The 103,770-nt window shown below is 48.0% G+C and overlaps 1 protein-coding gene and 1 long non-coding RNA gene across 7 annotated transcripts; one reads left to right on the forward strand and one right to left on the reverse strand.

The window, feature by feature from the left end:
- Positions 1–7,736: 7,736 nt before the first annotated feature.
- On the reverse strand, positions 7,737–60,840 carry FUBP3 (far upstream element binding protein 3). 6 transcript variants are annotated; one of them, XM_038549027.1, is made up of 20 exons: positions 60,666–60,789; positions 59,015–59,200; positions 46,931–47,036; positions 36,724–36,754; positions 34,145–34,194; positions 33,727–33,798; positions 32,410–32,467; positions 30,144–30,306; positions 28,583–28,681; positions 24,674–24,778; positions 23,293–23,395; positions 22,563–22,663; positions 19,643–19,784; positions 15,443–15,603; positions 14,594–14,667; positions 14,217–14,297; positions 13,971–14,047; positions 11,332–11,403; positions 9,941–10,068; positions 7,737–8,979 (listed from the first exon to the last, which is right to left on the reverse strand). In XM_038549027.1, exons 2-20 carry the CDS (start codon positions 59,075–59,077, stop codon positions 8,971–8,973), a joined length of 1,695 nt encoding a protein of 564 aa, XP_038404955.1. In that variant the 5' UTR covers positions 59,078–59,200; positions 60,666–60,789; the 3' UTR covers positions 7,737–8,970. The 6 variants fall into 6 exon arrangements, with proteins under 6 accessions (XP_038404955.1, XP_038404954.1, XP_038404953.1 ...); XM_038549026.1 differs by having other exon boundaries at positions 36,724–36,757; positions 60,666–60,787; XM_038549025.1 differs by lacking the exon at positions 59,015–59,200 and having other exon boundaries at positions 60,666–60,840.
- A 111-nt stretch (positions 60,841–60,951) lies between these two features.
- LOC119876615 lies at positions 60,952–61,968 on the forward strand. Its single transcript, XR_005364079.1, has 2 exons — positions 60,952–61,003; positions 61,322–61,968. It is a non-coding gene; the product is annotated as an uncharacterized LOC119876615 (long non-coding RNA).
- The last annotated feature ends 41,802 nt before the right edge of the window (positions 61,969–103,770 follow it).

The following is a 103,770-nucleotide window of genomic DNA, read 5'->3' on the forward strand; positions in this document are numbered from 1 at the left end:
AATCCAAAGACCAGTCTAGAGTTAGAACATCATTCTTTTTTTTTTTTTTTAAGATTTTATTTATTTATTCATGAGAGACAGAGACACAGGCAGAGGGAGAAGCAGGCTCCATGCAGGGAGCCTGATGTGGGACTCAATCCCAGGATCAGGATCACGCCCTGAGCTGAAGGCAGATGCTCAATCGCTGAGCCACCCAGGCATCCCAGAACATTCTTAACATTCTTCGTCTGGAGTGTGACCAATGATGGCATACCCAGATGGAAATGCGTAGTAAGCTAATAGCACAAGTCAACATGTTTCAGGTATTCATTGGGTTAAATTATGATTTAAATTATAGACTGATTGTTCTCTTGAATATACATGCTAACATTCTAAGCAAAACTAATAGCGATTCAATCCAATGATATATAAGTAATGATAATATATTACAGCCAAGTAAGTTTTATTCTAGGAACTCAAAGCTGGTTTAAAATTTGACAATAATGTAATTCACTATATTAAAATTAAAAAGGAGATAGTGATTTTTTTAAAGATTTTATTTATTCTATACAGAGAGAGTGTGGGTGCAAGCAGGGAGAGGGGCAGAGGAAGAGGGAGAAGCAGGCTCTCAGTTGGGCAGGGAGCCTGACTCAGGTTCCATCCCAAGACCCAAGGATCATGACCTGAGCCGAAGGCAGATCCTTAACAGACTGAACTACCTAGGTGCCCCTCATGTGATAAATATTATAGATGCAGAAAAAGCATCTGAAAAATGGAGCACCCAGTCATGATAAAACTTTTGGCTAATGAGAAACAGAAGGGAACTTCCTTATCTGATAAAAAGTACGTATAATAAATGAACCACAGATATAATTAATGGTGAATTATTAAAAGTATTCCCTCTAAGACTATGGATGAGACCAGCCAGGATGCTCACTGTTGCTACTTTCAGAGAACAATCACTGGAGGCCTTGGACAGGGCAGTAAAACAATCTATTTTTTAAAATGGCACAAGGATTGGGAAGGAAAAAAAACAACACCATGTTATTCATAAGTGACATGATTTAGAACATAGAAAATCCAAATGAATCTACAAGCTGTTAGAAGTAATAAGGAATTCAGGTAAAATCATTGGAATCCAGGTTAATATACTTAAAAATTATATTTCTTAAACCAGTGACAAAGAAATGAAAAATGACATTTAGAAAGTACCATTTTCAATAGCAGCAAAACATAAAAAACCCAGCAATAAAAGGAAGGAAAGGTGTGCAAGACCTCTCCACTGAAAATTCCTAGAATTCTAGAGAAAAATCAAAGAACTAAACAAAAGAAGGGGTATACCATGTTCATGAAGTGAGGGATTGAATATTGTTGGTTTGGTGATTCTTCCCATGTTGATGCATAGATTCAGGGCAGTCCCAATCAAAATCCTGGCAGCTTTGAACACATTTTTTTGCGGGGTAGAGGGGATGGATAAAGGGATTCTAAAATTTACATGAAGACATAAAGGGCTGAGAATAGCTAAGGCCAGCTTGAAGAACAGCAGAGCCGAAAGATCCACCATGAAGGCACAGTATCTAAGATAGTGTTGTATTGGTACAAAGATAGACAAGCAGATTGAAAAAAATGGGAATGCAGTTGTAACCTACTTGAATGCATGGTGTGTTTAAAAAATTCTAGTTAGGGGCGCCTGACAGGCTCAGTTAGGCATCTGCTTTCGGCTCAGGTCATGATACTGGGGCCCTGGGATCAATCCCCACATCAGGCTCCCTGCTCAGTGGGGAGCATGCTTCTCCCTCCCCCCACCACTCCCCCTGATTGTGCTCTCTCTGTCTCTCTCTTTTTTTTAAAATACAGTTCTCTTATTTTTTCCCAAAGATTTCATTTATTTATTCATGAGAGACACACAGAGAGAGGCAGAGACACAGGCAGAGGGAGAAGCAGGCTCCCTGCAGGAAGCCCGATGCAGGACTCTATCCCCGAACTTGAATCACGCCCCGAACCGAAGCTGATGCTCAACCGCTGAGCCACCCAGGTGTCCCCATCTGTCTCTCTTTCTCTTGCTCTCTCTGTATCTCAAATAAAATCTTTGGAAAATTAGAGTTAAAACATTTTAAATACATTTGATATATTTTATTGGAATTTGAATCAAACAACAGTGGAACCCTTGACCCCAGCCTAATATAATTTGGAAACCACTGGTGTGGTCTAATTCCCATGGAAGAGACACTGAGTGATGTGACTAGTTCTAGTCACAGAGAAAGTCAGCCGTCCAAGTTGGGAACAAAAGCCGGGCCTCTGGGCTCTCCATGTGACTATTGACTCCCCTTGACTGAGGAAAAGGCAGGCTTGGTGAAGAGCTTGTTGGTATATACACTTGGACGGGTTGACTGGTGGGATGTTATCAATCCCAAGAATGAAACCATTACCACCCGATCCTTATTGTCATCCTTTTCCTAAACACAGCTGAGAGCACCCGACTACACCCCAGAGAATTGAAGGTTTGTGGTGGATTTCTGGAGTGTCGTGTGAGCTCAGCAGCGTGGCTGCAGTGAGTGCAGCTGGGACGGTTGGGGGCTCCAGTCCTTTTCAGGGGTCAAGGCTTCCTGGGAAGTCCAGATTAGAGAGTATGCTGCACGAAGGAGGAGACACAAAGGATCAGAATCCTTTTTGGTGTGCTTGAAATCGGATTGCCTTAAACATCATCTTGCAGGCAGGCCAGAATTGGGCAGCCTTGATCCCCCCAAACACTGGCCAAAGTCATCTCCTGCACATCTGTGGCACACACCGATATGCATGTGTGTGTGTGTGTGTGTGTGTGTAGAGGCTTTTCCCAAAGTTGCCCCACCTGCCCTTGGGGGCTGTTCTCTCCTAATGGCCTAGTTGCCATGGCTTCAGGGGATCAGTTAGCTATACCTGGGGTCACAGAATCCCGGGGAGACCAGGAGAGTCCAGAAGAAGCTGGAGGGTCAGTGGTGAGGCTGACACTTTTTTTCAGATCACACAGCCCCTGGCATTCATCGTGGAATAGAAAAAGCCACCAAAGAAGGTGGAAACCCTGAACTCAATATTACCACGAGCTGCCATATTTTTAAAATGCTCATTATGAGGCAGGTATCAAGTGCTATACATATTTGTCAAATTGAATCTTAACTCAGCCCATGACCAGGGAGGTAGTTCTTATGCCCATACTGCAGATGAAGATACTGAGGCATAGAATGTTAATTTGCCCAAGGTCATGGCTTTGAGTGGTGGGGACAGTGCCCAAAACCAAACTTGAGGGGAGCCTGGGTGGCTCGGTTAAGCATCCGAGTCTTGATTTCCACTCAAGTCTTAATCTCAAGGTCGTGAGATCAAGCCCCAGATCAAGCTCCACAGCTGAGCATGGAGCCTGCTTGAGATTCTCTCTCGCGCGTGCTCTCTCTCTCTGACCCTCCCCTGCTCACACACACTCTCTCTCAAATAAATAAGATCTTTAAAAACAAAAAACAAATGAGAACCCCAAGCTTGAGTGTCCCTACATGTGTCCCCTACACTCTGCTGCCCCAGGTGGGCTGAACCTGCTGGGTCCTTCTGGAACCAAGTTAGGTGGCCTTTGCACACGGGCCATTTCTTTTCCTTTTTTTAATTGTTTATTATTTATTGTTTATTAATTTTTCAAAAAAGATTGTATTTATTCATGAAAGACACAGAGGCAGAGACACAGGTAGAGGGAGAATCAGGCTCCTCATCGGGAGCCGATGTGGGACTCGATCCCAGGACCCCAGGATCACGTCCTGGGCTGAAGGCGGCGCCAAACTGCTGAGCCGCCCAGGCGTCGTCCTGCACACATGCCGTATCTGCTCACAAAAGGGGCAATGCGGGCAGGTTTTGCAGTCACACTGAGGTCTGAGCGCGGGCTCTGCCACCTACACGTCTTCGGTCTGACTCTGGCAGGAACCCCTTCCAACATGCTTCCTCCTCTCCAACATGAGCCCAAGAGCAGCGGAGCCCTCCCCCCCCCCCCCCCCCCCCCCCCCCCCGCTGGAGGTAAGAGACAGTTGATCCTCCTTATCTGCAGTAGTCCCGGCTATGCAGTCTGGAGAACCTGAATCAGCGAACGCGGCACCTTCCCTCCCAGGAAGGCGGGGGGGCGGGGGGGGGGGAGGCGGGGAATGGATGCAGGGTTAGGGGCCCTCCAGCCTTGGCACAACGTTTCATCCATCAGCGCCTAACCGTGTTTATATGCATTTCTGTTTAAAGACGCCTTACTTAGTATATCTTGTTGATTTGTTAAGATCGAGCTCATCTGGCCGACAGCACCGCAACTTGTGACTGAACACAGCTTAGTTGACACACGTGTCTTCTCCATGGGGCACGTCACTGCCTTTTTTTTTTCAGTATTTTATTTATTTATTCATGAGACACACACACACACACACACACACACACACAGAGGCAGAGACACAGGCAGAGGGAGAAGCAGGCTCCATGCAGGAGCCTGACGTGGGACTCGGTCCCGGGTCTCCAGCATCGCGCCCTGGGCCAAAGGCAGGCACCAAACCGCTGAGCCACCCAGGGATCCCCCACGTCACTGCCTTCTCGTACTACTGGAGCAGCAACATCACCAACAGCAAGCACAGATGTTGCAGAACCGCGGCACTAGACAGACCTCCAGGACCCTTGCCTCTGGCCTGAGAGCTGTGACCAGCAGGCTGGGTGTTGTCACTGTTTTCCTCCACTGGACACATGTGCATCGGGCACCTCGGATTTTTTTTTTTTTGCTGAGAGTGACTGCAGGAGAGCAGGGAGTATTTGTTTTAAGATTGTGAACACGTTTTAGTGAGGAGGTGTGTTTGTAAACACGGAATCAAAGATCATGGTTGACTGTAACTCACTTACAGGGCCCAGCCCAGGTGGGCGCCATCCCCCCACCCAACCCCTGCCTAGTGCCCCGTAGGGGCTACTTCACTTGGTGGCAAAGCATAGAACCTGGCACAGAACCGGCCCCCACGATTGTGCACACAAGGACGGGTCACTTAGCTTCCGACTCTGAGCCCTCGTCCGTGAAAGGGGAAGAACAGTCCTGTTTACCCTCCAGGGTGTGGGGACCCTCATCAAAGGAGGGGCCAGAAAGGACCAGAAGACCCTTGCTGGGTGCTGCTAGAAGGCCCTCAGGACCAAGGCCAGCAAGCTCCCCCACTGTTTCAGCGGTTCATTGATGGGGGCTGTCTTTACTTCCCCTTCCACCCCGCACAGGCACCGGCCGGCAGCCAGCACCTCCTTTGGAACTGAGTGTCAATCCACTTTCTGGCCATTAATCTCTAAGAGTGTGTCAGGACCATTTGCATTAACCTGCCTCAAAGAACCCCAGCTGGGCCCCGGTGGACCAGAAGTGGGGCTTGGGCAGCCAGCTAGAGGCCGAGGCTCCCAGGTCTCCCAATGCCCTCACCCTCGTGGACCCGGCTCCTGCCTCATGCCATTTGTGCCCCAGCCGAGCCTACTGTGGGACACCACGGGGGGCCACCCCTTAGAGGGGACACTGAAAAGACAGCACCTCCCACCTGACGGGAGGAGCATGCTGCCCGGAGTACTCCCCACCCCCAGCCTGAAGTCTTGGGTCGGATGGGAACTGCCCAGCTGGATCCTTGAATACGGAACTTGGGACCCGGGGGCAGGGTGAGGGGGGAGAGACCTAGTGTGCGTGCGTGGTGGTGGGTGGGAGCAGGGGCAGAGCTCTGAAGACAGACAGGGCCCCCGCCACAGACTGTCCTCTCAGTGATGACCGTGCAGCTTTCTTAATGGAACACAACCGCTGAACCTGGTACATTTCAAGCACTTTAGCCTTCCAGAACCCCAGACTGCTGATGAGAACCATCTTCGTGGGCGCCATGTTAATGAGGCCAAATTTCATATGCTTGCAAACTTTCCCCCCTGCCTCCTGCTGTACTGTACCCCGCCTTCCCCTGCCTCAATAAAAGGTTGCATCAGAGAGAGAGAGACAGAGGGAGACAGAGAGAGAGAGAGAGAGAGAGAGAGAGAGAGATTTCCATAATTTATAGTATGGGCATTTCACTGGGGACAAGTGCTAATCTGTACTTACCGATACATTTAAGAAAATGCATCCTCCCGCAAGCCTGCACCATTTATGACTCTTGGCACAAACCACAATGCTCAGTCTTCAATTAAGGGACACCTTAGGGTTCATTATCACACAATCGCTCCCTGTGAACCATGCCAAATGCTGTTTTGGCACAGAGCTTGGAAGATGAATTAGAAGGAAGTATTCTCTGTAATGCCCTCTCCCCAACTCCCATTACCATCATCAGCGTTTATGCCCTCCTCCTGCTCGCCCCTCCTTCTTTCCAAGTGGCTTTTACTATTCAATTTCTCAACGTCAAACTCGATTCTCTAGAGGTGTAGTTAAAGATGCCACATCTCCTTTTTGTCTTCCGGCTTTCAACAGGCCTCAGAATGGCTGCAGATGGGCTGCTCTCCACACCCCTTTTCGGCCTCAAGGAGCCACAGATGCTTTTTTTCCCCTCCTCTTAGAGCTTGGGGTAGAGAAAAGAAAAGGGACCTGAACTGGAAACATGAGCGCACGTATACACACACACACACACACACACACACGCACGCACGCGCGCATGCACATGAGCTGCAGGGAGGTTTGTGCACGGGATCCTCACAGCACCGGGCGTCTAAATGAGGAGATGACTCACACGTAAAGCCAGCAGCAAAGGGCAGGGCATTTTCAAATATTAAAGTCAGGAGCTGTGTCCAGAGCCAGTTGCTTCAACCGACTGGAAAGGAAGGAGAGAAAAAGAGGAGTCAAAGGCTCTTCTCTCTTCTTCGATAGCCTCTAGTGGAGGGCCTACACTGTCACGCTGTGTCCTGAAACCGCAGGACCCTCCGTGACTTAAACCTATGGGTAAGGACACTCCCTTTTGTTTCCTTAATGGAAACACCAAAAGAAAACGAGCACGTTTGCTGGCACCTCCCAGCCACCTGATGCCCCCCAGCGGGCACGGGGCTGGGAGGGTAAATGCCACCTGGCCCCACTGCACAGACACACAGCGGCGGGCTGAGTGCCGGGGACAAGAGGGGAGCGGCCCAGGCAGCCGCAGCCCGAGAAGCGTGTACCAGGAAAGCATGGAAGGACCGGCAGCCCAGGGCGCCAGGCCAGGACCAGCCCGACCTCCTCTGGCGACTGGCGACTGCATGCCAGGGCAGGGGTGTGGGGAAGCGGGCGGAGGCAGGGGGTGCGCTGACCCAGTTACGGGAAGAGTGCTGATCCGGCTGCGGGCGGTCTGCAGAGCTGGTCACAACCTCCCTTAAATGACTCCTCCAGCTCCACTTACCATGACAGCGCCTCTGCGCGAGGAAACTTGTTATTGGCTTCTTGATCTCACACCCACGTCAAGAGCTGCTTAGACCTGACAGGTAAGAGGGGCTGGTGGTAATCAAAGCTCTCGAGTCACACTGTCAAATTATACCAAGCCATTAAAATAAAATGAGCGTGACGAAGGAGCTAGGCACCTGGGCTGCGCGCCGAGTCGGGCTCGCGTAGTGCAGCACGACCGACAGGCTGCGAACTGCAAGAACGTCCGCTCGATTTCATTGTGGGGGGAGCGGGCAGGGGGCAGGTCGCACAAGGAAAGCAAACAGACTAAAAATACTTGGCCCACAAGACGTCTTGTGGAAATTTTATTATATAGAGTGTAAAATGAATTGTCAGTCAAATAAAAAGAACACTTTAAAAAAAAAAACAACATGCATAACATTTTCCAATTGCCTTTTTTTAATAGTTAGACATTTCAAGCATTATAAGGAAAATAAGGAGAAAAATCCAGAAACTGTAACTTCGGTACATTTCAAACGGAATGTCCCTCGGGTCAATTAAAAATGCGAGAAAAATAGCTTCGATTCCGTTTTTCTTTCCTTTAAAAATACATGTTATCTGTACAAGTTGCACTACAGTAAACACTGAAAATCATATTATCCCTTTTATTAAATCAAAATTATTTAATTCATATGGTGGTTAATACTAGATTTATTTATCCATCTAGTTAATTTGACAAATATTAAGAAAATATTTAAAAGAAAAAAAGGAAGAAACATCTCGGAATTAAACAACAGTTACTACATTTTCACGCGGTTTAACGTTCCACAGTGTTTGTTAAAAGTTATATCGAATTTCTTTTTAATATTAAAAATAACAGTATTTATATTTCTGAGAGAAGAAAGGTTTTTTGTTTTGTTTTTAAAACAAGCTTGGAGGTCTTAGATACACAACTGCCACTGGTAATAGAGACACGGAAAAAAACGTTTGCTAAACACACGGACACATTTTTATATTACCCTTTAGCACTCTAGAAATTATACAAACCCTATAAAATGCCCCCTCCCAATCCCTGTTGGACAGCAATACAATTATCTGTCTCAATTCAGAATTCACATAATTAATTACAATACATAATAGTTCAGTTTTTTAAAAAATGCAATAAAACCAGACAGCCAAGATAACAAGAAATTAGAAGTAAAACATTTAATGAATTTACACATTTAAGAATATTTAAATACTGTTTAAAAATTTTTTTAAAGAATTTGTTACATACCACCTAAGACTTCCAAGCCACTTTCTGTTGCAACAGAAAAAAACTGTAAATAAAAAGACACGCAACAAAACGGAACAAAACAAAACAAACACACCGTGTTGAAATGTCACTGCTCTGAGGCACATTCTGGTGCCTGAATCTGCAGGTCTTGCTCCAAAAAGAATCCCAGAGCTTACACATTTGAAATAACAAACAAAAATAATGAAACAGAAATTACCAGCAATTTTTAGTAACTAATTTTCCCGATTTTTAGAAAAATCCTGTTAATCTAAATATAGTGTTTCACAGAAAACAAAGGTTCTTCATCAAAAGGTTTGCAAATCTAAAAACCTCTGTTACAAATACGTTTTTGCTCACAATGATTTCGGGGAGAAAAGAGCCGCAGGTGGCTGTCCTACTGCTCCTGTGGGAAGGAAGGGGACAGAAGTTAGTCTGTGAGGCCAGCTCTTGTGTCCTGTCTCAGCCTGGGGCTCTGAAGGCAGGGAGGTGACAGGTCACCCTTTCCCCTGTGGCTCTGGATCTGGCCCAGACACATGGTCTCCTGTACAGGAGGGTCCTGGGGCAGCTACTCAAGCAGGGGAGCCAGCACGAGATACCTTTCCACCACTGCCCACCGGCCCTGACACCTGTCTCCACTGAGCCCAGGCACAGAGGGCCAATTTTGGCAGTGAGATGACCAGCGAGTTTGGGTCCATGGGGACCTGGTCAGCAGCAGGTCACCTGAAAGGTGCATGGGGGCGCCTTTGGTCATGTTCCTACATTAATAAGAAATCCATTTTTGGCTTCTAACTGGATGGAGCCCTCCAGCTTTCCGTGCGGGATGAAGATCTGGTGCTCTGCCCTGCCCAGCCTTCAGAGGGTGTGGACTTGCCCTCTCCCTGCCGCCCCTCACTGCTGAGGGCCGGGGGGCGGGGGGGCGGGGGGAACAGTCTGGCCACACAACCTTCTTTAAGAGCAGCAGCAGGTGTGTCTCCCACGCTCCCTACCATAGTGCCAAGCCCGCCCAGTACCACAGGCTTGTCACTCTCACTGACGGCTGGGGAAACTGAGGCCTAGCAAGAGAAACTGGAGTGTCACTCAGCCTTGCACAGTGAGGGCCGAGACATGAGAGAGAACCGGGCACTTCCTTACAAAGGCTGCACAGCCAATTCCTCTCCCACTCAGCCCAAACCTGCGAGGAGGGGGCCAGCGTGGTCCCAGCCGGCCTCTCAGCAGACAGCTGCCATGCTGGGCGGCACAGGGGCGAGGGCCATCCCTCCGCAGCCGCGTTCCTGCCCTGGGGTCAGGCACACACACAGGCTTGGCAGAAAGGGGGTCAGGACTGGTCTGGGTAGGCCCTGCGGTGCTGGTGATGGGCTACAGACCTGGCTGTGGGCCTGAGCTTGCCCTAACGTCTGCCCGTAGAAGGCCACCTGCTGTCTGTAATATTCCGCCCAGGCCATTGTGTAGTCCGGCGGGGAGCTGGCCTGAGGAGCAGCGCTGGCGGCGTGACCTGATGACAAAGGAGAGCACAGGGGTTATCGGGGGTGGGGATGTGTCTGGGGAGGTAAAGGACGCTGTCAGCTTAGAGGAATCCCTTCCCAAAGACGGGGGCAGCTGGAAAAAGTGCCAATGCGCTCTCCCTCTGGGCTCCGGTGAGTCTGGCGCTGGAGGGTCCTTGGGATGCTGTGCGGTTGGGCACTGCCCAGGGCCCTGCTGCAGAAAGGACCCTCAGCCACGTGCTACCTGTCCCTGCTCTGCCCCCACAAGATCGCACATCCGTCTTGTCAAAATCACCATCTCTGCCTCTGTCTGCCTACCCCATGGGCTGCCAGGGCCAGAGAAAGAGAGAGAGACACAGACACACAGAGAGCGAGGTGGAGAAGGAGAGGAGGAGGGAGGGAGGAAGAAGGAAAAGAGTGCAAGTGCCCCACTGGGGGCAGGGTGTACCTGTACAGAGCATCCAATCCCAGGAGGGCTGGGGAAGATAGGGCATCTGGCCTTCCAGCAGGTGCTCTGGGTGACGAGGACCTCCCTGACTGCCCCAACCCCCCAAGCTATCAATGGGGTGACAATCCAAACACCAGGGTAACCATTTCTTTGACACTCCTTGACCTGATTTTTGTCAACCAGCAGGTAACATACTCTGCAGTCAAGACACGTGAGCACCTCCTCCAACCACACTCTGGCTCGGTACTTTTGGAATACAAAGGAATTAGGGCTAATTTTAAAGGATTCACTTGGGGGCTTTTTTCGGTTGCTGTAACTAGATTTTTCTTCTCTTAACCGTTAAAGAGATGGGTTTAGTTTCTGGCACAACTAAAAAATGAGCTAACTTAAGAAAAGAAACAAGCACGTTGGCACCCACACCAACTTTGGGCTGCCTTCTTGGAGTTTTACCCTCTTTCTCCTCCCTGCCCTGAAAGGATCAGAAAGAGCTGGGTGGAGGCAAGATGGTCAGGGACCAGGGGCCTGCTGCTCTGAGTCCTGGCCAAGCGGTTCCAAAGGGGATGGCTGAGGCTGGACAGCTGGCCCCGAGCTTGTCCTTAGGTTCTCTGGTGTCTAGAAGGGGGGGGGGGGGCGGCAGCAGACGGCTCCACCACGTCTTCTCTGACAGACACCCAGGGGACACAGGGAGACAAAGGCAGACTGAGAACGAAGTCACACAGGGAGAGCGCAGGAAGAACGAAGGTGACAGGGCACCACGACCGCGAGGCCTCCAGGCGCGGGGGCTCTGGGCCTAGGGTCTGCTTGTTCAGAGGGCCGTCTCACTCACTCTGTTTTTTGTAATAGTCTTCCCAGGCCTTGCTGTAGTCAGGCTGGCTGCTCGGCGGCTGGCTCTGCTGGCCTGTGCGGAGAACACAAAAGCAGTCAGGCCCCTGGCGCCGGCTCTGGACCCCATGGCCTGGTAAGGCAGCAGCAGGCCGGCCATGGGGAGACATGGGGACGCCCCAGAGGGCCTCCACCCAGGCCCACGAGGTGTGACTAAGGACCCCTGGGAGGAGGGGGTTGGGCAGGACTGCTGCCCCCCCCCAAGAGCAGAGGGTCGGAAGAGCCTTGATCCTTCAGATGGAGATATGAGCTCAGGGTGCCCCGGAGCCAGAGTGACCTCATCTGAGGCTCCCTGAACTGAATCGGCCTTCGGATGGAACAAGGAATCCAAGTGGTGCTGACCACACTCTTCCCCTGACCCTTCTGTTCAGAGACTGACGGCTTTAACTCTGGACAAGCAGAAGCACAGGAAGCGTGAGGGGAAATGGCCCGGACATTGCTTGCGACAGAAGACGAGGTACACACAGCGGAGGGGCTGAGGGCCACAACATGCATCTGACCTCAATCTGGCCTCGTGCCTTTCTGGGGTAGGAGTGGAGGGGAAGAAGAGGTGTGTGGGGCTGTTCCTGGCACCCCACCAGGGGCGCGTGCTCTGTGTGGCACTGGCAGGAAAGATCTGGGGAGCGAGTGACTGCGGCCTGCCTCTGCAGGGGTTAGAAGCCCTGACCAGAGCGACAAGTTGGGACCTTTCCTTCTGCTGAGGTCAGGGCTGGCTCACGTGTCCACCTGCTCGGACCCCATTCAGCATTTGGTTTTCTGTTAGAATTGCAGGTGGTGGCTAGAGACCATAGTCATAGCAGAGTGTCTTTCCTGCTACTTTACTGCAGTCTGAGGAGGGGCGTGGGGTGAGGGGAGTCTGTGTGCGGGGCAGGGGGAAGAAGTGAGGTGGGGGGACCAAAGGGCAAAGATACCCCCCACCCCCTCCTCCCAGTGGGGCAGGAAGTGGCTCAGGATGATGCGAGGAACAGAACAAGGTGGTTCTGGAGAAGGCCAGGAGAAGGGCAGCAAGAGCTCTTCCCGCAGACGCCAAGGGTTGGGCAAGCAAGAGGTTTCTTCCAAATGAGAGTTCACTAGAACCAATTCTCACCGCCTCCTATAGACAGACAAAGCTCAACACAACAAGATGAAGGAATGGGAACAGAGGCAAGAAACCAGGCACTGACTGTTTTCTTTTACTCGACCCACGGGCCTCTGCCAACCCCTCTGGGGCCAGTGGGGGTTTGAGGTTGCCAGCAGGGCAGGGCCTCTGCAGAACCATGGCCCCAGGGTCTAGTCCCCTCAGGCAAGAGGATGTGTCCCCTACCAAATTCCCCCCAGCCTAGGGCTCTCTCTCAGTCTCTGTCTTGAGCAATGGGGCAAAATGTGAATTCAACCCAGGCCCCCTCTTGTTCTGAGGGCACTTTCCGATCAGAACAGAAGCAAAGAAAACAGGAACAGGCTCTAGGACAAAGTGAGTGCAGTGAAATGGGCCTGGCACACTCTAGGTGGTGTACAGGTGTTCGTGGTAAAATTCTTCATATTATTCTGTATGTCTGAGACATTTCATATTAAAAAAAATATATTGGGGAGGAAAAGGAATAAAAAAAAGCTATTATACAATTTTAGGGCTCATGGGTACTTTGGAAATCAAACCTAAACCCTTCATTTCACAGACAACAGAACTGGAGTGCACAGGAGGGGGACACGCCATGTATAGCTTCGGCCTCAGGACTCCGACCCCACTGGGCTGCTTGTCTAGCTGTGACCTTGAGCAGCTACCCCCAGGCAGGGCTTCTGTGCAGAGACACTCTGCTCAGGGGGAAACAAGAGAAGCCCAGAACGAGGCTCAGTGCCCGGGGAGCTAAAAGCTGCATGCAGGGTCCTGCATCTGGTGGGCCGCAAGGATCACATGCAGATGCACTGAAGAATCCCTTCAAACACAAGCAGGCCACCGCTCCGGAGGGACAGAAAACCCGAAGGTAAGGTGTGTGTTTTGTTTTTGAAGGCTGTGAAGGTGGCTCTACCAGCAATATAACTCCAGAATGGCTCCTGAAACTCATGTGGGGCCGGAGGGCAGGCTCAGGGTGTCACCGAGCAGAGCTAATTCTCTAGCTCTGTGCTTTCTGAAAGTTCAGGAGATAGAAAGAACATCCTTTCTAAGCCAGTGCTGGAGAGAAGCGGGCGGGGGGGGGGGGGGGGGGGGACGGACACGGTCACCAGGAGGCCAGAGCTGGGGAGTGGGGAGGGCTCCCAGCAAGTATGGGGGCCTGGGAGGGAAGTGAGGGGAGGAGCTGTGGGCAGGGTCAGGTCCAAGCCTGCAGGCCTTCCTGACCCATTTGTGGAAACAAGGTGGACACCAGCCCCTAGCTCTAAGAACAGAGGAATGGGAAAGAAAGGTCTGAGAGGAGGGTCAGGAGGGAGCCAGCTGCCATCCCTGCTCAGCTGGTGGCTTCCCCCTGCCCCGGGAGGCTCCCGGCATCTCTGGGGAGGGACATGCATGCCGGGCCTACTGGCCAAGATGTGCGACTAGAGCGTTTCAGACACACCAGCCCCTTGGCCCTCCTGAGGGGGGGCGCGCGGTCCCATCTCCTCCACGTCACTTACTTGGGACCTGCTGTGTGGGCTGCTGCCACGCCTGGTAGGTGCTGCCCCATCCCTGGGTCAGAAAGGCCGGAGGACCACTAGGAGGACAAGAGAGCCACTGGTTCCAGAGCAGGCCACATCCCCCTCTCCTCACCTGGGCCCACCTCCCACCAAGCCATCCGTGGTCTAGCTCTTCTCTGCTCCCTCCACCCCACCGGTCCCGCCCGTCCCAGGAGGGCCGCAGGGATGGAGCGAGAAGTCACCTACCTCACAGGGGTGCTGTGGGGGTTTCCATTCACTTTAGCAGCAATGCTCGGGAAGCAGCCTGAGCTCCTTGGGGGAAATGTGCTAAAAGAAAGTAAAGAACAAATGAACACAGCGGGCCGAGGACCAGGTGGGGAGAGCCGCTGAGGGATGCTGGTGCTGGCCCCAAGGCCCTCTGGCTTCTGGGAGGCTCTCACCCCCAGGACTGGTCAGTGGGCTGTGAACAGGCTTACAGGGGCCGGTGGAGAGAGGCAAAGGGAGGAATCTTGCTCAAACCCAGGACTCCAGGCTTTTGGCTGGCACTCCCTAGAAGCAGCTGGAAAGAGGACCTCCTGAGACGGGGTGAACTCTTCCCACTGAGACCAACCCAAGAGACTCACTTTTGATGAGGTGCAGCAGGTGGCTGGCTGAAGGGGCTCTGTCCAAAGGCTCCGGGTGCTCCGAGACTGGTCCCCTGTCAAGGGCACAGAGGGAGCTCTCACTTGCTGTCGGCTGCACTTCTGCCCTCTGCCCAGGCCCACCCCAAGGCAAAATACAGCTTTCGGGGAGACAGAGTCAAGTAAAGTACAGATACCCTATGACACTCGCTAGCCTTGCTTCCCCACAGTGGACTTTATCTGCAGAAATGGCTTCTGCCCCATCGAGTGACCGATACCACCACACAGCCAACACGGCACCACCACAGTTGCCCTAGCGTGTCACCCTGGGGGTAGGGACCAACCTGCTTGACTCTCCCGTCAATTTAGGCTGGCCCATGGCTCTTTCTGCCATTCTACGTCCCCTTTGAGGTGAGCAGTGGCCAATCTGTCCTCCATCAACACTCCCTTTCTTTATCTGCTTTGAGGTGCCTGAAACTAAAGCCAGAGTCAATGAAAGCTGCCTGCAGGGCTGGCTGCCAGAGCCACGCCCGCGGGAGTCCGGGGGCAGTGCTGGGGGGGGAAGGCTGCCGCCTGGCTGCTCATCTAAGCCTACAAGGGATACGGCTCTGGGCCTGAGCTGCTGAGCTGCTGAGCTGCGGTGGCCTTGGTGAGTTCTGCCAGAGGGCCTGGCCCTGGCATCTCTGGGCCCCGACCTTCCCCCTTGGCAAAGTGGGAGGGGCCGCCCTCACGTGACACGAGGACTGAAAGGCACAGGAAGTACATGGTTCTGGGGGAAGAGCAGGTACCTTGGACATCCAAAAGAAAACCCAGCTATCATTAAGCCAGGCAGGGGAAGGACCTTGTACGTACGCCAACTTTCTCATCTATGAGATGTCTGGCCACCTCGATCTGTTGAGGAATGCCCCTGATGGTGAATATTCGCAGGTTGGGGTCAGTGTTGGGAGGGGGGTTCCGCTGGAGCTCCACGTGCGCTCCTGACTGCTGATTTATGCTTTTGATGTTGTCACCCCCTGCGGGCAGGTGGACACAAGACAGAGGATAAGTGGCAGTTGTGGCAGACCCAGCAGTCCGGCAGTACTCTGCTGTGAAGAGGAGGAAAGGTGTTATCTGTACCCCAGCACTGGTCTGAAAGCGGAGAAGTTCCTTCTGGGATCAACTCTGAAATCCTCCGCCTCCGGACAAATGTTAGGGCTCTCGTTTGCAAAACTAGGCTTATGAGCTGAGCCAGGGTTTCTCTCCGAGCCAGGCCGAGGCCTGGAGCCCATGGGTGGGTGCATGATGGAGCTGGGAACCTCAGAGGCTGGCTCGTGCTGCTCCTGGTGCAGCCAGGCCTTGGCCCCGGGAAGACACTCCATCCTTAGCCTTGTGGGCCACGGCTCTGCCCTCTCCCTCCCTCCACTGGGCAAACAGACAGGGCCACTGGCTCCAACAATGCCCAGAGCCCACTCGGGCCTTCAATATCCCATCCTGTCACTTCTCCAGTCCCTGCCTCCTCCATGGGCAGTGGGGGGAGGGGGGGCAGGTCTAGACAGAGAGGCAGCTGAGGATATGTGTGTGTCTGTATGTGTGTGTGAGAGAGAGAGAGAGAGAGAGACAGACAGACAGACAGACAGAGGCCTGGGTGGAGTGGGGTAATGAAAATTTAGTTGGACCCTTTGAAAAACCTGTGAGAGTTCCAGTCTCTTGAGATTTGCGTAACAAAAGCTCCAGCAGTGTCACAATGGTTTGATTCTTCTTTTGAAATTTCACAGAATTTACAGATCGGTTCTGCTCAACTGGGGGGGTGGGGTGTAGAGGGCAGAGTACAAGGAAAACCTGGAAGCCCAGAGTTTTGCGAATTTAGAAAAAGACAATCTGTGGACAATCTGGTGCAGGTGAGCAGAGAGCCCCACCAAATGATCAAAAGGCAAAGACTAAAGGCCAGTCTCTGTGTCACTCCACCCCGCCCAGAGTCAAAACTAACCTCAAATGATATTTGTCATTTTACGGTAATGTGTCCATAGTCCTTCCAGCCTGCTGCTGGAGCACCTATCAAGCAGGTGGACAAGGAGGGGGTCCCAAGAGCAGGCCCCGCCTGTGTTGTGTCTTACCTCATCCTCGGTGGGATGCTACGGTGGGATGCTACGGGAACAGGAGGCAAGGATGGAGCGGGGGTCCTGCGGCCTCCTGAAGGCAGACACCACAGGAAGGAAGAAACTGGGAGGCTGCTGGCTTTCAGAGAAAGCTTTGTTCAAATTGGCTCGTGCCATGTGTCAGTTTAGTTGATGTTGGGTTTCAATTTAAGAGCAAATGAAAAACAACAATGCAACACACCAACGTGTTACACACATGATTTTCTTAAAGTTCTGCTACGGTGGAAGAAAAGGTGTTTTCCAACTCGAGCAAACTGTACTGGCCAATGCAGAAAAGTCATAGGAAGCCTCCAGCGGCTTGCCGGCCTTGGCAGGAGTAAGCCCTTCCCAGCCCGGAAATACTGTCCTCTGCTCAGAGGTGGTGAATTTATCCTCTTTGCACCATGAAAAGCAGGCAACTTTGCTACTAAACAAAGTGTTTCTGGGGCTGAAGGAAGAGCAAGAAGAGCAAGTGGAAGCCTTCCTACCGCACACCCAGAGCTGGAAGGAAGGAATCCTCCAGCCTTCCCCAGGTGCCGCTGGTTCCGAGGCAAGAGCACAAAAGGCCTGCGCGCGTGTCTGAGGCTGAGAGCCCCGCCGCCCAGACTAGCAGTCCTCCGGAGGGCACTTGGAGCAGCAGTTCCCCAGGCCCTCTCCTCTAAGCCCAGGGCAGCATGCTAATAAGGTGAAGAGGCACCACAAAACTTCGCGGGGCCGGAAGGAGTTAATTTAAGTTCATCTTCCTTCAAAATGAGGTCACCAGCTTGGCACATGGTGGCTGTCTACAGGCTCATTCAGCAGCCTGTCCATTCTTCCACCTGATGGGGGGCAGAAGCGACCCACAAGTGGCCCCCCGGCTGGATGTGAAATCGTAAAGCAATTAATCAAACCTGCTAAAAGCCTGGCTGACAAGAGCAGGGCTGGCCACACTATCTGTCACCACTGCTGTATTTATCATGGAAATCCAGCAGGGGCCCAGGGAGGCTCAGCGTCTGTCCAAGGACTGGAGCCGGGGGCCGTGGGGGGGGTGGGGGGGGGTGGTGCACCCAATGGCCTGACTGCTGGTGGCTCCCTCTCCCATCTCCCTTACTCACCCTCATCCACACACCTTCTCTCAGAAGATGCACCCCCACACCCAGGCCTCATGTATGTGTGTGTGCGTGCGTGTGTGTCCACGCCCATGCAGCAGAGAGCAGCAGTAAAGAGAGACCCCGGCTGACAAAACTTTGGGCCTTTTGAGGCTGCTGTCAGAGCCCCAGGACACAGAGCAGTCACTTCCCTGTGGGAGTCACTCAGGGTGACTTTGTTGAGGAACAAACTACAAGGGGCGGTTCTGGCCACATCCAGATTTAACGGACTACCAAGACTGGTCACAGTACAGACAGCAAGGCTGCCCGTCTAGAGCAGACACACAGTCAGCGAGTCAACCCTCCTTGACAGGATGGTCCTCCAAAGGCAAAGACACCAAGCTCTGCTTCTCAACCCACAGGCACTGACTGGTTTCAATCTCACAGCAGCCAAGCTGATGGTCTGGGTAGTGGCTCTGACTTACACTAGCATCTGGGCAGCTGACAGCACCCCCTAAACAATGATCAGCACATACACCCTGCCAGGAAATGAAAACAAACTCACGTGGCTCCTACCACCTCCAAAGATTAATATTCTCTTTCTCTCTCATGAATAAATAAAATCTTTAAAAAAAAAAGGTGGGGGGGATCCCTGGGTGGCTCAGCGGTTTAGCGCCTGCCTTTGGCCCAGGGCGTGATCCTGGACACCCAGGATCAGGCTCCCTGCATGGAGTCTGCTTCTCCCTCTGCCTGTGTCTCTGCCTCTCAATCTCTCTCTCTCTTTCTCTCTCATGAATAAATGAAATCTTTAAAAAAAAAAAAGATTAATACTCTTGAAGACAACACAGAGACCAGAGATAGACATTTCAAGAGAGCATACCTTAGACACTGGCCACGACAGGGCCAAATGCAGACTCTAGAAGGTGAATGAGGGGCAGGAGGGATCACCCCCATGTGCTAGCATGGGACAGTATGCTAAGGCAGCTTTAGCTCTCCAACCAAGACCATTCCCAAATTGTGCTCTGTGGAACGTTAGCTTTTTCCCACAGGTCAGAGAGGTGGTGGCAGAAATTGGAGAAACTCGCAGGGCGGGGGGGGTGTAGCCTGCATTGACTTCCTCCAACATGTACGAAGGCAAATACAAAGGCCAGAGGTGAACCTGTGTGTGCTGCCCAGGGTGAGGTTTCCTGAGAACCTCTAGGGAGCCAAGGCCAGCCTGCTGCAGCCCAGGAATTGCTTGCTCTTCCCCTTGCTCGCAGTGATGGATGGCTAGCGGCCACATTAGCCACTAACAAGGGTTTCTTACCTAATGTTCTCTACAAAGCCTTGAAACAACTAACCAGTCAATTTTTATTTCCCTCCACAGGGTGTCCGTTGTTCACAGTAAATGTGCTCAAAGGATAAAAACCACTCTTACACGTGTCAATAAAGCCCAAATACCCAAATCCAGTAAGCACAAAAAGTGACACATTTGTCACAGGGCAACCTTCACTTGAGGAATTATCTCAACTGTTCCTCTGAGCTCCCGGGAGGCAAATTAATCACTAATCAGTCGATTGACAAACATCCAGAGGCCCCATCATCCTGGGCAGGGGACCTTTTTGACAACCTACGTGGCTTCACCAGGCAGTGGGGTCTTACTTTTGGTCTGTTTGTACATGATAACCGACAGCCCACTCTGCGCATGTTCATGAGAAGACCCTACCCAACAGGGTCTCTATGGAAGGCTGCTGATGTCACAGACCTGGCACCTGCAGTCAAGTGCAGCCAACAGACCTGACTTTATGTTCTGGAGGTACCATCTGGGCCCTCTCTGCTGTCGGGTAGGACAGATGGAGGGGAACCATGAAACTCCACCAGTGGCCCCTTACCTTTGCCTATGACGAGGCCACACTTATCTGCTGGCACCGTGTAGGTTATCTCCTGGACGCCACCAGGGGCTCCCACACTCCAGTCACCACGGCCACGTCCTCGTCCTCTGGCCACCGTGAGGCCTCCGAACCCATCTCTTTCCTAGGAAGGACGCAAAGCTCAAGTAAAGATTTCTGCCTCTGCCACCAGGACCACTTTTCAGCCCCAGGGAGGAGGTGAAGTGACAGGATATAATCAGTGCCACACACTAGAACCTGAGCACCTTGCCACATTTCAGTTTCTGAAGTGCTCTTTCAAAGCCAGAATTAACACAAATCACAGGAGCACTGAGGACATGTGCAGAGGAACGTGTGTGGTTTCACAAACAGCCCCACTGTACTGAACTAAAACACGCAGTCAGGTATACACTCCTGGGCTGAAGCCTAGTGCCCTCTTGCCGAGTCTTAATTACTGGGCCCTAATGTCCAGGTATCAGGAGCCGTTTTCTCCTACGTGGAGTCTGCCCTTTCCCGTGGCTAACACACGCTGGGCCCACCAGCCAGGCATTAGATGTGGAAGAGCTGCAGGCATTTCAAAGTGACAAGTATGCCTCCAACCCTCCCCTCCGCAGACACTGCTGTGGGTGGTCAGAGCACCTCACAATCCAACTAGCAAATAGGATAAAAGCCTTTTACAGATAGCCGGGTTGTGCCATTCTCCCAAAAAAGGAGGGAACAAATCAGGTGTGTGGGCCTGTGGTGTGGGGTGGAGGAGCCTCTGACATTCTCATGCCGGGCCCCCAGAACAGGGCACATCCATGGTCAACACCTAACAGAAGAAGGTTCTTTTCATTCAGGGGCAGCCAATCTCATTGGAGGTCTCTGTTCTCTGAGTAACTATGGAGCTGCAGCATTTAAATTCTTTTTTGTGGGCAGCCCGGGTGGCTCAGCGGTTTAGCGCCGCCTTCAGCCCAGGGCCTGATCCTGGAGTCCTGGGATCAAGTCACACATCGGGCTCCCTGCATGGAGCCTGCTTCTCCCTCTGCCTGTGTCTCTGCCTCTCTCTCTCTCCTCTGTGTCTCTCATGAATAAACAAAAATCTTAAAAAAAAAAATTCTTTTTTATATGTTGAGGGCAAATCTGGCCAAAGCTGAGAGCCCCTTCGTGGAAGGGAGAAGCCAAACAGATGTTCAACATAGTGGACAAATGTTTGGCAGAACCTACCTGTGCTGATTAAGAGTAAACTGAGTGTTTACCCAGAATTAAAACCAGCAGAAAACAGAGATGACTAGAGTGCTTTTTTCCTTGCACTCGGCTTTTATGAGAGACAAATGATGAGTAAACAAAGCAATTTTAGGGATTTATGTTAAAATGTATGTACACATGGGTACGTGCACACATAGCCGACTTCGTGGCCTTCCCCAGAGTCTCAGAGATGAGGCTATCTCCCCATTGCCCTGAACCTCTGTAGCTCTGGGTCTGTAGACTCCTCCTGTTACCAAGGACGCTGGTCTCTTCTGAACTTGTCTAATCCTAAGAATTGCTGCAACTCTAGCAGAAGCTCAAGCCTCCTCTCTGGGGTATGCTGATTCTGGAAGTCTGTGGTGGGGGCTATAAGCCTGTAACTTCAACATGGCCACTCCAAGACCCTGGGGATTGTGTGGGCTGCACTACCTGGTGCATACGAATCATCTGTGGTCGAGAGCTCAGCCCAGGGAGGCTCAGAGGCTTATCCCACAGGCTTGTCTAGCTATCAGCAGAGCTCAGGCTATAGTTTCCAATCTGTGCTTCTCTTCAGCTCCAGGTGTTTTTTTTTTTTTTTTTTTTAAGATTTATTTACTTATGAGAGAGAGAGAGAGAGAGAGAGACGGAGAACAGGAGGAGGGAGAAGCAGGCTCCATGCCGGGAGCCCGACGTGGGACTTGATCCCGGGACTCCAGGATCGCGCCCTGGGCCAAAGGCAGGCGCTAAACCACCGAGCCACCCAGGGATCCCCCTCCAGTGTTTTTAAACTTGCCCTCAGTTTGGCACACCTGGGAGACATGCCAACCTAGCGTCAGTCACAGTGGTTCCCAGAGCACTTCACAATGGGAGGCGGGGGTGGGGGGGTGGGGGGCGGGCAGGTGAAGATGCTAACAGCATCACACAAGCTAGCTCGCATCCTGAGAGAGAAGTGCAGGGAATCCAGTGTGTGAAGACAGCTTTAAGACTCTGGAGGATCCAGAAGTGTTTTCTGAAGCTAAGATTAGAGTTTATTTTTTTCTTCTTTTACGATTTTATTTATTTATTCATGAGAGAGAGAGAGGGGCAGAGACACAGGCAGAGGGAGAAGCAGGCTCCATGCAGAGAGCCCAATGTGGGACCATGCAGAGAGCCCAATGTGGGACCTGAACCCAGGTCTCCAGGATCACACCCTGGGCTGAAGGCAGTGCTAAACCGCTGAGCCACCTGGGCTGCCCAAGCATTTATTATTTTTTTTAAAAGAGACTCCATGCTTAGCGTGGAGCCCAATGTGGAGCTTGAACTCATGACCCTGAGATCAAGACCTGAGCTGAGATTGAGTCAGATGCTTAACCAACTGAGCCACCCAGGCGCCCTGGAGTTTACTTAATATATTTCCATGCCAAGTATACCCAATGGCTTGAAATGTGACCTGCACTGTACTTCTCCAAATAGTTTACACAGTCAGGAACTTACTATGTCAAGAAAACCTAGATAACAAAGAGCAAGAAGCTAGTAACAAAATACATGAAGGGAGGAAAAGCGCAGACGTAGAAAAGCTGCCAGCCATGTACCTGGAGGCAGGCAACTGGCAAGAGCACTGAGCTCCAGAAATGTGATCCAAGAGGGCGTGACTTCTCTTTGGTGCTGCCCCAAGACCCTGTGTGGCACTTTCTGCTTTTGCAGGTGATGTGTCTGAACTCCAGAAAGCTGGACTCACCTGGGCTGTAAGAATAAGCTCGTTGATGACATGTGCTGCATGCTGACACCGATCTGGGGGTCCCATGACTTGTGCAGCTCTCTCTGGACTAATACCATCATCTGTAGAACAAAATGAGAGACAGGGTTAGGAAAAGCCTGACTTTAGTTGGAAACAAAGGTCAGTCTGATTTGCAATCAATATTCCTACCAGATGCATAATCATCTTTTTGGATGGTTTATATCAACACTCGCTTCTTATGTAATTACAGGCATTTTAAAAAGATATCATTACAGAAACACAAGACAGTAAGGCAAAAGAAAGCAGAGCTGGTAATATATGGTATAGGTTGCCAAAATTAGCCCATCACAATGTTTTCCCATCTTCAGAGAAATGAGGAAATTAAGACAATGTAAGTAATTTTGCTCATGAAGACAAATCTACAAAATTTAAAGAACTGTCCTTTATTCTAAGATGTTAGTCTTTTTCTTAAATGGTTTTATCTTTAAATAATGAAGTCAAAATAACAGATTGTTTTTTGTCTCTCCTTGATAAAATTAAAAGCTGGAAATGCTATGAGGGCCCAGAGGAGAAAGCTAGATTGATAATTTGGTAATAGTATGGGGGGGAGGAGTGGGGAGGAAAGAGGGAGGGAGGGAACACACATGAGCTAATTATAGAGTCCCTGGCTTGTTAAGTACTTTATAATTCTTCATAGCACTAAGGATTTTTGAGAATCATCAAAACCAACCTGGCTTGAACTGAATCCTCACCCCGGCATCATTCTGAATCTTTTTGATCATTTCCCCATTTCTTCCTATTACAATCCCAACAGCAAACCTTGGCACAGACACCTGAGCACAGGGAAACAAAATCTATCAGAGCTGTCTGCAAATCTGTTATTTCTTAAAGGATACATTAAAAAAAAAAAAAAAGACCCAAAGAACAAACAACTTGATTTTGATTGCAGTGCCTTCCTAGAAATGATATGATACAGCATATTTTTCCCCTCTTAGGAAAAATATCGTGATTGATGATTACATTCTTGCCTATTAAGTTAGCTAATGCATCTGAGATTTCATCACATTAGTTATAAAAATGAAGAATAAACCTTAGAGATAAAAGGTTAAAGATGGCAAACTTATCTTCCCAATTCTATGAAATAAGCATAAATATATCATGTACACTGGTCCTTGAAAATGTCCCCCCTTCATTCTTTTATTGTGATAAAATATAAGAACACATAACCTTTATCATTTTAACCATTACTTAGTATACAGTTCAGTGGCATTAAATATACACACAACGTTGTGTAACCATCAACAGTCTCTGTACTTCCAAAACCTTTTCATCACCCCCAAAACTATGTATCCATTAAACAGTCTCCTTCCATCAGTGCTGGTCACCTCTGCTCTACATTCTACCCCTGGGAACTTGCCCATTCTGGGCGCCTCACGTGAATGGACTCACACAGTATTTGTCTCTCTGTATCTGGCTTACTTTACTAAGCATAATGTTTGCAAGCTCTATCCACGGTGCAGCGTATCTCAAAACTTCATTGTAAAGGAATGCTTTTTGGGGAGCCTGGGTGGCTCAGTCAAATAAGCACCTGACTCTTGGTTTTGGCTCAGGTCATGGTCTCAGGGTTGTGAGTTCAAGCCCTGCATTGGGGTCTGCACTCAGCAGTGAGCCTGCTTGAGATGCTCTCTCTCTGCCCCTCCCTGCCCCTGCACTCTCCTTCAGTCCCTCTCTCTCATAAATCTTTAAAAACATTTAAAAAAATAAAGGAAAGCTTTTCATTCCATTCCACCTCATCAATAAGTTGGCCTTCCAGGTCTGACACCATCACAACACAGAGCACTGAGAAAATCTGGCCTCTAGTCTTCACCTGGGCAGCAGGAAAGTGCTGAGGCAAAACCTCACAACCAGGAAGATGGCCCCGTTCCTTGAAATGCATGCAGCTGGCTCCCCTCCCTATGGTTGACTCTCTCGGTCCTTCCTCACACCCACCCAGGCTCCGAAGAGATCAAAGCTCACTCACTCACTCAAGGTTAAAGAGCTAACCAAAGTGTGGTCTACAATCTAAAAGCGCAGCCCGTTTGCCTGGAAACTAACCTGTAGGACAAGCATACCTCTATGCTGCCTCCTCCCACGCGGGCACTGAAGTCACCTCGGACACCTCGGAAGTCAGCTTGATCTTTCTCTCGAATGATCTCTAATACCATTTCTCTCGCTTGCTGCGTAAACACAGAGGAAAGGCATTATGGAAAACAAAATCCTAAGAAAAGACATGACACCAGGTGAAATTTCAAGATCAGACCCCATTAAGTCAGGCTTAAAGACTCAGAAGGTGCTCAGCTGTGGGAGAGCTCACTTCTTGTATCACAACATGGGACAGGAGGAGGCTGCTAGGGTGGGTCACATAGACCAATCTTAGGTGACGTGTTCTTTACATTGCCCAAGACATCCACACAGACAAGGGCCTGCCTTCCTTTAAGCCACAGTTGGATCAGCACATTTGTGCTAGGTCAGAGATTGATTACTATGGCCCTGAGGCATTTTGGCACACTGTTTCTTTCTGAGAGCTCTGTGGGCAAGTTCCACGTAAAAGATATCACAAGGCAACCCATCGCAGAGGAGCTCCAGGGAGGTGAAGGGAAAAGGCCAGCCTAGGGGGCCTGAATCATCCTCCAACACCCAGAGATCAAATATCCCAATTACCACCTGGCAAGACTACCTCCCAGGCCTGATGCTCTTGGAGGCACACTCAGTGTCCTCTGCCCCCCCAATGCACTTTAAGTCAGTCCATCTTGCCCATACCAGTCCCAGCCTCAAGGAACCTGCACTGGACATCAGCCATACATAACAACTCAAGTCTGGGAACCCAGATTGCATCCTGGTTCTGGAAAAACCACCCAAATAAAAACAAACAAACAGGAATTAATGTCTTCAGACATTTGGAGAAACTGCGAGCATTGGACTATAAGATCATGTTATGAGACTTGCTATCATTTTCCTAGGCCTGATTATAGAAACCAGTTCTTGGGAGATACATGCTGCAGGATCTGCGGGCAGACGGTCATGATATCTGTCACTTACTCACAAATGGTAAAGCAGAAATAAGTAAATAAATAAAACACACAAACACACGAGTGTGGCAAAATGACAGGTAGGACGAGGCTACACAAGTACATGTTCACTGTTCATCTTTTCAACTTGTCTGTATGTCTAAAGATTTTTATAATAAAAAGTTGGGAGAGAAAGCAAACACACAACCATTTATCCTAAACACAGGAAACGGCTTTTCCCAAATAAAAAATGTAGAATACACGTACTTTTAAAATTAAAACAAAAAAACTAAAAATATTTTGTTGTGACTTCCCTGCAAATGCGTGGAATGTCAAGAAAATAAGCTCTTTCATAAAAGAACAGAAGGTTCCACCAGAGAAGGCAAGCAGGGAGCCAATGTGCACACATTTAGAAAGGTGAGATGCGGGATCCCTGGGTGGCTCAGCGGTTTGGCGCCTCCCTTCTGCCCAGGGCGTGATCCTGGAGACCTGGGATCGAGTCCCACATGGGGCTCCCTGCATGGAACCTGCTACTCTCTCTGCCTGTATCTCTGCCTCTCTCATAAATAAATTTAAAAAATCTTTTGGAAAAAAAAAAAAGGAAGGTGAGATGCTTTGGAGGGGCAAGGCACCTGGGGGACCCTGGCCTGCTGGAGGGGAGTGAGGTGCTGCACCACTGCCTGGAGTCCAAGGCCTGAGGCCGTCTGAATCACTGGCCCTCAATTCTGCTTTAAAATCATGATTCTTAATCATGATGTGAGGCTTGATACTGGGACCCCAGGATCATGCCTGGAGCCAAAAGCAGATGCTTAACTGCTGAGCCACCCAGGTGTCCCTAAAACCAGGATTTTTACCTATGTACCTGGACCGGAAGAACTCCTGATAACAGCAAATTGAGTTATGCTGAACAAGAACATTAAAAACTGGGGGAAATTATACTGTATGCTGGCAAGCTGAATTAAAAAAAAAATTAGGGGATCCCTGGGTGGCTCAGCGGTTTAGTGCCTGCCTTTGGCTCGGGGTGCGATCCTGAGTCCTGGGACCGAATCCCACATCGGGCTCCCGGCATGGAGCCTGCTTCTCCCTCTGCCTGTGTCTCTGCCTCTCTCTCCCTCTCTATCATGAATGAATAAATAAAATCTTTAAAAATAAATAAATAAATAATCAAAAAATAAAAAAAAAAATTAGGCAGCCAAGGTGGCTCAGTGGTTTAGCGCCGCCGTTGGCCCAGGGTGTGATTCTGGAGACCTGGGATCGAGTCCCATGTCAGGATCCCCGTGGGGAGCCTGCTTCTCCCTCTGCCTGTGTCTCTGCCTCTCTTTCTCTCTCTCTCTGTGTTTTTCATGAACAAATAAATAAAATCTTAAAAAAAATAAAAATTAAAATTAAAATTAAAAAAATACTTAAAAAAAAAAAGGAATTGGGGGAAACAGGGGTGCCTAGGTTCAGTTAGTGAAGTGTCTGCCTTTGGCTCAGGTCTTGATCTCAGGGTTCTGGGATTGACCCCCACATTAAGCTCCTTGCTCAGTGGGGAGTCTGCTTCTCCCTCTGCTCTGCTCATGCTCTCTTTTAATAAATAAATATTAAAAAAGAAAGAATTGGGGGAAATGAATAGGAGAAGGGGATTAAGAGGTATAAACTTGCATTTATAAAAGTAGTAAGTCCTGGAGTTGAGAAGTACAGCACAGGGGACATGATCACTAATACTTTAATAACTGCACAGTGATGGATGATAAGCACACTATGGTGAGCCAAGGCGTGATGGATATAATTTTGCAATGTGCTGAATCATTCTGTTGTACCCCGAGACTGCCATAATATCATGTTAATTACAATAAACATATATACCTACATAAACACACACACAAATACATATATGTGTAAATAAAGTATCATCGTGGAGGGGAAGAATGGGGGAAATATTTTGCAGGAGACTGGTAACCTCCACTGGCTCAAAGCCCCAGAACTCCTGTGGAGAAACAGCTGTTACTGACAGCCTAGCTCACCAAGGTATGCCACCCTGGAAGTCCTCTAAATGCAGCAAAGGCACAGTATGCTGCAGTGGGCAGGAAAAGAACATTCGTATTTCAAGAGAACAGACACATTCCCACACCCGCAGCCCACTCACATTCCTGCTGGCAGTGAGAGTCAGAGGGTGGAACTGCCCCAGATGGTCTAAACCTAAGCCCTTTACTGCTTTCAGAAATGGGCTATACTCTGTGGCTGGGAGCTCAGGGCACAGGGTGCTTGCTAGGAGGGCACACATATACGGGTGGGGTGCTCATCTCCCACCTAAGCGGGAAGTCTTGCAAAATAGGACCAAGAGAGAACAAGCAAGTAAGAGCCAGAGAGACCCAGCAGCCGAGGTACCCAAAGGCTAACAGATGGAAAACTGCATCTTATCAGTGCAACAAAATCATCTTCATTTATGGGAATGTTCCATATGTGCACTGTCCATGACCAGAGCTGCCATCCTCATGTGGCTCTTAGGCTCTCAAAATATGGCCAGTGTAAACAAGAAACTCCATTCTCATTTAATTTGAATTAATTTAAATGGCCACTTGTGGCTAGTGGCTCTGAAGGAGACAGGCCGACCTCATATCCTATCATCATGCTTAGTTTGGACAACAGTTCACCTTAAATAAAACAACACCCAGTTTGATAACTCCCTCCCTCCCATCCATCCATCCATCCATCCATCCATCCATCCATCTATCTATTAGAGGCACACAGTGAGAGAGAGAGAGGCAGAGACACAGGCAGAGGGAGAAGCAGGCTCCATGCACCGGGAGCCCAACGTTGGACTCGATCCCGGGTCTCCAGGATCGCGCCCTGGGCCAAAGGCAGGCACTAAACTGCTGCACCACCCAGAGATCCCCAGGTAACTTCTTGAATAACATACAAGCTCGACACATTCCTCCCAAGTGATAGCCCCATACCCAGGACCTGCCCCATTCGTGACTTCTTTCCTACCTGTACTTTGAACGGGTCTCCAGTGATGCGGAGAGGCTTGTCTGCTCCCGTAGGCAATGGGCCATCCTGGATCATGACCATTTTCACACCTGTCCGCTCCTATGGGGGAAGCACACCAGCAGTACAGCCCTCACCACCATGAACGAGAATGCAGCATGGTGCAAGAAGCATGGGGCTGGGCCCCATCCCCCATCAGGCACGTTCCACCTACCACAAGGTACCGCCCTTTGAGAACATCAGTGTACAGTTCATGCTAGACAGCTGCCAAGTGTGATATGGAAAACTATTTCCCCAAACCCTCCTCTTCTCCTGGTCCCCAGAATATCTCAATCCAATGAACTACTTTTTTGACATATTAGGGACTAACATCATCTAGTTAGGGCCCATGCACAGCTCTGAGAAGGAAAGGCTCCTGCTGCCCTATTTCACTGATGGGGCAGGCCCTGAGAGCAAGCTGCCCAAGGTCTCAGAGCTGGGGCATGGGGGAGCAAAAGGTGGCTTCCAGGACCCTAGAGCCCACATTAGAGTGCCCGCCAGGCCAAGTGCTGGTGCGTGAGAGCGCACGCTAGGCAGCCCACGACCCCTGACTTGCAACTTCAAAAGCCCAGAAGTTTGGAAATAAGTTTGCTCATAACTCATTTGGCAGCAAAACTAATCCAAACTCATGGAAGCATATCTGTACCCCTTCTCTCACTGACTACGACTGTCAAGATGTTTGGCTAGGCCAACAGGCATCGGATTACAGGATGTGCCCTGGAACTTCCTGGGGGTGTTCTTTTTTTTTATCTTTTTTTTTTTAGATTTATTTATTCATAGAGACAGAGACAGAGAGAGAGAGGCAGAGACATAGGCAGAGGGAGAAGCAGGCCCCATGAAGGGAGCCCAACGTGGGACTCGATCCCGGGACTCTGGGGTCACACCCTGGACTGAAGGCAGAGCTAAACTGCTGAGCCACATGGGCTGCCCTTCTAGGGGTGTTCAATTCTGACACATTTCTGGCTTCCCATGTCTCATATGAGGGGTTCTGGAATAGGAGCAGCTAATGTTCATGGAGCATTTACTCAGTAACAGGCTCTGTTCTAAGGATCTTAAGTAAATATAAAATCACGAGTATTATTTCAGCTTCATTACAAGAGTGAGGCGGGCATTTCCCCACCTTTACAGACAAGGACTCTGAGCCCTGGAGAAATATACAAACATATTTAAGGTCAGGCAGCTAGGGAGAGGGTGTGTGGCTGGCTAAAAGCTCCAGCTCTGGATGCAGTTCTTTCATCCAAGATGTTGTTGTCTGATGGTAAAAACAAGCCTAACAGAGTGTGACCACCCCAGTGGGCAGTACCACTTGGCATCATACCTGGACTCAGGCCTGGCCACAGTAACTGTTCATAAAGTATCTGTCGAATGGAGGATCTGTGCACTGACGTAAGCAGAGGGTGGCAGGGGAGCTCTGCACCGAGAGGTGTATAGCCAGTCTAGCAATGGGGAGTTTGGGTTATGACTAGCCCTAACCCCCAGTCCCAGAAGCCCTCCTGGAGCACCACTCTGTTAAGGGCTCACATACCTGCAGCTGCTTGATCGTCTCCCCTCCTTTGCCGATGACCAAACCCACTTTAGACGCAGGGATAAGAATTTCCTGGATTGTGCTATTGCCGTCTATGTCGTTGTGAAAGCCAGGTCCATTCCGACAGCGGTCCACAATCTGCCCCAGGAGCCGTTTGGCTTGTCTTTGGGAGGGAAAGAATCACAAGAGAAAGAGCATTACATGAATGTGCTAGTTGCCTGGAGAATGAAGGACAACAGCATTGGGGGAAGACCATGAAGGAGTCAAGGCAGCCCTCCATCCAGCTCCAGCTCCTCCCCTACAACCCGGGAGGTCTCTGCCATTCGCCACGCTACTGGGCTGGAATTTAAAAGTGACACGCACCACACACCAACATTCCAACACAGCCCTCTCCTGGCCTGCCCTTTGCTCATGACGGTGTCTCACATTTCCATCACAAACACGTTTCATCTCCTATCAGAACCTTCAGCTGCTAAGGTGGCGGAGACCGCCTTTGATCCCTCTTCTGCACCTCTCTCTGGTCCCCAGTCCAACGTAACGCTTCACACAGAGGAGATACTCAAGAGACACTGGTTAAATATGGGCAGGAGAGAGCAACGAGAGAGATAGGAAGAAAGAAAGCGAGAGTTAGTAGTCACCATCTGAATTCCCAGATTCCAAGTTTCTTCCCCCAGCCAACCTGCTCTACAACTTCTGAGATGACCTTCCAGCTCAGGCTATGGCTGATCGCCAGTGTGGTCTGAAGGGGTGAGAAGAAGAGGCAGCACAGCCCCAGTGCAGTCACAGGACCACAGATGTCTGCTTTGTGCCTGTCCATTTGGATTTTCAGGCTCCTGCTTTCCCCTGTGATGCTGTCTGGTGCCAGTGGACCCGAGGAAGGGGAGGGAAACGGCAGTGTTGACATAGCATGGCCTGACCAGCCGAGGCTGCCTGTTGGGGTGATCGCCTTTTCAGCACCAGAAGCTCCCGTGGCTGGTTTTTCTGTGGGTTTTTTTTTCTTTTTGCAGGATTTATTCTTTATTTTTTTATTATTATTTTTTTTTAGTATTTATTCTTTAAATCACCATGTGCAATCTGTTTTTTGGTTCCTCCGATAGGATAGCATTCAGCTACTATATAGGCTGGCTGTACAGTATACTCGAAGAAAATGAAACGGTTTCCTCCTAAAGTTACAATCCTGTTGCCCCGACTGCCTGGGTAGAAGAGGAAGCAGGAATGGTTAGAAGAGTAGAGGAAAGAAAAGAAAGGGAGGAAACAGATGTTGCCTTTTGTAGTCTTGAGCCTCTCTGTATACAGAATTGGCCTGGCCGGTCTTCTCAGCGACACCAGCAGCTTAATATTTTGCTTGTGTACTAAATTAACCTGTGTTGGAAGAAAAATGCCTTGACTCCAGCAAAATCCTCCCGCTTGCCCTATAATGCACACCTACCAGCAATATTTATTCTGGTTCACTGCTTGCAATGTTACGGCAGAACAAGAGAATTTAAACTCATCTGGACTCTCGGAGAAACGGAAACAGTAAAACATCCCTATCTATTGAGCCAGGAATAATCTTAGCTACCCTGTCCCCAAATGCAACGCTACTCAGTAGATTGAAAGAGGAGAGTGAGCAGACACTAAGTTAGTACATCCCTGTTCCCCAGGAGGCTCGTGGACTGATGAGGCCTGCATCTGACACAAGCCTCTAAGCACAGGGGCCCCAGAGCGGGAAAGCAAATGCTAGTAAAGTGCTTGCCAGGGCACCCAGAGTCAAAACATACTCTGACCAGTCCAGACAGCCCTCTAAGAGGAGTGATGGCCACCAAGAGTCAATTCATTTGGTTCTCAAATAGCAGTAAGGCAGTGGGATCAGTCTCAGGCAAAAGACCTGGTACCAGGATTCTCAATGGTTCACCAAGTGACAGGCTCACAAATACAGACCTGCTCAGGTAAAGGAGATATTACAAAGGAAGAAATAAGCTGCTTAGAGCATTTAGGCAGGGTGAACGCACACTCTTTAAGACCCTGGTGTATGGAGTGGATGTTATAACAGCTACCAGAAATTCTGTAGGGTTTGAGAAAAAGGAGATACCTTATGTGTTTTAAGTAACAGAAAACTCCCCTGGTGTGGCAACCTCCCAGATCCTTCTCCACAGAAGCATGTGCTTTCGTGGCCAAGTTGCAGCACAGATCCGCAGTGTTCGGTAACAGTTTTGCCCTTCCATGTCTCCCCATTTGGGGAGGGAGGAAGAAGAGTGAAAGGAAAAAGTAAATAAAATAAACTTACTCAATACTTTCTGGGGTTCCGGTAAGTACACAGGGCCTCTCTGGAATCCCAGAACTCTCTATAAGAAGAATCAAGAAGATGAGGTGTGTTGGTGGGCATCAGGCAACCGTGTACCTGTGCCTCTGTGTACAGATTGTCTCTCTGGGCTGGTTCCTACACCGGCCCCACAGAAGCCCAAGCCCCAGAAAAAGACAGTTTGCTTCCATTTGTGGAGAGAACAGTCAGCTGGTAGCTCCACCCTAGATTCTCAAAGTAGAAACAAATTCTGCAGGGGAGGTGGGCAGGATGCAGCGGAGCTTTCCCAGCGGGTCCTAATTAGCAATCTCAGCTTCATTTCTCTGACCCATTTGTGTGCTAAAAAGTGCCTGAGTCGCGTCACCCGCTCTTCCTCAGTTTCTCCACCTGCAGAGTAGGTTAAGATCACCTGTTTGCACACCAGTGAGCAATTTAACGGCAGATGCACGTCAGGGCTATTACCAGCTATGGCACGAATCTCCCAAGAGAGCAGTGACATCTATGTGGAACTACTTCCGGACCATTTGGCAAGAGAGGAGAAGCTTGCTTTCCAACACCACACGACGCTTACTTTGTTCCTAAAAAAAGTGCCCTTTGAAATTCTTAACTCAAAAAAGAAAAAAAAAAGAACTAAGAGCAGTTACTGCCTTCGAGACACTGTGACGTGTATCTTTTAAACAGACAAACGCTTCTCTAGTTAACAGTCTTCCACGCCCCCTTTTCCACTATGGAAAGAGACCAAACTCAAATCAGTTGTTAGAACTATTAATAATATGAGAACACTTCTTTTCCTTAAACTGTTTCTCTCCATAACCCATGGTCAAACGGACCCAGCTGGGAAAGGTCCTGAACTGTGTTTCACGTGCACTCGTTTAGCCAGACCCCAGCTGGCCTCTTTCCACAACGGGAGGGGACGGTCTAATCCAGGGGAGCCAGTGAGCCGTCCCCAGGAGTGACCCCAAAGCCACAGCACTCCTTAGGCCCCACTGTCTGACATAACATTCTGGTGCAAAAATCAGAGGTCCTAGAGCAGCAGGTGTCTAGCACGGGCTACACGGAGCTGTAGAACTGTGGAGGGCCTCAAGAGGCCAGACGGGCAGCCTCGTCTCTGGGCCTGCTTTTGCCCTGGTTTTTCTGGTTCTCATCTGGGAGTCCAGCTCTAAAAATGCAAGGAAAACAGCAATCGCATATACTTACCCAAGCTCTTAGACTTCTAAGCAACAAGCAAAGGTAATAAATCTGGAAAACTTGGCAAAATACTGATTTCTACCAAACTGAGATCTATGAAAAAGGAAGCCTTACCTGAAGCAATCTGAATTTTGCAACCAGATTCTGCTTGAATCCGTGAAATCTGCTCACCTCCCCTGCCGATAACTGAAACAAATTGAACAAGGTCAGAACGTGCCTCTGTTCCATATTTAACCATGCATGAATGACTTAATTAATTCAGCAAACATTTACACTTGGCTTGCGGCACTGCAAATCAGGATGGCCTCCGTGAGCCACGGAAATCATATGTGAAACATGGCAGACAGGTACAAGGTATTGCAGCTGAAGGGAGGAGAGAGGTTGGGGGCAGGGGGACACGGGTCTCTCTCAGCCTAGTGAGAGACCTGCAGTCCTTTGGGACTCTGGGGGATACAGGGTGCAAAGCATTCTACCATTGTGACAGTCACACTGACAGATTAATGGAGGTAAAGTAGATAATGTGTATACTTACTAAATCCAACCATTTTATCAGGCACTTTGAATTCTTCTGTTATTACTGCCCTAAAAACAAAGAACATTTTGGAAAAACATATAAAGAATTTCACAGCCACTTCAGGTTCCCCAAATTCCCCACATTGGCAATACTGAAACAGAGAGGGACTTTAAAATGAATCATGCTAGTTTGGCCAGCAAGTCCATAGCCCCCAAGAAAGAGCATCATCCGGGATCCCTGGAGCAGTTTAGTGCCTGCCTTTGGCCCAGGGTGTGGTCCTGGAGTCCCGGGATCGAGTCCCACACTGGGCTCCCTGCATGGAGCCTGCTTCTCCCTCTGCCTGTGTCTCTGCCTCTCTCTCTGTCTCTCATAAATAAATAAATAAAATCTTAAAAAAAAAAAAAGAGCATCATCTAATGGACCCTTTGGTTAATCACTTCTTGAGAAGATCCACACCTCCTCTCTCATGTCAGAGAAAGAAACTTCTGATTTTTCATTAAACCATCAATTCTACTAACAACTACCTTTTCTTCTCGACATCCCTTAATGCTTAAAAGACTCTTTGGGGCTTGAGAAGTTAGTTTAGACTTTTCCTCCGGTCTCCTTGCTAGATACAGATATCCAACTTCTCTTCAACATCCCTTGTTTCCCAATCTTTTTATTGCTTTCTGGACTCTAATTTATCTATTGTTTTGGGTGAGATGCTCCAAATGGAACCAGTATCCAGCAGAGGCCTAATCAGTGTTGACCAGGACAGAATAATTATCTCGCTGACTCTGCAAGGTACTTCTGTTAAGTGCTATCCCGTTCACTACGTGTTGGTTTTTTTTTTTTTTTTTTTTAAACAACTACTGTACTGGTTCTTTCAAACAAACCTTCAAATTTGCCATATAGTGTATCGTGGACAATATCCAATTTGCCCAACACCCCAGAAAGCAATTAAATTTAAACATGTACCTTAGGAAGAAGCTAAATGCAAGTAGTTTAAAAGGGAAAAAAAAAAAAAAGGTTAAGTGTTTTTAAACATCTCTCACTCGGCTGGATTTTTACCCATCATGGAAAGGATTGAATCAAGTGCATGTTTTTAGGGAAAGCGTGGCACTTAAAAGAAATGGCTGTAGCATAAATAGTGCTTGCCATTGTATCAATTTGATGAGAGCAGACTGTCTCTTCTCTAAGGAATTTACCTCCTCCAGTTTGTACATGGGCAGGAATCCTCTCTACCTCTTGGGATATTTGAGTTCAGCTGGAAATCAGGCAGTTCTTCTAACTTCCTAAATCAGTAATACTGCGAACAAAAACGCTAAGCCTCAACGGGCCCAGCACATCCGTACAGAGGCTTAGGGTCCCTGTGGGGAGTGTTTCCTGGCCATGGGGAAGGGGGAGGGCACTCCCATGCATGCAGCCACAAGACTGCGGCTCCTGTGTGTAGCACTATCTTCAGCAAGTATTACTGGGGAATTTATCAGAGGAGGTTCAATGCTATCACAATACAAATTGTCACAAAACTCAGGCAGTTCCTCAGCCCTCAGGGATGGCAGGTAGCAGACACTCATTGAGGAAGAAAAGTATAGAGATGAGCTGCTCTGGGCCCCCTGGAAGACAAAGCTCCATTCTAACTGTGAGGCTGAAACCTGAATGCACAAAGTATGAACATCTTGGAAAGTAAAATCCTAATTACGTTTTTATAGGAAAATTATGTTTGATACTAACAGCAATGTCATTTAAATTATCCTAATTTATTAAAAAAAGAAAGCAAATCAATAACACAACAAAAGCCAGGTTAAATCTTTTGGTTAACTAAGGTCTGATGATTTCTAGAAACTCCCAAACATTCAGGTAGAAAACAGGAAGATATAATTGTATCAATGCTGGTAAAGATTAAGGATAATATGTTACAGTAACAGATGCACAACATAAAATTTCATCCCTGAGCAAAGAGAAACTATGGCAGTTTGCTGCATATTTTACTCTTTTTAAAGGATAACATTGTGACCACAAACATCCTATCTTATAGATTGGTCTTTTTAAAGCCCAGAGGTCTCTGTATCTCTCTAAATCCTCAATATTTAAGGGAAAGCTACAACGGTAAACTGAGGCAGGGAAGCAACTGGGCACTTATCCAAGGTTCTCTGGCATGTCCCTCCTCAAGTGCATGGGGTGGCCTTCTCAAGCCCACAACTCCTTGAGGATCACAAGCTTTATCTTGTGAAAGCCCAACGACCTACACTTCTTGGGGATGCCTTTGCTCAAATGAAGATGTTAAGGGTTCATAAAACACTGGGAAAGCCATCAACTCAGAATGGAAAATTTCTCTCTTTAAATTAGATGTATGTGGGCAGAAAAATAGAAGTTCCACATTCTAGAGGTCTAACTTTATATACAATAATGGCTGATTTTTAATACCTCCTGTTCGTTTATCCTTCGAACTTATGCTGTCTTGAAAAGGACTATAAAAAAAACTTGAGTCTTAAAGAAATTTTGCCCCTGGTTTTTCACACTCTCAACCTCTGACTTTCTAACACTCTAGTACAGATGGTGGATCAATAAACAATTAGAAATGATCAATAAATAATAAAACATAACCCACTGCTTACCTTTGATGTACCAAGGCCCCTAACTGGTTACCTACTGTGGCAAAGAGAAAGAGAAAAGAAAAATCAAAGCATTAGCACGGATAAACTAACTCCATCCTTACATGAGTTCTTACCATTTCAGGCTGGGGCGGGGGTGGGGGGGGGGGAGACGGGGGAGAGAAAGGCAGAAAGAAAGCAAACAGTAATTTAGGCTCAGTGGCTGCAATGAATGCGTTACATGATATGAAACAGGAGGGGATGTCTTGATCAACACAGTCTCTAACCCAGTGTCCAGCTGAACGCAGGATAAGAAATTGATCTGCGTGTCCACATGCTGAGAGGCCTGGGAGAAAATCCCCGCCTGCCTAAATCCCTCTCCCTTCCCACCTCCCTCCTGCTCTGGATCCAGACTCAATGTAAAGATAGTGAGGGTTCCCTCTTTCTCTTTCTCAAACAAATGAGAAGGTTTAACCTCCTAGCCTGGGAGCATTGTTAAGGATTGCTCCATGGCAGCTGTGGTCACTAAGAACATACATGCACATATGGTTCCTGCCGACCTACGGGGCATCTACCTGCCCCCCCCCCCCCCCTCCCCGCCTCAATTCTCCCTGCCCTCCCAAGAACATAAACATCTCAAGGAGAGGATCTGGCATCTTCCTTCCTTGGGCCTCTTTGTTGACCCACCACAGCAGTCTGTACGCAGTGGATGCTAAGAATGAGCAAGTGCCTTTCAAGCCCATTTCACAGAGACAACAGTGCCAAACAGCCTCTTATTATGAAAACCAACTCTGTAATCACATTCCCACAAAACCACTTTAGCTACGCTTTTTGTTCCAGTTTCTCCTCTTTCAGCTATTGATGAGCGTCTCCCTCATCAGCCATCAGCAAAAAGAATTCTGTGGTGTTTCTCTTTTGGAAAATGCAGCCCAGGAAACACAGTCAGCGGACAATGAAAAAGTATAAATCCTAAACATATTCCAAAGAACCAAATGGATCTTGCAATGTGCTATCAAGAGCATTCACAAACGTGTCTCTGGGGCAAGTCGTAAGGAGGACAGACAGGAGATCAGTGAGGAAGGGTCAAGCACATCAGCTTCAGAACAAAGAGTGGAATGGCCTGACATCTGAAATCTATGACTCTCAACTGCTCTTCTTTCTGCCTGAACTTAACCCTGTCCTTCTGACTGGACAGGAACGGGTCCTAAGATGACAAAGGAAAAGAAACCAGATCATGATATTTTAAAAGAGTGTAAAGAAACAATGTGAGCAAAAAAGTAAACGAGGCTGTGGAGTCAGTACCATATTTCTTCTGGATCAATAGCAAGATAATGGTTTGCAGCCAAAATATTGACATTATATACCATTAATCTGCTTATCTCAGGGATAAGAGAATTGTCTTTTATTGAATCTTCAGCTTTTCTTCTTGCATTTCAAGTATGAATGTGACAGATGCTCTCACTTGGGGTAGGGGTGCTCATGATTCCCATCCCACGTAAAGACCGTTCAATTCCAGCCTTGGACAAGGAGTCCTCGGCACACACATAGCCCCTGGATGTTGCCCGAGAGGACTGTCTGCCCTCTAAGGCAGTGGGTATGAAAAAAGGCTGAAGAAAGATGTCCATAGAAGAGTACCCTTGAGTTTGGTCAGCTGTTCCTACTCAAGGGTCTAGCTCAGCCTTCCTGCTCACTGTCAGCATTCCTCTCAGGGATGGAGAATACACCGAACACAGACTAAAGACTGAAATGCCTCGAAAGGCCAAGAACACAGGTGTCTGGTTCCCAAACAGGGCAACACAGCTGGACCTTGGCTCCTGGCATGCTGTGCTGTTTGGTAAGAGATGTCAAAAGGGCTGATGATCTTCAGCAATCTGGCCAGAAAAGCCATAGAAATAGGGTAAAGAGCAACGCTACCATAAAGAACTTGATGGGATTCAGGAGAACATTCAAAAGGCTCTTGGTCAAAAGGCATTTGCAATTTTGTGCTGGTTACACAAAACAAAGCAATTCCTTTTTGCAGGGAAGGGGCAGGTCACAGGTGCAGCACACAGGGTTCAGCCCACTGCCTCGATAAGGGGACAAGCTCAGGAAGATGGCAAGCAGAAGCACACATACCATCATCCTGCAAAGAGCCACACGACACCAAAGAAGGAAATCAAATTCCCACCCAGACTCAACTTGGAGTTGGTGGACTCTGAGGAAGGGCACGCCTCCTCTTTCCTCCATGGTGATGCTGCAGCTGCAGGCTGAAATGCGTTATTTATTAAAGTTTCAGTCCCTGCAGAAACGGCCCCATTTGATGCCTACGAGTGAAAACCAGTAGTTAGATTGGGGGCACTGGGCATTCACACAGCAGACGGATAACATCCGCCCCATGAACATGGAGCCTCCTGTCTTCACAAGGAAGAGGGGGTCCAACAGGGGAGGCACGTGGGAACCTATCAAGTTCAATTCCATGGTAACTACAGTCATTTTACTGTAAAAAAGGCAAAATGCTGCATACAATCAGTCCTATTTCCCGTTAATGGTGCATGCTGGCCCACAATGCTTCGTCTCCCCTCAGAAGTTCACCCCAGCTCCATTCCAGCACATGTGCACACACACAGACACAAGCACATAGGTGTGGCTCTCGTTTACCTGGTGCACCACATAATGGAAAGCCGTCTGGGCTAGAGGAAAATGAGCTTCCCATAGAAAAGATTCATGCTGTAATATAAGACATTTTTTTCTAAAGAGGAATAGTCTGCCAATTTCAATAATGATCTTCGGGGAAAAAAGATAAGGCACTGGACACATTTTCCCCCACTAGTGAGGAGAAAAATGTTTTCCTTTTTTTCCTGTAAAGAAATGCTACAAAATGTCACTGGGGAACATACCCAACTTTATAATATGCATCAATTTTAATAGTTAACCCCCATTCCCCCCTCAAAAAAGCCTAAGGAACAAAAGCACCCGTCCTTACAGGTGTGCAGACAGCACACGCTGGCATGGTGCACAGGACAAGCAGACCAGGGGCAGGTGAGTGGGTCGGCCAGGAGACAAAACATTAGCACATTTTAGACAACTGACCAAACAAGTTAATAAACCAAACCTTCTCTGCAGATTTCGGAAACAATCCGGCACCCGTCCCTGGCTCCCCACTCCTCTGACTCTGACCAATGCCTTTTCAAGCCCTGGTTATGGTCAGTAATACCTAGAGCCAGCTGCAGGGATTTGTCTTTTTTCAAAGCATTTTTAAAAAAGCTTTCCTTCCAAGGACAGTACAAAGGCTTTCAGTGTTCTAAGGCAGCAGCTCTGCACCCAGGGCCACAAAACACTGACCTGCTGAGTTCAGCCAAAAAGTCCCTAGGCAAGTAATCCTTCACTAATTTTGCAAATAATCATTTTTCAAAAAGTGAGAGTAAATGCAAGCTCTTCTCAATGATGGCACCCTCCTTGCAGGCTCACAGGCTTTGGGGAGCAGTGCTCTTCCAGTTGACTTGCTTGCTTAGCCCACTCAGGCCCACAGAGCCCCAAGATAAAGCGGGTGCTTTATCACCAGGCCTGCTCTACAAACCAGGAAGGTGAAGGGCTCAGGAGAGTGCCTGGGTCCCCATGAAGGCACTCAGGCCATGCCTCTCTGGTCTGGGCACTGTGCCAGTCTTGGGGTAACATAGGGTGCAAGGCCATCTTGGTCCTTAAGAAGTACAGTGTCAGGGTGGGGGCAAGAGGAAGCTGTAGAGGGGCAGGAACTTAACATAGTTTCTAGGGCTGTGGGGACTCTGTGAGGACCCCAACCCGGGTCTGAGTGCCTATCCACAGCCTGTCACTGGAGTGCATTAAGAGAAAGAACAAGTCTACGGTACGTGTTTGTAGCACTGGGCGTTATTTTGATTTAAGCCAGAGGTCATAAAATCGATTTTGGGGATCATGACCAGCTTATTAAAAACTGAAATCGAAAACAGAGTGTGTCATATAGAGTAAGGGTATATATTCCATAAAGCTTTTGTTTCAGCTATACATGTGTTTGAATGTGTGTGTACTAACTAGTTCTGATGGAAATCTTGTGAGTAGTGTTTTACAAGTTTGAAAATCATAACTTGTTCTAATCCTTAGGATAACCTCACGAAGCTGGTATTAGCTCTATTTTACAGGGAAGGAAACAGAGACTCAAGGAGGTTAAGCAACTTGACCAAAGTCACACAGCTAACAAATGGCCAAGCTTGGATTTGAAACCTACTCTACCACTTTGCAGCCGTCTTTTTTTTTTTTTTTTTTTTTTTTAGATTTATTTACTTTTAGAGAGAGAGTGCGTGTGTGTTTACATGTGTACACTAGTGGGGAGGGGGTCAGAGGGAGAGAATCTCAAGCAGACTGCACTGAGCACAAAACCCAACATGGAGCTCAATCTTACAACCCTAAGATCACGACCTGAGCTGAAACCAAGAGTTGGACGCTTAACCGACGGAGCCACCCCAGCACCCCAGAGCCCACATTTTTAAGCATGCACTATCATGGCACATGAGACACCAACTCCAGTTCAGGTCTTCCTTCTGCCACTTCCCAGGCATCAGCCTTGGTCAAACCACTTCTCCAGACATTGGTTTCCTTATTCACATGAAAAGGAATTCAGGCTTCTGGGTTCCTTCCAGTAATCTTTTCTTATTCTATACAGGGGCCTCCCTCCCAGCTCCAGCTCTAAACCCTGGCAATCACTAATCTATTCTCCATTCCAAAAATGTGAAATGAATGGGATCACACAAAGATATATAACCTTTGGATATCGGCTTTTTTCACTCAGCTGAATTACCTGCAGATTCATCCAGATTGTTGCATGTAAGGATAGTTTATTCCTTTTGTTGCTGAGGAGTGTTCCACTGTATGGATATACCATTTTGCTAGCCATTCACCTGCTGAAGCACATCTGGGAGGTTTCCAGTTTGGATCTATTATGAATAAAGCTGCTACAAAGATCTGTGGACAGGTTTTTGTTTCTTGAAAATAAACAGGTATTAACTGTGGGCTGAAGGGCGAGTACCTACTTAGTTTTGTCAGTTTTCTAGAGCGGCTGTACCAGATATGTTTTTAAAAGCTCCTTGCGTGGGTCTCACAGCCAGCCTGGGTAGAGAGCCACTCTGGGTCACCCATTTCCTAAAAGGATTTTGAAAAACTAAAAATACCCTTTTAATGTGACATCTCAAAGTTTTCCCTAGATTAACAGGTACAAAGAACACAACAGGTATTGTACAGGAGCTTCAGTTGGATCTCTGTTTTAACACCGATGTTGCAAATTTAGCTCATTCATTTCTGTGGATAATGTCTTCCTATTGTATGTCCTATCTAGTTGGCTAAGCCAATTATTAAACCTGTCAGATCACACTTTGCCAGGGGCAAAAAAAAATCTCATTTCCTTTTTCTAACTCACACATACATGTTAACATGCACCCAACATGACTACACACACACTTCTAAATTCCAATCCTAAAATGAATGGATAGATGGATAGAGGGGGAGGAGCGGATCATGTGAGTCTCTGTGATGAGTTGCTTCTTGAATAAAAATCAACATCAGATCCTGTCCCCTTCAATATTTCTTACTGAAACTCCCATGCTTTGTTGTCTTGGGATTCCCCACCCAGAATTCTGGACTCCTGCCTCTTGTGGTATCAGAGAATGGTGATGTGCCACCATAACCAAGAGAAAATTTGGCAAGGGACATGTACAGAAGGGAAAAGTGTCTCCAGCGCAGATCCAATTCTCAGAAAGATCCATTTTAGGGACGAGGGGGCACACAAATAGAAGAGCTGAAACAGGGCTCTTGGAGCCCCCACCCCCGCCACCTTGGGTTCTTTACTCCTCCTGCTTGAAGGCTACTGCTGGACAATACTCCTGATCACCCTATGTCCCCACCCTGTCCTGTCCCCCAAGGCCTCAGGGACTAAGGTTCTGTCTTTACTTCCTCATCCCTGAAGCCTCCATCATCCTCCTGCTTCAGGGACAGTACCAGAATGTGTAGGATTCAGTCTCTCTTCTCAAAGCAGAGACTCTGGGCCCGGCAGCAGTGGTCCACACACCCCTGCCCACTTGTTCTTGCCCAGCAGCAAGAACCCTGGCCCTCCCCACTACCCAGCACCAGCACCTTTCAGGCCTCTTCTCCCTTGCAAAATGTGGATGTAAAAAAATCTTCCCTCCTCATTCTTGTTTTCTCCTTCTTTGTCCTGGGCCACACGTGCTGGAACAGAACTTGGCTAGGGCCACAGCGATACTCTGTCCCAATCTTCCTGTAAGTGGTTCATATGAGAAGCACACTCAAGAATCCTGCCTTCACCCGCCAAGAATGCCATCAAGATAACATTAGAAAGGGCACTACTATCTATGACAGTAGTACATATGCCCCAAAGACACGGAGGGCCTGAGAGCCAGCTGCACGGCCACGCTCTTGTGCTTCTGTTGTCTCTGACTGCTTTCAAACTCTGATGGCAGAGCTGAGTTAGTGGAACAGAGCCCATATGGGCTAAAGTCTAAAAGAATTTACCATATGGGCCTTTAACCCCCAATTCACGTTAAATCTGCATGGCTAAACCCCTTAGCAGATACTATTCTCTTTGATTTGGATCTTACCTTTCACAAAATTTTCTAAATGCTAATCATAGGCCATGAAGAGAAAGAACTTGAGCATTAAGCATTTATTAATCTACCAAATAAGGGAGGTAGAGAAAGAAAGCGCCTGTTTCCAGGACTGCAGCCTGTAGAATCTCACAAGAGATGCACATGATGTACCCTGGTATCTGCAGAATAAAGCAGGTATGTGCCCTGGGAAGGGGACAGATGAACTGCTCCAGAAGTTCAGAGAAGAACATGATCTGTTTACTCTCTGGTCAGGTGGGTATGTGAAAAGGTGGAGGGAGAAAGAACAGGGGGCAAGAGAAGACACTAGGTGGCAACTGGTAAGGCACTGAAGAAAGTCAAAAGAGGAATATGAGGACAGGTTCTCGGGAGATGTCCCATCAATTCTGAGACCTAAGGACCAAACAAGACTTAGCCAGTAAAGAGCTGGGAGGTGGGATGGGTTTCGGGAAAAGCAAAGAGAAGAAACAGATGACCAGGCTGCTTCAGAGTGCAGAACGAGGGCAGGGGTGGGGGATTGCAGAGTAGGGCAGGTTAGGAAGGGCTGGACACCACCCCCCCCCCCACCCCCATTGCTGGAAGCTGCCACAGGTCTTAGAACAGAGGAATGGAACTGGTCAGACTGGCTTCAGTGAAAGGCCTCAGCCATAGCAGGAAGAAAGTAGCAGATGGAAAAGCTGTCTTCCACACTGAGACCAGCAGGAAGATTCCTAAATCAGCAGGGTGCACCTCAGGGGCTGTTATGAAGTGTGCATGCCAAGCCTGAAGATCTAATAGTTCCAATGACCTGACCTGAAGCAGAGGACAGGGAGGGATGGCTCGTCCCAGGTCAGGGCACCAAGGCGGCAAGGGAAGCCGGGCTTGGACTCCTTCTTGCTGGGCTCCAAGCGGGCTCACGAACTGGCAGTGTGACAGTTCAAAACTGCCCTGGTCACAACTGACCCGGTCCCTTCCTACAAGAGCAACAAATCTTTTCCCTTATTTTACTTGTTTTTGTCCTCCTAGTCAGATACTGGTTTGCAAATCTCCATGTCCTGCAGACACCTGGAGGCTTCTGAGGGTTGTCTCTGGTTGAGTTATGAGTTGAGGCACTTTTAAACAGACTAATACCTCCAAAAGTTCTAGAGGACTGAGCTTTAACCCTCAAGAAGTTAAAGAACCTGGTTTCCCAGGGAAGTCAGAAAGTTGCTAACAAAGCGATCCGATGAACTTCTGTCAAAAAACCCAAGCCAAACCAAACAGAAACTGCAAAGCATTTAGAAATCTTTATTGCTCAGAAAAAAGTGCAGGAATTCCTGCCTGTTGTTTGTTTCTGCTTTTCCAAACCCTCATCTCACAGACAGCAGGACTGTGACCCCCAGGAAGCTGTCTGGTAACCATGAACATCACTGCCCTTGACAGGACCTATTTATTCACATGTTTATTTATCCAAGAGAAGAGGACTGGCCCAGTGACCTTATTACCCCTGGCAGAAGACAACCTCCGCCTGCCCCGGACCTGATCCATCACCTAGAGTTCTCTCTGAACTCAACAGCACATCTCTGATGGCACATCTCCCATGGCACAGGCAGAGACCAACTTGGAGAAAAACAACTTGCGTAATTCTGTTGTTGGGAAGGTGATCAACTGAAGAGGAATTAGCTACCACACTGTCACATCTAATGTAAAAAGCCTGAGGGAAGCTTCTCGTTCTTTATGCACAGTCTGTTGTGTAAGATGGAGAGCTGGCCCCAAACAGAAAGGTTCTTTCTAAGTTCTTCCCTACTGTAACTAGGCTTCATATTTAGAAGGAAGAAATAGAGAAACCATGTTCATTTTCAGATTCTCAGGACTCAGTCCCTCAAAGGCAGCCATGGAGAAAAATTATAGTTCTCAAGACAGAGGTGAAAATGCACAACAGAATAATGATCAGGAGTTCCAAGTGAGTTTCTGGACTTACTCTTGACTCACTAGCTACATCTGCCTGCTCCTGAGGTCTCTTTATTGATAAACTCAGAGACTTTTACGAATTTCTTTCAAATAGGTGTACAGAGGACTAATGGGAGAAAAATGTCTGTCTGGTGCCAGTGGTTCCATTTGCAAATATCTAGGCACTTTTTTTTTTTTCCTAGGCGCTCTTTATGCAAAGGCCACAGTGGTTGCCTGTTCTGTGCGTACACAGGTTTTACACTTCCCGCCACGTGGGGGGTGCAAGCAGGGCGGGGAGTTGTGAAAGGTATTGATCATGATTTCTGGAAACAGTGGGCCAGAGGGACTGTCCATTACCGGGGCATGTGCTCAGAGCCAGACAATTTAAGTTTTATTTTTATATCGATGTTCCATAAGAGAAACCAAAGCATGATTGCCCTGAAAAGGTAAAAAGGTCACTCTGCATTACAGTTTTTCATGTCGGCAAAAATGCAGATAATGCAATCAGTCATATTTCCTCTAAGAAATCACTAACGCCAAATATAAAAAGATCACAGGAAAAAAAAAAAGATCACAGGGTACCATTTTGGAGTAGCAGTTTAAAAGGTCACCTTAGCTCCAATAGCCCTACAGTAGATTTTGTGTGTGTGCGTTCATAAACGGTTCCTTTAAGTAGACAAGAACTTTTACATCCAAATGAGCGCAGTCCCCTTAAAGTCATCATGCTGTGACCCATAAATTATTCCAAAAAGGTTACCATATTTAAAAACAACGGCGATCTCCCCTTTTAGGATCCTCTTAGAAACTTGAGAAACCAGTCATGTCACTTTACATTTTTTTCTACATACATCAAAATATGCACTTTTTTTTTGGAAAAGGAAATTACATCGTATATACTGCGATACACTTTGATTTTTTTCCATTTAATACTATATCGCAGAAATATGTGCATACACCCATGGTTGGGTCCACATGCAGATGGCCAGAAGCACAGAAGATGCTGGCTCACCCACTGTTATGTATATTCAGGTACAAACTAGTACATTTCAGATTCCCCTTAACAGTCATACATTACAGACACAAAATGTGATCAGAGATCCAAGTTCTCTGTACAAACACAACTGACAGATATACTCTTTGCCAAGAGTGCTGGTGACAGGCACTTCTAAGTGGGCTAAAATATAGACATAAACCAACAAAGTAAGTAACATACAAATGAATGAAAGACGGCGCTTCTAGAGAGAGCGTGTCCTAAGTGGGAGTGGTGAAAATCTCAGCAGACTGTAGAAAGGTCACCACCCCCATCCCTATAAGGTCAGGATACGGCCACAGCTTCCTCAGGGCCATGAACCACATCTTAGCTTTTCTTTGGAGAAAAGTGGGAACTTCGATTTCCACATGGGTGTTTGAAGAACGGAGGGCTAAAATCAAACAAAATCCTCAAATAAGTCAAATTACTTTCAAGCTGACGCGCAAAAGGCCAAGCGAGTCTTTTACCTTAGAGCCCAGCTGAAAACATTCCTGTATTATCAAGGCAAATAAGAACTCAAATGCTGGAGAACTGCGGGAGGAAAATCTTCCCCCATATGTCCCCTCAACTGTTTCTCTTCAGAAAAACACTAGGGAGAGCTGTTAAGGAAATGGCTGACACCAACTCCAACAACTTAACTGGCAGGTTCACTACCATCTGAAAGGCAAAGATATTTATTGCAACTTACCTCCATCATCCAAGGGCCGTTTCTGTACACCGTATCCATACACAGAGGGGTCCACTAGAGGTGTGGAATTATTCAAGTGAGGAACTGAATCAATTTTAGCAGCAATCTACAGAGAGAATCAGATTTAAATACTCAGTAACAAATCCTGGCTCCATGTGAGGGAGAAAGATGAGAGAGTCCTTTTAAAAGGCCTTGATCCCATTTCTCCCCCTGACCTAGATTAATGTAAGGCACTGTCACCAAGGGAACATACAATTTTCACTGCTAACTGAATTTGCTTCCGGCCTGAACAAAAATGTCTTTAAAAATAAGATACTTCCAAATATTTGTTTTTTACAAATTAGTATTTTTAAGTCATCATTTAAAATACAGAAAAAAAAAAGCAGGCCAACAAATGACGAACTTTGTTCAAAAGATTTTATCACAGGATCCCCTAAGAAACAAGCTCCCCAACACTCTTTAAAAGGATGTGTTTGCTCAAACATGATGACTTGTTAGGAAGACATCCATCCCGTAACTTCAATGCCTATAAAGTGATGATGTCATCTATGGAGATCTAAAATAGTGAGCTGCTCCTCATTAGAAGCATCCAAACAGTAGGGAGATGACCGTCTGTCCAGACTACTACTTCAGGATTCCTGCACTGGGGAAAGTGAGATAACCTGAGAGCTATTTCAAATTTTAATGTTTATCAGTTAAAAATTATCACATAGCTATTGCAGCATTTTTCTCCAGAAACAAAGGCTATGTGGAAATTATTTATCTACTTTGTTCTCACTGGAGAATTAAATGTGATCTTCATGATAAATCAACTCTTTCATTTAATCAAAAGAATGTTTACAGCCACTGCTCTTGATGTTAGTCCCTAAGTTAAGCTTAATATGTAGGGGTGGGTTAATATATGCAGATAGAAGTGCTGTCCCACAGAGCTGAGTCTTCAGTGGTAGTTCTGCTGAGCTTGTCCAAATGTGCCTAGAAGTCTGAGACCTTCTGAGACCAACATAAATGGTCTTAAACAACAACTAACCAAAGACAATCATGACATTGAAACCCCAAAGCAGGACTTAAAACGTCAGGGATCCGTGGTGAGGTCTCTCCCTCCGGCTTATTAGTTCTGTGGTGTTGGGCAAGCCCTCTCTCCCCTCTGCATGAGATCTTCTGGGTTCTCCATCACCTGCTGCAGAGTTTGGGGAAAGTGAACAACATAACTCTCAACACAAAGGAGCTTTGTATACTAGAAAGCACCTCACAAAATAAAACAAGGCAACTCATCCAACCAGTGTTAAGTGCCTACTACATGCTGGGCTCTGTTGTAGGCACTGGGGTTCCTGTGGTGAACAAGCATAACCAGGACCCAGGGCACCTGAGTGGCTCGGTTGGTTAAGTGTCTGACTCTTGATTTCAGCTCAGGTCATGATCTCAGGGTTATGAGATCTGAGCCCTGTATCAGGCTCTGCGCTGGGTGTGGAGCTTAAGATTCTCTCTCTCCCCCTGCCAGTCCCCTACTCCTTCTCTCTCTCTAAAACAAAAAAACAAACAAAAACCCCCAAACCACAGTAATAACCAGGCCCTACTCTCTGAGTCAGCAATCAGTAGGGAGTAGCAGGTACACAGCTAGCCAATAACAGACAATTTCAGGTGGTGAAAAGCATTATGTTAATAAAAGAAGATAATGACATCAAGCCCTTCGGAGAGCTACTTGAAACAGAGTGATAAAAAAAAAAAAAAGAAGAAAAGAAAAAGAAAAAAAAAGAAACAGGGTGATCAGGGAAGGTCACTGGGATCACATTAGGTCATATGATCTAAGACCTAACAGATGAGGAGCTAGCTATACAAAAATCTGAGGAAGAGCATTCCAGGCAAAGGGAACAGCCTAACAAAGGCCCTGAGGCAGAAGCCAGCCTGGTAGGTATGAGCCCAGAGGAGGTAAGTCAATGGCACTCAGGGAACTAGATGTGTTCCAGGACATAGGTGCCCTAGGACTCTAGGTCACGGTAAGGACTTGGATTTTATAGGAAGCAACTTAAAGGCATACTAGGGGAAGTAACATGTTGGCTTATGTTTTCAAAATATCCCCTTGACGAGGAAAATAGATTCTAAAGAGACAAGAGTAGGAAGACCACTTAGGAGATATTCTAGGTCAGGGGTCAGCAAATTATGGCTGGTGAACCTCTTGCTTTTATAAATAGTTTCATTAGAGTACAGCTACACATATTTTTTGGTTGAGAAACTGTCAAACCATATGGTGTACAATGCCTATACATGTCATTTATTACAGAGGCCTTTAAAGTCTGCCCATCCCTGTCCAGGCTAGCGAAGATGGTACCCTGGATAGTTGCTTAAAAATATTAGTAGTAAAAAATTAAAATACTAAGATTGCTGGTAGAAACCCAACCTTTTATATCCAAGAGGCCACTTGCTCTAAAACAAAATACTGTATGAGTCTGCCTAACACCATTCTGCTGCTGATTTGTAATCTTACTTTCCATATTTGTTTTGGATGTTTGTGGCGGTTGGCCACTTACTTAAGACACAAAAGTTACCTTTAAGGACCTAGCTGGAAAAGTACGTAGATTAAAAGGTAAGAACACTGCCGTGGCTTGCGTCCCACGGGGACTCTTTCATCTGCCACAATAAACTGAGTGGTAAATAACTGATGTGGGGGTTTTCAGAATAACTGGCTCAGTTACTTCTAAACATGGCCCCAAATGTTCCCAGCAGATGGTGAAGATGACCCCAAAGTACAAAGAAAGGAGTATAAGGGCTTGTGACTATCAGTGGACTTCCCCAACAGCATGCACATCAAGTCACTCAGAAACACTGAACCCCAAAACATCAACTCAACAACATTAGGAGTTGCCTGCTTCTTTCCGATCTCTCTTCGCTTCCAGCTTTTTCCTTGCTTCCAAAGTAATCAGAATGTTATTCCTAAGTCTTTGGCCTTCTTTAGAGTTTACACAGTATGTTCTGCATGTTGCTAAAATGTCATTTTTTTCCCAAAGCTGATACACTAAAAATGTTACAATAGTTTCCTGTTCCTGAATTTGATTAAAGGCTGAGGCTTTCAAGATTTGTTCTTAAGTCATATTTACTTCAGTTATCTGTAATTTGGGAAATTTCCATGAAGAGAAAAGCAGTACACACTAGTTGATTAAGAGGTGTAGCTCTGAAGTTGTCAGACTACATTTGAACCCTGGCTAAACAAATGTTAAATAGTTTAACAATATACAATTATATTGTAATTAACATGGATAGTACATTGTACATATAACGATATTCTGTAAAGAAACAATGTATTCTTTCATTATACAAATGCAACCTTATCTATTTTTCAGATAGGCTCCACACTGTGGAGCCCAATGCGGGGGCTTGACAAACTCACAATCTTGAGATCCAGATCTGAGCTGAGATCAAGAGTCAGATCCTTAGCTGACTGAGTCACCTAGGTTCCCCCAGCCTTGTTTTAAGAAATGATTGTAGAAGTCTACAAAAATAATGAGTTAAAATTTAGTGATTGTTTACTGTGCGAAGAGCATTTTATTTATTTAACAGTTAAAAGACTTTTTAGGGCAGCCCGGGTGGCTCAGCGGTTTAGCACTGCCTTCAGCCCAGGGCCTGATCCTGGAGACCCAGGATTGAGTCCCACATCAGGCTCCCTGCATGGAGCCTGCTGCTCCCTCTGCCTGTGTCTCTGCCTCTGTGTGTGTGTGTCTCGTGAATAAATAAAATCTAAAAAAAAAAAAAGACTTTTTATTTATTTTTATTTTTTATTTATGAGAGACAGAGAGGCAAAGATAGGTAGAGGAACAAGCAGGCTCCCTGTAGGGAGCCTGATGTGGGACTTGACCCTAGGACTCTAGGATCATACCCTGAACTAAGGGCAGGTGCTTAACCACTGAGCCACCCAGGCACCCCCAGTTACTTTTTTTAAAAAAGATATTTGAGAGAGAGCACACATGGGCGTGCACACAAGTAGGGGGAGCAGCAGAGGGAGAGGGAGCAGACTCCCCACTGAGCAGGGAACAGGATGTTGGGCTCAGGGACCTATCCCAGGACCCTGGGATCATGACCTGAGCCAAAAGCAGCCGCTTAACTGAGTCACTCAGGCACCCCTCAAAGAGCATTTTAAATATGCTATCTTATCTATTCCTTACAATGATCCTCTAGGAGGTTGGTATTATTTCCATTTTCAGACAAGGAAAAGCAGGGTTCAGAGCAGCTGAGTGCCCTGTACATAGTTACACATCTCCTAAGTGGCAGGAGCCCTATTTAAGCCCAGCCTGCCCAGTTCTAGCCTATGCTATTATCCACAGCACTAGGCATCTCCCTTCTTCCACTTAATACTCTATTTAAACATATCTCATTTCTCCAGGACTTAAAACCTAATGATTTCCAGGGCATAGAGCTCAAGCAATTCCTCATATCGTAACTGATCACTCTGAGGGTAGATGCACAAGGGAAGTGAGGTACATTCTCAGCTATTAATGGTGTAGGCCAGAAAACAATGCGTTGTCACTGAAGCCAGGATAGTCCAACAAAACCAAGGCCATTTGGATCCTTACCTTGAGGGGACTTTGCTACTGATTCTTTTACTACTCAATTCCCTTTCCCCCCCTTTTTTTTGGGTGGGGGGGGGGAAGCCAGGAGGAAAATCAGTTATCTTACTACCTGTGCTATTTAGGCACCATAATTGATGAACTATAAATCAGCATTGCAGACATTTGACCTCGACTCTGAATAGTTGGTGGAAACAAGGGGGAGGTGATCACTGAACCAGGATTCAGTCAAGGGTCCTGGTTTTCCAGCCAGCTCTTCCGGTCTATGACCTTGGGCAAGACCTTCAATGGCCTTGCTCCTTGGGGTACTCACCTATAAAACGCAGGGACAGACTAAACCAGTGTTTTCCAAGGAAAAATATGCAGGCATTTTTGGGAGGTGCATGGATAAATCTTTTTATGGTTATGTATATATTACATGTTTTTTACATTTATTTAAACTTTTATGTACATGTATATAATGTTTTTTAGTTACCTTCTACGCATCGCAGTTTTTCACTTACAATAGTGATTTAGTTTCCTTTTATTTATTTTTATTTTTTAAAAAAGATTTTATTTATTCATGGAGACAGAGAGAGAGGGAGGCAGAGACACAGAGGGAAAAGCAGGCTCCATGCAGGGAGCCCGACATGGGACTCGATCCCGGTATCCAGGATCACACCCTGGGCTGAAGGCAGAGCTAAACCGCTAAGCCACTGGGGCTGCCCAATTTAGTTTCCTTTTTAAAAATGTTTCAAATAAATCTAAATTTTAAAAAGATTTAGTAAGTAAATAAATGCTGAGGATTCAATGATATGGTAAAAATCATAAAAGCGGTACACAAATCATTAAACATAGTAATTATTTCCAGTGCACATTTTTGCAACTAAAATTCTCTGATAAGTTGCATAATCGAAACAGTTCACCTTGTAAATCCGAAGAGGAAGCTCTAAGTATCTTCATGACTCTACATTTATTAAAACATTATACTGAATAGAAACAGGTAAAGCCATCTGAATGCCAAGTCATCCACATACCATGTCCATACTATTAAACATAGCTACTATTGATTCTCATGGATCCAAGAAGCAGAAGTGAAGGCTCACACCACCTAGGGAGCAGGAACCTAACTTGCTTCACAGTCACCTGAGTGACCCTGCCTAGGCCCTGGAGAACACACGGGCTGGATGGAAAGTCTCTGCTGCCCACAGCAGGAAGATACAGTAATGTCACTCGAGCAGTTGAGCCCAGGGGCTGAGATGAAGTCCCAGACGGCAGTTCCTGGAGTCATGGTACACAGGAAGGAGCAAGTTCTGCTTCCCTTTATCTAAGAGGTCACAATGAGGACAGCAGTGTATCAGACTTACTGCACACTTGCTAAATGCCTGATGGCGTCCTCTGTTCATCTCCACAGCGACCTTATAAAGTATCTACTCTTCTCAGTGGGGGACTGGGAGCCCATCTGCCTGGAATTGTATCCATGGGGATAAATAAGACAACAATGTAAAGCACCCAGAATAATACTGGGCACATGGTAAGAAATAAGAACTGTTGGCTATTTCAATCTTTTATTGGATAATAATAATAATAATAATAATAATAATAATACAGAAGAGTACATAGATCATAAGTTTACAGCTCACTGAATGTCCCCACACTAAAATACTTGTATAACCAGCATCAAGATCAGGACACAGAACATTAGTGGGGCCCCAAAGTCTGCTTTGTAACCCCTTTAATCACTACCTACCCCACCTCCCAAGGGGAACCTAACTTCTAATATTAGCTATTAAAAAAAATCATTACAACCACCAATGACCTCCATTTTCCAGATGAAGAAACTAAGGCTTAAAGAAGTTAGAGAACTTGCCCAATTGCTAAGCTAGTTAAGTGGCAGAAGCAGAACATGAACTCACATGGGCTGAATCCAAAGTCTTTTTTTTTTTTTTTAATAAGATTTTTATTTTATTTGAGAGAGAGAGAGAGAGATAGTGAGAGAGAACATGAGCAGGGGTAGGGGTATAGGGAGAGGGAGAAGCAGGCTCCCCGCTGAACAGGGAGCCCAATGTGGGGCTTGATCCCAAGCCACTGAGGTCATGGTCTTAGCCGAAGGCAGATGCTTAACTGACAGGGCCACCCTAGGCACCTTGAATCCAAAGTCTTAATAAGCACTTCACTGTACAGTAGCTGCCCCCCACCCCCATCCATGGGGGATACATCCCAAGACTCTGGACACCTGAAACCACGGATGGTACCCTATGTGTATCATGTTTTTTCCTATATATACATGCCTATGATAAAGTCTAACTTACAAATTAGGTACAGTAAGAGATTAAGAATTAAAAAAACAATATAACAATACACTATAAAAAATGTTATGTGAATGTGGTGTCTCTATCAAGATGTACTGCACTTGCTCTTCTTGTGATGATGTGAGATGAGTGACAGAGAGGCTGTGAAGTACTGTTAGGCTACTATTGACCTTCTGACTATGTCAGGAGGAGATCGACTGCGATTGACCATGGGTAATTGAAAACCTGGAAAGCAAAACCACAGATTGGGGGGGGGGGGGGAACTACTGTACTACCCCCTGGGGATTTTGTGACCATCAAATGAGAGAACATATATGGACTCTTTGCTTGGCATCCAGTGCAACAGGGGCTCAATGAATGCCAGCTATTGTTGTCATTAGAGATGGGGCCCCAGCTGATCCTGCCCTATTTACTGGCATTAACCAAAACAAGGAATTCTACATGCCAATCAAATAAGGCACAGTTCTTCACAGTAGCTTTTCAGGACAGCTTCATGCCACCCACATTTGGGGAGAGTTAAATATTCCCTTCTCCGTGTTGGCAAAGCACTTTATAAACTACCACTAAATTAGAAATAAAGAGTTGGTGGTCAACTTGCATGTTACTGACAAGGGGTTATTGGGATTATTTTCTTTTTTTTTTTTTTTTTTTTTGGGGGGGGGGATTAGTTTCTGATGGGACTAGCACGTCACTAAAACAGGCCTTTTGATATATTAAATTTTTTTAAAAAGCAAAACAGAAGTTTAGATTTTAATCCTGTTATAGGGTTTTTCTGAGTCTTCGTTTTTACAGAATCACCGTTTGCTTTGGCTGTCTCCTTCATATCTCTGCTCTATGAGGACATGCATGGGGACAGCCCTGGAGTCAGAACACTTGTCATTTTGTATCCTGGTGTCTATTCTGAGTGTGAGATGCTCCTTTCCATTGTTAAGATTCTCGAGGTGTTACTTTTTCTTTTATAATAAAAAGCAAACCCCATCTTCATCCCTAAAAAAATAAAATAAAATAATAAACTACCACTAAATAATGTATCCCACCGAAAAAGTCATTGGTTATACTGTCTCCCCACTATAGGGAGGTCTCCAAATGGCTGACCTGTCTCAATCCTCAGTACCATGAAGACAAAGGTTTTATAACTGGGAACTCCAGGGCTTAGCTTTAGAGATTTCATGAACCTCTTGAAATTTACAAAACTATTTAAATATTCCTGAGGTGAGAGTCAAAGTTTTAAGAGTTTAAAAAAGGTCCATGTTCCCGGAAGTTAAAATGCAACTTCCCTAATGCAAAGCAAAGTGGTACTCCTTAAAGGTCTACTAAATTTAAAGTGGATCTAGAGAAGCCCATCTGAAGGAAAAATACTAAGATGACCAGCTGAAGCTCTAAGATGAAATGCTGCTCCAGCTGGGACCTCCACCAGGGGCCCCAAAGATGACATGTCCACTTGTTTTCTATCCTACATCCCAGCTAATTCCACCAGCACAACCTAGATCCTTTGTTCAGATTCTGATGCCTCAGAGATGGAAAGTTATCCAGCTATCTTTGTGAAGGAACCAAGTCCTTAGAATGCAGAAAATGGAGGTCCAAGAACAACTGTATATATTAACTATTTATGTGCCTCTGAGAAAATGGCTTTATTTCCCTTTGGCTCATCATTTTCAAATATAAAATGAGAATTATAACCATTGTCCTATTTCACCTGGATGTTATGAGGATGAATCCCACGATACGATGAAACCAGTTGCAAACCTGTCTTGTCTTCGAGCTTGCCCAGCATCCAGGCAGGAGGCCCTGGAGTCAGCAGATCTTCAAATAACGGCAGGCAATCTGAATCAAATCACTACTTCTATTAACACTATTCGGTCTTGCAAGTGATTTATCAGCTGGTATGAGCATAAAAGTATAGTTTATGCCTCCAAAAGAAGTACTGGCATTCTTTCCCAAGTGTCTTTATAACAAAACTCCAAAACATTTTCGAGAGGAGATTCTTTAACTGAGTAAAAGGATTACACAGAAAAGCTGAGGAGAGGGGAGTTCGAACAGATGCCTGATATAACAGAAAGCAAAAGAACCAATATGATGTGGCCAATTTTTCCCCTAGATCCAGCTAGGTAACAGCTAGGAATGTTTGAGGGCTCAAAGGAACTATTGAGATTATCTAGCTCAGAATTTCCTGAAATGTGATCTGTAGACTGTGACTTGGTTTTATGAAAAGACAGTATGAAGTTACATAACCTCAGGATATTTACAACACACATCCCAAACTCCTGTAGGACTAAATACACACAAGCATGTTAAAGGTTCTGAGAAGTCCTGCATTAAAGAAGCCAATTCTTCTTGACCCTGAAATCCCCAAACATATCTGTCCATGACCCCTTTTCCATGGAAGATCCAGGAAAACCCATAGATCAAAGTGTTGGGAATGGCCCACCCAGCCCAAGGTCAGAGAGCTACTTGTAGGAGATTCAGGTCTCCTAAATCTCACTACACCATTCTTTTAAAAAAAAAAAAAAATTTTTTTTTAGATTCATTTATTTATGATAGACATAGAGAGAGAGAGAGAGAGGCAGGGACACGGGAGGAGGGAGAAGCAGGCTCCATGCTGGAAGCCCGACGCAGGACTCGATCCCAGGACTCCAGGACTGCGCCCTGGGCCAAAGGCAGGCACCAAACCGCTGAGCCACCCAGGGATCCCTCACTACACCATTCTTACCCATTAGAAATTTCAAATAAAAACCAGAGATGATGGACTAACAATTTGGAAAAGGATGAAGTGGAAAAATAGGCATCCCAATGGCTCCTGCCAAGTACTACCATTCCAGAAGGTGGGAGCAATGTGGCCAGATATTTTCTGGAGAAACTAGGGATCTCAATTTTCATGTGAAATCATTCTAGTTTCTAAGTACTGGCACTGTGTAGGTAAAAAAAAAAAAAAAAAAAAAAAAAAAAGCATGTCTGCAGGCCCACTGTGAGTCTTCTCTAGCCCACGGGCCACCAATTTGGAACTCTGGCTTAGGCAAATTGGTATCTACAGAATAAACAGGACTTTAGAGGAAACCAAAGTCTGATACTACATATGGGCTATCAGGTATTAAAGAAAGATGAAATCTCCCATGAAAATGAGGAAAACCTGAGAAACATACAGTGGAACATACTGTGCATTTATTGTCTACTTTTCAATACTACATAGGAAGTTCAGCACTCCTATGAAAGTGGTCAGTCACATCACCAAATCCCTTTAATAAGGACTTGCTCTCTACAGGGCACTCTACTGGGTCCTAACAAAGAAAAGCTACAGGAGCAGACCAGAGATCTCCTGCAAATATTGGTTTTCTTTGAGTGTCTGAGAAAGCAAAAATGAATGTACCTTCATAAGTTAGTCCCTCCCAAAATGACTTGAGCTACTCAAACTGGGCGGGCAGGAGATAATCTCCGTGGCATACAGCTGAAACCAATGGAGCTGTCAGCACACTTGCCATGAGTCAGAAGCATCATGTATTAAGGAAGCAAAGGCAGTCTTCTCTCAGGGAGTGAACAAGAGCCAATGAACAAAGGCTTTTTCTTTTAATGGTGGATGCACATTCTCATAAAGGCAATTTTTTGTGTGTACACAGCACACATGCCAAATCATCCATTGCTTAGGCTCAGAGTATGAGACGGCAGTACTAGGGGCATTCACGGAGCAGCAAGGAAATTCTGACACACCAGCCAATGAACATTTCTCAAAAAAAAGAGCTGGTAAAGAATAGCTTCTGGGCCTACAGAACTGTCAAAAGGTTATTTCCTATTGATTCTATAGGGGCTTGGTCACAATCATTTGGGTGCTGAGCCACCACGATGCCCAACTCCAACAGCACCGATTACATTCTAACTATTTATGTGAACAGAATCCCCTGGAGTTGTTCAACGCAGAGGCACTGACTAGGTCCAGATCAAAACAGGGGCTTAAAGTCCTGAAAAGTGTTAGCAGTTAGGCAAGAGAACTTCTATTTAGGTGATGACTTGCAGACAGCTGGTCCAACCTGGGGAAAGCTACTAGGCGCACATAACACACTGTGGTGTTACACTGTCAACATGTAAATGCGCACACTACATGACAGATGCTACTGACCCACCGACAGCAGGCTTTCCGGGAACATTTTTGTTTTTAGAAAAAAAAAAAAAAATCAAACCAAACAGAACAGAGTTGTATCTACTTATCCATAATTTCTGTGAAGTCCTCTGGTAACCTAGACAGCGTAAAAGTGTGTGGGTACAGAACAGGATGACCTCGCCTGTTCTGGCTTTGAGTCCACATCTTACCCTTAATAGGATCCTGCTCTCTCTAAATGAGGAGTTTAGAGCTGACCCACCAATGACTTGGAGAACTGAACATGTTTTAATACCTAGCAGTCTTAGATCCTCATCAATGGGACTGAATCAGACCACACTTCTACATTCGTATACTTCCCTACAGGATGGTTGTATTATTTGCTTGTGCCAAGCACTATTAACTCACTGAACTTCATGCTACTAGGGAAAATTTTAAATTTTACATGACATCTTCATTGACTCCCTTTTGATCTAGGAATACCATGCTCCGAGTGAACTAATAATAACAACTGGCTCTTTTCTTGGAAAGAGTCCAAAAGATATGCAGGAAACTTCAAGATGCCAGACAAGAAGCTTAGTGGATTAGGTACTGGGCTCCACATACCAGACTTAATAGAAACTGCAGGTTCAAATCCCAGCAGGGTCAATTTGGACTCTGTTGTGATCTTCCAGATAAACTGAGCACAAGACAGCTTACTGCTCCCTGACACTCTTGAGGGTTTTCTAGACCACTGCTGGTGCTTGTGAGGTAACGTAAGGGAGGTGGTGGTGGGGAAGCTTTGCAATCACTGAAATATAGAAATACCTTGTCTTTTATTTCCAGTTACTGTAGAGAAAAAAAGCACATTTCTGCAACATGCTGTGTATACAGTGAAGTAGAAACTTTATCATCCAGATGCCCCAATAATAGGAGACCCTTTGAGGTGAGCTCTATTATTTATTTTTTTTTTTTTTTGAGGTGAGCTCTATTATAAAGCATACAACAGTTTCAATTTCTAATATCCCATTCTTGCCCAATGTGAATCTATAAATAAACCTAAAATTACCCACAAACCTGTTTTTTTTTTTTCTTTAGTTTTTAAAGGCCATCAAATCCTTGGAGATAGTATCGACCTCCAGCTGTTAATATTCAGAAGTAATACACTTACAGCACTGTCTCCATTGGGCTTATTACTGCTCCAGTCAATGGTGCATTTCAGAGCTGGGAACATTTCCAATGAAGTTTTCTTTGCTAGTAGTAAACACCACTGCTTCAACAATCCACATTAGGTCAGCATTTAACAGAGGGTCTCCCTCCCTCTTGAGCAGGTTGTCCAAGAATATGAGTTCAACCACTGGCTCAAGAGAAACAGAAAGTCTTCTCAATAGTTCAAAATTCATTTTATGTTCAACTACAGGCCTTCTGCAAACTGAGGATCTGAGCTCTTTAGGATAGTGACTATAATTCTTCCTGGATAGAGAAGGCCAACAGGTGATTGTCACATATCAGCACAAAGCGAAAGCCATTACATATTAGTAGCCAGTGAGAAACAAGGTTCAGGACCCTGTACTGTAGAGGAGAGTAGTGAAACACGCCGGCAAGCAGAGTGGTAGAAGGGGAGCTGGATGGCATGTTCATCCATTACAGCCACTGGTTAGCTCTGAAGTCTAAGTAAGATGGATACTCACTACTGTACTGGTTGACGCCTAGGCAGTAAGTTACAAGTCATCAGATAAAATTTTAGGTGGAACCACAGGTTTGGAAAGTTCTGGGATCCAATATAATGTCTATAGGAGCATCAGTATTAAAATGAAAAGTCAGTATCTGGGAAACAGGTAGGGTTCCCTCCCCTGGAATACTGGAAAGAGATGTAAAGACCATATCTTCAAGCGACCAAGTGGAGACCTTCTTCTAATACAATGAGTCCTGTGGCTTTCTGTTAGGAATCAAGCAGTAATTAGTTATGGCCCAACTTTTAAAGTGTCAGTTAGTACGCCTACAATTAAATAGGGAGAGATGATGAATATAAGATACTCAGCAGAAAAGGTTTTAAGTGTCAGAGCTAACTCGTAAGTTTTATACACAATACAAGGGCATGTTCTGCTCTAAGCACCATGCCAGAAGCCAGAGTATTTCTGGCAGGTCCAGGGAAGCCTGCAACCCCCGAAAAACCCAACTTATTTAACTCTGGCAAAATGCACGACACTGTCAGATGGTAAAGTTTCACCGTGAGGATGAGTCCATATCACCTTCTCCCCGAGGGAGGAAACTATTGCCTGTAAGGGATTTCTACATCTTGTGGACCACCCATACCTATTTAACATCTTCCTCTTCCCCTTCTCCAAAAGTAACTTCAAAACTAAAATACCCTCGAATTCCTTTCACTCCACCCTCCAAATACAGGAAGTCCAAAGACGATGTTTTCCAAGTTTTAATAGCTACAGGGCCTGGGACGGCCACTTTCTGTCTATAGTCGGGTCATCCCCGTGTGCTCCCCAGTGCCCACCCCTCGTGAAGCTCGGAAGCCCACGCTGGTTGCCCTGCAGGTCCAGCCCCGGCGCCGGGCCGAGCGACCCGGGCAAACCCTTCCCCAGCGGCTGCACCTAGGAGAGCCGCTCGACAGGCTGGGCCTGGGCCTCGCGGTGGCGCCTCATCCCTCCGCTCCTCCCGGCTCCAGGAGCCCCAAGAAAAGGCCAAGCCCGGCTGAGGCGTCAGCCCAGGCTGCCTCCCGCCCCCAGGCCCGACCCCCTCCTTCCCATCGGGCCCGGCCCAGCCCCGCCTCGGGGTCCCGTGCTCCCGCCAGCCGGCCGCGCCCGTACCTGCCGGACCCGGTGCAGGGCGTCCACGAAGCCCTCGGCTTTCATCCCCACCGGAGCGCTCTGCCCCTGCACCAGCTCCGCCATTACCGCCCCCGCCGCCGCCGCCGCCGCCGCTCGGCTCCCCAGTCCGGCCTCCAGCTCCGCTTGGGGACCCGTAGCCGGAAAGGGAAAGTCGCCCCACTTCCGGCGGAAGGGAAGCCGGGACGCTCGACGCTAGAGGAGCCGCGTCTGTGGGGCGGGGTCAGGGCACGTGATCGCGGTCCCGCCGGAAGTGGGGGCGGGGCCGCGGGGCGTGGGCGTGTCTAGCGCGGGAGGCGCTGTCCCGCCTCCAGGAACAGGTAGGTGTTCCCTGACCACGTCTGGGTCAGGCCCGTCGATGGTGTCATGGTGTCGTGACAGGCGCTGGAGACTCGGATGTGGCCCGAGGTGTCCAGCCGTCGGCTGTTGGGACACCCAGGGAGGAGTGACGTGGTTTTCCCAAGACGGCACCCAAGCAGTCCTGGTTCACCAGAAACCAGACCCCGGCAGCCCCTCCCAGGAATGGCCGTTGGTTTGGAATATTGGGATTGAGCTCTTTGAAATGGCACCGTGAGGGCCGAAGGAGGCCGGAGGGCAAGGGGTAGCACCACAAAATGTCAGTTTCCCCAACTTTGCAGAGAGTGCTGGGCCAGAGCCCCTCAGATTGCACAGAGGATGAGGACAGATGAAGTCATACCCGGGGCTGCCTGGAGACACAGCTCTGGAAGGATGCTCCCGACCGACCGACCGACCGACCGATAGCCAGCATGGTGTCCTCTTACACATTCCTTCTCAATGTTTGTAAAACTCAAGGATATGCATCAACCTTCAGGAATGGGAATGATTCTACTGACCCAATGTCGTGATGCTTGTGTTTTGAATATTTTTTTTTTTTTAGATCTGAGCTGAGTATATTAATTAATCCAAATTCTAGCTGGCTCTCCCTCTGAGTATAAATAGTGAAAACAGAGTTATTGGCCCAAACTTGAAGGCGTGTTCCAAAGTCCACAGACTGCCTAAGTAGGAAGACAAGGTTCTGATTCTCCCTCTCTTGCTAGTTGAATAACTTGGGGCAGCTCACTTATTTCTGAAGGCACAGAAGAGGAACGGGACCCACACTCAGTCAAGTCCACTGTTATATGTTCTACTAACACACTGGATTTCATCATCTTATCATTTATATGCATTTATCACAACATTTATCACAATTGATTTTATATCACTGTGCAATTATTTATTATTTGTCTCTTCCACTAGAATAAAATTAATGCTTTAGCTAGTTATAGAACTCTGGATTGTAAGGAACTCTTCTTTAAAATACTGAGGGCACATTCTCTGTCTCTAGCATCTAGTTTTTTTTTTTTTTAAGACTTATTTATTCATGAGAGACAGAGAGAGAGAGAGAGAGAGAAGCAGAGACACAGGCAGAGGGAGAAGCAAGCTCCATGCAGGAAGCCCGACGTGGGGCTCAATCCCAGGTCTCCAGGATCACACCCTGGGCCAAAGGCAGCGCCAAACCACTGAGCCACCCGGGCTGTCCTAGTTATTTGTTAAAACAACTTTATTGGGGATCCCTGGGTGGCTCAGTGGTTTAGCGCCTGCCTTCGGCCCAGGGCGTGATCCTGGAGTCCCAACATCGAGTCCCACATCAGGCTCCCCGCATGGAGCCTGCCTCTCCCTCTGCCTCTCCCTCTGCCTGTGTCTCTGCCTCTCTCTCTCTCTCTCTCTCTCTGTGTCTCTCATGAATGAATAAATAAAATATTTTTAAAAAGCTTTATTGATTTAAATTTGATATACAATAAGCTGACATATCTAAGGTATGCACCTTGATATTGTTTCACATACATACACACCTGTGAAGCCATCATTACTATCAAGGTCATGAACGTATACACCATCACCAAAAGTTTCCTCATGTACCCTCGTGATTCCTCTAGCCTACCTTTCCACACTTCTCCAGCTCCGCTCCACTGGCCTGCCTAGCAACTACTAATCCATTTTCTGTCACTCTAGATTAGTTTGTATTTTCTAGAATTTTATATGAGTGAAAGCACACAGTATATACTCTTCTGAGTTGTTTCACGTAGTGTAATTATTTTGAAGTTCATCCATGTTGTGCTGTGTATCAACAGTTTGTTCCTTTTCATTGGCTAAAAAGTATTCCATTGAATGGATATACCACTACTTATTTATCTGCTTACCTGTTAGGGGGTATTTGGACAGTTTCTGATTTTGTCTTTTATAACTCAATTTGGCTCTCAGTCTTTATATGGACATACATTATTATTTCTCTGGGGTAAATACTCAGGAGTAAAATAGCTGATCATATGGTAAGTAAACATTTACAGTGAGTTATTGTTTTATGGGGACAGAGTTTTCATTTGGGAAGATGAAAAAGTTCTGGAGACGGATGGTGGTGATGGTCATACAACAATGCAAAACATTCCTGATGCCACTGAACTGTCCACTTAAATGGTCAAAATAGCAAAATTTTATGTTATATGTATTTTACTGTAATAAAAATTTGAATATTGAATATTGAAGCACATGGCACTGGAGTTTACACAACATCATTTCCAGCCACCTGAAGAGAAGCTGACTTTGTTAGCTCCAGTTTCGGAATTCCAGGGCATGATTCTTTTTTAAAAATTTTATTTATTTATTCATGAGAGACAGAGAGAGAGAGAGAGTGAGAGAGAGAGAGGCAGAGACATAGGCAGAGGGAGTAGCAGGCTCCATGGAGGAAGCCCGACGCGGGACTCAATCCCAGGACTCCGGGATCGTGCCCTGAGCCCTGAGCCGAAGGCAGTTGCTCAACCATTGAGCCACCCAGGTATCCCCCAGGGCACAATTCTGATTGGCTCATAAAGGCTAGGTGTTCATTCCAAGCCAATTCCAAATGTGTCTAGGAGTGGAGCTCATCATCAACCTTGAAGTTGGGGTGATGGGAGCCTGGTTAAGTGGCCGACTCTTGATTTTGGCTCAGGTCATGATCTCAGAGTCCTGGGATTGAGCCCCACATCGGGCTCTGCCCTCATTGGGGAGTCAGCTTGAGGATTCTCTCACTCTCTCTCCCTCTGTCCCTCCCCCCACTTTCTCTCTGTCTCTCTCAAATAAATAAATAAATCTTAAAAAAACCTAAAACCTTGAAGTTGGAATGGGAGTTGGAATGAAGTAGAATGTTTGCTGGGCAGACAAAAGTCAGTGCCTGTTATAGAGGCATACAGAAAGAAATAATTGGATAATATACAAAGAAATAATTGGATTCATATTTTTCATCATCTTCCTATTGAGGAGCTGAAATTAACTTATAGCCTCTTCTCCTTTCTATCATATTTGTGACTCAACATAGATGAGCATCAGATCCATTTTATAAGTGGAGAAAGTAAGGCACAGAGAAGTCAAATGATGTATCCAGATTCCCAAGAGAAATTACTGTATGTATTCCCATCACCAAGCATCTGGTCCACAAGTGACATTGAAGCATGTTGGGTGGATGAATCCCAACTTATCAAATCCTTGAGTATTATCCCTTGGGTAGAGTTTCCCCCCCAATGCTATGTTAGAATTGAAGTGGTATCTTTGGTTCCATCTAGAGCTGTCCCAATCCTTGCTGACAATAGGACAACATCTCTAGCTCATTTTTCAGCTCCCACCCTTGATGGTTAGAGCAAATGGATATAGGATCTTAGATTGGGATAATAATTTACAAGGCATTCTTTCCTTATCTTCTAGCAAGCATTGCTACTGCTGAGAAGACTGATGTTATTCTGATATACATAATCCTTTTTTAAACTTTCCCCTCCTTTTATCTGGAAATCTATAGAATCATCTTTTTTTTTTTCTCTCCAGTGTTCTAAAATTCCACAGTGATGTGTCTTGGAGTGGGTCATTTTATATCCTTCATGTTGGCTCTTTCTAGTTGCCCTTTTGGCGTGGAAATTTATGTCCTTCAATTTTGGAATTGTCTTGAATGATTTAATTGAGGATTTCCCTCAGTACTTTCTCTATTCATCTTTCTAGAACTTCTACTATTTGGATACTGGATCTCCTGGACTGGTCCTCTAATTGTCTTCTATTTCCTACTTTCTATCTCTCTCTTTGCTCTTCTTTCTGGGCTATTCCCTCAATTTCCTCTTTAAATCATTCTGTAGCATTTTTTTATTTATGCTGTCATGTTTTTAAATCACAAGAGCTTTTCTTTGCTCTCCCAACAATCCTTTCTTAAAAAAAAAACAAACACACATTTCTTGTTCTTTGGATGGAATACCTTCTCTTATCTCTCTGAGAATTATAGTATTTTTTTGAGGATTATAGTACTTTTTACAAAGTTTATTCTCTCTACATAGAGTATGTTGCTTGTAGGTCACTGTTCTCAGTTATTTTCTGTATGCATGTATATAAGTGGGCATTGTGGTCTCTATCTTTCATGTTAGACTTTTCTCAGATTTTTGGGAATATATGGTGGTCTGCTCATGCCTCTGGGTAGGTGAGAATTGTGACTCTGAGCTTCACTGTAGTATGGTCCAGCTGGGGTGTTGGGCATCCCCCAATGTCAACATCTTTAAGCTGTTCCTCTTGGGCTTGTTAGATTACTTATAGAAAACTATCTCAGTTTCCTACCTCAAAACCAGAGCACCTATTTTAGTTTAAGTTATATTTTCATTCCTCTGATTATTTGACTAATACCTGTCTCCTTCACATGACCATGAGCTTCGGAGATGGCATTGTATCCATGTTGTTATTGTATCTCCAGCATCGAGCACATAGGATGTGTTCAATGAACAACTATTTCTAGACATTAATGAATGGACGCTTTGGCAATGTCCCATCATATTCTTTAAATCCCCACCTTATTATTTTGTAGTATGAAATATTTCAGGCATACAAAAAAGTAGATAGACTAATGTAGTGAATAGTCATTTACCCAGTATCAACATAAGAAATCAGCACTGCGGTTACTAGTGAAGAATCCTGTGTAACTCTCCACCATCCTATTCTATTCCTTCCCTCTCCAGCGGTAACTGTCCTCCTGAATTTGGTGATCTGCGTGCTAATGGATGTTGTATTCTTGTGTGTATATACAGTGAATGCTTTTAAACATCGTATAAATGGTGTCAAGCAGTATGTATCCTTCTGCAATTTGAGTCTTTTTTTCTGGCCCCACATGTATTTTTGAGGTTTATCCAAGTCCACATATGCAGCCATACATCAGTTACTTTCAATCCATTCCACCATATGAATTAACCAGAAACTATGTATTCTTTCTCCTGTGGATAACCATATAGTTTCTTTTTCTCTGTTACAATGTTGCAATAAGTCTTCCCCAACTTGTCTCTTTGTATTTGAGTCTCCAGAACATCTGCCCAAAGGTGAAGTTGCTGAGGAACCAGAGTGATAAAATGCCCCTTAGCTTTGCTTGCTAAAGCCAAATTGCTCTCCAACATGGAAACTATATCTCTAAAGTGGGACACATATTCCATCAGCTAAAAATGAACTCTTGCTTCTCTTAATCCTTGCTGACATTTAGTATTATTATACTTTGTCTTTTGGAATCTAATGCGTTAAAGATTTTTAAATATTTAAATTTTAATGTTAAAAAAATAAAAAAATAAATTTTAATGTTTATATTGTGGTAAAAGACATGTAACATAGAAATTAACTTAATTTTAACCACTTTTAAGTTTACAATTCAGTGACGTTCACAAGGCTGTGCAACTACCACCACCATCCATCTCCAGAACATATTCATCTTTCCATATTGAAACTCTCTGCCCATTAAACACTAACTCCTCATTTTCCCATCTCCCAGGGCCTGGTAACCACCACTTCATTGTATGTTTCTATGAATTTGAGTACTCTAGGTACCTCATGGCGGCGGGATCCTATAACATTTGTCCTCTTTTTTCTGGCTTATTTCCATAGTGATAAATATAATATTTACCATAATGTCTTCAAGGTTTATTCAGGTTGTAGTAGGTGTCAAAATTTCCTTCCTTTTTAAGGCTGAATGATATTCCATTGCATGTATATACCACATTTTATTTATGTATCATCTGTCAAAAGACACTTGGGTTGCTTTAACATTTTGGCTATTGTGAATAATGCTGTTGTAAACATGAGTACAAATATCTGAGTCCCTGCTTTCAATAAAATTGAATTATTTATTTTTATTTATTTGAGAGAGAGAGAGAGAGCAAGCAGGAGTGGGGAGGGCAGAGGGAGAGAAACTCAAGCAGACTCCATGCTAAGTGTGGAGCCCAATGCAGGGCTTGATATCACGACCCTGAGATCATGACCTGAGCTGAAATCAAGTGTTGGATGCTCAAGTGACTGAGCCACCCAGGGGCCTCTCAATGAAATTGAATTTTGATTGATGTCCTTTTCTTGGGATGAGCCCATATTAGCTCTGTAGGAAGATAAGTCCCTTCAGGGCTTACCTCTATTCCCCTCAGCACTTAGTATATAGTGAGTACTTGGGAAATAATGGTTGGCTCATTGATAGAGAATGTTGCATTTCACCCTTAGTCTGTCATGGTTATGATATCTGATGTACCAGGCCATTCCATAATTATTCATGGGGAGGTCCTGAGGTAGAGTCTCACCAAATGTCTCTCTCTAGCAACAGGAATTGCCCTATGGACCACATTCCCCAAGCCACTAACTATCTGGGGGTTGGTTGTTATTCTAGCAAAATAGTTGCCACTTGAGATAAGAAGAGCATTATCCTGGGATCCCTGGGTGGCTCAGCGGTTTAGTGCCTGCCTTTGGCCCAGGGTGTGATCCTGGAGTCCTGGGATCAAGTCCCATGCTGGGCTCCTTGCATGAAGCCTGCTTCTCCCTCTGCCTGTGTCTCTGCCTCTCTCTCTGTGTGTCTCTCATGAATAAACAAATAAAATCTTTTTTTAAAAAAGAGCTTTATCCAACAAAGGAAGGGAGTCAAGGCATAGTACAACCAAATACAGACACTGACCTTTGCTGTTCAAGTTTTACAAGTGTTCAGCTGACATCCAGGGGAGACAGAATCTGATCTGCTTGATGGTGGGGCGGGGGGCTTGGATTTCCAAGGAATATGTGAAGAAACCCTCTCTCACCTCCCTCCTCTCCTATTTACTGAGTGCCTTCCCATTCTGAACACCTGATATGCATCTAAACACCTGATATACACCGCCTCAGTTAATGCTTATAATACTCCTAAGAGATGGACACTGACATCTCTGTTCCATAGATAAGGACATCAAGGTTCAGATGAGTTGAGACACTTGCCACAGCCACTTAGCTTTCTCTTATATGGAAGAGTGCCCTTATAAGATTAGGTTTCTATTGTTGTGTAACAAATAACCACAGATTTAGCAACTTAAAACAATTTATTATATCACAGTTTTGTGGGTCAGAAATTGTGTCACACTATAGCTGGGTTTTTTCCTGGGCTTTTTTTTTTGTAAGATTTTATGTATTTACTCATGAGAGACAGAGACAGCGACAGGGACACAGGCAAAGGGAGAAGCAGGCTCCGTTCAGGGAGCCTGACATGGGACTCGATCCTGGGACTCCAGGATCACACCCTGGGCTGAAGGTGACACTAAACTGCTGAGCCACCCAGGCTGCCCTTTCCTGGGCTTTCTTAAGGTTGAAATCAAAGTACTCCTGTGTCTGAGGTCTTATCAGAGGCTTGGAGCCCAACCTCTTGTGGTTTTGGGGTTTTTAAAGATTTTATTCATTTATTTGACAGAGAGAGAGAGAGTGCATAAGCAGGGGGAGCAGGAGAGGGAGAGGGAAAAGCAGACTCCCTCCTAAGCAGGAAGCCCAATGGGAGGAGACTCCAATCCCAGGATCCTGAGATCTTGACAGAAGCTGGAGGCAGATGCTTAACTGACTGAGCTACCCAGGCACTCCGCGTGAGGTTTTTGAATTAATTTCTTTGCATTTGTAGAGCTCAAGGAGGCTGGATTTTCATGACAAGTTAGAACACCTTTCTCTGACACTTCATCTTTTTTTGAAGTCTCAATTGGTTAGGTTGGGCCCACTCAGGATAATCTTCCTTTTGATTAATATAAAGTTAACTGATTAGTAACTTAATCATAGGGACACCAGGGTGGCTCAGCGGTTGAGCGTCTGCCTTCAGCCCAGGGCATGATCCTGGGGTCTCAGATCGAGTCCCACGTCGGGCTTCCTGCATGGAGCCTGCTTCTCCCTCTGCCTGTGTCTCTGCCTCTCTCTCTCTGTCTCTCATGAATAAATAAATAAAATCTTTAAAAAACCCTAATCATAGGAATGTTATTCCATCATATTCCCAGATCTCATCTACTCTCAAGGCAAGGAGATTATACAGGATGTCTATACCAGATGACAGGAGCTTTGCACGTCACCTTAGAATTCTACCTACCACAGAAATCAATGAAGTTTTCCCTTCAGTCAGAGGGCTTTGGGAGAGGTGAGGAGGATGATCAACCATTCAGGCTTGCCTGGGAATGAAGGATTTCCAGGATGTGGGACTTTTGGTACTAAAACGAAGAGGGTCATAGGAAGATTGAGATGGTCACTAAAGATGTAAAAAGAGAAGACCCGTAAGTCTTTCTACCTTAGCCATCCTTGATTGTTGCTTTGGGCTTTCAGGAGGGAAGGAGAATTGAAGGAGAAATAAAACAAAGTAAAAAGGAGAGGAGACAGTGGCAAGGTTATCAAAAGGGGAATAGAGCCTTGATTGCATCCCTGTACAACTGTGGGAGTAGAATGAAATCTAATAAATAGACTCAATTGTTCACTCATTCATTCAATGGGCTTCAAAATCTTTTTTTTTTTCTAAATACAAAAGCAAAGTTGCTTTTATAAATGCAGTGATCTCAAGAATGCCTCAGGCAGGGCAGCCTGATGGATCAGTGGTTTAGCATCACCTTCAGCCCAGGGCATGATCCTGGAGACCTGGGATCGAGTCCCACATCAGGCTCCCTGCATGAAGCCTGCTTCTCCCTCTGCCTTTGTCTCTGCCTCTCTCTCTCTGTGTCTCTCATGAATAAATAAATAAAATCCTTTAAAAAATGCCTCAGGTAGAAAATTATGTCCCTGTACTCCCACTTCTAGAAATCTCTACCAATACAGTTTTGTAAAATAATGATGATGATGTCATTATAAATATGTATCCTAAGAGATAATAATATTCAGTACCCAGAAGAGGAGGAAGTCCGTTCATGATGAGCACAGAAAAAAATGAGAGAGATCAAGAAATTTGATAGAGAAGGTGGGATTTCAGATGGGCCACTTGGACATTTGGGGTTGTGGCAGAAGGGCATTCCTGGTGAAAGGAACAGCATGAGTGAAGGAAAATGTGGGATCTCTATGGACAACGGTTTCAACTGGAGCATGATACAGGTACATGGACAATGTCACTGGGACCTCGTCTCTCTGCCTCTGGACTCTGCTTCCTGGTCTTGAATCCATTTTCAGATTAGGTATAGATATGGCATCCCCTTAGGCTCATGTCTGGCCAAAATGAGTGTCTATTTTTGTCTCAACAGTCCTTGAAAATGATTCATTGGCTTGACTGGATCACGTACTCATGCTGAAATAATCTTGTGACCAAGGCAATGAGATTTACTAATCGGTGTAGACCCTGATTACATGCTCATAAAACACACCATTAAGAAAATAGAAAGGTGGGAGCACTCCTAACCACTTTCAGTTTGGCACTGCCCAATTGGAATCAATTTTGGCTCAAATAAATTCTCAAAAAAAAAATAAAAAAGCAAGCCACAGGCTGGGAAAAGATATTTACAAAACATACATCTGACAAAGGACTAATATATATATTATATTTTATATATTATATATAAATTATATATAAAAATACATAAAACATAAATATAAATATATAATGTTATATATATGAAATATATAAATAATATATAATATATAAAAATGTATATCCCACAGCTGGAAAATTTTAAAAATGAAATAGGCAATAAATGAATAAATATTTATATTTTTAAAAATATTTTACTTATTTGAGAGAGCATGAGCACAAGCTGGGTGAGAGGCAGAGGAAGAGAGGAAGGGAGAAGAAGACTCTCCTCTGAGCAGGGAGCCTGATGTGGGGCTCGATCCCAGACCCCTGTGATCATGACCTGAGCCAAAGGCAGACACTTAACCAACTGAGCCACCCAGGTGCCCATAAAAAAAAAAATTAAAAAGGTTTTTTTTTTTTTTTAACATGTCACAAAGGAAGATGAATGAATGGTCAATAAGAACAAGAAAATGTGCTCAAAATTCTTAGCCATTAAACAAACGCAAGCTAAAACCATTACCCACCTACCCAAAAGGCTAAAACTAAAAAGACTGACACCACCAAATGCTGATAAGATTATGGAGTAACTGGAACTTTCACATCATTCTTAGGAATGAAAAATGGTACAACCACTTAGAAAAAAAGGAGCAGAAGTTTCTTAATAATCTAAAAATATATTCACTCTATCACTCAGCAGTTCTACTCCTACATATTTACCCAAGAGAAATGAAAATTTGTGTTCACAAAAGAAGTTGAATGGTAATTTTCATAGTGGCATTAGAACAGCCTAAAACTGGAAACAGCCCAAGGTGAAAAGTCAAAATAGTGGTTGCTTCTGAAAATTGAGGGTGGAGATTAACTGGAAAGGGGCATAAAGGGACATTCTGGGGTGATGATAATATCCTACATATTAATAGAGTTTTGCATTACAGGGTATATACACAACTCAGCAAATGTAAAGGTTTGTGTATTTTATTGCATGTGTGATATGGAATCAAAGAAGCCTTGTTTAAAATGGAGTCATGAAGCTAGAAGGGGAGGTTCTTATGTTCTACCACTCATCATCAATTGCAGACCCCAATAGCAAGACACACACCTTGTGGGGATCCCTGGGTAGTGCAGTGGTTTAGCGCCTACCTTTGGCCCAGGGCGTGATCCTGGAGACCCGGGATCGAATCCCATGTCGGGCTCCCAGTGCATGGAGCCTGCTTCTCCCTCTGCCTATGTCTCTGCCTCTCTCTCTCTCTGTGTGACTATCATAAATAAATAAAAATTAAAAAAAAAGAGACACACCTTGAATCACCAATAGGAAAAAGCCTAGGGGTGCATGGGTGGCACAGTTAAGTATCTGACCCTTTGTTTCAGCTCAGGTCATAATCTCGGGGTTGTGGGATTGAGCCTTATGTTGGGTTCTGCATGCAGCATGGAATCTGCTTGGGATTCTCTCTTCCTCTCCACCCGGTTTGTGTATTCTCCTCTTTCTCTCTTTTAAATAAATAAGTCTTTAAAAATTCTTTATTAAAAAAAAAAACAGGAAGAAACCTATATTTTACTACCCCAACAGTATGAAAGATTTTTCTCTTTGTCTGGCAGCAGCCTATCCGATGAGATACTGTCACTACTAAGCCAAAGCAAAGCCACTACACCTCAAACTCCCAGTTTACTCCAGTGGACTTTTTGTCTATACCAGTCCCTCTCAATTACCCCCTTTCATTCATATATATATGATTTTATTTATTTATTTATGAGAGACACAGAGAGAAAGGCAGAGACACAGGCAAAAGGAGAAGGCTCCCTGTAGGGAGCCTGACGTGGGACTTGATCCCAGGACCTTAGGATCACACCCTGAGCTGAAAGCGGAGGCTCGATCACTGAGCCACCCAGGCATTCCTACCCCCTTTACTTTATAAAAGAGAAGTTCCTTTCCTTTGTTCTCTGGATTTGACTATGGTTTTGCTATGGTTTGCTTGTCCCAAATTATAATTATCTGCTCTTCCTGACTAAACTAATTTTTCTGGTATAACAATGGGCTGTTTTATTTTTAAGGTTAAGATATGTAAGTTTTAGAAAGAAAAAACATGAAAACAAATATTGGACTCTAGTCAATGACACATGTATATGAGGAAATGTATTGATGTCTGCAATTTACTTTCAAATAAACCAAAAGTGAAGTGAATTAATTGCAAGATAGAGGGATGGGTACAGGATAGACATGAGATAAAGCGAGTGTAATAAAATGCTAATGGTAAAATTTGGTAGTGGGTTAATGGGTATTCACTATCCTTTGAATTTTCCCCCTACGTTTGAAAATTTTCATAATAATATGTTGGCAAAGGAGATTACATGAGTCATCTTGGACGGTGGGTAGGGATTTGAGCCATAGATCTCAGCCATAGAGTTCAGAGATCTCAGAGATCTCGGAGCCATAGATCTTGAGTGTGAGTGAAGAGATCAATTCACCAAGGGAAAGATAACTGTTAACAGAAGAAAAATGGATGCAGTGGAAATAATCAACTCTTGTCCACTACAAATGGTGACACACAAATATTCAAGGATGTAAAAAAGAAACAGAATTGATAGAAGAGGATGAATTCAAAAGAATCATGTTCACACAGCTTTCAAGAATATATGTGCTCCTATAGGACACAGTCATCCTCCTCCATCCTTACCTAAACCTTGGACAGACATATCTTCTTCCCTGGCTAGACTAATACAAAACCATTTGGTTGCTAAACTTTCTTACTTCCACCTGTCTAATCATCCAGGCACCCATCTATCCACCCATCCACCTATTCATCCACTTATCCTCCCATCCATCCATCCATCCATCCATCCATCCATCCATCCATCTGTCCATTTGTTCATCCATCCACCCAACCATCCATCTATCAATCCACCCATCTGTTGTCCATCCATTCATCCATCCATCCACTCATCCATTCATCTAACAAAGGCTCTCCTGTGGATGGGTTATTGAGGCCAGGGCCTCTGAAAGATCTTTGCCTTCAATAACAGATTCTCAAGAGCTGAGCATGATATCAGGGAAAAGATAGCTATCATAGGGCTGGAAATGAAATCTAGGTAAGAGTCACAAAGGACGTAAGATAATAGCCAAACCACAAAGAAGGCCTACAACTGGGGTGCCTGGGTGGCTCAATCTGTTGAGTGTCTGCCTTCAGCTCAGATCTTGATCCCAGGGTCCTAGGATCGAGCCCTGCATTGGGCTCCTTACTTGGCAGGGAGCCTGCTTCTCCCTCTCCCTCTGCCTGCCGATCCTCCTGCTATGCTCTCTCTCTGTCAAATAAATAAATAAAATCTTTAAAAAGGAAAGAAAGAAAGCCTATAATTGATGTCTGTGATTGGAAAGAAGCATGAGTCAGCAGATAGAAATGGGTGTGGTGGGGAGCAGTGATGAGTATCTCACTGAATCAACTGGGCACAGAGGCCTCACTGCTAGCAATGAAGGGAAAGGACATGGCAAGGTCTGTAGAACTGTTACTGTTAGAATGTGTGCTTTGTTTGTTACACAGAGATTTCTAGAGATTCTAAAATTTCAGGGCTTCTGGTCCCCTAAATTAGGGATATGGTTAGAATTGTCTATGTGGGGTATATGTGTGGGGTGGGTGGGTGGTATGGATTGGGCTAACAGTGGAAGTATCTGGAGTGGACTAGAGGCAGTCTGACTCCCCTTTCCTGGTCACATAGGTATCCTATATTTGTCTCACATTTTCCTTTTATTTAATTTTTTATTTTATTATTATTTATTTTTTAATAAATAATAACTCCACAACTGTGGGACAATAAATTTCTGCTGTTAAGCCATTCAATCTGTGGGACTCTGTCACCGCAGTCCCAGCAAACAACTACAAGTGGAGACATAGAACGACCCATTCTGAGAGGGCCTGTCACACAGCAAGGTGGGTGCTTGGCGTTCGAGCGAGTGTGACTGGGGTAGAAGGACCTGATCCTGCAGAACTGGGGATGCGGTGTGGAGGGCAGTGGGGACTACAGGGAGCTCAAGGGAGCACTTTAGGCAGGAAGGGGGTAGGATGGGATGAGCTTTGCTAACCAGGAACCCTGGTGATGGGCAACGGATGACACGGGCAAGACATTCCCTTGTTTCCCCTTCCTCTTCCACACATACTCTGGAGGCCCAGCCTGAATTTCCTCATCGGTGTGTTCTGGGGCCCAGGACAGGGCCTATCTGTCCTGATGCAGCTCTTACCCTGGTGGCCTCAGGTCAGTGGCTCTTCCTGGCACACCTTGTGTGCAGAACAGTTTATTTTCTTTTTTTAAAGATTCCATTTATTTACTCATGAGAGACACACAGAGAGAGAAAGAGGCAGAGACACAGGCAGAGGGAGAGGTAGGCTCCATGCAGGGAGCCCGATGTGGGACTCGATCCTGGGTCTCCAGGATCAGGCCCTGGGCTGAAGGTGGTGCTAAACCGCTGAGCCACCTGGGCTGCCCCAGAACACAGTTTAAATGAGGGAGCTGAGTGACAGCGTGTCCACACCGGGACACCCCTACCACGCAGCCGGGGTGTGAGAGCAGAGGCTACCACAGGAGACACAGTTCCCGAGGACCAGCATCGCCAAACAGGCACCACGACGGACAGACCAGGCGGTGGCCGTCTTCACAGAAAACCCCACGGGAGGATCTCCTTCCTGCTTGCATCACAGTCCAGTGTGAGGCAGGGTGTCAGGTGTAGACTCTACTCGGGTGGGCCCAGGGAGGAGAGGGCTCAGGAAAGAATGGGGTAGGACATTTTGGGAGCCAATCCTCCCACCATCCATATGGCCAGAACTCAGGCACAGGGAGCCTGGGGAGCACAGTCCCACTGGGAGCTCCAAGGAGGAGGAGGGAAAGAGTTTGGTGGACAGCAGCCAGTATATGCCATGGGTAGGAACCATCATTTTCCGATTTTGCCTTGAGGAAACGGAATCTCAGAGTGGTCCAGTTGCCTCCCTGGGAGGGTGTGGTGGTGGTGGGATCCAGCTGTGGGCACTCTGACTCCAGACAGTGTACCCTTACCCACCAGGCTAAGCTGCCTTTTGCAGGAGGGGGCCCTCGAGCGGGGGGCGGGGGTGGGCGGGGGCAGTGTGCATGTGTTGAGAGCAAGGATGGTCCATACTTCCTGGGAATCAAGAAGCTCATACCAAGAACGTGGGTGGAACCAGGAGAAAGAGGAGACCAAGAAGTAGGGGCCTGGCCACTGCCTGGTCTGTCCGTTGTGGTGCCTGTTGGGCGATGCTGGCCTGCTCTTGTGAACAGGTTCCCGCACACACACATTGGGCTCTTAAGAGGGTGAAGAGTACAACTCTCACGAAGTGCTCAGCACACTGCTTATGCTTAGTACACCTTGGTGAATGGTTTATCTTGGTTGTTCTACAGCAACATCCAGCCAGAGGGTGAGCTCCAAGGGCCCGGCACATCCTGGGTGCTCATAAATCCGTGCCACATGCCTTGTATGCATGTGTCTGCAGTTAGGGCGGTGTTCGCACCCCAGCCCTTCAGTCCCTAGGATCTGGACTCCCTGTTGTTCTTTCTGGGAGAACTCGAGTTGGCAGCTCCTGGCCCCTGTAGACTTCCTCCTGCCTATTGCTATAGACTTGGCACTGCCTCTACCCACAGTGTGAGAAACCTGTGTCAGCACCTACTGTCAGGATCCCCCAGCCTGTGGCCATGCCTCAGACCCCTAGTTTTGGGTTCTAATGCAAGGGTCTCTGGAGCCCTCCTACTGTTTGCCTTCTGAGGGCCTGAGGACCCCCCCAAGTCATGTATCATAACCAGGGCAGTGCCACACTGCTCCCTCTGAACATCTGTGCAGGGGGCACCAGTGCCACGCAGGACTGCACCTGCCTTCTCTGCCTTCCTAACGTTTAGGAGCTCCTTGGGGAAGCTGTGTGACCTTGGACATGCATCTTAACCTCTCTGAGCCCCAGCTTGCTGCTTTGCAGCTTTGCAGCCTACTGGTTATGGCACACAGAGTGACTACTCAACTAACGCATGGGGTCAAGGTTTTGCCCACTCTTCTCATCCCAACAGAAACTGGGGAAATGACTCTCGAGTGCTGAGGAACTGCTTCTGGGATGACATCCCCAGGGACAGCGTTGGGGCAGACACAGGGGAGCCAAGCCCCACCAAGCCCCGTGCTCTGCGCTGGGGCTAGAAGTCATTCGGCTGGGAAATCGCTTATCCACAAGCCCAAGCCTGCTCATGGAGCTGCGCTACCATGAGGGAAATTGCCCTAAATGTGAATCCACGTATGAGCCAGGGAAAGTGATTTTGCTGCTCATGGGTGGATAACGGTAGCCTTTCCGTGCACAATGTTTTCAGCTTGTCTGCCTTCCAATCACTCCTAAATAATACGTTTTATTTGGTGTGACTGCTCACGGGGGCTCTGCTCTATCCAGCCCTGGCAGCTGAAGCACAGCACTTACAATCACATCTGCTTTTCATTTGTAATGAACAAAGTGGGTTTCAGACTCCCACAGCCCGTTTGCCCAATGCTAAGAGCCACCCTCTCCAGGATTGCTTTGAACCACCTACAGGCCTGTCACTGAGCAGACACCAGCACTGCTCATGGGCTTCAGGAAAGGACGGACAAGAATGGCGGAGGTCCTGGGAAGCTGTGCATCGTGCAGGAGTTCTGGGTTTGAATGCTGACTCCTCCACTTCCTGGCTCTGTGACTTCAGATGTGTTGTTTGTCCTCTCTGAGCTTCATTTCATCCCCACAGAAGATAACAAGGACTATCCGCTGGTTCCCCTAATCCTGATTCCCCCCAACAAGGAACCAGTAGGGGGAGATCTTGATCCCCATCCCCACCTCCCCATACACCTCCCATTTCCCCCCCCTCCCCTGCAGTGGCTTCAAAAGTCAGCTTCTATGTGTGTCTGTTCATAGCAGCACTAGTCACAGTAGCCAAAAGGTGGGAACAACCCAAGGGTCCTCGGATGGATGAATGCATAAACAAAATGTGGTACATCCATAAAATGGAATAGTATTCAATCTGAAAAGAAACTGTCACACCTGCTACACTATGGATGAACCTGGAAGACATCATGCTAAGTGAAAGAATCTGGACCCAAAAGGACAAATACTGTGTGATTCCATGTAGGTGAGATACCAAGAGTTATTCAATTAATGCAGACAGAAGGGAGAATGGAGGGTACCTGAGGCTGAGGGGAAGACAGAATGGGGAGTTATCGCTTAAGGGGGACAGACGTCCAGTTTTGCAAGATGAAAAATTTCTGGAGATGGTGGGGATGGTTGTCCCGCAATGTGAATGGACTGAATGCCACTGGACACTTAAAATGGTTAAAATGGTAAATTTTATGTGATAAAAAATTTTTATGTGATATGTATTTTACCACAATTTTTAAAACTTCTATATACTAAAAAGTTGGCTTCTGAAAACCAACCTAGGTGCACCTGTGTGCCTCAATATGTTGGGTATCCAAGGCTCGATTTCAGTTCAGGTCATGATATCAGGGTCACAGGTTAGAGCCCTGCATCAGGCTCTGCACTCAACAGGGAGTCTGCTGAAGATACTCTCTCTCTCTCTCTCTCTTTCTCCCCCTTCTGCCCCTCTTCCTACCTGCGTGCACACACTCTTGCTCTCAAATAAATAAATATTTTTTTAAAAAAAGATAAAAACCAATCTAAAAAGAAAAAAAGAGAAGAACAGCAAATATATACCATTAGAAATGGAAAAGATGATACCACTAAGAAGGGATTTCAAACATTAGCAGCAGGAACACCTGGGTGGCTCAGTGGTTGAGCACCTGCCTTTGGCCCAGGGCATGATCCTGGAGTCCCAGGATCAAGTCCCACATTGGGCTCCCTGCATGGAGCCTGCTTCTCTGCCTATGTCTCTGCCTCTGTGTGTGTGTGTCTGAGCCCTCTCCTCCCTGGGCCCACCCGAGTAGAGTCTACACCTGACACCCTGCCTCACACTGGACTGTGATGCAAGCAGGAAGGAGATCCTCCCGTGGGGTTTTCTGTGAAGACGGCCACCGCCTGGTCTGTCCGTCGTGGTGCCTGTTTGGCGATGCTGGTCCTCGGGAACTGTGTCTCCTGTGGTAGCCTCTGCTCTCACACCCCGGCTGCGTGGTAGGGGTGTCCCGGTGTGGACACGCTGTCACTCAGCTCCCTCATTTAAACTGTGTTCTGGGGCAGCCCAGGTGGCTCAGCGGTTTAGCACCACCTTCAGCCCAGGGCCTGATCCTGGAGACCCAGGATCGAGTCCCACATCGGGCTCCCTGCATGGAGCCTACCTCTCCCTCTGCCTGTGTCTCTGCCTCTTTCTCTCTCTGTGTGTCTCTCATGAGTAAATAAATGGAACCTTTAAAAAAAGAAAATAAACTGTTCTGCACACAAGGTGTGCCAGGAAGAGCCACTGACCTGAGGCCACCAGGGTAAGAGCTGCATCAGGACAGATAGGCCCTGTCCTGGGCCCCAGAACACACCGATGAGGAAATTCAGGCTGGGCCTCCAGAGTATGTGTGGAAGAGGAAGGGGAAACAAGGGAATGTCTTGCCCGTGTCATCCGTTGCCCATCACCAGGGTTCCTGGTTAGCAAAGCTCATCCCATCCTACCCCCTTCCTGCCTAAAGTGCTCCCTTGAGCTCCCTGTAGTCCCCACTGCCCTCCACACCGCATCCCCAGTTCTGCAGGATCAGGTCCTTCTACCCCAGTCACACTCGCTCGAACGCCAAGCACCCACCTTGCTGTGTGACAGGCCCTCTCAGAATGGGTCGTTCTATGTCTCCACTTGTAGTTGTTTGCTGGGACTGCGGTGACAGAGTCCCACAGATTGAATGGCTTAACAGCAGAAATTTATTGTCCCACAGTTGTGGAGTTTATTTATTTATTTATTTATTTATTTATTTTATTTTATTTTTTTTTAGTTGTGGAGTTTAGAAGTCTGAGATCAGGGTGTCAGTGGGGTTAGGGGAGGACCTGTTGGCTCTTCCTCAGCTGCTGGGGCTCTGCTGGCAGTCGCCGGCATTCATTGGCTTGTAGAAGCATCACCACGATCTCTGCCTTCATGTTCCCTTGGCCTTCTCCCTCTGTATGCATCTCTGTCCACTCCCGTTGGATTGGGGTCCCCTCCTGCCCCAGTGTGAGCTTAACGAGTGACATCTGCAATGATCCCATTTCCAAACAAGGTGATGTTCTGAGGTCCTGGGGGCCGGGACTCGAACACATGAATGGGGCAGGGGGACACAATTAAACTCAGAACACCGGCTTTTGCCTGTGCTTTTCCCTCAGCCTGGAACTCCCTTCCCTGAGTGGTTCAGCAAGCAAGCATCCACTCACAAGCAGGCATCCACTCACAAGCAGGCATCCACTCGCTTCCAGAAGTAAGCTCAAGCAGGGCTCCACGGCCAAGGCTTCACAGCAGCCGAGGTGACAGTGACCCCCTGTCCGTTGTGTCCCACTGTCCTTGCACAGCCACCAGCCAGCACACCTGATGCTTTGTGCCAATCTATCTCCTCTTTGTCTCCCTGACTCCACTGGACTGTCATCTCCTCAAGGGCAAGGATCCTGTGCCCTACGCACTCTGGGGCACCCAGCACCCCAGCAGGAAGTGGCCCTGGATCAACACCTACTGAATTAATGCATGAATGAGGAGGAAAGAAGTTGAGGAAAAAGACGTTAAAAAGAAGAATGGGGTGTGGGGCAGGCGGTGATTCTTGGCCCTCCCCTTTACCAGGGAGGCCTCCATGGTTGCGCAGCTCAGCCACAACCTCAAGAACTGAGGAGGTGGTGTCTGAGGCCCACGTCCTGCCCAGTGGCTCAGGGTGGTGGAGGTGGGGGCACCTGTGTTAGGAGGCTGGAGGGGCACCTGGAAACCCACCAGGCCAGGCCCAGCCTCCCACGGGAGCAAACTGCAGCCCTTAAACACTCCCCAAACAAACGTCTGATGTAAATCTGGTTTTGAAATAACCATAATGATAAATCAAGAGGAAGGGGATGCAGGAGGGAGGGAAAGGGGGCCCCCGGCAGGCCCCTCCCCGCGGGCCACCAAGCAGGGGAAAGTACATGGGAAAATTGAAATTAGTTGTGACAGCTGAAATTCTCTGCTCTACAGACGACATTTGACAGGGTACTTAAAAAAATAATAAGAAAAGGGAAAGTGGTTTGGGTCGCCCGTGGAAGGGGGGGGACGGGGGATTTCAAGTGACACAAGACGCATAATTCAAGCTTCTTAGATTGCAAAAGCTCTTCTTACCTAAGGGGCCCGCTGCCTTTATTTTTATCCAAATGGCTCAATTACTGCAAAGCCCCACAGAGAAAATTATGGATGTTTGCCTCTATTTTCTCCTCTTGTCTCGACAACTGGAGATATTTTGTTTTCCTTCTTTCTCTTGCTCTCTCTCTCTCTCTTTTCGGTGGTGGGCGGGGGGGGGGGGTGGTAAGGACAGAAGGGGGTGTTCAGATGGTGGCTGAGTGGCCAGGGGCTTCTGGATTGCTCCTCAAAGCCCGCGGCTCGCACGCTCCCCATCCCCAGCTCAGGCCGCCCCGCCACCACCTTTGTGTGTGTCCAGCACCCGCATCCTGTCTCTGGGCCTCTCCTCTGCCCAAGCGGGCACCCCTCCTAGCAGCTCTCCTTCCAGCTCAGCTATTTCCAAACCCTGCAATAGACGCAGGGAGGCGCAGAGGTGCCCATTTTCCAACCTTCTTATTGGGTCTCCATTTGTCATTTTCGGAATTGGCGCTCTGGGGAGCCGGGTCGGAGGCGGCCTTGCTCACACCTGCCCACTCCGCCAGGCGAGGGGGCCGAGCCTCAGAACCCACAGCAGGCTCCAGGAGGGTCTCTCTGGGCGGGCCCTGGGGGCACCAAAGGGCTGCTGCCTGAGCACCGGGTCCCAGGACCCTGATAGGTGGGGACAAACTGGGGAGGGGCGCCTGCCCACCCATTTCACCTCTACTTGCCTGTGGGGTTGAGCTTCCTTCTCTATCTCATGCCCCGACCTTCGACCTGACCTTTGGGGCCATCCTTACCACCTCTGCCCCCACTAGGCCACACCCTCCCTTCCAACCCACCCCCTGGCCCGCTGTCCTTCCTCCCACTAAGCCCGGCTCCTCCCCTGCCTGGAACCCCTTCTGATGCACTGACCTTGTAATAAAGCCAAACCTCCTCCCCTGGCCCACAGGACCCAGCAGCTCCAGCCGCACCCAGCTCCCAGCTCCAGCTTCATCACCAACTCCCTCCCTCCACTCCCACACCAGCAGCATGAGCCTTTGCAGCTGTGGATGCTTCCACCTGGCTTGCTCTTTGCCCCTCGCTCTTCATCCACCTAAACTCACTCAGCCCAGGTATCGCTGGAATGAATATCCTTCCCTTTGTCAGGGAGTCTTGCTGGTCACTCCTCCCCGCCCAGCATGCCAGGACCCCTTCTCAGCCCCTGCGTGTGGGGTTAATATATAAAATATCACAGCCGCCCAGAGCAAGTACAACCAACCAGAATGGATGCTGGTGCAGCCTGCACTGGGGTCCCGCAGCCTCCCCCACTGCCCAGGCTGGCCTGGCCCTAACCCTGTCATTGGTGAGTGTGACAAGGCAGGTGTGGTGGGTCCCACACCAGGGAAAGTGACACTGAAGTATTCCAGTAGGTCGACCACTGTTGCTGCCAGGACATTCAGCTTGCCTGTTGGGGTCCAGACCCTCCTTGGGTCTCCACCCACTGGGAATTCCTGCTTTGATGTCTGGCCCGCCCCCAATCCCCCCCAACCCTCCCCCCCACCCCCACCCCGACCTGTTCGATTGGACTGTGTGCTTCCTGCTCAGGGTTGTATCCGAGGTGACACACAAAAAAGGCGATTGACGAATAGCTGTGGATGGACTGTAAGGCCCTTGGAACCAGGCCCTTTGTGGGGACCACTGAATTCTGGGCCACCATACCCCACATGCCTGCATGTAGCTTAGTCACATGCTGGTGGCCAGCAGGGTGAGCACAGTCCCTGTGGAACATGACATTGGTGGCACTGGGCATCCTGGTTGTACTTCAGAGTCTTTAGGATCCAAGGGCCTGGATGCAGTGCTTTCTATTTCTCTGGGAGACCCTGGGCAATTTTTTAAAAATTTTATTTATTTATTTGAGAGAGAGAGACAGAGAGAGCACGAGGCAGGTGGTAGAGAAGCAGACTCCCCCCTGAGCAGGGAACCCTATGTGGGGCTTGTTCCCAGGACTCGGGGATCATGACCTGAGCTGAAGGCAGACGCTTCATCCCCTGAGCAACCCAGTGCCTCAGGGGCAATTTATTGAGTCCCTCACCTGGAGGGGAAATGCTAATGTATGTAAATTACTTAACTCCTTGTGCTTGCAGGTAGTATATTGATTATTGATTTAGCTATTTCTCTTACCCCTGTCTTCCATAGTGAAGAGGGACCCCTAGTTGATACTGGTTGCTCCCCCTCAAAAAAAAATTCTGTCCATATCTCCATTCACTCAACACGTATTTGCTGAGTGTCTATTAGTCTCTAGCTGTGAGGATACAGCAGTGACAGAATTAGACGAAGGGCCTGCCCTTGGCAGCCATGGGCTGCGTGGGGTGCTGGGCTCACAGCTGTGATCACCCTCATCTTACAGCTGGAGAGATTGAGGCTCAGAGAGCTTGAGTAATTCATCTAAGATCACTCAGCAGCAGAACCAGGATTTGAAACTCAGGCCCTTCTGAAGCCAGACTCTGAACTTCCATCTGCTAATTGGATGGATCTCCTTCTTTTCATCCTTCTCCTCAGTGGCCTCCATACTCCTGAACCACCCCAAGTGTCCTGTACTCTCTCCCTCAACTCTCTCCTGTCCCCTCGGAGCTCCTTCACCCTGGCTGCATGCCTCCCTCCAGCCACACTGGTCCTTCAGTTCCCCAGGCAGGTCTGGCTCTCTCTTACCTCCTAGCCTTTGCACAGGCTGTTCCCTCCATCCAGGACACCCTTCATTTCCTTCTTCTCACTTTCCTCAGCCTTTTAGAAAGTTATATCCTGGGGATCCCTGGGTGGCTCAGTGGTTTAGCGCCTGCCTTCGGCCCAGGGCGTGATCCTGGAGAACTGGGATTGAGTCCCGTTGGGTTCCCTGAATGGAGCCTGCTTCTCCCTCTGCCTGTGTCTCTGCCTCTCTCTCTCTCTGTCTCTCACGAATAAATAAATAAGATCTTAAAAAAAAAAAAAGGAAGTTATATCCTTTTTTTTTTTTTTTTTTTAATTTTTATTTATTTATGATAGTCACCGAGAGAGAGAGAGAGGCAGAGACACAGGCAGAGGAAGAAGCAGGCTCCATGCACCGGGAGCCCGATGTGGGACTCGATCCCGGGTCTCCAGGATCATGCCCTGGGCCAAAGGCAGGCGCCAAACCGCTGCGCCACCCAGGGATCCCCGGAAGTTATATCCTGAGTGCACAGCACCGAGCCTGGCACACAACAGGCATATCTGCCACATAAATATAGAGGATATTTTTCAAGATCAATGAAAACTGGTCATTGTTCACAAAAGTATTGCCTTTATGTAAACTTGCCCTGTCTGGAGAGCACAACTCAAAGTGAGCATTTTTCTAGAAAAAGCGTTTGAAGAATTTTTTTCCCCCTTAAGAAGAAAGATGCAAACAATCTGGGGAAGATCAATGAACTCCCTGTATGGAGAGAATATCCCATGAAAGCGCCAGCCACCACATACTTTGGAGAGAGTGCAAAGCAGTTCCGTGAAAGGAGAGTGTGCTCCCTGACCCTTACACTCCATGTGGGCTACTGTGCTTAATCCAACATCAGGGCTGCAAATAATGCAACTGCCTTTTTTATTTTTTTAAGATTTATTTACTTATTTTTATTATTTATTTTTGTTATTTTAAAAAATTCTATTTATTTATACATGTGAGACACAGAGAGAGGCAGAAACATAGGCCGAGGGAGAAGCAGGCTCCCTGAGGGGAGCCCGATGTGGGACTCTATCCCAGGACCCCAGGATCACAACCTGAGCCAAAGGCAGACACTCAACCCCTGAGTCACCCAGGTGTCCCTATTTACTTATTTTTAGAGAAAGAGCATGCACACATGCACATGGGGGGAGGCACAGAGGGAGAGAGTCCTAAGCAGACTCTGTGCTGAGCGCAGAGCCCACCGTGGGGCTTGATTTCATCACCCATGAGATCACGGCCTGAGCTGAAACCAAGATTCGGATGGTTAGCTGACTGAGTCACCCAGGCGTCCCCAACAGAGGGCGCCATGTGAAATATGCCCCAGGGTCAGACTTATTAGAACCTCCATGCCAAGCCGCAGGGCATCCCTCTTGTGTTGGAGTCACAGAAGCATTTCCTGCTGGGCCTGAGCCGTCAGGTGTCAGGAGGTGTCCTGCAGAGCAGAGAGAGAAGAGCGAGGAGGTCCTGTGGGACCTGCCTCTGAGCCCAACCATCTCCAGGAAAGGTCTGGAAACCCACAGATGGGGTGTGAGGGAGATGAGGATGGGTCAGGGCTCCTGTTGGAGTTGCTTGATGGAAGGTGAACCTGGGAGAAGCAGCTCTGTTCCCCAGGCAGGTCTGGCTCTCTATTAGGTCAAGACAGCCACCCCGGCACAGGCATCCTGGGTGGCCTCCAGGGCCCACATCCCAGGATTGGAAGCGACTGCCGCAGGCAGGGGGGCCCCAGAGGACATCCATCAGGGCATCTCGGAGCCAGGGCACAAAATCGGGAAGAAAGGACAGCAGAGGTGCCTCTACATGGAGCCCCAGATGCAGAGCTTACCAGATTCTCCTGCAGAGGCCAGAGACCTGGGCTCAGCCAGGCTGTGGGTCTCAGCCTGCAAGTCCCTAGGCCCCCTGGTGGAGTCAGTCTGAAGGTGGGAACCAGGCAGAGCCAGACTCCAGCTCCGAGCTGTCCACACGCTAGCATCAACACCTGCTCCTTCTCCTTCCTTCTAGCACTATCTCCATCCTTGTCCTTCCTTAGAAACATTTCCTGGCCTACCTGAGGAGGTAGGGGCCCAGACAGTTCTCCAGGGAACATCGGCCTGGAGTGGCCCAGACAGGCATTCACTGTGGCTATAGGCCCACTGCCCTGCCTTGTGCTGGGAAGCACCCAGTGGGAGTGTGGTTGTAAATGCAGGCTCTGGAGCCACAGGCCCTGGGTTCAAGTCCTGCCTGCACTGTTTAGTAGCTATGTGTCTTTAGCACCTGGCCTTACTGATGAGCCTCAGTTTTTCTACCTGTAAAATGGGTGGTTGTGAAGAGTCAGTGAGACATAAGCACTTGTCACAGAGGACGTGCTGGGTACTGGGATGTGATGGCTGTTGTGTTATCATGATTCTTTTTCCAATCTGGGAGGCTCTGCCTCAGCCAGCCACTGACCCATCAAGAGCAGGTCTTGCTTTTGAGAAAACTGGTTGAGGGTAAGTGTATGTCCACTATATTGCCATAAACACAGATCAAGTCTGAGGGCCAGAGTCCTGAGACCAGAGCAGGGGCACTCGTGCACATTATAGGTAGAGGCAGGACAGGGAGCCAAGAATCCTGACTCCAGGCCCAGGACAGAGCATCCCCAAGACAAGGATTGGTATACACACCCTCTCTAGAGCCTGGGGTGGAGAGGGTGTAGGGTTGGGCTCAAAGTTTTTGAAGAACAGACAAATCATAAAAATCTGGTATTGTCACTCCCAGCTGAAAACCTCCCCTGGCTTGCAGGAGCAGTTTCAAACATGTTTGCTGCAGAACCCTTCAAATGACATCTTGCACAGAAAATCTAATCTAGGGACACCTGGGTGGCTCAGCAGTTGAGCGTCTGCCTTCAGCTCAGGTCGTGATCCTGGGTCCTGGGATCAGGTCCTGCATCGGGCTCCCCGCAGGGAGCCTACTTCTCCCTTTGCCTATGTCTCTGTCTCTCTTTCTGCGTCTCTCATAAATAGATAAAATCTTTAAAGAGAAAAAAAGAAAGAAAATCTAATCTAAGGCACGACAGGGTACAGCTACTTGACTGCTTCTCACCTCACCTCCCAGCCCTCACCTATGTGCACCCTGCACCTGGCTCTCCCACCCCAACTACTCACATCTTTGGCCAGTCCTGCAGACTATTTCCTCACCTCCTGAAGCTTTCTGCTGGTTTCCACCTTGCTGACACCGCATCCTTCAAAATTCAGTCAAGCATCACCTCCTCCAGGAAGCCTTCCCAGCCCCTCCAGGAAGCCTTCCCAGGATGTTGGCACTGTCCTTCCTGTCCTGGGCATACCTCACTGAAGGCATTTATCACCTGCTCCGTAGCATCAGAGTTGTGCAAAGAGGCGATCCCATGTAGGAGCTCAAAGCTTGGGCCTCGGCCTCAGAGACTCGGGTTTAAATCCTGGCTTGCAGCTCAACTGCTGTGGTTCCTGGGACGAGCTTTCTAACCTGTCTGAGTTTAGTTTCATCATCTGCAAAATGGGAGTCATAACAATGCCTGCTTCCCACGGTCATTGTGTGGATCAGATGAGATTGCGTGTGCAAAGGGCTTGGCCTGGTGTCTAGCACATGCCACCCACGGCTGCTGCCCTTCCCGCATGTGCCCTGAAGTCCTGCTAGGGAACAGACCGGGCCAGGGCTACCAGGAGAGACAGAAGCTGTGAATCTGCCCTCCAGGAGCTGATAATCCAGGCCCTGGAGAAGTCTAGAGGCCGGGTAATGAAATAGTGCCATACTAGTTAAGTGCAGGCAGAAGGGAGTGAGTCCATATGGCTGGATTCAAAACAGACGCTCCACAAATGCTTGTTGAAATGAAAGAACTGAGCTCAATGGAAGGAAAGACAGCCCCGGGCTGCAGAGGTCTAGGGACTCCTTGTGGGGAGCCAGATCCTAAGCTGGGGCTCCGGGGTGGGTAGGATGTAGATGGGAAAGGGAAGAGGGCCAGTAGGGCTGGAGGGCTGGAGCCAGGGAGCCCAGGCAGGGTGGGGGGTGGACAGGGAGCACCCCAGTTTTGCTTTTCTTTTTTTTTTTTTTTTTAATTTTTTTTTTATTTATTTATGATAGGCACACAGTGAGAGAGAGAGAGGCAGAGACACAGGCAGAGGGAGAAGCAGGCTCCATGCACCGGGAGCCCGATGTGGGATTCGATCCCGGGTCTCCAGGATCGCGCCCTGGGCCAAAGGCAGGCGCCAAACCGCTGCGCCACCCAGGGATCCCCAGTTTTGCTTTTCTTACAAAGAGGGGGCCCTTTTTATTCCATCTCTGCCACCAGTTACCAGAGGCTTGCTTCAAAATCATCTCATGGTTTTGCTTCTGTCCACCTTTCTGTGTCATCTGGATGTTTTTCCTAATGAGCAAGTTTACTTTGAAAACCAGCAAAAAGCCATGAAGTTATTTTCATTTGCAACTCGGTCCCCCTTAAATCACACACACAAAGGCCCGTTAAACTCAAGCTAAGAAAGAAAAGACAGAGGAGGCGCCAGAAGCAACGGTGAAGGGGGTGGTAATTACACCAGGAACCTGGGTAGAGTGAGTTATTTTGATGGACGGTTCACTTTGACTTTGAGCTGCCAGAGCCAAAGCCAAAGGCAAAAGTGGAGGAAGCAGAAGACGGGGTAATGAAATAACTCGCACCTTGCTGCACGGAAAAGTGGGGTAAAGGAAACAGGGAATAATAGTTGTGGCTCCAGTTTGCTGAGCGCTTCCTCCAAACCCAGCATCTCTTCGGAACCTCTCTGTGGCCCCCTGGGGAACCACCACCACCGCTGACTTCACCGTGTAGGTGAGAGACCCGAGGATCAGAGGGTTTGGGCACCACATCTGTGGGCCAGGAGTGGGAAGTGGCAGACGTGGGGTGCAAATCCAGGCTGCCCAGCCCCAGGAGCCCACGTGTGCCCGTGCCTCTGGGGTAGGGACAGGAGGAGGCTGTAGCATCGGCCAGCAGCACACAGAGCTGCCCTCAAGTGCAGGCGCAGGGAGTGAGGACTCGCCGCCCTGGGGACTCCCAGCCTGAGAGCTGTGAGCGGCTGCCTCGGCCTCCCTAATGGAGTCTGGATACGGTGCACTGCTGTGACAGTTGAGCCCAGAGGTAGCAGGATGCACCAGAGCCTTGTGACAGAAGGGACAGGCCACCAGCAAACCTGTAATACTCTGATTTCTGTGAAGCTGTGGCAGTCACCGCCTGCCTCTCCAGGCCGGGCAGTAGCCACGCCAGTGGGGGCCCGTGAGCAAGGGCTTCCCGGGAACCAGGGCAAGGAACACTGGCTCCCTCCTCTTTCCATCCAAGGGAGGATCAGTCACTTCAGTCACCCAGCCAGCACTGCTGGGGCATTCAGAGCAGCAGAGGGAGAGCTCCTTGCTTCTGCTCTGTCCCTACTCCCCAGATTCTTTCCACTGGGGAGTCAGGCAGGGCTTTTGAAAAAGAGAAATCTAGTGGGAACACTTTGCTGCTTCCATTCCTTCCAAGGTTCCTTCTTGCTCTCTAGATAAAGGCAAGCTCCTTACCACGGCCTTCAGGGGCCTTCTGACCCAGCTCTTGCCACTTCCCTAGCCTTTCCCCCTAGGCTCCTTTCTGATCCTCCAATTCAGCCTCGCCTCAGGGCCTTTGTATGTACTGTTTCCGGCCCACGGTGATCCTGCCCTGCCTCTGGCCAAACCCTGTGCTGGCTTCATTCTTACTCTTTCCATCTCAGCTTAACTCACCCTGATTCCTGAGACTGGGTCAGGCTGCCCTGTTATGGGCCCCAGTAGCACCCATCCTTTAAGACCATGAGCTTCTGAGTGCAGTGGAGGGCCTGTGTTCTTGGCCCCAAGATCCACACGGGCACCCCCTCCGTGAATTCTTGCGGTTCCTGCTGAGAGCAGGCACTGCGTTATCTCACTTTGTCCATGAGCAGAGTCATGCTCAGAGAGGCTGAAGCAACAGGTCACAGAGCTGGTCCGTAGCTGAGGCGGGATTTGAGCCCGGTCTGCCCGGGAATCCGAGAGCACTATACCAGGCAGCATCTGGAAGCTGGAAGAGACTGTGGAAGCCACAGTCCAAACTGCCCAAGTGTTATCTGGGGAAGCTCAGGCTCAGTGATGGGAGGCGAACCCTCCAAGGCCCTGCGGCAAGCTGGCGGGAGCTAGGAGAGAATTCTACACTCTTGGCTCAAGGCTTGCACCTTCTCCCCACCCAGGGTCGCCCCCCACCCAGGGAGGGTTGCCTCTTCCCTCCTGGTGCAGAGGCAGAGGAGTGAGGCGATGCCAGAGCTAGGCACCCTCCCCAGGAGCTGGGCTCAGTGGGGAGCACAGGGGCTCCTCCCAGAACAGGGCTGAGCTGGAGGTCCCCTCTCCGCCCCTCCCCCAGCCCGGCTGGCAGCTGCTTAGCACAATTAGCCAACAAGTGGCTGTTTTGTGGAGTTACTGCTGATGTGTTTTAAGTGGCTTTCTGAGTGGGAAATGTTCTGTAGGAGAGTCAGGCAGACAAAGGGGAGTGAGTGCATTAGGTTTTATTGGTCTGTTTTGCACACATCTGACATCATTCTTTGATGCAAGTTCTGTTCAGCCCTGGGAGAATGGTAAAGAGACAAGAGGGAGAGAGAGCAGAGAGGCAGACACGCTCGCTCGCTCGCACGTGCTCCATCCGGTCCTCCGAGTGGAGGCATAATGGCCGGAGATGTTGGAGCAAACTGTCCGACAGATGGGGCCTGCCCTGTTCCGAAGGGGAGGCTCTGGCTGCAAAGAAAGTCTTCAGGTGAAAGAGAATAACTGAATTAGCCAACCATTGTGCGGTGAGAGGGTAATGTGTCCGCCTCTTCCTAATGGCCGCCCCGTTGCCAGAGAATGAAACCTCTTCTGAGCACGCAGACAATCCAAGGACAAAAGTCACCGAGAGAGAGAGAGAGAGAGAGAGAGAGAGAGAGAGAGAGAGAGAGAGATGGCAAAGGGAGCAGGGAGCAGGGAGCCCCCACCTGGGCTGAGGCTTGGACAAAGGGCCTGTCTCCTGCCGCCCTCACGGTCAGGGCTTTTGCTCCAGGTTTGGTAAAAGGTAGTGAGCAAGGAAGTAGTTACTGTGGAGGGACAACAGCTACCAGGGAGGGGAGTAGCGACCTGTGGAAGGGATTAGCTACCTGTAGAGGGGAGTAGATATCTGTGGAAGGGAGTAGCTATCCATGGAGGGGAGTAACCACTGGTAGAGGGGAGTAGCTATGTGTGGAGGGGCTGCTGGGAGTGAGCACTGGGTGGGCTGGGGGCTCTGGGAGCAGGGAGGACCGTGGCAAATAGGCAGCAGTAACACATGGGACATGGTCTGGAGTTAAAGCAGCTTTCCTTAGCTTCAGTTCAATACAGCCATCTTTGTAAGTCCCTTTTTCTCTTCAGGCCTCCGTTTCTGCTTCCTTAAAAGGAGAGGATTTGATTTAACCCTGTCCATCCATCCACCCATCCATCCATCCATCCATCCATCCATCCATCCATCATTATTCATTAATAAGCTTTCTTTTTTGGAAGAGGGGTTAAGAGTGTTTTATTGTGCTGTGCATGCAACTCTGAGCCACTGAGGTTGGCAGGCGCTCTTCTACCTCCATTCCCATGTTGACGGTCTGCTCTCTTCTTGGAAACTTCCTTTACTCGTGTTTGCTTCTTGACATTTTATCTGCTTTCAAAGCCTATTTTGCATACTAGCTCCTGTGTGGTGCCTTTTCAGCTTTTTAGCTCACTCTATATGACGTATATATTTATATATACATTATATTAAATATATTAAATATATTTTTATATATTTATTTTTATTATTTTTTAAATATTTTATTTGTTTATTCATGATAGACACAGAGAGAGAGGCAGAGACACAGGCAAAGGGAGAAGTAGGTTCTTCTGGGGAGCCCGATGCGGAACTCGATCCCAGGACCCCGGGACCACAACCTGAGCCAAAGACAGATGTTTAGCCACTGAGCCACCGAGGTGCCCCAATTTATATATTATTTAATAAGTACTTGCTGAGCCTCAATTATGGACTCCAAGTTCTTTTTTTTTAATTTTTATTTATTTATGATAGTCACACAGAGAGAGAGAGAGAGAGAGAGAGAGAGAGAGGCAGAGACACAGGCAGAGGGAGAAGCAGGCTCCATGCACCGGGAGCCCGACGTGGGATTCGATTCCGGGTCTCCAGGATCCCGCCCTGGGCCAAAGGCAGGCGCCAAACCGCTGCGCCACCCAGAGATCCCTGGACTCCAAGTTCTGCGAGAGGTTGCGAATACTGCGGTGAGGGAGAAGCCCAGGGGCCGGGCGGGTACAATCAGTTACAAATCCCAGGGATAATTATGAATTACAGTGCGGTGCAGGCTCTGTGGAGAAGCTGCATGGGCCTGCAGGCATCTCAGTGGAGGATCAGGAAGAGTGCCTGGGGGAAGAAGCCTCACTGGGGGACTATGAGGCACAGAGCTGTGAGAAAGGGGACATGGTATAGGACACTGAGTCCTGGAGGCTGAGCCTGGGGGCAGAGAGGGAAGGAAAGGAGGCCTCTGGGTGCCGAATAGCAGTAGACTATAATAGGCTGGGTGGGAGGGACCCAGCCAGAGCCCCAGAGCCCCAGAGCCTGCAGGACACTGGACACCGGGGTGACAACCGGAAGGGCCCTGGTTCTCCACGTAAACACTGGTAAACACCGGGGGTAAACGAGGCGGGGATGAAGGGAAATGCCAGGGACAGTACTTGTCCAGGAAGAACTGGCCACTGAGGGAACCCAGTCTGGGCTGAGAATCCAGTGATGGAGGAGAAAGAGGCTCTTTTCACCCAAAGCAGGCATTTCATTCAATTCACCAAAGCCTTCTGGCTGTCTGTGGTCCTCACCGGGCCGCCAGCCCCTGTTCTGGGCCTGCTCCTCTGTCCAACCCTGTGGCCCCAGCGGAGAATAAGTGGGAAGAGGGGCAGACTCAGCAGGTGCAGCTGCAGTGTCCACTGCCTCCGGAAAGAAGGTGCCTCCTGCCATTTGCCACTGGGGATCACTTCCAACAGAGAAAGCATTTCTCCCGCTTGAGTCAAAGTTACATCTCCCTCCCCCTCTTTCTCATTACAATAAGTAGCACGGAGTTGCTGTAAGAAAAAGTCAAGAATCACAAAATTCAACAGGTCCAGAACCCTGGTACCCTCTGGGCTTCTCTCTACCTCTTACCCCTGTGTCTAGTCCGCAGCCATTCCTGGTGGCTCCACCTTCGGAATGGATCCTGACCCCAACACTGGCCACCACCTCCACCCTACTCTGGCCCAAGCCTCTACCATGGGTCATCTGGACCGAGCAGTAGCCTCCTGCTGGCCTCCAGACTGAAGCCCTTCCTCAGGCTCCTCACTCAGCAGCAAGCAGAGACATGTCATTGAGGGAGTGGGGACCAGGGCACACACCTCTGCCCCAAAGCTTCCAGATACCTTTCCTCTCACTCAGAGCAAAAGCCAAAGCCCTCCTCTGCCCACAAGATGCTGTACGACTTGCCCTCCTTACTGTTCCCACTCCTCCTTCTCTACCCACCTTCCCACCAGCACCCCCTTTTCTGCTCTTTGAACCCATGACCCCTTTGCACCTGCTGTTTTGAACATCCCCTTCCTATATCTGAAGGGCTAGCACAAGTCATTCCCCAAATGTCACCCGTTCAGGAAGGCTTCCTTCAGGATCCCTTTTAAATAGTCCCTTCCTGGGCCGAGGGGAGAGGGGGAATGGGGAGTTAGTATTTAATGGGCAGAGAGTTCCAGTTTAGCAAGATGAAAGAGTTCTGGAGATGGGTGGCTGTGGTGGTTGCACAGCAATATGAATGTACTTAATGCCACTGAATGGTACACTTAAAAATGCTAAGATGGTCAAGTTTATATGTATTTACCACAATTAAAAATTAAGAAAATTTAACCACATATGTAAGCATAGCAGATGATGCTCTTCTGGGTGGGACTCACAGATAACCCAGACTCCAGCCTACGGGCAGGTATCTTCATTCTTTAGGGCTCTGACAACAAAGCAGGTAGATGGTTTAAATGCTATTCTCAATGACTAAGTAATGCAGTGACTATCAGAGGGGAGGGCAATCTCAGCATTCACCACCATGGAGGTAATTATAATAAAGGAAGGTCCAACAACAAAAAAATAGTCCCTTCCCATCACTCTTTACCTCTTTGCTCTGCTTCATGTTTCCCTCTAGCCCCATTGACTTTTTATATACTTGTCTCCAGGTCTGTGATCTGCTCCCTGGCCATTGAGCATGAGTCCCATGGGCATAGAAACTTGGCTTGCTCACAGTGGCATCTGCATCACTCAGTAGGCTGGTTGTTCACAGGATGACTGAGGCTAGACCAAACACTGACCTTCCACCACTTTCCTTTTCTCCTTCTCCATCCTGGCAATCAGAGCAGGGAATGAGGTGGCTTCTCCAGCTTCATTCATGCATCCCTCTATCCATCCATCCATCCATCCATCCATCCATCCATCCATCCAATGCATATTCATTAACACCTACTCTGTACTGGTTGTTCTCTCTTTTAAGAGTGAGGCCAGATCTTATTTCTTGCATCATTTCTGGCCCTCCCACTTACCCTGGCTAGCCCAACTCTTGGCACACAACACATCAGTGCCATAGGGTGGAAAGTGCCCCATGCCCCAGCAGGCAAACTCTCTTTCCCATTGGGAGCTTGTCACTTTGGCTACACAGATGATCCTAACTGTGAGGGGCTCCAATTCCTGCCATCCTGTGTGAATGACGTAAGGAAGTAGAGGTGAGAGAGAATGGACACCTGCAGAGCTTGTGGGAGAGTGATCATGAATTTCCATTTTCTAAGGGTAATCTGTCCAACTGATTGAGATATGATTTTATTTCCCTTCTCCTTGGCCCTGGTGACACAGGAGATATTTAGAACAGCAATAACAACAAGGTTTGACTTCATCTGAGGGCACCAGCTCCAACCCACAGTGAAGGACGAAGATGTAGGGAGATGGAGGCCCTTGGGAGGCCCTGCCTAGCCACCTCCTGGTGAAAATGCACAGGCCAGGGAGCCCAAAGTTGCCCTATGTGTTGGATGTCGCTTGTCCTTTACAGACACACTAAAATGGTCTAAAGACTGGGGAACAGGCTGGGTTTTGGGCTCCTTCCTCTTAACATCTCAGCCAGATGAATAAATGATTTTAATAAAACAACAATGAGACCCAGTAATTTCACTCCTGAGTAATAACAGATGAAGAATGTCCAAAGGAGCTTTATTTCGGTGTCTCTAGTAATTTTTTATTATATTCTGGGTATTGTAATGATACATTATAGAACCATTGGATTCCATTATCTTAGGAGGGTGATCGATTCCTTTTGGAGCAGGCAGGTTTTTTTTTTTTTTAAGATTTTATTTATTTATTCATGAGAGAGAGAGAGAGAGAGAGAGATAGAGAGGCAGAGACATAGGCAGGGAGAAGCAGGCTCCATGCAGGGAGCCCGATGTGGGACTCGATCCTGGGACTCCAGGATCACAACCTGAGCCAAAGGCAGGTGCTCAACTGCTGAGCCACCCAGGCATCTCGGAGCAGACAGTTTAATTACTGGCTGATCAACTTGGACGTACCCATGCTTGGTTTTATGTATTGTTAGAGTAGATCTCTGGATAGACCAAAGTGCCTTTCAAACCCCTTTCACTTGACAGGACTTAAACTCCAAATTTCACCCCCTCCTCATGGATCTTATCATGGCTTGGTTTTAGGAATTGCTAGGGCACGCAGGCTTCCTTGAGGGCATAGTTCTTACTCCTGAGGGCCTATTCCTCTTCTGATATCAAAGCTGGATGCCCATGATGTTAACTAGGTCTCTCGTCTCTGGCAGGACTGGACTCCCAACATCCTCCAGCACTGCTTGACTTTCAGTATCTCTGTTTCATTCCTCAACCCATAGCAGCTGATCTCTGGAAAAACCCAAGTAGTCCTGTCCTGGGCATGTGCAGCCCAGATTTGGACTAACTACTTGCTTAGAAACCCACCCCTGTGCAGTACTCTCTTCTCTTGCCCCGCAGATTCCAGCTGCTCTAGGAACTCCAAATCCTGACCTCTGCCTCCCCAGCTCGGTGGGATGCCTCTAGTCAGCTGGGACCCATGCTTTCTGATCTGTGTTTAGGAAACTGGCCCCAGGCAGAGAGCTAGGTGACTGTGGGGCTCACCTCACGGGTTTCCCTTCTCACAGGGATTACAGTCTCACATTGCCTGAAAACAGCTGCCTCATACATTTTGTGCAGTTTCCTGGATATTTATGGTGGGAGAGCTAGTTGTGTGCCCATTACTCTACCATGGCCAGTAGCAGATGTTTATTAGAAGCCGGATTTATTTGCTTCTTAAATACAGTTTTTATTTTGGAATAATTTCAGGTCTACATAAAAGTTGCAGAGGAGAGGGCAGAGAGCTTCTCTAATGCTCTTCCTCTAGTTTCTCTGCCATTAACATCTTTTATATAACCATGGCACGTTTGTCAAACCAACATATTACTATTAGTACATGATTACTCATTAAACTGCAGACTTTACTCTGATTTCTCCAGTTTTTCCATTGTCTACTTTTATTGTTCTAGAATCCAGTCAAGAATCCCACAGACTAGCAGCTCTACTAGCCAGAAATTGGACACAACCCAAATATCCATCAGTAGAGGACGGGGCAATAAATGGTGGATTCACCTACTGAAACACTATGTAGCAGTGAAAAGAAACGAGTTGCCAACAGCAGCAACAACATGGATAAATCTCATAGATGCAGTGTTAAGAGGAGCCTAAAGCTAAGACACAGCATGGTTCCATTTCGGGAAGTTCTAATTGATGATGACAGAGGTCAGAATAGTTGTCACCGTTTGTGGCAACAGATCCTAGAGTGATCCCCCTGTAATTCCTACCCTCTGGTGTTTATACATGGTGCAGTCCCCTCCCCTTGACTGTGGCTGGGACCAGTCAGTTGCTTTTAGGCCACAGCACATGACTAAGGTGAAGGAGTTTTACAGGTGTAATGAAGGTCCCATATCTGTTTGATTTTCATTTCATCCGGAGGGTAGACAAGACTTCATCACCCAGAATCCTTAAAAAGAGAGACTCTCCTGCTGGCTGGCAGGAGCAAGCTTCTGTGGTGTGAACTGCCTGTGAGAAGGGCCATGTGGCCAAAGCAGCCCCCGGCAGACGGCCAGCAAGACAACCGGGACCCGGGTCCTACCACTGCAAACACCCAAATCCTGCCAGCAGCCATGAGATCTTGGAAGACAGCCCTGAGCTCCAGAAAGGAATGCAGGCCAGCTGACGTCTTGGCTAAAGCCTTGAGAGACCCTGAGTGGAGGACCCAGCAAGCCGTGCCCAGACTCCTGATTCACAGAGACTGTGGGATCCTACATGGATATTGTTTAAAGCTGTTAGGTTTGTGGTCATTTGTTACACAGTGGGAGGTGACTAACAGAGGGACAGTGACTGGGAGGGGGCAAGGAGGGGGCTTCTGGAATGCTGGAAATGTTCTCTATCTGGATTTGGGTGGTGGTATTAAATAGTAAAAAGTCATCAAGCTTCACATTTAAGCTTTATGCAGTTCACTGTAAGTTACATCCAAATTAAAAAAATTGTTTTATTTATTTCTTCTTTAAAGATTTTATCTATTGATTTGAGAGAGAGAGAATGAGCATGAGTGGAGGCAGAGGCAGAGGGAAAAGAAGAAGGAGAAGCAGATGTGGGGCTCAATTCCAGAATGCTCAGATCATGACCTGAGCTGAAGGAAGACACCCAACTGAATGAGCCACCCAGGCACCTCTAAAATGTTTTAATTAAAAAAATTTCAGTGGCGAGCACTATGGATCACTAGCCCTGATTTTCTATCCAAGTCACATGAGGACTGAAGAAAATTTGGGCTCAGGGCCCTCCAGCTCTTGGTAACCTTCCTCCCTAAATAAAGGCTGGTCTTCTTTCGGGGAGCGACAGGGTCTGAGCACAGGATAGCTTGATGCCTCTGACTTCTGCTCTCAGTGGCCTATTATGGTTGAGCCAGAAGACAGTCCTAAAAGTCTGGTTTTTACTGGCCGTGAGTCAGAGGCAGGAAGCTCTACCCTGGTGATATAGTGAGTCCACAGGGGTAGAGCTTCAAGGCTCTGGGAGAGGGGCCAGTGACATCCCAAATACCATGATTGCCACCTTTGCTCACAGGAGAAGACAAAAGAGCTGAGCAGGGCGAAGGCCCCATGGGGAAACCAGAAACCTCCTTGAACTTGCTCTATGAACTTGAGGAGCACCCCAGCCTCAGTTTCCTTATCTGAAACCAAGGCAGCTGGGCTCCTTAATCCCATCTCTTGCAGGCTAATGCCTAAGACATTTCAGTGGAGCATTGCACAAGCCCAGAGATGTCCCAAGCCTGTGTGTACACACGGACCCCAGCTTGGTGGCTGTCGCAGTGGGGCTTCCGGGGAAGGGGCTCCTTCTCTGTTGTCCTGACTGGCCCACATGGGGCTGTTTTTCACAGTATCATTGATCTAGCTAAACCAGGGAGATGCATTATGTCTCCGCCCAGGGTCAGGGGTTGGGCAGCTCCACTGGTAAATCGCCCAGGGGCAGTGTTTTAAAGCCCTGCTCTGTGTTTTGGCTCCTTGGGGCCGGGCTTGGGAGTGAGGCTGGGGGCAGGCTGCTGAAGCCTGATATGGCTCTGGAGGGGGAGGAAGGGGCTGGCAGGGCAAAGGGCTGCAGCCAAGGGAGGGACAAAGAGATGGATGGGAAACTGCCATGACCTTGTGACCTCAGAGATGGCTTTAAACCACGGCCTTAACATGCCCTAGGAAATCTGGGGGGTGGATCTGGCTCCCCTGGGGATAGCAGGGCCAGGGGCATGGGGAGGAGGAGAAGGGGATGCCAGGCTTAGGGGCCCCGCATCCCTGGCCAGTCTGGGTTTCTCTGCTCTCCTTTGTTGTTGTCATGCAATGACGCCACAGACTTCATGGTTTGCATGGAACTGTCTATGTGTCACCCTGCTGGAGCAGCCTCTGAGGGGCAGGGCTCATGGGCGTAGACTTGGCCCAGGTGGCCCAGCTTGGTGGTGGCAGAGCTTTTGAGGAGCTGCAAATAGGTCAGTCTGGCTCAGGGACAAAACTCAAGGGGGTCTGGACAGGTCGTGAGGGGGGGCCCATGGGTGGCAAGGAGCACCTCCAGCCTCAAGGAGCCACAGGAGGGTTATGGCTCATGCTGGGGAGGGGACGACAGGATGCAGTCTGTGTTCTGGAAATCTCACCTTGTCTCACCTTGTCACTGTGGGGTTGAAGGGGAGACAGGTGTTTCAGGAGGTGACTGGGTTTGACTTTCCCTCCCAGCACTGCTCCCTGGTCCCCCGTATTCACCCTGCTGTTCCTGGAGTCTGACAGCCCTGGGTTCGAATCCCTGCTTGCTGTGTGGATGTGTGTGGGGGGGTGCATTTGCCTCTCTGAGTGTTGAAGGTTTAGCAGCCCCTGGGGTCAAGCAGTGAGTATGGTCCTTATGATTATCTCACGTCCCTTCTGGTGGCCCCAGCCTCCCCTTCCTCGGGGTTCCTCCAGCTCCGATGACACGCCTGGTGCCCAACACAGACGGGCCACGGTGCCACCTGCCCCTCTGCTCCCCCAGTGGCATCAGCTGTCCCTGCTGGACCCCGCACAGCCCCCCAGGGCCAAGTTGCATCCAGAGGGGGCCTGGCCTGGCTTCCAGCCTGGGCTTTGCTTCACTGGCCCTGTGCCCCAGGGGGCGCCCCTTGTTCTCTCTGGGCCTCCCTGTCTATACATTGATTGGTGTTTCCCAAAAGCCACAAGTACACCTGGTGGTGCACAAGCAGGTTCAGGATTTTACGTCTTATAAGTAACATCGTACTGCCTTGTGATAAACGATATTGTCCTTTTAATTCTCTCCCGTCCCTTGCCATTGTGCCAGGAAACCTTGGGTTGGTGTCGATTTGTCTTTAGCACCTGCCACACAGGGTCTCGTGGGCATTAGAAATAATCCCCAAGGAGGCACTCTGTGGACACCACGGTTGCTATTGTCAGCGGTGACCAGGGCTCCTCAGCAGGGGCGACAGAGGCCCGGCTGGCAAGGGCCACCCCCACGCACCCAGGGAAGAGTCTGTGCAGGGAACAGCAGCCCTTGTGGCACGTCCGCTTTCTGATCACATTCCCTCCAGCCCGCCCAGGGGCAGCTAAGGGCACAGATCTTCCTTGAAGCTGCCCTCCTTACCAGTTTATATCCCCCCTCGCTGGTGTTTCCCAGGACCCAAGAAAGGGAGCAGGGAGCAGGCCCACGAGATCTGGTTACAGGTGCCCCAGCCTCACCTGCCTCCTCTCTCCCACAGGACAGGGACTGTACAAAGGGCCTGTCACTGACCACTGTGATTGAGTGACCAAATTGCAGGGGTGGTGAGGAGGGATGGGGATCCCTGTGTAGTCTTCTTGTCTTCCTCTGAGGCCGGGCTTTGACCAGCTGCTCCCCCAGGGCACCCTTTTGTCCCTGGCCTCTCTGCATCTGTAGCCGCAGGACTCTGGGCGGCTGCTGTATGGCTCCATGTGCCTGCCCAGACGGCCCGCTTCCCAGCAATCTGGCCCAGGACACAGATAAAGCCGCCTTTCAGAGCTCCCCCTCAGGCCGCTGCAGGGGACCTGGGGAGGAGGGCTGGGGTCCTCAGTGCTGTCAGACAAAGCTGCCTTGTTGGGAGGCCTCAGAAGAAGCAGGGACCCCACTCCCTGGTGTGACTCTTCCCCTCAGGGGCTGTCCGGAGCACATGGGGCCAGCTGCTCCCAGGAGCAGGGCCATCAGCCTCACTGAGCCCCAGGCACATGAGGGAGCAGTTGGGGGTACCAAGGGGCCTGGGTCCCTAAAAGCTGGACTCCTGGGTTTAGGAATGCCTTGGTTGCCTCTTTACCTGGCTCTTCTTGGCCACAGAAGATAAACATTGTTTCCCAATGCTCTTAAAATAAGCCCAAGGCCCATGAGGCCTTATGTGACCTGCCTGTTCCCACCTTCCTAGACCCTCCATGTCTCTCCCACTCTCTCCTGAGCCCACTCAACCCCTTTGGTTCATCAAACCTCGGCTCTTAACCAAGCTGTTCCCTCTGCCTGGAATGCCCTTCCCTGCACTTTTCACATGGCCCCCCTCAGAGGCTCCCTGACACCCCCAAATGACTCCCTACCTCATCTCTGTTTACTCCCCTACCACATGTTCTCTGGTACATGGGGGAGCCTGTGTTTCCTTCGCTTCTGGGTCCCCAGCACCCGAGCAGGGCAGGATACACAAGATATGCATGATGAATAAGCATCTCTGTTTCCCCAGGGCTGGTCACCTAGCAAGAGGGAGGAGGAGCTGTCAAGTTAATCTGTCACCCTACCCCACTCCTACCCCAAGAATGGAGGGGCCGACCCCTACCTCTGTTTTATCACCCACCCCCCATCCTCTGAGTGATACCAAAGAGTGGGGAGCTGCCTCTGTCGGGGCCATGGCCCTGGACATCTGTCTTCATGAACAGGCCTGGCGGGGATGGAGCAAGGCCCGGGGCAAGACCAGTGTAGACCAGCAGGAGCTGGGGGCGGGAGCTGTGCCCGGGAACGTGGACAGAAATAAATGATTGCACCAGGGATAAACAGCTGGGCTGTGGGAGGCAAGGTGGGGGGCAGAGTGCACACAGGGATTTCTCAAACCTCAGGCAGGAGTCAGGTCAGCCAGGGTCCCAGATGGAAAGGCCTCCTGTTGCCCCACCGCTTCATTACCATCTTAACTGAGTGGCCGGCTGGGTCCCTGGGAGCCCGGGGGCGGGGGGGGGGGGGGGGGTCTGGGGTGGCTAGTGCCGTGATTAGTCACAATTGGCGCCCTCCACCTCCAGGGCCGGGGTGTGGGGGAAGGGCTGGGTGAGGGAGCCAGGCACCTGGATGCTGGTGGAATCGTGATGACAGATAAAAATGGACAACAGTGCTCTCTCGCTCTCTCTCTCTCTCTTTTTAATTTTATTTATTTATTCATGAGAGACACAGAGAGAGAGGCAGAGACACAGGCAGAGGGAGAAGCAGGCTCCATGCAGGGAGCCCCATGTGGGACTCGATCCCAGGACTCTGGGATCACGCCCTGGGCCGAAGGCAGGCGCTAAAATGCTGAGCCACCCAGGCAACCCTGGGACAACAGTTCTCATTTGCTGAAGAGTTACCAGGTGTCTGGCCTGTTTTAAGCTCTGTAATTCATTCCTCAGGGCAGCACCTATAGGATAAGTGCTATCGTGGGCCTATTTTTCAGATGAGCAAATTGAGGCTCAGAGAGGTCTGCCTGGGTTCTTACAACCGCTGTGCTCGCTGGTGTTACTGTGGCCCAGGGCATGATCCCGAGGTCCTGGGATTGAGTCCTGGCATCAGGCTCCCTGCAGGGACCCTGCTTCTCCCTCTGCCTGTGTGTCTGCCTCTCTCTTTCTCTGTGTCTCTTTCATGAATAAATAAATAAAATCTTAAAAAAAACAAAAAAGCCCTATGGCTTGGCCTTACCAAGCTCTCCAGGCTATCACTAGCAGGGACCCCTGTGGGCTTTTGCAGCCTCACAAATGTAAAAAGGACATTTGAAAAGAAAGGGAACCTACCTGGGAGTTGTCAAAATCCTGTGGTTTTGTTTTTTTTTTTTTTTAACATTTGGGGAAACTAAAGGCCCAGAAGGTGAAGGCATCCACCTAAGGTCACACAGCAAATTAGTGGTAGGGTCAGTTCAACAAATTGCCATGACATCAAGTACTTGGGGTAACAGGTGTCTGGGATTCCACCATCTGAGGATCAGTACTCACTGCCAAGTTCCCGGGGGCACACATGAAGCCATTAAAATAAAGGGCTTTGTATTAGCTGGGCTGATGTGCCCCAGGGCCTGGCAGAAAGTGGCTGCTCAGTTAATAGCTTTGAAACATGCACTGAGCACCCTCCACAGCAGTGGGCAAGATAGATGCGGTCCTTGCAGTCTGAGACCTCGCAGCCTGACACCTCCATGGCTTGTGGGTCAAGTCCAGATTGGTGATGAAATGAGTATAGCTGGCTGAGTGTGAGACATTAAGGAATGGCAGGGACTCTGGCCAACATTAAAGGCATTTGAAATCCAATGTTTTCGAGAAGCATTGAGCCAGCCAATAGAAAACCTCAATGTACCTAAGGACCAAGTACGGTCTATGGCCATGAGTTTGCCACGACCAGCATCCATCATCCTGGATGAGGAGTCTGGAGACCAGAATTTAGTTCTGGCCTTCTTCTGAGCGTGTGACCTTGGACAAATCACTGACTCAGTATCCTCGCCTATGCTCTAGAGGGTGGGTCAGATTCACCTCTGAGGCTTTGTGCCAGGAAGCTGCTGGGAAGCCGGGATGGACACTGCGGTATGGCTGCTGTGGCTTTAAAAGTGTCCTGGCAGCAGAGAGCCGTAGGCCACCTGCGGAGCCCTCCACAGCTGGGAAGATTAGTCTCTTCCACAAGACAACACCCATTACCATGTTCCAATAGCCATCACTTCCGCTAGGAGAGCCGCAGATGAGATATCGATTGTGCTGACCCCAGGCGAGCCCTTTCCCCAGCCTGAGAGGCGTGCAGATCAGCTCAGGCCTGGGCCTTGGCTGCCAGCTCCTCCCTGCAGCTGCCTGGGGCCCTGAGAGCCAGGTGAGGCCGATGGAGTCCCCGCCAGGTGGGCCTGTGGGCTGGCCAGTGCCTGGGCCCTGAGCCTTTATTCCATGTGCTTGCTGCTGTCAAGAAAGGGAGTTGGGGAGATGGGCATTTCTCATGAGCAGTCAGGTGCACGTGGGAGAGGACGGTCTGCCTGGAGCCTGGGAGGCGACACCTGGCTGGGGACCGGAGGGGGTGGAGGGGAGTGGGAAGTGAGGCTGCCGTGGGGGGAGGACAATCTGATGCCAGTGTTTAGGCTGGTGATGCAAGCTTTGGGGCAGGACAAGACATGATCTCAACCTCACCTTTGTCACTTGAGACTTGGTCTCCGTCCCAGGAAGCCCAGCCTGCTGGCAGCTCCTCACGTCTGCTCCTTTTCCCACAATCCAGGCACTGGAGCATATGAAATGGAAAGGGGGACACCCTTGGGCCTGCACCCCAGGGTCAGGCTCTGTGAGGCAGAGGCTGTGTCTGCCATTACCCCGGCACCCCCAGCATGGCGCCCCCACCGTGGCTGAGGCCACGCACACTGCCCATGCATGACTGAGTATCTCGGGAGGAATCAGCTGAGAGCAGAGGCAGTTGCAGCCTCCTTTTTTCCTTCATTCTCTCATTCACTCATTCAGGGAATCCCACAGGGCAGGAATGAGCCCCAGCCTAGAGCTCTCAACAGGCAAGCAAGCGGCCCTTTGTGGTCCCTGACACTAGCACTGTGATGGGGTGACCTAGGTGGCTTTGAGCTTGGTCCACTTTCT

This window comes from Canis lupus, chromosome 9 (assembly GCF_011100685.1).
Source record: "Canis lupus familiaris isolate Mischka breed German Shepherd chromosome 9, alternate assembly UU_Cfam_GSD_1.0, whole genome shotgun sequence".
In the NCBI taxonomy this organism is placed as follows: Eukaryota; Metazoa; Chordata; class Mammalia; order Carnivora; family Canidae; genus Canis; species Canis lupus.

Coding starts and splice junctions, on each gene's coding strand:
- FUBP3 (XM_038549024.1), bottom strand. CDS start 60,749: ATGGCGGAGCTGGTGCAGGGGCAGAGCGCTCCGGTGGGGATGAAAGCC. Junction 28,682..30,143: donor AGACGATCAAGCAGCTGCAG/GTATGTGAGCCC, acceptor CTTCCCCCATAG/GAGCGGACAGGTGTGAAAAT. Junction 14,048..14,216: donor CCCCACAGCACCCCTGTGAG/GTAGGTGACTTC, acceptor TTGTCCTCCTAG/TGGTCCTCCGGCCTTTCTGA.